Source organism: Salmo trutta, chromosome 1, assembly GCF_901001165.1.
Source record: "Salmo trutta chromosome 1, fSalTru1.1, whole genome shotgun sequence".
NCBI lineage: Eukaryota > Metazoa > Chordata > Actinopteri > Salmoniformes > Salmonidae > Salmo > Salmo trutta.
Window position 1 is genome coordinate 44,198,583 of NC_042957.1, and position 144,179 is coordinate 44,342,761.

The window sequence follows — 144,179 nt, forward strand, 5'->3', positions numbered from 1 at the left end:
CGCCACTTGGGTACACTGCAGCATCCACCGAGAGGCTCTTGCTGCCAAGAAAATGCCTGACAACTTGAAAGACGTTTTGGACACAACAGTGTAAATGGTTAACTTTGTTAAAGCAAGGCCCCTGAACTCTCGTGTATTTTCTGCACTATGCAATGATATGGGCAGCGATCATGTAACGCTTTTACAACATACAGAAGTGCGCTGGTTATCAAGGGGCAAAGTATTGACACGTTTTTTTGAATTGAGATACGAGCATAAAGTTTTCTTTACTGACCATAATTTTCCCTTGTCTGATCGCTTGCATGATGACGAGTTTCTCACACGACTGGTCTATCTGGGTGATGTTTTTTCTCGGCTGAATGATCTGAATCTAGGATTACAGGGACTCTCCGCAACTATATTCAATGTGCGGGGCAAAATTGAGTTGGAGTTCTTCTCTGTCTGCATTAACAATGACAACACACAGGTCTTTCCATCATTGTATGATGTTTTGTGTGCAAATGAACTCAAACTTACGGAAATTGTAAAATGTGATATAGCGAAGCACCTGAGTGAGTTAGATGCGCAATTACACAGGTACTTTCCCGAAACGGATGACAAAAACAACTGGATTCGTTATCCCTTTCATGCCCTGTCTCCAGTCCACTTACCGATATCTGAACAAGAGACCCTCATCGAAATTGCAACAAGTGGTTCTGTGAAAATTTCATTTAATCAGAAGCCACTGCCAGATTTCTGGATAGGGCTGTGCTCAGAGTATCCTGCCTTGGCAAATCGGCTGTTAAGACACTGAAGCCCTTTGCAACCACGTACCTATGTGAGAGTGGATTCTCAGCCCTCACTAGCATGAAGAAAATGATTTAAGACTGAGACTCTTTCCAATACAACCCAACATTGCAGATGTATGTGCATCCTTTCAAGCACATCCTTCTCATTAACCTGTGGGGAGTTATTCACAATTCTCGACGAACAAATGAAGTTTAATATGTAAGATGATTACATAAAGAGCCAAATTATTGATTATTATTATATTATTATTTGTGCCCTGGTCCTATAAGAGCTCTTTGTCACTTCCCATGAGCCGGGTTGTGACAAAAACTCACACTCATTCTTATGTCTAATAAATGTATTGTATAGTGTGTGTGCGGCAGGCTTACAACGATGGCAAAAACGACATTTGAGAGTGCGCTGACCCTGGTGCTAGTAGGGTCAACGACCCTGGTACACAGGTGGAGGTTGAATGTTTGAAGGGGTACGGGACTATAAAAAGTTTGGGAACCACTGCGTTAGAAGATTGCGTTCTTCATTTCCCCTGTCACATAATTTGTCATTATGAAGCTTACTTATCGGTAGTCCCCAGTCACGTGGTGATTGTTTACAAGCACAACAACGAGAGTCCAGAGTCTTGTGAGTCACTCACTGTTCCAAAATCAAGCTTTGCTTGGTTACAGCAGAGAATCCCCTCCTGGATCAAGATATTTGTTTTGTGTGTGCAACAAACTGTGAGTAGCATTTTTTTGTTACTTATATAACTTTATGAGCTGGGATGTCTGTCCTGCAAATACTTAAAATGTTTCCAATGCATTTAGTTAGCATTCTCTATTGGATTTTACATGTACTTGTTAGCGTTGCTAAACTTTGAATTACAAAGGCTCAGTGGGGTTTGTTCAGTGCCGGTATGGCACAAAGTCGGTATGAAGGTATGACAACCTGGATACCGCCAGTGGTGGAAAAAGTACCTAATTATCGTACTCAAGTAAAAGTAAAGATACCTTAATAGAAAATGACTTAAGTAAAAGTGAAAGTCACTCATTAAAATACTACTTCAGTAAAAGTAAAAAAGTATTTGGTTATAAATATACTTATTAAGTATCAAAAGTAAATGTAATTGCTAAAATATACTTCACCCTTGAGAAGTCTTAATATTCTGTATTCTCCCCTTGTCCTAAGGGTGAAAAATGAACCACCTTCACTAAACCCCTAAACCCCTAAAAGCAGCTTCATTGAATTTTAAACCCCAAATCTATTTTTCATGAAGAAACAACCTGCCACTTTTCACAATGCAGAAAGACTGCATTTCAATCACAGGACACCACTAATTTTTATTACAACACACTTGTAATAATTGTTTTCTTTACTAAAGTAGAGGTTTATTATTATTATTGCTAATGGTACTGCATAGGTGTAAACATATTTTTTTGCAAGAGATAGCACTTGTATAGCCTAAGAAAGTAACAGTGCAGAAAGTGAAATGTGCAGAAAATAGTTTTGAATGGATTTTATTGAAGGGAAACAGTCTTGAACATTTTTGGTAACATGGTGATATATTCTTATATATTGTACAATGAGGAATTCAACTACAAAATACTAGTCTTATCCCATTTTAACCATTGCCACCACCCACAAGGTGTATAAACAACAACAATAAATAAGAATAAAATAAGATAATAGATACAAAACAAAAACATGAAGAACATAAATCAATCAACTCTAATTAGCACATGTATGCAAGTGTGTGTGCATGGACTTTGCAGATGTATTTCTCACATGTGCAGCACATAGTATTTGTTTTACAGTCCTTCTTTGGGGGGCAAAATTGGCATCTCCTCCTCTTGCCTGCCCCAGCTACAGTCTCAGGTGGATCAGGACAAGATTCAGCCCCCTGAACAGCTTTCACAAGCGCTGCAGAGGCTGCTGTGCGGGGGAGGCGCTCCCTTCTTTGAATATGTGGGGTTACAAGGGCCTTTCCCAGCTGCTCCAGGAACACCCTCCTCTTGTTCCACTTATCAGGCATCCAGGTAGGGTTGATCTTGTTCCATATCACGGAGGCATTGTATGAGGACACATCAATGATGTTATGGAAGATGACCAGGGGCCAGCGGGCAGTTATCCTCCTGCAGCTGTAAGTTCCAATCACCTTGTCCAGGTTGTCCACGCCTCCTTTGTTGTGGTTGGTCCAGGATTATGGCTGGCTTCCTGTCCTCACAATCACTGATCTCAGCCGTTTTGTGCAGGTGCTCAGGAGGACCACATTCTTGTTCCTCTTTGGGAGGTAAGAAACTAGAGTGGTGGTGGGGGTGAAAGCAAACTTTGATGAGAAGGCCTCTCTCCCCCTTGTTGCGAGGAGTGAAGGGGCGAGCTCAGGCTTGTTCTTTCTAACTGTGCCAACCATGGTGATCATCTTCTTCAGGAGCTGCTGGCTGAGTAGCACACATAATCTCAATTTCTCATTGTGTGTGTGTGTGTCACATCCTGACCATAGTAAGAGGTTATTTTCTATGGTAGAGTAGGTCAGGGGGTGTTTTATGTTTTTCTATGTTTTGTATTTCTATGTTTAAGTTCTATGTTTCTATTTCTATGTTTTTTTTGTTGGTTGATCTCCAATTGGAGGCAGCTGGTCCTCGTTGTCTCTAATTGGAGATCATATTTAAGTAGGGGTTTTTCTTCCTGGGTTTTGTGGGTTATTATATTTTGAGTAGTGTTTGTTTCTCTCTGCGTCACGGTTTGTTGTTTTGTCATTTCAGTTATTTATGTATTGCAAAGTTTCACTGATTTAATAAAATGTGGAACTACAACCATGCTGTACTTTGGTCTGCTCCTTTCGACAGCCGTGACAGTGTGTGTTGGTGTGTGTGTGTCTTTGTGGTTCTTGTGGTGTGTAAATGATTTTATAACTGCCGGGTCAAAAATTACCCTAAGGTGATGTTTCACTTTTTCTAATGTTGGGGTCACTCTGCATACAAATGAGACACACACACACATTTAAGTCATTTAGCAGACGCTCTTATCCAGAGCGACTTACAGTAGTGAATGCATACATTTCATTTCATGCATTTTTTCATTTTTTTTTGTACTGGCCCCACATGGGAATCGAACCCACAACCCTGGTGTTGCACACGCCATGCTGGCGTTGCAAACACCATGCTCTACCAACTGAGCCACAGGGAGCCCTAAACCTTTTTAATCTCAGAGCCTAGACCAAGGCAGGAGGACATAATCTACTGGCTAACAAAATATTGAACAACAATTCATCCTTGGCATAGAAGTTTGGGCTCCTACCACAGGAGGTCAAATGAATGTGTGTGACAACCGAGATCACACTAATGTGACATATTCAAAACACTACTATCAGATCCTATTTCAGTGAAAAGACTAAGATGTTGTTATATTGTTTGTGTGTACTCAAATAAGAAAAGAAAAATGTAAATATATTTTGCATAGGCAAAGGAAGAAAAATAGACCTATTCTGTACTGCTTATTAGATGAATAGATAAACTGTAGAAATACAGTAAAATCCAAATCATAAGTCAAGAAACCATTGCAAAAACAAAATCAGTCATGTCTGTTGTTTTAGTCCAGCCACAGTTTTTCATTAACATCACAGGCGATATTCTCCTTGGCCAGACAGCGGGGGAAATATCTTCTGGCATGACGCATCCATTCCTGACAGGACTCTGCTGGAATGTCACCACAGGCCATTGCCTGGATGAAGGGCATGGGGTTTGTGATCATACACCTTACACTGCCATGCTGAAAACAACTCCTCAATGGGGTTGAGAAATGGGGAATATTTTTTATTTTATTTAATCTTTATTTAACTAGGCAAGTCAGTTAAGAACAAATTGTTATTTACAATGACGCCGTACTTTACAATGATGGCCTAATATTGTGGGAGATGGTTATGGAGCCAGTTGCGGACCTGAGCAGCCCAATGGAAACTCACGTTGTTCCAAATTAGAACATACATTTGCCACTCAGGATCACCTGGCCCTCTCTGCTCTAGCTGAAAAAGATGGTCATGTAAGGTGTTCAGGAAACTAAGGAGATGGGCAGTGTTGTATGGTCCAAGGGTGGCATGGCAGTGGAGGACCCCATTGTGGCTCATAGCTGCGCATATTGTGTCATTTCCCCCTTCGCTGGCCAGGTATCTACCTCAATGATGGATGGCCCTTTTACCACACGGAGCCCTGCTGGTCCATCACGACTGGTCTGCCGACGTAACAGCACGAGGGGGCTACAACAGACTTCTTCCGTGACGACGTCCCTCTAAGGCCTTTCTGCTAGCTTGCTATCCCCGGCGAGCTAGCTGTCTGAATCGCCGTGTCTCCAGCCCGCCGAGCTTCTCACTGGACCCCTATGATCACTCGGCTACGCATGCCTCTCCCTAATGTCAATATGCCTTGTCCATGGCTGTTTTGGTTAGTGTTTATTGCCTTATTTCACTGTAGAGCCTCTAGCCCTGCTCAATACGCCTTCGCTAACCCTTTAGTTCCACCTCCCACACATGCAGTGACCTCACCTGGTTTAAATTATGTTTCTAGAGACAATATCTCTCTCATCGTCACTCAATGCCTAGGTTTACCTCCACTGTATTCACATCCTACCATACCTTTGTCTGTACATTATGCCTTGAATCTATTCTACCGTGCCCAGAAACCTGCTCCTTTTACTCTGTTCCGAACGTACTAGAAGACCAGTTCTTATAGACTTTAGCCGTACCCTTATCCTACTCCTCCCCAGCTCCTCTGGTGATGTAGAGGTTAATCCAGGCCCTGCAGTGCCTAGCTCCACTCCCATTCCCCAGGCGCTCTCATTTGCTGACTTCTGTAACTGTAAAAGCCTTGGTTTCATGTATGTTAACATTAGAAGCCTCCTCCCTAAGTTTGTTTTATTCACTGCTTTAGCACACTCTGCCAACCCGGATGTCCTAGCCATGTCTGGATCCTTGCTTAGGAAAACCAACAAAAACACTGACATTTCTATCCCTAACTATAACATTATCCGACAAGATAAAACTACCAAGGGGGGCGGAGTTGCAATCTACTGCAGAGAGAGCCTGCAGAGTTCTATCTTACTATCCAGGTCTGTGCCCAAACAATTTGAGCTTCTACTTTTAAAAATCCACCTTTCCAGAAACAAGTCTCTCACCATTGCCACTTGCTATAGACCACCTTCTTCCCCCAGCTGTGCCCTGGACACCATATGCGAAATGATGCCCCCCATATATCTTCAGAGCTCGTGCTGTTAGGTGACCTAAACTGGGACATGCTTAACACCCCAGCCATCCTACAATCTAAGCTTGATGCCCTCAACCTCACACAAATTATCAATGAACCTATCAGGTACTGCCCTCCAAATACACCTCTGCCCTCCAAATACACCTCTGATGTCTTCAATCAAGATCTCAGCGATCACAGCCTCATTGCCTGTGTCCGTAATGGGTCTGCGGTAAAACGACCACCCCCCATTGTTGTCAAACGCTCCCTAAAACACTTCAGCGAGCAGGCCTTTCTAATCGACCTGGCCCGGGTATCCTGGAAGGATATTGACCTCATTCCGTCAGTAGAGGATGCCTGGTTATAATTTAAAAGTGCTTTCCTCACCATCTTAAATAAGCATGCCCCATTCAAAAAATGTAGAACCAGGAACAGATATAGCCCTTGGTTCACTCCAGACCTGACTGCCCTTGATCAACACAAAAACATCCTGTGGTGTAGTGCATTAGCATTGAATAGCCCCCGCGATATGCAACTTTTCAGGCAAGTTAGGAACCAATATACACAGGCATTTAGGAAAGCAAAGGCTAGCTTTTTCAAACAGAAATTTGAATCCTGCAGCACAAACTCCAAAAGGTTCTGGGACACTGTAAAGTCCATGGAGAATAAGAGCACCTCCTCCTAGCTGCCCACTGCACTGAAGCTAGGAAACACTGTCACCACCGATAAATCCACGATAATTGAGAATTTCAATAAGCATTTTTCTACGGCTGGCCATGCTTTCATCTTGCTACCCCTACCCCGGTCAACAGCCCTGCACACCCCACAGCAACTTGCCCAAGCCTCCCCCATTTCTCCTTCATCCAAATCCAGATAGCTGATGTTCTGAAAGAGCTGCGAAATCTGGACCCCTACAAATCAGCTGGGCTAGACAATCTGGACCCTTTCTTTATAAAATTATCCGCCAAAATTGTTGCAACCCCTATTACTAGCTTGTTCAACCTCTCTTTCGTATCGTCTGAGATCCCCAAAGATTGGAAAGCTGCCACGGTCATCCCCCTCTTCAAAGCTGGAGACACTCTAGACCCAAACTGCTACAGACCTATATCTATCCTACCCTGCATTTCTAAGGTCTTCGAAAGCCAAGTTAACTAAGAGATCACGTCCATTTCGAATCCCACCGTACCTTCTCCGCTATGCAATCTGGTTTCCGAGCTGGTCATGGGTGCACCTCAGCCACGCTCAAGGTACTAAACGATATCATAACCGCCATCGATAAGAGACAATACTGTGCAGCTGTATTCATCGACCTGGCTTTTGACTCTGTCAATCACCACATTATTATCGGCAGACTCAACAGCCTTGGTTTCTCAAATGACTGCCTTGCCTGGTTCACCAACTACTTCTCAGAAAGAGTTCAGTGTGTACAATTGGAGGTCCTGTTGTCCGGACCTTTGGCAGTCTCTATGGGGGTGCCACAGGGTTCAATTCTCGGGCTGACTCTTTTCTCTGTATACATCAATGATGTCGCTCTTGCTGCTGGTGATTCACTGATCCACCTCTACACAGACAACACCATTCTGTATACTTCTGGCCCTTCTTTGGACACTGTGCTAACTAACCTCTAGACGAGCTTCAATGCCATACAACTCTCATTCCGTGGCCTCCAACTGCTCTTAAATGCAAGTAAAACTAAATGCATGCTCTTCAACCGATTGCTGCCCACACCCTCCCGCCCGACTAGCATCACATTTCTGGATGGTTCTGACTTAGAATATGTGGACAACTACAAATACTTAGGTGTCTGGTTAGACTGTAAACTCTCCTTCCAGACTCACATTAAGCATCTCCAATCCAAAATGAAATCTAGAATCGGCTTCCTATTTCGAAACAAAGCATCCTTCACTCATGCTGCCAAACATGCCCTTGTAAAACTGACTATCCTACCGATCCTAGACTTCGACAATGTAATTTACAAAATAGCCTTCAACACTCTACTCAGCAAATTGGATGCAGTCTATCACATTGCCATCTGTTTTGTCACCAAAGCCCCATATACTACCCACCACTGTGACCTGTACGCTCTCATTGGCTTGCCCTCGCTTCATATTCGTCACCAAACCCACTGGCTCCAGGTCATCTATAAGTCTTTGCTAGGTAAAGACCCGCCATATCTCAGCTCACTGGTCACCATAGCAGCACCCACTCGTAGCACGCGCTCCAGCAGGTATATTTCACTGGTCACCCCCAAAGCCAATTCCTCCTTTGGCCACCTTTCCTTCCAGTTCTCTGCTGCCAATGACTGGAACGAACTACACAAATCACTGAAGCTGGAGACTCATATCTCCCTCACTAACTTTAAGCACCAGCTGTCAAAGCAACTCACAGATCATTGCACCTGTACGTAGCCCATCTGTAAATATCCCATCCAACTACCTGATCCCCATACTGTTATTTATTTAATTTATTTTGCTCGTTTGCACCCCAGTATCTCTACTTGCACACTCATCTTCTGCACATCTATCACTCCAGTGTTTAATTGCTATATTGTAATTTATTTCGCCACTATAGCCTATAGCCTTACCTCCCATATCCTACCTCATTTGTACACACTGTATATAGACTTTTTTTATTGTGTTATTGACTGTATGTTTGTGTATTCCATGTGAAACTCTGTGTTGTTGTTTGTGTCACACTGCTTTGCTTAATCTTGGCCAGGTCGCAGTTGTAAATGAGAACTTGTTCTCAACTGGCCTACACGGTTAAAGAAAGGTCCAACAAAAATGGCGCATTGACCAGTGATGTACCTTCCTCTTCTCCTCGTCTTCACTAAATTGAATCCAGCCTCATCTGTGAATATGAGTTCCTGGGGGATGGGACTTGTATTCAATTCCATTATTCTCTGAAATGACAGTAAATACAATAATTGCTGTATAGTAAAGAACACTGGCAACATCAATGAGTCTCTGTTTCAAGAGTGTAATCCTAGTACATTACTTGCACATATTCGTACCGTTTATCCTTCACTTCGTACCGTTTATTCCTTTCAAATGGGATTCTGTAGATCTGTTTCATCCGGAGACGGTGTTTCTTAAGGATGCGGACAATGGTTGATAAGCTCAGTCTGATGTTATGGAAGATGGCAGGGTTTTCAATAATCTGTTGTTGGATTTCAGTCTCATGGCATTATTTTCAACTACCATTTGCACAATGGCAGCCTCCTTTATGTCTATAAATAGACACGTTCTACCACCACGTGGGGGTCGTCTTTCAGTTCTACAAAAACAAGCTAGCATACAGTACTGTAAACACTACAGTAATACAGTATACAAGATAAACATGTACAAAGAAGTATAGCTCCCTATTTCATACATACAGTAATAAATGAAACATTGACTTTGTTTCCCCTTACAGTATGTATTGGAACCTACAGTCTTTACTGTGCTTTATGTTGTACTACTGTCAAGTAGTAGATAGGTCCAATGTCTGTAGTACGTACCTATTCTTATTTTGGAACGTCCGGATGATGGATGGTATGGTTCAGATTGGGCTGCACTCTCTGCCCAGCCTCTCTCAAGGTCAAACCATGGTTGACCACATGGTCCAACACAGTCGCTGAATTTCATCAGAGATTACTCTCCTTGTTTTTGGTCTACCTTCATCTCCACCTCCACCTCTACCTCTACCTCTACCTCCAAATCCAACTCTCCCTGCTAAGTTTGCTTCCATTGTTCTTCAAACAGTAGGAGTACTCACCTGTGGTCTAGGACCATGCCTCAGGACCATGCCCCAAAACTACTTAAGTAGTACTTTAAAGTATTTTTACTTAAGTACTTTACACCACTGGATACCGCCCAAGCCTAACTCACTCCTCGTTAGTCTGCGGCTGGATGTCAAGACAGAGACACCCCTTGGCTCTTACTCAAGATGAGAACCAAAGAGGGTAGGAGAGCCACCAAATTGACAAAATGCACCGCCACCCCAGGAGCACCAACGTGAGGCCTGTTGTCGGGGTCTACATGGCGATGTCTGTCTCTCCCTACGGTGACCCCAACACACGTATTTTCAGGGGGGATTTTGGATCAAAAAGGGGCTTAGGTGGTGGCATGCAGCTGAATTTTAGAAAACATTTTAGAGGCTCTTATCTTGGTGGTGTAGAGAAATGTTTTGCATTTTTAAGCCAATTTCCTACAATTCTACAAATGTCTCCATTCAGCTGAGAACGTTTTGCCGTTTTAAAGCCAATTTCCTGCAATTCTATGCATCTTTCCATGGCTAATGGCGTGTTAGTTTTCTCAAACTTAATAACAAAATAAATACTGCTAAATTAATTGTTTTCCCTGACTGTCTAGCTTTTATTTAGGTGATTGTTAGTTCTCAAAGATTAGGGTTTAGGTGGTAAATATTGGAAAATGATGGAGAAAAAAAACATTTGTAGAAGGACTATGAGAGCCATTTCTGGTGACTTTTCAAAGGACCTTCTACTCCAAAATTAATGAAAATAAAATGATGTTGACACCATCTAAAACAGAGAGCGCTTACTCTTTTACCATAGCCGATACATGGTCCATATTATCAGGCAGGTGTGCTATTAGCAATAAGCTTTACCATCTTTAGCCCAACTGATGTAACATAACATTGTGTACAGTGCATTAATGGATGTATAAAATTAATGTATGTGACAAAATGAAAATAGGAACATTTATTAAGCTTTACTGACAAAGCGTACAAAAGCAGACAATTTATTGCTTGAAACTCTATGTCAACAGTCCTGTCTTTGTCTGTCCCTGTCTCTGTTCCTTTATCCCTGTCTGGGGTGGCAGGTAGCCTAGTGGTTAGAGTGTTGGGCCAGTAACTGAAAGGTTGCTGGATAGAATCCCCGAGCTGACAAGGTAAAAATCTGTTGTTCTGAGCAAAGCAGTTAGCCCACTGTTCCCTGAGTGCCGTGGATGTTGATTAAGGCAGCCCCCTGCAACTCTCTGATTCAGAGGGGTTGGGTTAAATGCAGAAGACACATTTCAGTTGAAGGCATTTAGTTGTACAAATGTTTTTATTTTATTTTTTATTTCACCTTTATTTAACCAGGTAGGCAAGTTGAGAACAAGTTCTCATTTACAATTGCGACCTGGCCAAGATAAAGCAAAGCAGTTCGACAACATACAACACAGAGTTACACATGGAGTAAAACAAACATACATAATACAGTAGAAAAATAAGTCTACGTACAATGTGAGCAAATGAGGTGAGATAAGGGAGGTAAAGGCAAAAAAAGTCAACGGTGGTAAAGTAAATACAATATAGCAAGTAAAACACTGGAATGGTAGATTTGTAGTAGAAGAAAGTGCAAAGTAGAAAAAGAGTTAATGGGGTGCAAAGGAGCAAAATAAAATAAATAAAATAAATAAAATAAATAAATACAGTAGGGGAAGAGGTAGTTGTTTGGGCTAAATTATAGATTGGCTATGTACAGGTAAAAATGACTAGGTATCCTCCTTTCTCTGTCCCTGCCTCACTTGTTGTTGTCATTGACTTGAATAGCAGATGTCACACCTCACTCTTCTTTTTTTATTGGCCACCTCTGTAACGTTCGTCGTTATAGAGGGACCAAGGCGCAGCGGAGGTTTGGTTCATCATCATTTTTATTAGAACGGTGAACCAGCAAAACAATAAACGATACCACGAACGAACAGCTTCACAGGCTACGAATAGCAATGCAAATACAATTCCCCACGAACAGCGTGGGGGAAAATGAACTTAAATGAGATCCCAATCAGAGACAACTAGCGACAGCTGTCTCTGATTGGGAAGACAGAAACCAACATAGAAATACTCCCCAATAGAGCCAACACAAGGCTCCAACGCAAAACAGAAAACAAACACAGGAAAACCACCCAACATAAACCACCCTGACCCAAAACACCTGAGTTCACCCGGTCAGGGCGTGACAGTACCCCCCCCTCAACGGTGCGTACTCCCGGCGCACCAAACTTAAGTCTATTAGGGGGGGGAATCCGGGTGGGCGCCTCACCCTCGGTGGAGGCTCTGGCCCCGGGCGTGTTCTCCCCCCCGCCTCCACCTTAGCCCTACCCCTCTGGCCCGGACTGGACCACTGTGGAGCGGCATGCCCAGGCTCTGGAGCGGAGCCGTCGCCCGAACAGGATTGGGCACCGGTGGACCGGACCCGGGCCGTGCCGGACTGGGAACACGCACCACTGGTTTGGTGCGGGCAGCAGGGACGGGCCGGACAGGACTGGGGACACGCACCACTGACTTGGTGCGGGGAGCAGGGACGGGCCGGACAGGACTGGGGACACGCACCACTAACCTGGTGCGGGGAGCAGGGACGGGCCGGACAGGACTGGGGACACGCACCACTGACTTGGTGCGGGGAGCAGGGACGGGCCGGACAGGACTGGGGACACGCACCACTAACCTGGTGCGGGGAGCAGGAACGGGCCGGACAGGACTGGGGACACGCACCACTAACCTGGTGCGGGGAGCAGGGACGGGCTGGACAGGACTGGGGACACGCACCACTGACTTGGTGCGGGGAGCAGGGACGGGCCGGACAGGACTGGGGACACGCACCACTAACCTGGTGCGGGGAGCAGGAACGGGCCGGACAGGACTGGGGACACGCACCACTGACTTGGTGCGGGGAGCAGGGACGGGCCGGACAGGACTGGGGACACGCACCACTAACCTGGTGCGGGGAGCAGGAACGGGCCGGACAGGACTGGGGACACGCACCACTAACCTGGTGCGGGGAGCAGGGACGGGCCAGACAGGACTGTGAACACGTACTGGTGCCCTGAAGCGTGGAGCCGGTTTAGCCACTCGTCCTGGCTGGATGCCCATCCTAGCACGGCATGTGCTGGGCATGTCCACCGGACGTACCGGGCTGTGCGGGCGCACTGGCGACACACCGCGCAACTCCGCTTCCCGTGGCCTGGAGCGGGGAGCAGGGACGGGCCGGACAGGACTGTGGACACGCACCGTGGGCTTGGTGCGGGGAGCAGGGACGGGCCAGACAGGACTGTGAACACGTATAGGTGACCTGTAGCGTGGAGCTGGTTTAGCCACTCGTCCCGGCTGGATTCCCATCTTAGCACGGCATGTGCTGGGTCTGTCCACCGGACGCACTGGGCTGTGCGGGCGCACTGGCGACACAGCGCGCAACTCCGCATACCAGGGCTCCTCCTCCAGATCTTCCCTCTGCAGGTCCTCAATCAACTGCCTCATCCTCGTCTCTTCCTCCGCCGTCATCCCCCACGAGAGCAGTGGTCTGGGCTCTTCCTCTGCCCTACCGGACCACCCCATTAGCCCCCCCAAAAAATTTTTCTTGGGGCTGTTTTCCGGGCCTCCTCGACCGCCGCCTGCGACTCCGTCTACCGGCTGGCTTTTCCTCCTCGACCTGGGAGTCCGTCCGCCAGGGTCCTTTCCCCGACATGATCTCCTCCCAGGTCCAGAACTCCTTTCCCTCGCGAGCCCATCTCTCGCGCTCCTTTTCCTCCCGCTGCTTGGTCCTGGTTCGGTGGGGAATTCTGTAACGTTCGTCGTTATAGAGGGACCAAGGCGCAGCGGAGGTTTGGTTCATCATCATTTTTATTAGAACGGTGAACCAGCAAAACAATAAACGATACCATGAACGAACAGCTTCACAGGCTACGAATAGCAATGCAAATACAATTCCCCACGAACAGCGTGGGGGAAAATGAACTTAAATGAGATCCCAATCAGAGACAACTAGCGACAGCTGTCTCTGATTGGGAAGACAGAAACCAACATAGAAATACTCCCCAATAGAGCCAACACAAGGCTCCAACGCAAAACAGAAAACAAACACAGGAAAACCACCCAACATAAACCACCCTGACCCAAAACACCTGAGTTCACCCGGTCAGGGCGTGACAACCTCCTCCTGCGATGGCCCATCTACTGCCACCCTGCAACATACAGTTGAAGTCGGAAGTTTACATACACCTTAGCCAGCTACATTTAAACTCAGTTTTTCACAATTCCTGACATTTAAAATTCCCTGTCTTAGGTCAGTTAGGATCACCAATTTATTTTAAGAATGTGAAATGTCAGAATAATAGTAGAGAGAATGATTTATTTCAGCTTTTATTTCTTTCATAACATTCCCAGTGGGTCAGAAGTTTACATACACTCAATTAGTATTTGGTAGCATTGCCTTTAAATTGTTTAACTTGGGTCAAATGTTTCGGGTAGCCTTCCACAAGCTTCCCACAATAAATTGGGTGAATTATGGCCCTTTCCTCCTGACAGAGCTGGTGTAACTGAGTCAGGTTTGTAGGCCTCCTTGCTCGCACACACTTTTTCAGTTCTGTCCACAATTTTTCTATGGGATTGAGGTCAGGGCTTTGTAATGGCCACTCCAATACCTTGACTTTGTTGTTCTTAAGCCATTTTGCCACAACTTTATGAAGTATGCTTTGTCCATTTGGAAGACCCATTTGCGACCAAGCTTTAACTTCCTGACTGATGTCTTGAGATATTGCTTCAATATATCCACATAATATAATATATTTCAGCTCATGGGAACAACACTTTACATGTTGCGTAATTTTTTTTTTCTGTGTTATTAGAGAAGGTGGCTCATTAATTGTACAGACAAAAACAATGTGTGTTTTGAAAAAAAGGAGACTTCATGAATCATTATTAAAAGTATGGAAAAAATAATTCAATCAAACTAGCAAGTATAATTTAAACTGAAAAGTGTGATGACATTATCTTTCAATAATGACACTTGATGTTGTATACACATTCCCAATACAAATATTTAATATAATCTGAATTTTCCAAATGCACATATATGGTTATTCGTTACAAGGGTTCACAATTATTATCAAATGGTCAAATTATGAAAGACCGTCCGAAAGACATGCGAGGGAAAACAATGCCAACAATTCAAGAATGCAGAGTCCATAAGTGACATATGCTCATATGATTGAACAGGTAGTGGGTCTCCCCTTCTGCAGTCCGTTTAGGTACACACACACACATACCGGTACTTCACATACACCACCCACAACATTCATGTTGTCCCGTATGCCACTCTGGGCTCGTGTGGGTGGAACTGGCTTTGGTTTGTTGACCGTCTGTGGGAGATCGCATGTCCCCTTCTTATTGAAGAGAGAGAGAGCCCCATGGTGGCAGGAGATGGCACAGCTTGGGACGGGATCGCTGCATCCCCCCTCCACTACCTCCCCCACCATCCTCCCAGCCTTTAATGTGTCTCTCATCACTCTGTTGGCATGCCAGCACTTTCGCCATTTCCATGGTAACGGCTCATTCATGTTTACCCCCTTGTACAAACAATCCCTGATCTATCCTTTCCCTTTTCTCTTTCAAGACTGTCAAGGGAGTTGTGATTACATAACTTTATGACACATCTCTTGCCTTTGGTTTTGGTATCTTTACAGTAGATCTGTGTGGCATGCATGGAATTTGGAGTGGGATCATCATAGTGCTCAGATGATCAAATAAATAATGTTGAAATTGCAATCAGTGTAATTACTGTATGTGTGCGCCTAAGCGTCTTCAATGGTCATAAACGTTGTAAGTGGATTGGCTCACAAAGTAAATTATCCCACTAAGGATGTATACTGAGCTAAAATATAAATGCAACATGTAAAGTGTTGGTCCCATTTTTAATGAGCTGAAATAAAAGATACCGGAAATATTCCATACACACAAAATGCTTATTTCTCTCTTAAACTGAGGAGTATTTCTGTCTGTAATAAGCCCTTTTGTGGGGAAATATTATCATTCTGATTGGCTGGTCCTGGCTCCCCAGTGGGTGGGCCTATGCCACCCATGGCTGTGCCCTTGCCCAATCTTGAAATCCATAGATTAGAGCCTAATGCATTTATTTAAATTGACTGATTTCCTTCTATGAACCGTAACTTTGTAAAATATTTGAAATTGTTGCATGTTGCGTTTATGTTTTTGTTCAGTATATATGTGCCAATGAGAGAAATGGACGTCATATAAATGACAACATAGGCTACAACTCTGTCAAAGCACAATAGGCCTACAATACATTTTTTATTTGATCAAAACTCGCCATAAATGGTTTGGATTATTAAGGAAGATGATTGGAGCCCTAAACAAATTCAAGTTCTCTTTAAATTGGATTAAGAAAAGTATTATTATTACCAGATCACCCTGTTTTATATCTACATCAAACAACAATTCGTATTAAAAGTAGCGTTAGTGAAAATGATCACTTTATTCAGCTATCTATTACTTTTGACTGCTCGATATTATCATCATCAACTAGTATGGTATGTCTCCATAATCCTTTGCGTCTCACAATAGTTGCCAGTCATTCTGCCGACGAGACGAATGTGAGTGTCGAATGGAGTCAAATAACTAACTGTGTATTCTACGTGGTTTATTTTTTTTACATGGCTTATTGATAGGTAAGTAGTTTTTTTTTTTACTTGCACATTTCATTTCAGACAGTATGAAAGAGACAACAGCCAAGAGACGCGAGAAACCCAAGGACTCCAAGGCTGAGAAACAGAAAGATGCGGGCCCCGAGCCGCAGGATGTGGAGATGCCGGAGGAAGACTCGGCTACTGCAGAAAAGAAACCCAAGGAACTTGATACCCTCACACTTGAAGGTAGCTAGCTAGATGGTTAGCTGCGGTTTAACACAAATACTGAAAAGGATATATTCAAACTCAATGTCAGTTACGGAATATTGCAACTGCTTCGGGTTTTTGCTACCTAGCTACTGTACTGAATGTTAGTTAGCAAGCTGTTGTTAGTCTATGTAACCAGCTAGCTAATTTGCCAGTTTTAATTGGCAATACTTTGTTGAAATGTAACTATCGTGAGAGAATGTAATTAGCTAACCTAGTTTAGCCTGTTACTATATGTTCTGACTAACTGCGTTAACGCTTGTCTGACTTTATTCACTCGCTGTATTAGTAACTAGATCGGTAGCTAACGTTAGCTAGCTAACTATCTGGGTGCCTAACAACGAAATCCCCTAGTCATAGCTAGCTAGTTAATCAGTTTGCTAGCAATGTTAACTTCAATGTGTGTCAGTTGGAAATCACTTTACTGACGTAACCTGTCAAAGCAGTACTTCTATATTTTTGTGTATCCAATTGTAGCGATCTAGCTTGCCAGGTCATTGTATTTACAAATCTTTTCAGTTTTGAATTGAGTGAAAGAACTGACATTAGCTGTCAGATTTTTTTTAAATCACTATTCCATAAGTCTCTCCTTATGACCTCATTCCCCCTCTCCCGTTGCAGACATCAAGGAGCATGTGAAGCAGATAGAGAAGGCTGTGTCGGGCAAGGAGCCTCGCTTTGTGCTGAGGGCCCTGCGCGCCCTGCCCTCCACCAGCCGCCGCCTCAACCCCAACGTGCTACACAAGGCTGTGTCTGGCTTCTACACCTCCAACGCCGCTGGCAAAGAGTTCCTACTCAGCTTCCTAGAGGAGGTATGATGAGTGCAGATAGAAAAGACTGGTACTACTATTACTACTTCTATTGCTGAGAAACCTTGACTATGAACTATTACTCATTGCCTTTATCTCTGTCTCCTTTGCCCACTTGACTCCTTTGGTCCCTTTCTGTCTGCTTCTGTCTTTCCTTTTCCCTCCTCTACCCACGCCCTCTCCCCCTCCATCTATTGCATCCATCAAGCCCATGGACACCGAGGGAGATATCCAGTTCAGGCCCCGTACAGGGAAGGCAGCTGCCACCCCCCTGATCCCTGAGGCAGAAGCCTACCTGCAGCTGCTCCTGCTGGTTTACCTCACCGACAACAAACGCTACACAGAGGTGGGCTGACTGAGTTCACACACACTCTCTCTCTCTCATGCCTCTGTCTCTCGCTCTCAGGCATGCACAGTACATATTTATGTTGGATTGAGCTCTGTATTCTCTTTGGTATATACAATGCTCACCACACGGTGGTCCTTAGAAAGAAATGATGTCTGGGTTAATTCCCGACTGCCTGTCTTGGTTGTTAGCTTCTCACTTTTCTCTCTGTAGGCCCAGAAGGTGTCAGACGAGCTCTTGCAGAAGATCGGACCTCAGAACCGCCGTGCTCTGGACCTGGTGGCTGCTAAGTGTTACTACTACCACTCCCGCGTCTACGAGTTCCTCAACCAGCTGGACACTGTGCGTAGGTAAGCCCACCAACACTCACTGACTGTTTTTCTTTTTTCTTACTTAAACCCATGGCGAGGATGACGGTGGGGAAAGATGGAGGTTGTTTCAAAAGGCAGTAGGCCAGTTTGAACCTATGCAAGTCAATATGTAATGCCTTCGGTCGATTTTTAAACTAAAAACCCTTCTCTCTCAGTTTCCTGCACACGCGCCTGAGGACGGCCACCTTGCGGCACGACGCCGACGGCCAGGCCACGCTGCTCAACCTGCTGCTGAGGAACTACCTGCAGTATAACCTGTACGACCAGGCTGAGAAGTTGGTGTCCAAGTCAGTCTTCCCTGAGCTGGCCAACAACAACGAGTGGGCCCGCTACCTCTACTACACAGGTGAGCGGGACTGGGGAGGAGAGGGACTGGGGAGGAGCCCTAAGCATACCAATTTCTGTTGACATAAGGTGTCACCCGTGATAAAACTGTATACATTTTACAAGTTGAAGACATCAGAAGTTGTTTAGTTTAATCACATTCAATTGAATTATGTTTCAGGCCTCTACAGGTTTTGAAGTGACTATAGGAAACTGCCTCAGAATATGAATGAATTTGTAGTTGTGGCTTAGTTTGCTGCTTTTCCACTCTGATCATTCTCTCCTTCAACCCTCCAGGTCGTATCAAGGCCATCCAGCTGGAGTACACAGAGGCCAGGAGGACCCTGACCAACGCTCTGAGGAAGGCCCCCCAACACACAGCTGTGGGCTTCAAACAGACAGTTAGTACACCCAGCATGCAGTTTTGTGTGCAATTATTACATTTTGCACACACATTTTACATGTTAGTCTTTTAGCAGACACTCTTATCCAGAGCGACTTAATGGCGCAATTAGGGTTAAGAACCTTGCTCAAGGGCACATCGAGAGATTTATCACAGTCGTCACAGGGATTTGAACCAGCAAACTTTTGGTTACTGGCCCAATGCTCTTAACCACTAGGCTACCTTATTAAAAAGGAGAAACTTGTTAAGGTTTTAAAGTTGTCACTCAAATTTCCCGTAGTGTGTTGCCTGACAACATATTGTCAATCAAACTTTATTTGTACAGCACATTTCTTACAGGGGATTATGCATTTCAATTTTTTTTTTTATAAAATACATTTAAAACAATCTTTTTCTTTCTCCACTTCATACACGAACCTGCACACACGAACAACAACTGAGACGCGCACAATGACTACATCTCATCTGCCAAGACCCACATGCTAATGCTATTTCAATAATTCAGGGGATGCATTTCGAAGTGCTTAACAAATAAAATAGCCCACTGTATGCCACAAAGTTCAGGATGTTCACATCTTCTCCCTCTCCCTATCAGGTTCACAAGTTGCTGATTGTGGTAGAGCTGTTGCTTGGGGAGATACCAGACAGGCTGCAGTTCCGCCAGGCTCCCCTGAAGAGATCACTAGCGCCCTACTTCCTGCTCACCCAGGGTAAATTGCCGGCAAGCTGGGTCATGAGAATGAGTCTTAAGCGTGAGTAAGATGTGAACCCTGGTCTCTGTTCCCACACAGCTGTCAGGACGGGTAACCTGGCCAAGTTCAACCAGGCCCTGGATCAGTTTGGAGAGAAGTTCCAGGCAGACGGCACCTATACCTTGATCATCCGCCTGCGACACAATGTCATCAAGACAGGTCAGTGACCAGGCCTTTCACTTCGTGCTATTCTTCCACATTCTCAGATGGCTTCCTCTTCTTTTTAACAGTTTTTGGTCATGGTTCTTCATTTTTAATACCTGAATGACTTGTTGATATTTAACACCATCTCTCCCTGTAGGTGTGCGTATGATCAGCCTGTCCTACTCTCGTATATCCCTGGCAGACATCGCTCAGAAGCTGCAGCTGGACAGTCCAGAGGATGCTGAGTTCATAGTGGCCAAGGTAACATGATATACTACAGCCATACTCAATTGGTGGACCGCGATTCGAGCCCAGATTGGAGTCAATATGGTCTAGGAGCGTGGATCACAAAACCAGTCAGTATCTGGTGTGACCACCATTTGCCTTGTGCAGAGCGACAGATCTCCTTCACATAGAGTTGATCAGGCTGTTGATTGTGGAATGTTGTCCCACACCTCTTCAATGGCTGTGCGAAGTTGCTGGATCTTGGCTGGAACAGGAACACCCTGTCATACATGTTGATCCACAGCATCCCAAACATGCTCAATGGGTGACATGTCTTAGTATGAAGCCCAAGGAAGAACTGGGACATTTTCAGCTTCCAGGAATTGTGTACAAATTCTTGCGACATGGCATTGTCATGCTGAAACATGAGGTGATGGTGGCGCATGAATGGCACAACAATTGGCCTCAGGATCTCGTCACGGTATCTCTGTGCATTCAAATTGCCATCGATAAAATACAATTGTGTTAGTTGTCCATAGCTTATGCCTGCCCATAACCCCACCGCCACCATGGGGCACTCTGTTCACAACGTTGACATCAGCAAACCGCTCACCCACGACTCCATACACGCCATCTACCCGTTACAGTTGAAACCTGGATTCATCCGTCAAGACCACACTTCTCCAGCGTGCCAGTGGCCATGGAAGGTGAGCAATTATCCACTGAAGTCTGTTAGGATGCTGATCTGCAGTTAGGTCAAGACCCTGGTGAGGACGACGAGCATGCAGATGAGCTTCCCTGAGACTGTTTGTGTAGAGATTCTTCGGTTGTGCAAGCCCACAGTTTAATCAGTTGTCCAGGTGGCTGGTCTCAGATGATTGAGTAGGTGAAGAAGCCAAATGTGGAGGTCCTGGGCTGGCGTGGTTACATGTGGTCTGCAGTTGTGTGGCCGGTTGGACGTACTGCCAAATTGTCTAAAATGTCGGAGGTGGCTTATTGTAGAGAAATGAAAATTACAGCTCTGGTGGAAATTCCTGTAGTCAGCATGCCAATTGCACACTCCCTTAACTTGAGACATGTGGCTTTGTGCACCTGTGCAATGATCATGCTCTTTAATCAGCTTCTTGATAATGCCACACCTGTCAAGTGTATGGACAAAGGAGAAATGCTCAATAACAGGGATCTAAACAAATTTGAGTGAAATAAGCTTTTTGTGCTTATGAAACATGGGACTGTTTTATTTTTGTTCAGTGTGTGTATATATTGTACCTTAAGCTCATGATTTATCCCCACCGCCTGCTCTACATCAGCTCATACAAGGATTTCCTAAACAGCATTAATAGAAAAGCACATCACTTGTGTGTGTGATAAATATGGAATGCAGTCCTCAACGGTCCTAAGCCACAGCTGACACGGTGGCAAGGGAAAACTACCTCAGTCTCTTACTGACTTTCTCCCAACCTCATCCCTCTTCCAGGCTATCCGTGACGGAGTGATCGAAGCCAGCATCAACCATGAGAAGGGCTATGTTCAGTCTAAAGAGACCATGGACATCTACGGTACCAGGGAGCCCCAGCTGGCCTTCCACCAGAGGATCTCCTTCTGCCTGGACATACACAACATGTCTGTCAAGGCCATGAGGTTTCCACCCAAGGCTTACAATAAGGACCTAGAATCAGCAGAGGTGTGTACCAACTTTTTACTACTCCTTGTATTAGCCCCTGAAATTAACTGTCGTGAGGGTTCTTTTGTAGGAGATAATATGAAATTGTTCTTTATATCTGTGCTGCTGAACTACCAGTATACTATATTTTACTGTTATGACCACCAGGGGGCAGTGTTAACTAGTTTTGTAATGTTATATTTGGGACTAGAATTTCAGACTAAATGCTAACTGTCATTCTAAAATGTTAGCTATTTGCAATCTTAATCATTTTAAAGATGCACTATGCATAAATCACTCCACCATTTTCTGGTTGCTAAGTCTAATAGTTTGCCTAATTTCAGTTTGAGATTCATTGTAACATCTAAACCACTGAAATATCTTTTCCATAACCAACAATATTATATTTTCAGCTGTTTGAAGCTGGTGTACAAAACCAAATTTAAAAGACGCAAAAACAAAACTTAAGAATGGGAGGCATAGAAATAGGGCACATAGAACAGATATACTGCTTAGACTTGCTTTCAATGAGAATGACAGATCTATAACACATTTCTGTGGGAATTTGGTCAGGTCTCCCAAAAAGTTACATACTGCAGCTTTAGTGTGTGTGTTTACATTTCAGGAGCGCAGAGAGCGGGAGCAGCAGGACCTGGAGTTCGCCAAGGAGATGGCGGAAGATGACGATGACAGTTTCCCATGATCCTCTGAGAGGAACGAGTACAAGGATGCCTTATTGTTTTTTCCCTTTCTCTCCCCCCTCTATCCTTCCTCCTCCCTCTTGTAATAGTTGTTTTGTTTATTTCTCTGCAGGCACAAGGCCATTTATAATATGTGTATGTTAGCATTGTAACATACAATAAGAACACCTCTATTCAACCCTACCACTGGTCATCGTTGTCCCTGCTTTTAGACTTTGCGTGTCACTGTTAACTTGCTGGGAGAAGCATTTTGTGTATCTGTATTGAGTTTGAGGCCAGCACACAAAAAGTCTGTCAATTTAATTTCTAATTTGGGGAACACTCATTTGTACAGTGAATGTCTACCAAACTAAGAGCCTTTTGGCACACTGTCAGGAATTTGTTGGCTCCTTGATTGTTATTTTTGCTGCGCAATGCAATTCAATATCTTGACAGCAGACCTTTCTAAAATGCAGATATGGAAACTCATATTTCAAAATACCTTGAGGAAATCAATTCATTTGTTGTCCCTCTTTAGAACTGTGTGCCGTTGAGCTCAACTAGTTAGATTTGTCTCTGCCTCATTGTTCACAGCTCATGTTCCTTCCTCTGATTTCTTAATTTAGCTCCCTCTTCCTCCTGCCTCACAGGGTGCATCCCAATTATCTCTTTTGTTCCATTAGCTTCATGGATTTTTAAAGAAATGACTGGTATAGTGCATTGATACGTTAGCGTCATATTTTTCCCCTCAATCTACACACAATACCCCATAATGACAAAGCAAAAACAGGGGTTTAGAAAATTTGGCCAAATTATAAATAACTGAAATACCACATTTACATAAGTATTCAGACCCTTTACTCAGTACTTTGTTGAAGTGCCTTTGGCAGTGCTTACAACCTAGAGTCCTTTTCGTGCCTTCTGGCAAACTCTAAGCCAGCTGTCATGTGCCTTTCACTGAGGAGTGGCGTCCGTCTGGCCACTCTACCATAAAGGCCTGATTGGTGGAGTGCTGCAGAGATTATCCTTCTGGAAGGTTCTCCCATCTCCACAGAGGAACTCTGAAGCTGTCAGAGTGACCATCGGGTTCTTGGTCACCTCCCTGACCAAAGCCCTTCTCCCCCAATTGCTCAGTTTGGCTGGGCGGCCAGCAAGAGTTTTGGTGATTCCAAACTTATTCCATTAAAGAATGGAAACCACTGTGTTCTTGGGAACCTTGAAATGCCTTGAACCTTTTTTTGTACCCATCCCCAGATCTGTGCATTGACACGATCCTGTCTCAGAGCTCTAAGGACAATTCCTTCCACCTCATGACTTGGTTTTTGCTCTCACATGCAGTCATATGTGGGACCTTTCCAAATCATGTCCAATCAATTGAATTTACCACATGTGGACTCCAATCGAGTTGTAGAAACAAAGGATGATCAATGGAAACAGGATGCAGCTGAGCTCAATTTCAAGTCTCATAAAAGGGTCTGAATACTTATGCAAATAAGGTATTTACTTCTTTTTTTTTTAAATAAATGGGCAAAAATGTTTTACCTGTTCTCTTTGTCATTATGGGGTATTTTGTGTAGATTGAGAAACATTTAATTGAATCCATTATAGAGTAAGGCTGTAACAAAATGTGGAAAAGGGGAAGGGTTCTGAATACTTTGACAGCACTGTATAAACCAGTCATAATGCAGTCCTATACCAGTCACTTCCTGCAAAGTGAACAATGCCTATGCCAACACCAATCCAGTGCTTTTCAATATCTGCAGACTAGTGAATGAGTCATACTTCAGGAGGAGGGAGAGATTATTGGGACACAAACATAGACGTGCAGTAAAAGGCCCATTGCAAGGTCATGATGGTTCTAGAGCATTGCGCTTGATTACTCAATCGCTAAGATGAAAATGTAATATTAAAATGTTAAGGCGTTAGGCAAAATCTATTGACATTGTTAGGGCTCGTGTTCACTAGTAAGCGGTAAATTGCCTTCACTTGTGGGCCTGCTGACCTTAATTGACTACCGTCTGTAAGCTGTTGGTGTCTTAACGACCATTCCACAGGTGTATGTTCATTAATTGTTTATGGTTCATTGAACAAGCATGGGAAACAGTGTTTAAACCCTTTACAATGAAAATCTGTGAAGTTATTTTTGGGGGGGATTTTTACAAGTCATCTTTGAAAGACAGGGTCCTGAAAAAGGGACAATTATTTTTTTGCTGAGTTTGTATTACAATTATACACTTCAGTGTTTACCAATCTTGGTCCTGAGACATCAATGGTTACACATTGTAACTAATAGACTAGAAACGGTTTAACTAGTTAAAGGCTGATTTTTAATTCATATACACAGAAAGAATGAGAACTGATTTCCTTCATCTGCATTGATCTGATAAACACAGGATAAGTGTAGTATTTCATCAAATGAGAGACTTAATTTCAACCAGCAGAGACTGTGAAACACTTTATTGAAAGAAGTTCTTGCAAACTATTACAGACTACAAAGGGAATCACAGACGAAAGCTGCCCAGTGACACGAGCCTACCAGACGAGCTAAATAACTTCTATGCTCGCTTCCAGGCAAGTAACACTTAAACATGCATGAGAGCATCAGCTATTCCGGAAGACTGTGATCACGCTCTCCGGCAGCCGATGTGAGAGACTTTTAAACATGTTAACATTCACAAGGCCGCTGGGCCAGACGGATTACCAGGACATGTGCTGACCAACTGGCAAGTGTCTTCACTGACATTTTCAACCTCTCCCTGTCTGAGTCTCTAATACCAACATGTTTCAAGCAGACCACCATAGTCCCTGTGCCCCAGAACACTAAGGTAACCTGCCTAAATGACTAACGACCCGTAGCCATGAAATGCTTTGAAAGGCTGGTCATGGCTCACATCAACACCATTATCCCAGAAACCCTAGACCTACTCCAATTTGCATACCGCATGAACAGATCCACAGATGACGCAATCTCTATTGCACTCCACACTGCCCTTTCCCACCTGGACAAAAGGAACACCTATGTGAGAATGCTATTCATTGACTACAGTTCTGCGTTCAACACCATAGTGCCCTCAAAGCTCATCACCAAGCTAAGGACCCTGAGACTAAACATCTCCCTCTGCAACTGGATCCTGGACTTCTTGACGGGCTGCCCCCAGGTGGTAAGAGTAGGTAACAACACATCCACCACGCTGATCCTTAACAAGGGGGCACCTCAGGGGTGTGTGCTCAGTCCTCTCCTGTACTCCCTGTTCACTGCACGGCCAGGCACGACTCCAACACCATCATTAAGTGTGCTGATGACACAAGTGGTAGACCTGAACACAGACAACGATGAGACAGCCTATAGGGAGGAGGTAAGAGACCTGATCGTGTGGTGGAAGGACAACAACCTCTCCCTCAACGTGATCAAGACAAAGGAGATGATTGTGGACTACAGGAAAAGGAGGACTGAGCACACCCCCATTCTCATTGACAGGGCTGTAGTGGAGCAGGTTGAGAGCTTCAAGTTCCTTGGTGTCCACATCAACAAACTAACATGGTCCAAGCAGGCCAAGACAGCCGTGAAGGGGGCACGACAAAACCTATTCCCCCTCAGGAGACTGAAAAGATTGAAGGAGAGAGAGAGTTATTGACAAAATAGGGTAGTTAAAGGTGTTCAACAGGAATCTGTGTGTGGCCTCACCTGGTGTCCACACTAAGTGGCTGCAGAGTACTTAATACTGAAAAACATGAACGGACACAAGGACAAACAATATAGCGTAGTTATAGGAATAATGAAGTGGCTTACTATTCTCCATGGTTGGCCTTCTTGCCTATTATTTGAAGGTGGAAGGAGCCACAGTTATACACATGAGCCTGATTACTGCACAACACAATCAATCAGATTGATACATGAGAGTTTAGGTGTGGGTTATAGGGTGTCTAATTGTTCTACATTTTTTCAATATGGGTGATTTAAAATAGCCTGTTATGTTTTTGTACAGACATCACAGCTTTACCTAAACAGCACCCTCACCTGAGAAGTAGAAATCAAAGGGAGAGAAACTAGGAATTGAATAACTGCAGTTGACATAGCTAAGTAAATGGAATAATACTCTTGTTGCAATGTGGATGACTTAAAAAAGCCTTTGGTTGTGCATAGTGTAGTCTATGGTGTTGCCATGGAACAGCACCCTCTTTGAAGAAGTAGGAGGTGAATATCTCCCACACACAGATTGCTTCTCTTGCTGCGTTGTTGGACCCCATCCTTGAAACATCCTGCAGAGCAGCAGACTTCTCATCTGGCACACGGCGGCGAGCTGCAGATCCCCTCCTTGTCCTTGTGTCCATCCTCAGGAAGTTATGCAGAACACAGGTAGCCTTCACACACCTGAATTCCTCCAGTAGGCAGTCCCAGATGGCCCTGGTCACCCAATCTTGCTGTGTCCTACACTAACTGTAGGCAATCGTTTTGAAGGAATCTCCAGTTACAAGGTAACTGTAGGAATATGGACGATAATGTAATTATTAAACTTTTACATCACCATTGTGGATTACTAAAGTATAATATCCCTTATAATAAATCATGATAACATTGGATTGATAGATGCATGGGCACACAGTTGAAGTCGGACATTTACATACACCTTAGCCAAATACATTTAAAAACTCAGTTTTTCACAATTCCTGACATTTAATCCTAGTAAGAATTCCCTGTCTTAGGTCAGTTAGGATCACCACTTCATTTTAAGAATGTGAAATGTCAGAATAATAGTAGAGAGAATGATTTATTTCAGCTTTTATTTCTTTCATCACATTCCCAGTGGGTCAGAAGTTTACATACACTCAATTAGTATTTGGTAGCATTGCCTTGAAATTGTTTAACTTGGGTCAAACGTTTCGGGTAGCCTTCCACAAGCTTCCCACAATAAGGTGGGTGAATTTTGGCCCATTCCTCCTGACAGAGCTGGTGTAACTGAGTCAGGTTTGTAGGCCTTCTTGCTCGCACAAGCTTTTCCAGTTCAGTTTCAGTTTCCATAAGTGAGTGTATGTAAACTTCTGACCCACAGTGAATTATAAGTGAAATAATCTGTCTGTAAACAATTGTTGGAAAAATGACTTGTGTCATGCACAAAGTAGACGTCCTAACCGACTTGCCAAAACTATAGTTTGTTAACAAGACATTTGTGGAGACTTGTTTACGTGCTGCTGTGCGTTTTGTTGCCGATCTTACTTTGCTACCTGACTACCTCACGGTTTTTACTTTTTCATTACCGTATATTTTTAGTTTTTCCCTCACTCAACTTTTTTCATTCAACTTTTTCTCCCCGGAGGTTTTATCTGGACATGGTTCGTCAGGACTTCAAACAGCCGAAGCTAAGTAACATTAACATGATGCCTTCTAATTGCAGTCGTTGTACTTATAATATACAGGAGAACGATCGCCTTACGGCAAGGATAGCTGTGCTGCAAGCCCAGCTTCAGACTCAATCGTTAGGCAAGGGTAATTTCAGTGTAGGAAAGGATGAAACAGCGTCTGTGCCACCAGTTAGTACAGATAGTAATGTTAGTATAAACCCCCTCGCACGGTCCCCGCAGCCGGACAACTTTCTCATGGCTTCTGGAGGGAAACACTGTAGGAATGCTCAACCGGTGTCGCTTATTCAGCCGACAGAAACTTTCAACCGGTTCTCCCCATTAAGCGAGTCGGAGTCGGAGGCCGAAACTTCTCTGGTCTCTACTCCTCCCGTTGTGGGGTCTGAGACGCCGAAGGCTCCCACCATTAGCTCTGACAAATTGAAAACCCTAGTCATTGGCGACTCCATTACCTGCAGTATTAGACTTAAAACGAATCATCCAGCGATCATACACTGTTCACCAGGGGGCAGGGCTACCGACGTTAAGGCTAATCTAAAGACGGTGCTGGCCAAAGCTAAAACTGGCGAGTGTAGAGAGTATAGAGATATTGTTATCCATGTCGGCACTAACGATGTTAGGATGAAACAGTCAGAGGTCACCAAGCGCAACATAGCTTCAGCGTGTAAATCAGCTAGAAAGATGTGTCGGCATCGATTAATTGTCTCTGGCCCCCTCCCAGTTAGGGGGAGTGATGAGCTCTACAGCAGAGTCTCACAACTCAATCGCTGGTTGAAAACTGTGTTCTGCCCCTCCCAAAAGATATAATTTGTAGATAATTGGCCCTCTTTCTGGGACTCACCCACAAACAGGACCAAGCCTGGCCTGTTGAGGAGTGACGGACTCCATCCTAGCTGGAGGGGTGCTCTCATCTTATCTACGAACATAGACAGGGCTCTAACTCCTCTAACTCCACAATGAAATAGGGTGCAGGCCAGGCAGCAGGCTGTTAGCCAGCCTGCCAGCTTAGTGGAGTCTGCCACTAGCACAGTCAGTGTAGTCAGCTCAGCTTTCCCCATTGAGACCGTGTCTGTGCCTCGATCTAGGTTGGGCAAAATTAAAGATGGCGGTGTTCGCTTTAGCAATCTCACTAGTATAAAGACCTCCTCCATTCCTGCCATTATTGAAAGAGATTGTGATACCTCACATCTCAAAATTGGGTTACTTAATGTTAGATCCCTCACTTCCAAGGCAGTTATAGTCAATGAACTAATCACTGATCATAATCTTGATGTGATTGGCCTGACTGAAACATGGCTTAAGCCTGATGAATTTACTGTGTTAAATGAGGCCTCACCCCCTGGTTACACTAGTGACCATACCCCCCGTGCATCCGGCAAAGGCGGAGGTGTTGCTAACATTTATGATAGCAAATTTCAATTTACAAAAAAAAAAATATGACGTTTTCGTCTTTTGAGCTTCTAGTCATGAAATCTATGCAGCCTACTCAATCACTTTTTATAGCTACTGTTTACAGGCCTCCTGGGCCATATGCAGTGTTCCTCACTGAGTTCCCTGAATTCCTATCGGATCTTGTAGTCATAGCAGATAATATTCAAATTTTTGGTGACTTTAACATTCACATGGAAAAGTCCACAGACCCACTCCAAAAGGCTTTCGGAGCCATCATCGACTCAGTGGGTTTTGTCCAACATGTCTCTGGACCTACTCACTGCCACAGTCATACTCTGGACCTAGTTTTGTCCCATGGAATAAATGTTGTGGATCTTAATGTTTTTCCTCATAATCCTGGATTATCGGACCACCATTTTATTGCGTTTGCAACAAATAATCTGCTCAGACCCCAACCAAGGAGCATTAAAAGTCGTGCTATAAATTCTCAGACAACCCAAAGATTCCTTGATGCCCTTCCAGACTCCCTCTGCCTACCCAAGGACGTGAGAGGACAAAAATCAGTTAACCACCTAACCGAGGAACTCAATTTAACCTTGCGCAATACCCTAGATGCAGTTGCACCCCTAAAAACGAAAAACATCTGTCATAAGAAACTAGCTCCCTGGTATACAGAAAATACACGAGCTCTGAAGCAAGCTTCCAGAAAATTGGAACGGAAATGGCGCCACACCAAACTGGAAGTCTTCCGACTAGCTTGGAAAGACAGTACCGTGCAGTATCGAAGAGCCCTCACTGCTGCTCGATCATCCTATTTTTCCAACTTAATTGAGGAAAATAAGAACAATCCAAAATTTATTTTTGATACTGTCGCAAAGCTAACTAAAAAGCAGCATTCGCAAATGGAGGATGGCTTTCACTTCAGCAGTAATAAATTTATGAACTTCTTTGAGGAAAAGATCATGATCATTAGAAAGCAAATTACGGACTCCTCTTTAAATCTGCGTATTCCTCCAAAGCTCCATTGTCCTGAGTCTGCACAACTCTGCCAGGACCTAGGATCAAGGGAGATACTAAAGTGTTTTAGTACTATATCTCTTGACACAATGATGAAAATAATCATGGCCTCTAAACCCTCAAGCTGCATACTGGACCCTATTCCAACTAAACTACTGAAAGAGCTGCTTCCTGTGCTCGGCCCTCCTATGTTGAACATAATAAACGGCTCTCTATCCACCGGATGTGTACCAAGCTCACTAAAAGTGGAAGTAATAAAGCCTCTCTTGAAAAAGCCGAATCTTGACCCAGAAACTGTAAAAAACTATCGGCCTATATCGAATCTTCCATTCCTCTCAAAAAAAATTGAAAAAGCTGTTGCGCAGCAACTCACTGCCTTCCTAAGACAAACAATGTATACGAAACGTTTCAGTCTGGTTTTAGACCCCATTATAGCACTGAGACTGCACTTGTGAAGGTGGTAAATTACCTTTTAATGACGTCAGACCGAGGCTCTGCATCTGTCCTCGTGCTCCTAGATCTTAGTGCTGCTTTTGATACCATCGACCACCACATTCTTTTGGAGAGATTGGAAACCCAAATTGGTCTACATGGACAAGTTCTGGCCTGGTTTAGATCTTATCTGTCGGAAAGATATCAGTTTGTCTCTGTGAATGGTTTGTCCTCTGACAGAACATTTGTAAATTTTGTGTTCCTCAAGGTTCCGTTTTAGGACCACTATTGTTTTCACTATATATTTTACCTCTTGGGGATGTCATTCGAAAACATAATGTTAAATTTCACTGCTATGCGGACGACACACAGCTGTACATTTCAATGAAACATGGTGAAGGCCCAAAACTCCCCTCGCTAGAAGCCTGTGTTTCAGACATAAAGAAGTGGATGGCTGCAAACTTTCTACTTTTAAACTCGGACAAAACAGAGATGCTTGTTCTAGGTCCCAAGAAACAAAGAGATCTTCTGTTGAATCTGACAATTAATCTGGATGGTTGTACAGTCGTCTCAAATAAAACTGTGAAGGACCTCGGCGTTACTCTGGACCCCGATCACTCTTTTGAAGAACATATCAAGACTGTTTCAAGGACAGCTTTTTTCCATCTACGTAACATTGCAAAAATCAGAAACTTTCTGTCCAAAAAGGATGCAGAAAAATTAATCCATGCTTTTGTTACTTCTAGGCTGGACTACTGCAATGCTCTACTTTCCGGCTACCCGGATAAAGCACTAAACAAACTTCAGTTAGTGCTAAATACGGCTGCTAGAATCCTGACTAGAACCAAAAAATTTGATCATATTACTCCAGTGCTAGCCTCCCTACACTGGCTTCCTGTTAAGGCAAGGGCTGATTTCAAGGTTTTACTGCTAACCTACAAAGCATTACATGGGCTTGCTCTTACCCATTTTTCCGATTTGGTCCTGTCGTACATACCTACACGTACGCTACGGTCACAAGACGCAGGCCTCCTAATTGTCCCTAGAATTTCTAAGCAAACGGCTGGAGGTAGGGCTTTCTCCTATAGAGCTCCATTTTTATGGAATTGGTCTGCCTACCCATGTGAGAGACGCAGACTCAGTCTCAACCTTTAAGTCTTTACTGAAGACTTATCTCTTCAGTAGGTCCTATGATTAAGTATAGTCTGGCCCAGGAGTGTGAAGGTGAGCGGAAAGGCTGGAGCAACGAACCGCCCTTGCTGTCTCTGCCTTGCCGGTTCCCCTCTCTCCACTGGGATTCTCTGCCTCTAACCCTATTACAGGGGCTGAGTCACTGGCTTACTGGTGTTCTTCCATGCCGTCCATGGGAGGGGTGCGTCACTTGAGTGGGTTGAGTCACTGACGTGGTCTTCCTGTCTGGGTTGGCGCCCCCCCCCTTGGGTTGTGCCGTGGCGGAGATCTTTGTGGGCTATACTCGGCCTTGTCTTAGCACAGTAAGTTGGTGGTTGGAGACATCCCTCTAGTGGTGTGGGGGCTGTGCTTTGGCAAAGTGGGTGGGGTTATATCCTGCCTGTTTGGCCCTGTCCGGGGGTATCATCGGATGGGGCCACAGTGTCTTCTGATCCCTCCTGTCTCAGCCTCCAGTATTTATGCTGCAGTTGTTTATGTGTCGGGGGGCTAGGGTCAGTCTGTTACATCTGGAGTATTTCTCTTGTCTTATCCGGTGTCCTGTGTGAATTTAAATATGCTCTCTCTAATTCTCTCTTTCTCTCTTTCTTTCTTTCTCTCGGAGGACCTGAGCCCTAGGACCATGCCTCAGGACTACCTGGCATGATGACTCCTTGCTGTCCCCAGTCCACCTGGCCATGCTGCTGCTCCAGTTTCAACTGTTCTGCCTGCGGCTATGGAACCCTGACCTGTTCACCGGACGTGATTGTTGCACCCTCGACAACTACTATGATTATTATTATTTGACCATGCTGGTCATTTATGAACATTTTAACATCTTGACCATGTTCTGTTATAATATCCACCCGGCACAGCCAGAAGAGGTCTGGCCACCCCTCATAGCCTGGTTCCTCTCTAGGTTTCTTCCTAGGTTTTTGGCCTTTCTAGGGAGTTTTTCCTAGGGAGTTTTTCCTAGCCACCGTGCTTCTTTCACATGCATTGCTTGCTGTTTGGGGTTTTAGGCTGGGTTTCTGTACAGCACTTTGAGATATCAGCTGAAGGGCTATATAAATACATTTGATTTGGAGTGGTTGAAAAACAAGTTTTAATGACTCCAACCTAAGTGTTCGTAAACTTCCTACTTCAATTGTATGTGCATGTGTAGCATGTGACAATAACAGGATCATATCACGGATAGCGTCACAAATGAATACATAAATATCACTTGAAGCTTGATGATGAGTTAATCAGCTGTGCAGTGCTAAAGCAAAAACAAAAACTCTTTGAGTTCCCAGGACCAGGACTGAGAACCGCTGGTCTTCATTGGGACCTCTTCATATGTAGACAGGCTGTCATAGCTCTCTTTATCTAGAGTTCAATGTGTCAAATCGGAGGGCCTGTTGTCCGGACCTCTGGTAGTCTCTATGGGGGTGCCACAGGGTTCAATTCTTGGGCCAACTCTTTTCTCTGTATACATCAATGATGTCGCTCTTGCTGCTGGTGAGTCTCTGATCCACCTCTACGCAGACGACACCATTCTGCTTCTGGCCCTTCTTTGGACACTGTATTAACTACCCTCCAGACGAGCTTCAATGCCATACAACTCTCCTTCCGTGGCCTCCAACTGCTCTTAAAAATACAAGTACAACTAAATGCATGCTCTTCAACCGATCGCTGCCCGCACCTGCCGCCCGTCCAGCATCACTACTCTGGACGGTTCTTACTTAGAATATGTGGACAACTACAAATACCTAGGTGTCTGGTTAGACTGTAAAGCTCTCCTTCCAGACTCACATCAAACATCTCCAATCCAAAGTTAAATCTAAAATTGGCTTCCTATTTCGCAACAAAGCATCCTTCACTCATGCTGCCAAACATACCCTCGTAAAACTGACCATCCTACCGATCCTCGACTTCGGCGATGTCATTTACAAAATAGCCTCCAATACCCTACTCAATAAACTGGATGCAGTCTATCACAGTGCCATCCGTTTTGTCACCAAAGCCCCATATACTACCCACCACTGCAACCTGTATGCTCTCGTTGGCTGGCCCTCGCTTCATACTCGTCGCCAAACCCACTGGCTCCAGGTCATCTACAAGACCCTGCTAGGTAAAGTCCCCCCTTATCTCAGCTCACTGGTCACCATAGCAACACCCACCTGTAGCACGCGCTCCAGCAGGTATATCTCTCTGGTCCCCCCCAAAGCCAATTCCTCCTTTGGCCGTCTCTCCTTACAGTTCTCCGCTGCCAATGACTGGAACGAACTACAAAAATCTCTGAAACTGGAAACACTTATCTCCCTCACTAGCTTTAAGCACCAGCTGTCAGAGCAGCTCACAGATCACTGCACCTGTACATAGCCCATCTATAATTTAGCCCTAACAACTACCTCTTCCCCTACTGTATTTATTTATTTTGCTCCTTTGCACCCCATTATGTCTATTTCTACTTTGCACTTTCTTCCACTACAAATCTACCATTCCAGTGTTTTACTTGCTATATTGTATTTACTTTGCCACCATGGCCTTTTGCCTTTACCTCCCTTATCTCACCTCATTTGCTCACATTGTATATAGACTTATTTTTCTACTATATTATTGACTGTATGTTTGTTTTACTCCATGTGTAACTCTGTGTTGTTGTATGTGTCGAACGGCTTTGCTTTATCTTGGCCAGGTCGCAATTGTAAATGAGAACTTGTTCTCAACTTGCCTACCTGGTTAAATAAAGGTGAAATAAATCAAATAAATCTAAAGAGAAAACTTCACAACAGACTTCATTATACTGAAATTACACTGCACTGCACTGTTAGTATGTTACCATTATCTCCGTCCATACTTATAGGGATAGGAATTACACAAAAGTACCTGCCCTATCCAGAATAGCCTACTCTCTCATTTTGACAGTTGGGGCTATTATCCTTTCATCCTTCTCCGTGGCTGTTAGCTAGCTACCTACAAATGTATTTACTTACTTGAATAGGTTCACCCAGCCTTGTGGACAATTGGAAACAGGGCAGCAAATTTTGTTTGTCACCAGAGTGTTTTAGAGGATATTACTATTGGAAATATTAACCCATTTAATAACCAGCTACGCTGAATTATTGACGCACATTCGAACGTGCTGCTGTCATACGCTGCCAGCACGCCCACAAGCGAGTCACCATGGGCGGCGTAAGCGGTACGCGGCAATACCGCTATCTAGTGTGCATTCCCCATGAAAATGAATGGGAAGCGGTGTTTCACCGCGCGGCAACATGTGCTCTTGAACACGGGAATCAGCCATAATGATACATTCTATGTTCAACAGTTTAGCATTACTGATAGGCACAACAAATGGAAGAAAAAAAAAATCCTACATTAGAAAATAATTTATGCAATCAAAACTAGCTTATAGCGCTGTCATGCCAATTCTGGAAAGGATATAAGCTATTCACAAACGTCATGATAAATGGTACATTATAAACTTGGTGGTTCGATTCCTGAATTCTGATTGGCTGGCAGTCGTGGTATATCAGACCATATACCACGGGTATGACAAAACATGTATTTTTACTGCTGTAATTATGTTGGTAACCAGTTTATATTAGTAATAAGGCACCTCGGGGGTTTGTGATATATGGCCAATATACCACCGCTAAGGGCTGTTAACGCGATGCAACACGGATATTAGTCATATAGCACACCTCCTCGGGCTTTATTGCTGAATTAAGACGCTGGGAATGAGGTCAGTTATTACCTAAGAAAGGGATTTGTAGTCAAGAGAACAAGTGAGCATACCTTGCAATCAAGATGCGTGTGGGCTTGATGTCATATCGCAATGGCCAAATCCTGAGGTAAGACTAATTTACTTGCGCAAATAAGGATTTCACAAACGGGGATATGAGTCTTCAATTGTTCTGAGCAAATAAAATAGGAACTAAGCATTAGGTAACACAACCTTATTTCCTTCGTATATGCCTACTCAGAGAGTAGCATACATAAAATGTCGAATTGCTACAATTAGAGTTGTGAAATTATGTACATGTATTTATTCTGAGTAATGTAGCCCTACATGAACGTCACTGAAAATGCCATAAGGTTGTTTCGGTCTTGGGCTCGCCATGACGTCAACACAGCTACACATGCGAACGTCCCCTGCATTGTGTTTGGATGTGCGACTGTTTTGTAGAGCGCGTATTTTCAATCATAGCCTGTTGTCCGCAGCGTGACCGTTCACTTCAGGCTATTGAATTTCATTTAAAAAAAACTAATTTGACATTTTTCTGAATTATAGGCTAGAAATAATTTCCCATCCACAAATACAAATTAAAGAGTAAAATAATAAGTATAGCCTATAGACCTGTTAATCAAGTCAAGTTACCAGCTAGGCCTATTTAAAGTGCATTTTATAAGTCTTAACACACTTTACAGATAAAATGTTGTTTAATACATGGGGTTAAAACATATACAGTTAAACATTAGGGAGTCCAGTAGGGCAGGAGTGACAGTGAGTCCAGACAGTGACAGCCAGGTGGAAAGGTGGAGGGAGTGTGAAGAATGGATCCAATCAATATTAGGCAATTAATAGCTTTGTTTCATTTATTTGATTCATAATGTGCAGCTCAAAGTGCTTTACAATAAGCTCTAGGAAATAAAATATTGGCCTAATAAAATTAAAATAATAGCATTATAATAGATGTAAAATAGCAGAATAGAACAATTAGGCTTAGCCTATATTATAGTTTCTGTATTGAAAGCCTAATAGGCTAGTTGTCTTTTTTTAAATCATAAGCGCAGTTTTAATCAAATCAAATTTATTTATATAGCCCTTCGTACATCAGCTGATATCTCAAAGTGCTGTACAGAAACCCAGCCTAAAAACCCCAAACAGCAAGCAATGCATGTGAAAGAAGCACGGTGGCTAGGAAAAACTCCCTAGGAAAAACTCCCTAGAAAGGCCAAAACCTAGGAAGAAACCTAGAGAGGAACCAGGCTATGAGGGGTGGCCAGTCCTCTTCTGGCTGTGCCTGGTGGATATTATAACAGAACATGGTCAAGATGTTAAAATGTTCATAAATGACCAGCATGGTCAAATAATAATAATCATAGTAGTTGTCGAGGGTGCAACAAGCACGTCCGTTTAATCACATGCATTATATATTTGCTCATGTTCTGATTTTTGAATGCATGTCAAGCTATCACAAGGTCATCAGGATGTAGCCTTTCTATCTCTTAAGGGCTTTATTCAATATGTAAAACTGAAGCGTTACAGATTCCGCGATAGAAATGTAAAGGTAGCCTAATTTCCGATTGAGACTACTACGTATGTAGCGTTTACCGTGAATTCAGTCTCCGCTAAAGCGGGAACATTGCCTTTACATTTCAACCACGCTGTAAAGCTGGACTTCCGCAAATCAGATTGAATAGAGCCCAAATTATTAGTCACTCACTATTGCAGGTTTACAAAGACCCTCCAGTACAATGACCCTTCAGTGGAAATTCCCATGAAACATACTTGATTCATATAAATACTTCAAGTCTCCCTCAAATGGGAGATAAGAAAGAATCCTACATATTTAGCAAAATAGACTAACCATACTGACACGGAATGAACACTCTCAAAAGTAAGTTATATTTTATGAGATATTTATAAATAAATTTGACTAGGACACTTAATTAGTGTATTTGTTCTTCTCGATGCAACTTTTTTTTACTTGGAAACAATATTTTGTTAAAATTGGCTGAAGAAAGTCATAATACCTTGGACATATTTTGAGTGGTTGTCACCAGGCAGTTTTATTGTGCATGGCTACTGCGTAGCTCAACGCACTACATTTGGCACGCTCCCCTTTCTTGCATAATGTTCTGCGCGGCGCTGGCTGTATCTCAGTTCAACTTGTTCAGAATCTGTATCGTCATAGAGTCGTTCTGCAGCTGTTTTTTCCTTTCCCACAGTTGTAGGTCTGCTCTGCTGTTTAGCTTTTCTGGTCCGGTCCGCACACATTCCAGAGAAGTCAATGGACGCAAGGAGTTTGGTCGAAAAAATATTAGGCAACATCCCTGTGGTTCACGGGTCCAGTGTCAAAATCACGGTAAGTCTAGTGGACGGCGACATTGCACTGTTCTTACGCGGTGTGTATGGTCTTTACTGTCTGTAATTTATCGCATACTTTTATGGGTAAAATTACGCAGCTTTGCATGGTCTTTAATAATGTTCGATTTGAGTTTAAATCACGTTGACCGTTAGATCATGCAAACATTGTGTTGTTTTTGCATAAAACAAACCCTAGCACACGACAGGACATATTTGCGTTGAAGAATGCAAAGCATGTATCTAACAAAGATCAATATCACATTTAGCTGCTGCTGAATTTAGTAAATGCAATCATACCTTGTAGCTGCAGGCAAATTTAGGAAAATATACAAGTAGGTTTAGTTAAATTGCAAAACAAATGCATCTCTTTGTGCGTTTAAACTTGCTGTGGTTTGGTTTTACAACCTGTCGTGACCACTAACACCACAGATTCCAAAAGTGCACTAACCCCAACTTCTCTCTGCTTGATCTGCAGTCAACCCATAGACATACATGTATGCATTACATTGGCTCCAGCTCTATAACCACTCCTCTTCTCCTAGGGCCTGACCCTTGACCCGTCCAGCCAGTCTAGGAACATACCGTACCAGTCCATGGTGACCTCCCTGGGCATCCCCGCTGCACCAGAACTAAAGGCTGTCTGCAGACCCCTAAACCAAATCGACTTCACCCTGGTGAGTGTGTCAGTGCCGGTCGCTGCCGTTTAAGATGGGGAGGATGATTAAAAAAAATGTATGAGCTTGGCCTTATTTCTATTACAGCGTATTGGATAACTGTCATTCATATTCCATTCACCCAGCTCAATGTAACATCGATAGGTTTAGGCTACTACATGATACAACATGTTTTCCCTATTCCCATCATGGTGTTGCTACAACCTATACAACATAGTTGCACAGGTCGAGAGCCGCCTTGCTAGCTAAGCAAGTGAAAGTTTAAAAAAATACAACGACCCATGGCTCTTTTGCTTCGCCTTCATTTTTGAAGAAATGAATTTGTTCAAAACTGTCCAGCTATTGTCTTTCTCTGAGTCGACTACTCACCACATTTTATACACTGCAGTGGTAGCTAGCTGTAGGTTGTGCTTTCAGTAATCAGTAATTCAATCTCTGATCCTTTGATTGGATGGACAACATGTCAGTTCATGCTGCAAGAGCTCTGATAGGTAGGAGGAAGTTGTCGTAATTCATGTGTAAGTCTACGGAAGGGGGTGAGAACCGTGAACCTCCTAGGTTTTGTATTGAAGTCAATGTACCCAGAGGAGGATGGAAACTAGCTGTCCTCCAGCTACACCATGGTGCTCCCCTACAAAGTGCTGTTGAGGCTACTGTTGGGTTGTAATTTGAAATACTTGCTGCACCAGAAGTTAATGGTTATATGTAGGAGCAATGTATATGGTGGAGTCAATTAAGGGTGGATATGAGCTATGAGCTTGGAGAGTTACTAAGTGAGGGAAAAGGCAATCACATGGTTGCGGTTACTGATAAGGGTGGATAGCTGTGGATTAGTGAGGAATGTGGGCCGAGGTCAGGTCAGATCACATGAAGGGAGAAGGAACAGTTTATTACACACGTCACTTAACTTCCCGCCTAGCAACCAATATGTCATGTTTAGAGAAAAGGAGGAGACTCTGCCCAAAGTGTGGTGGAAATACTTGTGCTGGTGGGAATATGTCTTTTGTCTTGTCAGCTGTCTGACCCATTGGGTGAATAAACTTAGTTTGAGCTTTTCCTAGTTGTCTGTTAGGTTCTAAGTAAACAAAGTAAAAACTAACACCACTGTAGACCTTCATCGCTAAACAGTGCATTTTAGTCAATTATTTGGTGACGTGAATATATTTTGTATAGTTATCTAAAAAGGATACCTTTTAATATTTTACTAATTTGTATTTTTATGAAACTCACTGAGGAGGATGGTCCTTCCCTTCCTCCTCTGAGGAGCCTCCACTGGTGTGTGTGTGTGAGAGAGAGAGAAGGGGAAACAATGCTACGGTTCTCCTGAATGTTGCAGATAGAATAATAAAGTTGACATGAATAGTTCTGACACGGTTCCTTATTGCGTTGTGTCCTAGCATACTGGCCATGGTCCATTTTAGTTGTCTGACCAGCTGTGCGCTTCCGCCTACAGGAGGTGTGTCTGAGCAGTATGTCTGCGGGGCTGCAGCTGTATCAGGATGTGCTGGGTGTGCTGAAGGAGCGTGTGACCACTGAAAAGGTGACAGGACTCCTGGCTGACATCAGAGACCTGCTGGCCCAGGTCAACAAGGTGAGACTGACACACACAAACTCCCTGAGTAATAAAAAGTACACATCTGCACATGCATGCACACTGGCACACGATCAAAGAGGTCCTACACTTATATCGTCACACTTGAGATGTTCGTTTAGGTTAATAACCTGTATGTGTGTGTTTTTATGGGTTGTTCAGATGCAGAAGCCGGGCCAGATGAGCAGTGTGGCCCAGTATGAGGCCTCAGGACTGGCCTCACGCCTCCCAGGGGACTACGAGGTTCAGGTTGCCACTCACTTTATCCTGTTGCAGCTCCGTGACTTCACACAGAACCTAAAACGCAGCCTGCGCAACGTCGAACACCTGACTTCCAGGCCAGGACAGAGGGACTGAACCTTTTCAGGCCAGGCCAAAGGGGCTGGGCTGCACTCTACAGCAGCAGCAAAACCTGTGCAGACATGGATGGAGGAGCGGAGTGGTGTCGTCCGTGCCAGAAGCCTATTGGACTTCTAAGGCAGCTGCGTAGTGATGTCGCCTGGTTGAAACATATTTAATATCTGTTCGAGCCTGCTTCAGTCTTTATGTCTAATCTGTCAATCAAGGTCAAACGGGACATTCGAAAACATGAAGCAAGCGGAGCACTTTATCTGAGAGAGAGGGACGCTACACAATTGGTTTTGGTTTTGGTGCCATCCCCTGTCTCCCAAGATCTGGTTCTCATCCTATAACTGCAGGTTGCTGGTTCAAGCCTTGTTCTATCTGTTCCCCATCAATTGGTACAATAGCAACTGGTTAAGGACTGAGTGCCTGCGTTTCTTCATCTCTTTCTCCCCATGAGGGTTTTGTTCTTAGCTTGTCCTGCCACTCTACGACACCTCTGATTGCTGTCTCAGAGTTTCCTTGAGAAAGCAACACTGATAGCTGCCAGATAGTGGCAAGTCCCCGCCTGCACTCCCACCAACTCTGATGTGAGATAAACCATGGCCACTGTTTGATTTGTCTGTTGAGTGTCTTAGATACTTATTTATACTTAAAAAATATATATTTATATTTATGAAGTACTGGGATATTTGTTGTGTATTTTAATTTATTTTGTTTGCGTATGCATGTATTTATTTATTTAATGTATTTATACTGTATGTGTTTTTTTTATTGATTGATACAGTCATCCCTAGAATAATTTTCTGGTGGGTGTCAAAAGATTTGTATTGTATGTGGTTTGGCAGAGAGGTAAAACAAATGTTATATACCAGGAGCTCTGATCTCCTTCCCTTTGTTTTATTTATTTATTATATTTTTTTAACAGGACGGTAGGAAGTCGGGAGACATGTATAGAACAAACAGTGAGGAAGGATTTTAGACGAATGACCGAGTTGCGATTTGATCCCGTCGCCTCGAAGGCATGTTGTAACGGTTATGACTAGAGGTTATTGTTTCTTGGGGTGCCAGTTAGGTTGTGCCTACCAGAGCAAATATTGCTTTCTCCTTTTTGTTTGTGAGGGAATGAGTCCCGTCTGGTCCGGCAAGTCTACACCAACACAAAGGACACATGTAAAAGTCAGTATGGACATACACTTTTCATAAACCATTAAAACATTGGAAATAACTTCAAAACAACTGTTCTTTTGCATTGGTTGTATTACCAACATATATTATTATGTGTGTGTGTGATCATTTAACAAACAATGAGCTCTGGTTCCTCCAGAAAAGTCCAGTACCTCGGGCCTAAAAGAGTCCAGCCCGGTAAAGGAGTTCAGTGAACTCAATTGACCTTAGTCACGCAATGTTTGTCTGTTCATAAAAGTGTAGCTTAAACCCAGTCTCAATCATACAATCAAAATATCAAACTCTTTTACTACACAACCATAAAGAGTATCAAATCTCAGTAGTCTTCAACTACAACTGACCACAAATCAACACGGTATAAATCACATTCAAACAAATGAAATACCAAATGCAAAAGAAGTTGTAGTCAGGACAATCCAATCCGCTAACAGATCTCCAGCAGAGAAAGGCCATGACGAAACAGCCGAGACCAACAGATGTGTAGTCCAAAGGAAGAAATGAGTGGATCCGATCCTGGTTAAACTTGAGACAAGGCTACAAAGCACACTTTTAAAATACAACAAAACAAACAAAGTAAAGAAGCTTTCGGAACTGAGGATTGAACACATCCTCGTTTGCACCACCATCACAACCCCTTTTTTCGCAACTGATGCTGGCTATTTAATTGGGAATTAAAGCGAAAGCGCCCTATTGGAAGGAGAAGCACAGACGGTTCAGACAATTCAGGGCCGTCACAATGTGTGGTCTGGGAATCGAGAGTGTTACCGCTTGACCAGACTCCAGAACAAGAGGGTTTTTAGTCAATATAGTCACCCCTAGAGTAATTTCCTGGTAGGTGTCCGTGTCAAGAGGTGTGTCATCCCCTGTTTAGGAAGTTAAATTTTGTTTTCCATTTTCTATTTCCACTTTTACAGCTGCTTATTTTCTAGTTGGTATGTATACTTAGTTCAAACATCTGCTGCTGATTTTATTATTTTGTTTTTTATATCATTCTATAGATGATAATGTTAATTTATTTTAATTGAATAGGTTAATTTATATTTATTTTATTCATTCATGTTAAGAGAATTTTCCATTCAAGAATTTTACCATTAAAATTACATTTAGACTGTAAAAGATGGCATTTAGCACATTTCTTATAGAGGGTATCAGTCTTGCATCAAATAGTGAATTCCACTGTATGCAGAATGTTGCATGCATGTCTGCACAGTGTTATATTTTCACAGCTCACTGTCAGTAAATATCATACAGTAAATATTGGACTACAAGAGAGTTGCAAGCCTGCAAAGGTAGAGTTATTTAAAGCTTTGAATGGGTCGATTGGGTTCTGGAGGTGTGTGGTTACAGCAATTGCGCAGGGTTGGTGCAGCCTGCGGTGTTGGGGCCCAATGTGATATCTTTTCATGGAGCCCAAAATCCCTGGCGGTGCCCCTGGCCGTAAGGCTCTACAGAGAGTTGTCAAGACTGACCAGTCCATCACTGGGGGCGAGCTCCCAGCCCTACAGGACATTTACACCAGGTGGTCAGTCAATCAATAACATGTATTTATAAAGCCCTTTTTACACCAGCCTAAAACCCCAAACAGCAAGAAATGCAGATGAAGCACTGTGGTTAGGAAAAACTCCCAAGAAAGGCAGGAACCTAGGAAGAAGCCTAGAGAAGAACCAGGCTCTGAGGGGTGGCCAGTCCTCATCTGGCTGTGCCGGGTGGAGATTATAAGAGTACATGGCCATTTAAGGCCAGATTCTTCTTCAAGATGTACATACATTCAAAGATGACCAGCAGGGTTAAATAATAATCAGTGGTTGTAGAGGGTGTAACAGGTCAGTACCTCAGGAGTAAATGTCAGCTGGCTTTTCATAGCCGAGCATTCAGAGGTCGACACAGCAGGTGCGGTGGAGAGAGAGAGTCAAACAGCAGGTCCGGGACAAGGTAGCACGTCCGGTGAACAGGTCAGGGTTCCCTATCCGCAGGCAGAACAGTTGAAACTGGAGCAGCAGTACGACCAGGTAGACTGGGGACAGCCAAGAGTCATCAGGCCAGGTAGTCCTGAAGCATGATCCTAGGGCTCAGGTCCTCCGGGAGGGGGGGGGAAGGGAATTAGAGGGAGCATACTTGAATTCACACAGGACACCAGATAAGACAGGAGAATTACACCAGATATAACAGACTGACCCTAGCCACACGGCACATAGACTATTGCAGCATAGATACTGGAGACTGAGGCAGGTGGTGTCTGAGGAAGGCCCAGAAGATTTCCAAAGACTTCAGCCACCAAAGCCATGGACTGTTTTCTCCCTTACTGTCTGGCAGGTGGTCTCAGAGCATTAGGGCCAGGACCAACAGGCTCAGAGACAGTTTCTACCTGCAGGCTATAAGACAGTTGAACAGCTAACCCCTGGCTGTCCTTAAGGCTATTTGCACAGATTATTTGCACTGACTCTGCATTCCCACATCAAACACAAATTCACTCACGCATGTACACACGCACACACACACACACACACACACACACACACACACACACACACACACACCCACCCACACCACTGCTGCCTCTATGTATTTTAATATACCTCTCTTGAGATTCTTCAAAGTAGCCACCCTTTGCCTTGATGACAGATTTGCACACTTTGACTATCTCATGAAGCTGGTTGAGAAAATGCCAAGAGTGTGCAAAGCTGTCATCAAGGCAAAGGGTGGCTACTTTGAAGAATCTCAAATTTAAAATATATTTTGAATTAACACTTTTTTGGTTCCTACATGATTCCATGTGTGTTATTTCATAGTTTTGATTAGTTTAGGAGGTAGGTTAAAGGGTTAAGGTTAGGGTTAGGTGAAGGGTTAGCTAAAAGGGGTAAGGTTAGGGTTAGGGTTAGCTAACATACTCAGTAGTTGCAAAGTAGCTAAAAAGTAATAAATTGTTGAAAAGTTAATAATGAGCTAAAATGCTAAATTTGTCCATGATGATATTCTAATTCACAACCTTTGGGTTGCTAGACGTTCGCGTTATACGCCCGACCAACCACCATACTAAGTAACCATCTGTCTTATGTAACCATATCAAACTTGGTTTTACATAAAGAATAATACAAAAGGCTCCGAGAACAGGTTGTCTTTCCACTGCTAGTCCTGTCTTTCTTTGGCTGGACTACTGGCTCTTTCTCCTCTTCCATCTCTCTCCTGTTGATATTTCAAATCGAACTGCTTTTCATCCGATTTGGGAAGGATGCAAAAAAAGGGTATATTTGCTAAAACATGTACGACCAGTACAAACCCGTTTGAACTGCACCCTGAATTCGAGGATTGCAGGTGTCATAAAGTCATAACGATAATGGCCTCCTGCACCTGATAGGCTAGGTGCTATTCTATACTGCAACCACTGTAGATAGCTTATTATTAATAGTAATAATATATATAGGACTAATATGTCTATCAATATCAGATGTTATGTTAACTTTTGAAATCCCAGGCCTACATGTATTTCAAGGACTAAGCCTACCTTATTGTCATCCATAATTGATCACTTGAAGTTCTCATCCACGTCTGTCTCAGCTACATGGAAGAACACTAATGACGACTGATGAAAAGTAACAGACTTTATAACGGTATTACATCATGCAACCTAATGTTGTGCATGACCGCAAGGTAGTTTTGCTCCTGAAGAGCGTGGGGGCTGGGAATAACATGGGGGGCAAGGATATAGGCATGGTGCTGTGACTGTAAGAGCAATAATTCAAGGATGTGTTGGCTATGTTCCTTGTGATACCTTTAGGCCAACTATTATCCTAAAGCTCCTATAAGACACTTCGAAAAGGATCCACTATGAGGAAATCATTTTAACTATTACAGACTACCAAGGGAAACCCAGAAGTGAGCTGCCCAGTGACACCAGCCTAACACACGAGCTAAATGCCTTTTATGATCTTAGCTCGCTTCGAGGCAAGCAACACTGAAGCATGCACGAGAGCACCAGCTGTTCTGGATGACTGTGATAACGCTCTCGGTAGCCGATGTGAACAAAACCTTTAAAAAACAGGTCAACATTCACAAAGCCGCTGGGCCAGACGGATTACCAGGACGTGTACTCAAAGCATGCACGGACCAACTGTCAAGTGTCTTCACTGACATTTTTAACCTCTCCCTGACCGAGTCTGTAATACCTACATGTTTCAAGCAGACCACCATAGTCCCTGTGCCCAAGGAAGCGAAGGTAACCTGCCTAAATGATAACCACAATGTGGCACTCACATCGGTAGCCATGAAGTGCATTGAAAGGCTGGTCATGGCTCACATCAACAGCATCCTCCCAGACCCTCTTGACCCACTCCAATTCGCATACCGCCCCAACAGATCCACAGATGACGCAATCTCAATCGCACTCCACACCGCCCTTTCTCACCTGGACAAAAGGCACACCTATGTGAGAATGCTGTTCATCAACTACAGCTCAGCATTCAACACCATAGTGCCCACGAAGCTCATCACTAAGCTAAGGACCCTGGGACTAAATACCTCCCTCTGCAACTGGATCCTGGACTTCCTGACGGGCCGCCCCCAGTTGGTAATAGTAGGCAACAATATGTCTGCCGCGCTGATCCTCAACACTGGGGCCCCTCAGGGGTGCGTCCTTAGTCCCCTCCTGTATTCCCTTTTCACCCATGACTGTGTGGCCAAACACAACTCCAACACCATCAATAAGTTTGCTGACGACACAACAGTCGATGTGATCACCGACAACAATGGGGCGGCCCGTCAGGAAGTACTGGCAGTGTGGTGCCCGGACGACAACCTCTCCCTCAATGTGAGCAAGACAAAGGAGCTGATCGTGGACTACAGGAAAAGGCGGGCCGAACAGGGCCTCATTAACATTGACAGGGCTGTTGTGGAGCGGGTCGAGAGTTTCAAGTTCCTTGGTGTCCACATCACCAACGAACTATCATGGTCCAAACATACCAAGACAGTCGTGAAGAGGGCACGACAAAACCTTTCCCCCCTCAGGTTACCGAAAAGATTTGGCATGGGCCCTCAAAAGGTTCTACAGCTGCACCATCGAGAGCATCCTGACCGGTTGCATCATCGCCTGGTATGGCAACTGCTCGGCATCTGACCGTAAGGCGCTACAGAGGGTAGTGCGAACGGCCCAGTACATCACCGGGGCCAAGCTTCCTGCCATCCAGGACCTATATAGTAGGCGGTGTCAGAGGAAAGCCCATAAAATTGTCAGAGACTCCAGTCACCCAAGTTAGACTGTTTTCTCTGCTACTGCACGACAAGCGGTACTGGAGCACCAAGTCTAAGACCAAAAGGCTCCTCAACAGCTTCTACCCCCAAGCCATTAGACTGCTGAACAATTCATAAAAATCGCCACCGGACAATTTACAATTGTACACTGCTTCTACTAGCTGTTTGTTTGTTACCTATGCATAGTCACTTCGCCCCCACCTACATGTACATATTACCTCAACTAGCCTGTACACTGACTTTGTACCGGTGCCCCCTGTATATACCCTCGTTATTGTTATTCTTGTGTTACTTTTAATTATTACTTTTTATTTTAGCCTACTTGGTAAATATTTTCCTCTTGAACTGCACTGTTGGTTAAGGGTTTGTAAGTAAGCCTTTCAAAATTTTAAAACAGACACTAACATTAATATACCTTTCATTCACGAAAATGATACCCCTTTCAGTGATGTATTGCAGGTGCAACTGGTTATAAACACAAAACAAGCCAACATGACCCTTGAGCTCTTGTTCAACACATCTGCATTTATTAACAATGACAGAAAATTATGTGAGAGACAAACATGATGAATTTCTGGACTTTTCCCCTCTTACTCATTGTGTTTGCAAACCACAAGGCAATGATTTAAAAAAAATACAAAAAGGAATGTAACCAGTTTCCTTCCCCTCAGAGGAGGGCAAACCTATTACACTGTACTAATGGGCCAAGGTCAATAATGCAAGAGTCTCTAGTATGAAGCAGAGATCCAGAATGCGTTTCCAACAGCATTTGTCTGGTATATTGAATCTCATGCCCTCAGAGTAATGACAAAGTGTACAATGGAATGTTAAAAGATGAGAGAAACCATGCAATTGTTCTGGTCCAGATCATAATATAGAGCTCCTGTTTCATGGCCTCATTGGCGTGGTTTCCTATTCTGAAGTAAAGATATGAACATGCATTTCCCAGCATATGTACTGTATTCTGATACTGCCTCGAGGGGTACTATCAGAACTGGAATCACAATGATGCTAAATGTGTCAAATTCAAGGATCCACTTCAGTAAATAACATCTCTTTTTCACCCAGACATTTCCATTGGTCAACTATCCCATTTCTGACATGTTTCTCATGGTTGTAACTTTACTGACAGCATAGCTAGCCAAGGAATGTTATTTTGTGAACATTTTTAATTTAGTCTAGTTTGTAGTTAAATGATACATGTCCAGTGTCTGCCTGCCATCTGAGAGGAGAAGTGATGTGATGAAGACTTTACAGGCAAGTCCCTTGGTTAGGTCCATTTGACAGTCATACATTAACAGACATCGTATCTATCCGAATGTGTTCTATGCAGTTCTCTTTCTTTTGGTTAGTAAAGGTCAACAGTTTTGATTCACAACTGTAGGCAAGGTATTCACTATGAAGATTGACTTAAAAAGGTAAACATATACCGCATATAGCCAAGAGGAAAGCGCAAGGTAGCAATAATACCATTGGGGACAGTGGATTAAAGGTCTTGAGATGAGAGAGGCACTGCTTATATCTAAGGTGGACCGTGTGTGTTCCATACTGGCACACTCACTATGTTACGATCAGCAACCTATACAAGCATACTGTATGGAGTTAGTAGGCCAATGATGGTTCAATGTCATACAAGACAAACACACAAAAAGTCATTTTTTTGAATGTTTTTCCTTTTTCCTAAAAAAGGTCCAATGCAGCCATTTTATCTCAATCTGAAAATTTCTGGGTCACAATTAAGTACCTTACTGTGATTGTTTTCAATTAAAATCATCAAAAAGAAACAAAACTTTCTTAGCAAAGAGCAATTTCTCAAGCAATACTTTTTCTAGGACTGTCTGGGAGTGGTCTAAGTGTGGAGGGGAAAACTGAAAACAAGATGTTTGGAATTCTATTAACTAATCAGGACAGGCCAAAACTCCATCCCACCAAAACAGGCCGAAATTCACAGGCAGTTTTTTCAATCAACTCTTACACTAAAAGGGCATTATCATAATTTTCACAATTTTACAGTATTATTAAAACCTTAGTGTGGAAATATATAATTTTACACAGGTACACCATGTTGACTGCACTGGGCCTTTAAGTCCCTTTTAAGTTCTCTGTTCACTACCACTTCTCAGCATGTGGAAGTTGTTCGCACATCGACTCCAATATTACCTAACACTGCAAAATATGGTCAGAAAACCTGTCAGCTTATTCCAGAGATGGTAAACCAGGAATTAGCCACTAACTAACGACCTGGTATTCCTTCTCTCAATCAAACTTACTGAGAGTGACACCTCCTGGTTTAGAGCAGTACTGCAACATAACAGAGATGTACAGTAACATTGGGCCCATGAAAACAGATGTACTTGACAAGAGTTTTCACAGTTAAAATACAAATTTTACATTAAAACACAACTAAAATGTTACAAGATTAAAATAAAAATAGGGCCATTTTTAAGAATAAAAAATGAATACATAGTGGGGGCAAATGAGTCTGACCTGTTTGTGCTACTAGGGGACAGAGAAGTAATGAGAGGAAGTTCCAAATGCCTAGTCTTGGATAAGACACTGTTAACAAACATGAGCAGCACAGAGGGAGCAAGGCAGCTGACTGGTATTATTGGAGATTCAAGTGAGAGCATCACGTCTACAGACAAAGACCTTTTACTGCACCTCAGTAGTCCACAGTGGCATCCTCCTCCTCCTGTGTCCTTCATCTGCACTGACCTGAGATACACTGGACAGGTGACAGGAGGTCCTCTGGTAGGAATCAGGTCAGACACACCGCTTTGCTTTTACCTTCCCTATGTTTTTCAGATCAGATGAAATTAAGAAAAGGAGACGAGGAGATAGGAAGCCACTTGAGGCATGCAGGAACATTTCCCCCCCTGCCTCTATCGATCTCTTTCATAAAGCTGCTACGTAACAACATTATCCCATGGCTCTAGTTACCCCAACATTACACAAAGATTGCCATCCAGTCCCCAAATTCAAAGGGCTATACCGATCTGGGGGCTAAATTTAAACCCCTTTGCTAAACTAGCAGTGATTCCAGACTCAAACGTTACAGCGTGAGTAAGACCTTCCTGGTTGGGGCAGGGAAAACCCAGGATTCTGAAATTGATATAGAGCGAAGCACAAAGTCAAATAATACTGACCCTCCACGTTATCAGAACCCAAGGTGAGACATACGCAAGTAAAACCACGAGTAACACATTGAACTGTTAAGCTTGCACATATTCACACCCTGTTTGCCATTTTGCTAATATAAAAAGGAAAATGTGCCACTTTGCGTGGCCTATATCCACTTGGAATTAGACCATCTTCTGTATACCCAATCTTCTCGATGCTTAAGTCAATTCCATTCAACGCCCTCTCAACCCAGCCACATTGCTTAAGCTTTTTAAGCAATTTTAAATATATGTAAAGAATATATACAAAACAAGCATATCATCACTGTACAAATTAACTTGAACCCAACCTGAGTCTTTCCATCATACAAGGGTAGCAGTTGAGCAAAAAAAGGGAAGCGGCCATTTTCTTTTGTTCAGTTAGTAGAAATCAAGAGAGATCATGCCATACAGCAGAAGCACTGTCTGTCACCAGTAGGCTATACACCAGTATTTGAGGATCTCTGTCATCCTATCAGTTTCTTCTGTCCAATTCTGGTCCCCATATCCAGTTAATTATTGAACCAGTAAGTCTAGTATAGAAGCGTTAAGTCAGTAGGGGCTGTATTTCCTGGTTAGTTATTTTACATGTGATAAGACAGAAAGAAGAGCATAGAAGACAAACGACCTCCTTCACAGATTGATCAATTGGGTAGTTAACTAGTTGAATGTGGTTCGATGCAACAAGGACTCCAGGTTCTGAATAAAGAGCATATAGGGATTGTTGACGCGGCTCGAAGCAAATGACAGTTGAAAACATGATTTTTTTGTTCCATTTTCGCTCGCAGGTGTCTTTTGAAGCCCCTCCCCCCAAAACTGCTGCCCCTAAAGTCTTCCTTTCTCCATTATTTTCTTCTTCTTTTGGCGTTCTTACAATCCGTCAAGGAAAACGTGGATTGGAAAAAGGATAGCCCCAGTGTGAAGGCATAGTTCCTCCTTTCCCTCTCTCTGCCATAGGTTTAGGAGGGATCAGAGGTCTTCAGCGCATCCACCTTGGTCTCCAGGTCTGTGATCTGAGGAGGACAGAGAGAAAGAGAGAGAGAGAGAGAGAGAGAGAGAGAGAGAGAGAGAGAGAGAGAGAGAGAGAGAGAGAGAGAGGGGGCTTTTATTACACACAAAATCCCAAGGCAGAATGATCATAACTCAGTAGCGTCTTCATGCTATGTGTTTAGATTAACCACAGCAAATTGTCTTACAAAATTATTGAGAATGTCATGACATATTTCCACACAGAGTAGAACCTAAATATACAACACCTTGTCCTGGAGGTTGTCTGCCTCTTCCTTATGAGTGGCCTCTGTCTCCTCTTGGGCTCTGCGCTGAGCCGTCTCCCTCTTCAGATACTCAATCTCCCTGAGACACATAGCGTGGTGTGGTTAGGCTGAATCCTGCCCATCCATCCCCATCCTCTCTTCCTCTTCCTCCAACTCCTGAATCCTCCATTCCTCTCTTCCTTCTACAAACCCCAGAATCCCCAAATCCTCTACAAAGCCCAGAACCCCCATTCCTCTTCCTCCTACAACCCCATAACACCTCCTACAACCCCATGCCTCGCCGGAAGCCCTGCCTTCCATAGGTGATAAGTGGGTCGGATTCATTCCTTCAATTATTCCGCTCAGTATGAACAGGAATGATTCACGCTACTAAAACAAACAAACATGCTGACCAGACCGGACACGTCGCAAAATACATTTACAAATCCATGTTAATCAATTATTGCACCCACACTGCTCGCGTGCTGAAAGTCCTGCCTCCCCCATCTCCTCATTGGTTTATAGAAGCAGGTACCCACGTGCCATCTCATTGGTTATACCCACGTGGGTGATTGAAAGAAACTGTTTTGCCGGTCGTCGTGGTAATACTATGAAAGTTTAGATGCTGATATAAGTTCAAAGATGAAAAAGCCTGAAAGGAGGAGAGATGACTAGAAACGATTCGGTTGGCCGTTTTATGTGTGGATTAATTGTCGGAGTAGAGGACCTTGTGCTTTTCAGGTGAAATAAAAACTCAATGTTTATATCCCAGGACAAATTAGCTAGCAACAGCAAGCTAGCTAAATAGGAGAAATTAGCTAGCAAGTGCATGCTAACTAGCCATACATGTTTAATGCTTTTCGACCTGTCCCCAAATTAATGTAATTGGTTCAGAGTTTGTTTTGATATTATAACCTGCGTGTCATTGATCGCGTTTGGTGTAGGGGGACAAAATACATTTATGCACGATGGCGCACGCGCACAGCCAGTTTGGGTTCCGTGTAAGCCATTTCTCTGAAAGATACTCACGATCTATGTGTAGCTTGTCTCCGCTTGCAGCCCGCTCAGGCGGCCCTCACTCAAACCAGTCCGTGGGCGCATTGCCACATAACCCACCGCCTGTGTGACTCGGTCAAGCACCGCTTGCCACTCTTCCCAGACTTGTTGATGAAGGGTCCGGTCCCACCTCGGTTATGTGGACTTTCTTGACTTGGTTACCTAAGCGAGCGCTGCATTGTGTACTAGCCAGGTTGGCTAACACGCATAGGCGAGATAGCTATTACTTGCTATTCCCACGGTGGAGTTGCTGGGGTAGCGCTCTTGTTTAGTATACGTAGTTTTAAGTCGCTTGGTTATTCTAAAATGGACCATGCTGCGGTCAAAGCTAGCTAGCCTAGATTATGCTAAAAACTCCTGGGTAATGTCAGCTAGCATGCTACATTTCCTGCGAGTGAAATGTAATATCTTTTCCCCGGCGTTATGGCAACCCCATTCCTATTTGTGTTTAAATACGAATAGCCAGGGGCACAATGTTTAGTGAGACCGCCAGATCATAGGCAGTAGGGATGTTCTCTAAATAAGTTTGAGTTGGACCATTTCCCTGTCCTGCTAAGCATTCAAAATGTAACGACTACTTTTGGGTGTCAGGGAAAATGTATGGAGGTAAAAGTACATTGTTTTCTTCAGGAATGTAATGAAGTGAAAGTTGTGAAAAAGATAAATAGTAAAGTACAGTTACCCCCAGAAACTGACTTAAATACTTTACACCACTGGTTGAACAGTATTTCCTCCGACACATTGGTGGGGCTGGCTTCCGGGAAACACTTTGAAGTTTGTGTAAATGTGAAAGTAATGTAGGAGAATATAACACAGATCTGGTAAAAGATAATACAAAGAAAAAAACCAACCGTTCTTTAGTATTTTTTTGTATCATCATCTTTGAAATGCAAGAGAAAGGCCACAATGTATTATTCCAGCCCAGGTGCAATTTAGATTTTGGCCACTAGATGGCAGCAGTGTATGTGCAAAGTTTTAGACTGATCCAATAAACCATTGCATTTCTGTTCAAAATTTTGTATCAAGACTACCCAAATGTGCCTAATTTGTTTATTAATAATGTTCAAAATTGTGCACTCTCCTCAAACAATAGCATGGTATTCTTTCACTGTAATAGCTACTGTAAATTGGACAGTGCAGTTCGATTAACAAGAATTTAAGCTTTCTGGCAATATCAGATATGTCTATGCCAGTGGTTCTTAACCTTGTTGGAGGTACTGACCCCCACCAGTTTCATATGCGCATTCACCGAACCCTTAATTGGAAAAATGGCTCTCTTCACCTTGAATTCAGCGAGCGTTGTGTTCTTGTATTGTCCATCTCCATGCAGCTTAAGGAAGTGTTCTCTTAGTTTTGCCGGTGCTAGACTAGAATTGCTCAACTTGGCATTGCAAATCATGCAGTTAGGACGCTGACTCTCATCACGTTCCGTTATACATGTGAATCCATATTGTACATATTCGTCCGACCACTTTCTTTTTTTGCTCGACATAGTTAGTGTGAAGGGATTAAAATATTAAGAAAGAAATCACACGACGTACCATCACGATAGTCACAATTCGACTACTGAGCGCGCCAAATTCCCTGCAGCACAGATAGGCCAAGCGATGTTGCGTGATCACCTGCAGCCAATGATGGCCAAGCGGGGCGTGTCATCACGAATCATATGAGTCGGGTGTGTGTCTTGACCTCCGCCAAACCCCTGAGACTGACTCACCGAACCCCTGGGGTTCTATCGAACCCAGGTTAAGAACCACTGGTCTATGCCAAGGGAAATTTTCTTGTTACTTACAACCTCATGCTAATTGCATTAGCCTACGTTAGCTCAACCGTCCCGTGGAAGGGACACTGATCCCGAAGAAGGATCTACATCTCCCCATAGTATGTTGTACCTAGTTTCCTTCCTTCAGGGAATAGTAGTTATAGTCATAATGCTACATTCATCAAAGTAGGCAAGTCATACTTTCAAGACTGCTTATTACCAAATACTACAACTATCAAATCATGTAGCGCTACCTCACGAGCAGTCTCTATCCATCATCCTCTCTCATGCGGTCTGTGTGTATCCGTCTCTGCCCGAGCCAGGCGCAATTGATTATAGTCATTGTAGTTAATTACCACATTTCTGCGGTGAACTCGTTTGCTTAAATGAAAACTACAATTCCTTCAGCCCAGCGTCTCACATCATTCTTGACTTGATTTCTCTAGTGAATTATTTGATTTCTCTCTAGAGAAACGGCGCGTTTAGCTATAAAATGTAAGTAATTGAACCAACGTAGGTCATTTAATAACAAAACCCCCGCAATTTCAGTTAATCGCTCAGCACTACCTCCTACAAATCCCAGAATCCTCCATTCCCCTCTTCCTCCTACAAACTCCAGAATCTTCCATTCCTCTTTCTCCTATAAACCCCAGAACCCCAATCCTCTTCCTACTACAAACCCCCAGAAACCCCATCCCTCTCTTCTACCTACAAACCCCAGAATCCCCCCATCCTTCTCTTCCTCCTATAAACTCCAGAATCCTTCATTACTCTCCCTCCTACAAACCCCAGAATCCTCCTTATTTATCAGCCTTACTTCTGCTGGTATTCCTTGATGAGGCGCTTGGCTTTGCTGTATTTGCGCTCCAGGGTCTGGTACTGGGCCTGTGTCTCCTTCAGGTGTTCATCCACCGCCTGACACAGACTCTGGGCCTCCATCCAGTAGCCCTCCAGCTTCTCCATGCGCTCCTTGTTCTCCCGAACGCTCTGTTCCAGCTGGGCACGCTCCATGCGCCAGCGCAGCTTGTCCTGCTCTGCATGCGCCAGCTAGATGAGGGGAGAAAGTGTAACGTTTATTCCTGTATACTTCTAGTTTACTCCTGGATTGTGTGTTTTAGTCCTGGGTTAAGGTGGATCTGTGAAACAAGTCCAATGTTTGTTGGGTAATTGATTTTGGAGCAGGTCTAACCTTTCTCTTCAGCTGTTGAATCTCAGCCTGGGTGACTGCATGCTTTATCTGAAGCTATAGAGGGACAGAGAGGAGAGAGTTAAAAATTGACACCATGGCTCACTCCAGCACAATGTCGCATCTGATATGCTCTCTCAACAAAAAGTTGAATTGAATATAACATTTTCTTAATTTTGAGATGAACATTTGCCTTTGGCATCAAGCCTCCCTGCTCACCTCTTTGAACTTGTGGGCCAGTTTCTCAGGGTCCATCTCCATGGGAGAGAGCATGTCCTCATTCTCCGCCAGGTCAAACACCTCTATGGCGTTGGGGAACATGGGGCTCATCTCCTCCTCCTCATCCGTGGCATACTCACCTGTCTGGAGGACATTCAGAAGATTCAGAGTATATTCAGAGAGTGCATTTAGACATTCCTGTCATGTTTCTGTCTTGTTGTGAAGCAACAATGTCACACAGTAATCAAATCTGCCCATGTAACTACCATGTGAAGTAAATACATGGTTTTACCAAAGGGGAACTAAGGTTTTTTTGGGGGTCCTCACAGGATAGGCCTCCATTTCTATTTCTCATCAATGTTTTCCCTCTACCCTCAAATGGCCACTAGATGGTGAAGTTGAGCTTAGAGGGAAAAAGTCCTCAAGGAGTAGAACGATAGTGGGCCAGAATTGACACCCTAGAATTGGGCAACCACCATTTTGTGTTTACCAGGGAAGCCTGTCAGAAGGCAAAGCTTGTCAGGGGACTCAGTGGCTGCAGTGATGTGAATCTTTGTTGACAAATATTCTACATACAAATTTGTCTATAATCAATAGTTATGTTGATTGGTGCAATAAATCCCACTCTACTGTACTGTCTATATGGACCTGGTGAGGTCAATAACAAAACACACCGACATCTCTGTTAGATAAAAGGAAATTCCCCCTTCCTTCACACACACACACACACACACACACACACACACACACACACACACACACACACACACACACACACACACACACACACTCTGAACGCCAACACACTCACTCCTAGGGATGGGTACCGAAACCCGGTATTAAACGGGCCCCGGGGCTAAATTATGAAAGACAGCTGGTCCAAGCCAAAGACAAGCCCAAAGCCCCTTCATGCTGGCAGCTAGTGGGAGGATGACTGAGGAGAGGCTGAATGAGTGCCACCTAGCCGTGACCAAGTTCATAGTGAAAGGCCTACACCCCTTTGCAACATTGGAGTCCAAGGGCTTTAGGTAACAGTCTGTCAGTGTATATATATATATACTGCTCAAAAAAATAAAGGGAACACTTAAACAACACATCCTAGATCTGAATGAAAGAAATAATCTTATTAAATACTTTTTTCTTTACATAGTTGAATGTGCTGACAACAAAATCACACAAAAATAATCAATGGAAATCCAATTTATCAACCCATGGAGGTCTGGATTTGGAGTCACACTCAAAATTAAAGTGGAAAACCACACTACAGGCTGATCCAACTTTGATGTAATGTCCTTAAAACAAGTCAAAATGAGGCTCAGTAGTGTGTGTGGCCTCCACGTGCCTGTATGACCTCCCTACAACGCCTGGGCATGCTCCTGATGAGGTGGCGGATGGTCTTCTGAGGGACCTCCTCCCAGACCTGGACTAAAGCATCCGCCAACTCCTGGACAGTCTGTGGTGCAACGTGGCGTTGGTGGATGGAGCGAGACATGATGTCCCAGATGTGCTCAATTGGATTCAGGTCTGGGGAACGGGCGGGCCAGTCCATAGCATCAATGCCTTCCTCTTGCAGGAACTGCTGACACACTCCAGCCACATGAGGTCTAGCATTGTCTTGCATTAGGAGGAACCCATAGCCAACCGCACCAGCATATGGTCTCACAAGGGGTCTGAGGATCTCATCTCGGTACCTAATGGCAGTCAGGCTACCTCTGGCAAGCACATGGAGGGCTGAGCGGCCCCCCAAAGAAATGCCACCCCACGACTGACCCACCGCCAAACCGGTCATGCTGGAGGATGTTGCAGGCAGCAGAACGTTCTCCACGGCGTCTCCAGACTGTCACGTGCTCAGTGTGAACCTGCTTTCAACTGTGAAGAGCACAGGGCGCCAGTGGCGAATTTGCCAATCTTGGTGTTCTCTGGCAAATGCCAAACGTCCTGCACGGTGTTGGGCTGTAAGCACAACCCCCACCTGTGGACGTCGGGCCCTCATACCACCCTCATGGAGTCTTTTTCTGACTGTTTGAGCAGACACATGCACATGTGTGGCCTGCTGGAGGTCATTTTGCAGGGCTCTGGCAGTGCTCCTCCTGTTCCTCCTTGCACAAAGGCGGAGGTAGCGGTCCTGCTGCTGGGTTGTTGCCCTCCTACGGCCTCCTCCACGTCTCCTGATGTACTGGCCTGTCTAATGGTAGAGCTTCCATGCACTGGACACTACGCTGACAGACACAGCAAACCTTCTTGCCACAGCTCGCATTGATGTGCCATCCTGGATGAGCTGCACTACCTGAGCCACTTGTGTGGGTTGTAGACTCATGCTACCACTAGAGTGAAAGCACCGCCAGCATTCAAAAGTGACCAAAACATCAGCCAGGAAGCATAGGAACTAAGAAGTGGTCTGTGGTCCCCACCTGCAGAACCACTCCTTTATTGGGGGTGTCTTGCTAATTGCCTATAATTTCCACCTGTTGTCTATTCCATTTGCACAACAGCATGTGAAATGTATTGTCAATCAGTGTTGCTTCCTAAGTGGACAGTTTGATTTCACAGAAGTGTGATTGACTTGGAGTTACATTGTTTTGTTTAAGTGTTCCCTTTATTTTTTTGAGCTATATATATATATATATATATATATATATATATATATATATATAGATAGTTGTATTCATTTTTAGGATATAGTAGTGTAAAAAGGGTTGTTAGTCCCATCACTCCACAATACACAACAACACTAATTCAATGATAATTCAACACAAACAATTTTTTTACTGTAGGGAGATGAGCAAGGCACTCAACCCCAAATATACCCTCCCTCCAGGAGTTACCTCAGTGACACATTAATTCCTACCTGGTGTGGTGTAGAAAAGGCCAATGTGATCACTGAGCTGAAGGACGTGTCAAAGCTGGCCATCACATGAGATGGGTGGACCAGCCTCTTTCAGGACCACTATCTCACTGTTACAGTGCACTACACAAGCCAGGGCAGTGTAAAAACAGAAGGTCCTCCACACCAGGGCAGTGTAAAAACAGAAGGTCCTCCACACCAGGGCAGTGTACAAATCGCAAACTGGCGAAGTGGTGGCAGAGGAGATCTCAGACATTCTGTAAGAGTTTGAGATAGAGCCGAGCAAGACTGTAGCTGTTGATAATGCTGACAATCTGGAAGTTGCCATCAAGAGGCTACACATCCTAAAAATAGGATGCTTTGCGCACACATTGAATCTGGCAGCGTAGAAAATCTACAAAATGACTTCCATTGATAAATGGGCAGCCAGAATCAGAGCAGTGGCCGTGTGGTTCAAGAGATCCTCCATGTCCAAAACAGTCTTGAAGGAAAAGCAGCAGCTCCTTGGTAAGAAGCCAGTTCAATCTATTAAAGTATTATTTAGAAATTCCCACATTTAACAATTTAATTCAATATTCAAGTGGGCGGTAATTAAATGCATGTTGTTTTAGGCCTTCCGCAACACTCACTCATCCTTGATGTCAAGACCAGATGGAACTCGCTCTATCTAATGAAAGATTTATGGAGCAGTATCCAGCGATCCAAGCAGCAGCCTTGGACCCACAACTGCGAAAAGAAATGACCAAGGACAACCTCAACCGTCTGAAGGATGAGGACTTACGTAAGGCTGAGGAGTTTGTCCAGCTCATGAGAATCCTCTATACATCCACACTGTGTGTCATGTGAAAAGAATGCCACCTGTGGACAGATCATATCCATCCTCCAAAAACTGGAAGAGCACTTCACTGTGAAGCATGAAGATACGTTTGTGGCAACCATCAAAGAGATGGTGTGGGAGAACCTCTCCAAGCGCTATCAGGATGAGGACATTCAAGCCTTCCTGCATGAGGCCACAGCAATGGACCCCAGATTTAAAGGGAGGCCGGTGAGTGACACCACCTGGGACAGGCTGAGGAAGGCAACTGTTGAGGCCGATGTGACAGGAGCATCACCAGGGCTGTCAGAGGAGCCGGAGCAGACAGACACAGAGCACCAGCAACAGGAGGAGGAGTCTGAAGGAGAGGAAATGGAGGAGACAGTCCCTACATTGTACAAAACAAGGAGTGCCTTGGAGGAGCTGTTCTCAGAAGAGGACAGGGAGTTGAGGTTGACGATCCAACAGGACACCTCGTCCCTCACCCTCAGCGGGCGTGTTGACCTAGATGTTGAGCTCTACAAAGTCCTGCCTCCCATCCCCATGGCTGAAGATCCTGTGATGTGGTGGTGGGAGAATAGAGCTACTCTGCCCCTCCTCACAAACATTACAAGCTACCTCTGTGCTCAAGCCTCCTCCACCCCTAGCGAGATGGTATTTTTGACAGCAGGGAACACAATAAGCCAGGAGTGGTCCCGACTTCTGCCAGAAGGCAAATATGTTGATCTTTCTCCAGAAGAACTGCTAAGAACTGTTAGTCCTTTTGTGGCCTACCTGCATGCCCCACCCATGTTGCTCTATACCACTGTATTTTCTTTTGCAGGAAAATATTGTTTATTTCATTTGTTTTACATTTCCATCATCACAACATTAGAATCTATAATAGGGATTTGTTCAAAAACATTGCTGTTTTTTTGCTGTAAATAATAGTTTATTTATTTTACATTTCAGAAAATAAAGCAATGTTAATTCTGTTCTTCATTCGTTTAGTTTTTTCCCCCGTAAAAAAAATAACTAAAAGAACCGATAAGAATACCGTTAAAGTACCGGATCGATAAGCAGCATCAATAAGATTACTAAATAGCCTTAAAATGTTAACCATACCTATTCCTACTCACTCCTAACACCTCCCCTCTCATGCAAACACACACACACACACAAGACAGACAGCCATTTCAAATATTCCTTTAACAACAGCCGCCTGGGACAAGCCCCAACAAAGCTTTCCTAACCTTGTCACACCAACGATTCGCTCTCTCTGAGGGAATGCCACACACATCCCATATCAACCTGGGCTGTCTGCTCGTCTGAACCATCCCAGTTGGACCAAGCATCAAAGCCCTGAACACGCCTGACACATCAGACAGTGTTGTGACAACTCTCCAAAACGTGCTGAAAATGTTTACACCGTTTGAACGGTTTGCCTAGCCAACCAGAGTCGGGGAGAAACTAACAGAGTGCAGAGACTGAGGGATGAGGCGGAGTCACATAGGAATCGTTAGATGGCATTGTCCTATCAAAAACAAGGCCAAATAACAACAACTATTCATTTTTAAAACATATTAGAAAGGACGTGTATGGTAACGCATCTTCAGCAGGAAATTCCATTGATGCAGGCTCAGATCTGTTTGGAGGGGGCATGTTCTGATGGGGAGACACAGTGTGATGGAATACCAGACCTGGGTCGTGGCATCTGGCCCGCACTCGTCCGTCTTTCACACCCAAGCCCAGACATCTATTGAACGCGATTGAATTTAACAAGGAGACAGATTCAATTATTCAAGCATTTCCTCTCCATGGAAGAGACCGAGGGGAGACAAGGAACTGAGAAAATTGCTGGGCTGGGTTTCATTCCACAACGCTTTCCCCCTTACTGTATATGTCCTTATTCAGCCCCTTTCAAAGATTTGAGATGACTGGGCAGGTATAAAGCACTACGTGCACCTAGGTTCCGTTATATTGCTTAACCTGTTTGGGATAGGGGGCAGTATTGAGAATTTTGGAAAAAATATGTGCCCATTTTTAACTGCCTCCTACACCAACTCAGAAGCTAGAATATGCATATTATTGTTCAGGTTTGGATAGAAAACACTCTGAATTTTCTAAAACTGTTTGAATGGTGTCTGTGAGTATAACAGAACTCCTATGGCAGGCAAAAACCTGACAAGGTTTCAAGCAGGAAGTACCCTGTCTGACAAGGAGTCGTGCGTCTTGCATCTGTTTATTGAAAAGTAAGGATCTTAGCTGTAACGTGACAATTCCCAGGGCTCCGATAGGCTCTCAGAACCCGGGAAATAACTGAAGGTTGACGAGGGAGCCTCAGGCTGAAACACATTATCGGCTTTGGCAAGTGGCGGCTCAGAGGACCTTTGAATGAGGCGCGTGCACGATTCGCTCCTGAGGAGAAATTTAATTCGGCTGTTTAGGCTCAATGCATATTCCCGGTCGGAATATTATCACTTATCTACGAGATAAATTGCATAAAAATTGGTTTTAAACAGCGGTTGACATGCTTCGAAGTACGGTAATGGAATATTTAGACATTTTTTGTCACGCCATGCGCCATGCTCGAGACCGTGATGAAGCATTCTGATAGTGTCTAGAACTCACGAACAAAACGTCGCTGTTTGGATATAACGATGGATTATTTGGGACCAAACCAACATTTGTTATTGAAGTAGAAGTCCTGGCAGTGTATTCTGACGAAGAACAAGCAAGGTAAGAACATTTTTCTTATAGGAAATGTGATTTTGGTGGAGGCTGACCTGGGTGGGTATCTAAATAGCTAGCCCTGTGATGCCGGGCTATGTACTTAGATTATTGCAAAATGTGCTTCATCCGAAAAGCTATTTTAAAATCGGACATATCGAGTGCATAGAGGAGTAATGTATCTATAATTCTTAAAATAATTGTTATGCTTTTTGTGAACGTTTATCGTGAGTAATTTAGCAAACTGTTAGTAAATTCCCCGGAAGTTTGCGGGGGTTATGCTTTTTCTGAACGTCACATGCTAATGTAAAAAGCTGTTTTTTGATATAAATATGAACTTGATTGAACAGACATGCATGTATTGTATAACACAATGTCCTAGGTGTGTCATCTGATGAAGATCATAAAAGGTTAGTGCTGCATTTAGCTGTGGTTTGGGTTTATGTGACATGATATGCTAGCTTGAAAAATGGGTGTCTGATTATTTCTGGCTGGGCACTCTGCTGACATAATCTAATGTTTTGCTTTCGTTGTAAAGCCTTTTTGAAATCGGACAGTGGGGTTAGATTAACGAGATTCTTGTCTTTAAATAGCTGTAAAATAGTCATATGTTTGAGAAATTGAAGTAATAGTATTTCTAACGATTCAAAAATCGCGCCACTGGATTTCAGTGGCTGTTACGTAGGTGGGACGAGTTCGTCCCACATGCGCCAGAGAGGTTAAACCTATCCAGTCCTGTTAGATCAAGTGAAGGGGAGGTGAACAAGGAGTGTTCTTTCTAGAATGACAGTTGTATTATTCCATTGTGAAGGGAGCCCAATGGAACATCTGATAGTGATGTGGAGGAAGTGTCAAAACGCTTCATTAGCGCCATCGTGTTTAGTCATATTACTGACTGATGGAAGGAGTGAAGATGTTTTGGATGGGCTGAACTAATCTTTTTCATGGCGTGCGTGCGCGCGTTTGACCAGGGCCCTATGGTAACTGGCCAGAAGTAGTGCACTATAAAGGGAACAGGTTGCCATTTGGGACACAGACATTGTGAGCCCCTCACCTCCTCGTCTTCCTCCATGTACTGGCTGTAGCGCTGCTCCATCATCTCTTTCTGCCAGCGCTCCTGCTCCAGGGTCTGCTGGATCAGCTGGGCCACCTCGCTCTGCTCACCTGGCTTCTCTCGGCCAATCATGAACCTGCATGGGCAACAACAACCAATGGGGTGAGTGGAAAGGCATGTCTGTCAAGGAGAAGCCAATGGGGAAACCTAGGGTAGACTTGAGTGGGTAGCAAGGTAAACCTAGGCTAGGATAGTTAAGTTTAGGTCTGGCGGTTGCAACTTCAGAAGATAGATATGCTATTAAATCACAGAAGGACCATACTGTAGAATTCAAATAACTTATCCGTTACATTTGCCAAGAAAATAGCCCCCAGTTTACAAACAAGTGCAAGCCAGGGCAGCAACTTTTGACGGGAAATTGAAGTTACAGCTCGTGCCTGGAAGGAACATGACGCTCACTGTACATGGACGGATGTGTTGACACCACTAATGACAAATCAAGGAAAAGTTGTAACGAGTACAAAATGTGATAAAGATTGCGCTGAGGGAGAAAGACAATTCAGTGAATAAGTGTGGCACGCCATCAGAAGAGAAGATTATGGTTGCGTCTGAAATGGCACCATATTCCCTATTTAGTGCACTACTTTTGCCCAGAGCGCTACACAGCGAATAGATTGCGATTTTAGACACAGCCCTTTTCTATGTGTCACAGATAATAACAAAGTAAACAAATGCCAGTCCCGGGGGACCAGAAAGCATGAGAGGACATGCGTGTTTCATCGAATGTGTGACTGAAGCGTCTACAGAGACACTTCAGCCGTAGCAGAACTGTCTGACAGTTATCCTGTTGCAGATGGGACCCTTAAGACCGCGACACCAGTTCTGGCTGTCGCATGTTGTCAAAGGGAACGATCGAGTGGAAAGACCTCAACTGGACGCTTGCCTGGAGATCATTTTCCACACTCTGTGTGCAAAGCAGCCAGATGCACATTGACACGTAAGACACAAAGAAAAACATATTGCTGTAGCTAATACCACATTTTACTAAAAGGGATCCTCTCAACAGAATATCATATTCCTTGACATAAGTGCCCTAGACAAAATGATGAAAACAATCATTTCTAAATCTATTATAACGTGATATTTTTGTACACCTAATATGGTTTACTGCAGAGAATTTTTTTTTTGGCATTGATCACTACATCATAAAAATACCCTAAGTGAGATATGAACACCCTCTGGTCACCAATCTGTATCCCTGCCTGAGACTAGACTACCACACATGCTCAATGAGACCCAAGAGAGCGGTAGCTACATAACTCAACACGACCGCCGGCACCACTGTGGCATTCAGTGTGAGCGGGGGTTCCGTGATGATGTTGTGAGTGTGTGAGGGTTAAGAACCCACTAGAGGCCCCCTTCGTTGCCTGAGGAGAAATAACTCAGTGGTGGTCAAAAGGGCGGAATAAATGGTGACTAGAAATCTAACCACTATGTGGAAAAGCCAAGCTGTGCACGGAAAAAGATGTCAAGCAAATATGATGCCTAACCTCTCCAGCATTTTCAAAACAAACCACGCCATCTATTTTCTGTGACTATGCTGAATCATATTCACCAAAGAGACGGCGCTTCTAATTTTGGACCAATCAAAACATCACCACCTGTCAGTGCAACCCCTCAGCAGCCTGTGAGGGTGATCGACAGACGCTAAATCAATGAATATTCACAAGCTCAGAGACACTCCATCCAGCCTGCAGGACATGAGGCGACGTGGAAAACAACCAGGCCTAGTCTGGAACCGTCTGTACGTGTGAATCTGCAAGTATCCCCCTGCCATCATCTTTACAAACCCATCCGCCTGGATGAGGTCAAACACCAGCATTCTCCACAGAGATTGTATAGATACAAATCCATTTATTGGATTTTGATTAAAACGGGTACAAAACGGAACAATAGGTGGCAAATTCACTTTGAAAAAAGGTGCTTCCACAAAGGGAGACAAGAGTCCGATTGGGTAGGCGATTTCCCCCCCCCCCTCTTTTGGTTACAGTCCGTAGTGTTAGACAGCAACCTGAGCTTGGTCCGAAAATCAGGCTGGACCAGGCTGTTTTATAAATAGCTTCGCCGCTCCCTCACCGACACCGGCCTCTCCACTATCTCCCTGAGATCCAGGCTCATGTATTAATCAGGTTCTCCCATCTCTGGGTGGCTGTGATGTGAAGACGGGGAGAAACGTCTCTGCTTGCCTAGCTACACTACAGTCAAACTGCCCTGCCAATTAACACAAGGACCCCCACAGGCAGTTAATAATGCAGGAGAGGGATGAGGGGGGAATAGGGCAGGACGATATGGCCAAAATATTCTATGATGGCATTTTTTGGGGTTTTTGAATAGTAAAAGTTGTACATCTGCTTTATGAGTAGTGAATGATCCTAGGGTGGCAACACATACATTCTAAGTGATTTCAATGAGTCTTTCTCCATTCTGATTGTTTTATACTGTTCAATCAAAACAAATTTCAGCACTTTTATAATTTCTGCATTTCCTGCACTGAATTGCATTGGTGGAAAAAGTACCCAATTGTCATACTTGAGTAAAAGTAAAGAATTTTCTATTAACGTAAGTAAATTAAGTAAAAGTGAAAGTCACCCAGTAAAATACTACTTGAGTAAAAGTCTAAAAGTATTTGGTTTTAAATATACTTAAGTATCAAAAGTAAATGTAATTGATAAAATGTACTTGATAAAATGTACTAAAATGTAGTATAAATCATTTCAAATTCCTTATATTAAGCAAACCAGATGGCACCATTTTCTTTTTTATTTACAGATATCCAGGGGCACACTCCAACACTCAGATATAATTTATAAACAAAGCATTTGTGTTTAGTGAGTCCTCCAGATCAGAGACAGTAGATGACCAGGGATGTTCTCTTGACAAGTGCGTAAATTGGACAATTTTCCTGTCCTGCTAAGCATTCAAAATGTAACGAGTACTCTTAGGTGTCAGGGAAAATGGAGTAAAAAGTACAGTATTGTCTTTAGGAATGTAGTGAAGTAAGTTGTCAAAAATAAAAATAGTAAAGATACAAAAAAAAAAAAAAAACTTTAGTACCTGAAAGTATTTTTACTTAAATACTTTACACCACTGCTCAATTGAGATAATTCCACACTGCCACGTAGGGCTGCACAATATGGCCAAATAATCTAGGACTTATTTTTAACCAAATGTTGCAATTGCGATTTGACTTGCGAATTAGAGCAAAACTGTTGGAATCATGGAAATAGAATGACTATTCTAATTCTATAGCTAGAATATAATAGTGGGCACTTTGAATACAGTGTTGTTTGACATGACAACGAATTAAAAATGCCAGGGAGGAGTTATTGTGACAGGGTAGGAACTAAAGTATTGATGTGTTTCCTAGGGGACCCTATCAGCTTTGGCGACATTGCATGTTTTATCTTAGCTACTTCATGTAGCTAACATTCTTGCTTTGCATATTCCTCTTTGACTTGGAAGATACTGTTGCACAAACAACATGCTGATTTAGGTCTACATCATTACTGGTATTATCAGGCTGTATTAGCTAGCTAGCTATTAGCGGGTAACAATTTGCGTCTCACAAGATTTAGGGCAACTTGCTAAGAAAATACAAACTAGCTGTTTGCTGATGTAAGAAACACAAACTAATAGTGTCAATATAGAACGCTAGTGGATTTATATGAAGAAGCAAAGTGAAAACAGCATCATTGTCATCAACATTGTTGTTTGTGCTGCATTGACCATGCAGACTGAACGCAAGTGTCTCGATGTTGAGGAACAACAAACATGCTCCTTGAGTGACAGGGGGCATGGCTAGGTCTGTGTGGAAAGCGGCATGGAGAGAAAGAGTGGAGAGAGATGACTCAAGTAGCGAAGTACACTAACAAAATGGATGTTACACACAGCGTATAACATTTAACAAACGTTCAAATACTGGTATAGAAGGTCAAGTAAATACCGCCTAGCCCTATGGGGAGGGGGATCCCAATTGTGATCTGGTCTGAAGGGAGGTGGAGTTATGGTACTTGGGAGCAATAGTGTGTTTGGTTCCCTATCACCAGTCTTCCTAAAGTTCTGTATCTAGACCCCCTTCCTTCCAATCCCATGCTTAGTTTCTCATAACAGATTTTGTCAGTTTGACCAGAGTGCAGTAAATACACAATATATACTGTACCAATAGCTTGATGTTAAAACTAAGTGTTTATTGACAGCTATTGAGTGAGGGTTCTTACTTGACAGTGCCGGTGGTGTTCCTGAGGACGGAGGCAGCAAAGGCCTGGGTCACGCCCACCAGACTGGTCCCGTCCACCTCCACGATCAGGTCATTCACCTGGATCCTGCAGGGGGGGAGGGAGAGAGTGATAGTGAGCAATGGGAAAAGAGGACAAGGAGCAAGGGAAAAACACAATTTTGGGATACACTGCTGAAAGACAGATTGTTCAGAACCTTTCATCTCTGTGCGCAGCTCCTCCGTCAGTGACCGTCTTGACGAAGATGCCCAGTTTCTCCAGACCCATGTCCGCCCCGGCACCCATGCCGATGATGCTGATCCCCAGACCGTCCCCATCTGTGGAGAGGAGGGGATAGGAGATGGGGAAATTGTATTTAATCAAATACTACAATAACCTCATGAATATGAGAATGGCTTACCAAGAAAAACTTTAAAAAATGTCTATTTCAAGGTAAAAAGGAGTTGGAGCACTCAACAAAAAAAGGCAGAGATTTATTTTTGCTCACTTTAATCCATTGTACAGGATCCATTGTTGTGTCTCAATGGGCCACTAGGCTAGAAATAGGAGCTACAGTGAGGGGAAAAAAGTATTTGATCCCCTGCTGATTTTGTACGTTTTCCCACTGACAAAGAAATTATCAGTCTATAATTTTAATGGTAGGTTTATTTGAACAGTGAGAGACAGAATAACAACAAAAAAATCCAGAGAAATGCATGTCAAAAATGTTATAAAATGATTTGCATTTTAATGAGGGAAATAAGTATTTGACCCCTCTGCAAAACATGACTTAGTACTTGGTGGCAAAACCCTTGTTGGCAATCACAGAGGTCAGACATTTCTTGTAGTTGGCCACCAGGTTTGCACACATCTCAGGAGGGATTTTGTCCCACTCCTCTTTGCAGATCTTCTCCAAGTCATTAAGGTTTCTAGGCTGACGTTTGGCAAATCAAACCTTCAGCTCCCTCCACAGATTTTCTATGGGATTAAGGTCTGGAGACTGGCTACTCCAGGACCTTAATGTGCTTCTTCTTGAGCCACTCCTTTGTTGCCTTGGCCGTGTGTTTTGGGTCCTTGTCATGTTGGAATACCCATCCACGACCCATTTTCAATGCCCTGGCTGAGGGAAGGAGGTTCTCACCCAAGATTTGAAGGTACATGGCCCCGTCCATCGTCCCTTTGATGCGGTGAAGTTGTCCTGTCCCCTTAGCAGAAAAACACCCCAAAGCATAATGTTTCCACCTCCATGTTTGATGGTGGGGATGGTGTTCTTGGGGTCATAGGCAGCATTCCTCCTCCAAACACGGCGAGTTGAGTTGATGCCAAAGAGCTCCATTTTGGTCTCATCTGACCACAACACTTTCACCCAGTTCTCTGAATCATTCAGATGTTCATTGGCAAACTTCAGACAGGCATGTATATGTGCTTTCTTGAGCAGGGGGACCTTGCGGGCGCTGCAGGATTTCAGTCCTTCACGGCGTAGTGTGGTACCAATTGTTTTCTTGGTGACTATGGTCCCAGCTGCCTTGAGATCATTGACAAGATCCTCCCGTGTAGTTCTGGGCTGATTCCTCACCATTCTCATGATCATTGCAACTCCACGAGGTGAGATCTTGCATGGAGCCCCAGGCCGAGGGATATTGACAGTTCTTTTGTGTTTCTTCCATTTGCGAATAATCGCACCAACTGTTGTCACCTTCTCACCAAGCTGCTTGGTGATGGTCTTGTAGCCCATTCCAGCCTTGTGTAGGTCTACAATCTTGTCCCTGACATCTTTGGAGAGCTCTTTGGTCTTGGCCATGGTGGAGAGTTTGGAATCTGATTGATTGATTGCTTCTGTAGACAGGTGTCTTTTATACAGATAACAAGCTGAGATTAGGAGCACTCCCTTTAAGAGTGTGCTCCTAATCTCAGCTCGTTACCTGTATAAAAGAGACCTGGGAGCCAGACATCTTTCTGATTGCGAGGGGGTCAAATACTTATTTCCCAAATTTTATAACATTTTTGACATGTGTTTTTCTGGATTTTTTTGTTGTTATTCTGTCTCTCACTGTTCAAATAAACCTACCATTAAAATTATAGATTGATAATTTCTTTGTCAGTGGGCAAACGTACAAAATCAGCAGGGGATCAAATACTTTTTTCCCCTCACCGTAAGTGCAATGGTCAGGTCACTACGCAGAAGACGTCAGCTTGACGTCAGTCAGTCACCTGTTTGCATCCTGTACAATGGATTAAAGTGAGAAAAAAAAATCAATCAATCTCTGCTCTTTTTTTGTTTTAGTGCTCCAACTCCTTTTTACCTTGAATTAGTCCTTTTGGAAGTTTTTCTTGGTAAGCCATTCTCATGATCTGTGTCATTGTTGTTGAGCATCCTTCCTTTCCTTTGTTTGCTGAAGCGAGAAGGCCCACCTGAACTCTAACCTCATAAATATGTTACCTTCCAGATGTAAGGAAATAAATGGAATAAAATGGGGGACCTTGACTTAAAGATACAGTAGCTAGCTAAAACTACTACGCCATTATCCATATTAGAACGCAATTAGCCACTGCTAATCTAGTTTAATATAAATCCAATAAGGAGATAACGGGCGACTCTGAATTCATTAGCGACCACTAAGCACTTAGTGACCACTAAGGTGTTTGCTCCTCATGTAAATATATGTGGCTAGCAGATTTGTGAGAAAAAGAGTAAAGGTTACTCAAAGACTTCAACTAGCTAGTTGAAGCAATTTAATGGGAACTGCAGACTTCACTGAAAATGTTTAGCTACTAGTTATAACTTTAATAGTTACAGTTAACTGTTTACACTTAATTCTCTCTCTAGTCGTCTTTCTGTTGTATTGGTTTATGCTATTGAACTCCAAAGCGACAATCGTGTGGAGCGTAGTGACACAGCAGTCTAAGGCACTGCATCTACCTGGTTAAATAAAGGTGAAATAAAAAAATAAAAATCTCGGCTCTCCAGAGGGTGGTGCGGTCTGCACAACGCATCACCGGGGGCAAACTACCTGCCCTCCAGGACACCTACAACAGCACCCGATGTCACGGGAAGGCCAAAAAGATCAACAATACTCTGGTCGTGGCACATGCGCTCTAGCCAGCAGCTCGCAGATAGGTACAGTGCAATATTTATTGGAAAGCAGCATCAAGCTCCTCATCGTGAATTTTCACCACTCTGTGAAGTTCATCATAACTTATTTCATCTGTAGTCTAATAAACTGCATGGTTTCCCAGGTTGTAATGGGAGGACCACACACACACCATATTATCGGGTGACTCCAAATTTACTTCATATGATGGTTATTATGGCAACTGCACCGCCCACAACCGCAAGGCTCTCCAGAGGGTGGTGTGGTCTGCACAACGCATCACCGGAGGCAAACTACCTGCCCTCCAGGACACCTACAGCACCCGATGTCACAGGAAGGCCAAAAAGATCATCAAGGACAACAGCCAACAGAGCCACTGCCTGTTCACCCTGCTACCATCCAGAAGGCAAGGTCAGTACAGGTGCATCAAAGCTGGCAAATCTGGTGCAGTCCATGAGGAGGAGATGCACTGCAGTACTTAATGCAGCTGGTGGCCACACCAGATACTGACTGTTACTTTTGATTTTGACCCCCCCCCTTTGTTCAGGGACACATTATTCAATTTCTGCTAGTCACATGTCTGTGAAACTTGTTCAGTTTGTCTCAGTTGTTTAATCTTGTTATGTTCATACAAATATTTACACGTTACATTTCCTGAAAATAAACGCAGTTGACAGTGAGAGGACGTTTCTTTTTTTGCTGAGTTTATTTATTTTTTCTTATTCCATTCCTTATTCCATTAGGCATTGTTAGTGCACCAATATCGAACAAGTAATGTCAGAACTAGAAGCACAAGCATTTCTCTACAAATGCAATAACATTTGCTAACCATGTGTATGCTTAGCAAATGGTTACATTTTTAAAAAATGCGACACCAAGGGCTGTGGGTTCGATTCCTGCTGGGGCCAACCATACGTAAAATGTATTTAAATATATGGTGTCGCACGCGCCAGGCTCTACCGACTGAGCCATGCAGGACTAACAATATACTGTGAGGATCTGTAATGCTCTAGAAGATTCCACCAGGTTTTACCTTTCTCCAATTCCACAGGGAAGAGGTCCAGTCTCTCTACCCTTTTCTCCAGCTCGTACTCAGCCGAAGCCGCCATGGGGTCCACGTCATCATTACGTCGGTCGTAATCCTCGTTGGAGTACGTGGTGAACACCTGCCAAGTGAAGACAAAAGGTCATAGGTCAGTTCGACACTCACCAACACACAAAGTTTACACCACAACAGGTTTCTCATAGAAGACATTTCCTCTAGAACAGTGGTTCCCAAACTGTGGGGTGAACAGTTTGTGTTATGAACAGTGCTTGTGCCCAGAAAAACAGACGTGGCATGTGTACCCGCAGGGTAGGCACAGGATGTTCCCCAATGCTGGAAGGGGGGCCCTGAGTGAAAAAGTTTGGGAACCCCTGCTCTAGAAAATGATTTAAGGTCAGGTTAGCATTTTCACCACTAATGGTTAAGGATAAGACTATGGGAAGAGTAGGCTGATCCTAAATCTGTGCTAACAGGCATACAGACCTCTACCCGGAGCTAAAAGGAGAGCCAGGCGGCCAAGGCGCTAACAGGGCGGAAGGAGACGTCTCCAATAACCAGACAGACAGGGGTGGTGTTATATACGGCCCGCTGATACAAACACACACCCTCATGGCTTCTCACTGAGCTAATGGCTTATCATCCAAGCTAATAAAGTCGATCTAGTTTAATGTGTGTGAGTGCAATAGAGAGGAGAGAGCGTGTGTGTGTGCATTCGTGTTTACATTTAAGGCCTCTCTCCTCCCTCTGCAGCCTGCCAAATTCACTCTGGCAGCGAGGACATACTTCTGGGGGGTGTTGGTGTGCCCTGCTACGCTGGAAACTTGTGGGTGTGGAGAGCAGTGGTGAGGGTGCTCCAGTGAGTGGTTAGGTGGGGTGTATTTTAGTGCTACTCAGGTGATTTATATTTAACAGGGCGATGTATTTTTCATAACTTCCCGTCCTGCATTAGATAGGTGTCCGGGCAGGTCTGGAGAGGTAGGGGCGTTTTTTGGGGGGATGCGTTCTGCTTTCAGAGGGATGAGGTTTAATATTTGAAAGGGGGTCGTGCACGAGTGCGCGCGCGCGCACACACACACACACACACACACACACACACACACACCATGAAGTTTCACATGTATTATTCATATCATAAATTGGGAGGAATCCTTTATCAAGTTATTTGATCTGATCCAGGGTTGCCATGACAACATTGTTCATATGCATTCATTTCCATAGTAAAACCCCCCCACCAACAAATTAACAACAGTTATCCACAAGTGTGCTAAGAGGGTCAAGTAGAAATAAGGTAGATATTCTCTTGATGAGGTTAAACGGATAAAACACAACCCTAAACATTTAGGATTTTGTACTGCTAAAATTCTAACCCCAAATCCCCTAGTCCAGTTCTATGTTATCTAGGCCCAGCTTGGAAAATTTGATGAAAGACATTTTCAACGTCTTGTGCTCATAGGAGCAGAGTAAAGAAGGTAGATGGGGGCACAGATGTGAGAAATAATTCAAAGTAGGCAACAAGGGAATTGAGTTCATCAGCTGGTCAGGGGAGAATTTAATAAGCCGTGGTATTTTATGGGGAAATTGAGGTTAACTGTGTGAGAGGCAGAAAGAGAAGAGACAAAAATAAGATGTGATAAATAAGGGTTTGGAATTCAGCATTGGTTCAAGTCCTCGAATCTCCTCTTCAACTTTCAGTTTTCCATAGAGTGACATGAACACTGTCTGCCTCATAAGCTCTTACTAAAAGAAGCCGAGACCTGATACTAGTACAGTGAAATGCTTAACTTCATAACTATCCAACAATGCAGGATTCAATATCAAAATAGTACAACCATTTTTTAAACAAGAGTGTGATGTGTCTACTTCTCAAATGAAAGACGTCGCCTTATCAGCCGCTCTATTCAGGGCAGCTAGTAGGTGTGCCACGTCCTTCTGCTCCAAAAAGGCAGAAGATTCATATTTACTACTGAGAAAGCCAGATCACTACCCCTAGTAAAATACCAACACTTGTTTGCTTCTTTTACACCAGAGACGGACTACTTATCACAAAGCCACACTGAACCAAGCCCAACCATAATCAACATGTATTTCACTGATGGGGGCTTCATTTACATAGAATTTGCATAACCCCCTCAAATGGAAAATAAGCCTACAAACTATGCCTCTGATTTTACAGCTCATTTCAGCTGGTGAAAACCCAGCACTGCCATCCAGATGTTTAAAATACAGAAACATTTTGTCCTAAAGACAGCTGTGGATAAGTTACACCATAACTAGCATAATAAAAGGAACAGCCATTTTATAGCACATAAACCAGAGGTGTGTTAACACATCATATGATTGGCCCTATGTAGCAGCCAGCGAAGATGATTTTTACACCCCCCCCCCACCCCACCACCACCTATTAGATAACTACAACCAGACGGATTCAGAGGGGTTTGGTTAAATGCAGAAGACACATTTCGGTTGTGCGAATGACTAGGTATCCTCCTTTCTCTGTCAGAATGTACTCACACCCCTTGACTTATTCCACATTTTGTTGTGTTACAGCTTGAATTCAACATGGATTAAATAGATATTTATTTATTTTTAATTTTTTTACATACAATACCCCATAATGACAAAGTGAAAATGTTTTTAGAAATGTTTGCTAATTTATTGAAAAATAAATACAGAAATCTCATTTACATAAGTATTCACACCCGAGTCAATTTTAGAATCACCTTTGGCAGCGATTACAGCTCTGAGTATTTCTGGGTAAGTCTAAGAGATTTGCACACCTGGACTGTACAATATTTGCACATTATTCTTTTAAAAATTGTTCAAGCTCTGTCAGGTTGGTTGTTGATCGTTGCTAGACAGCCATTTTCAAATCTTACCATAGTTTTTTTACTTAATTGGCTTGAAAATCTAACTAAGCCACTGAGAAACATTCAATGTCGTCTTGGTAAGCAACTCCAGTGTAGATTTGTCTTGTTTTAAGTTATTGTTAAGTTGAAATATGAATTTGTCTCCCAGTGTCTGTTGGAAAGCAGACTGAACCAGGTTTTCCTCTAAGATTTTCCCTGTGCTTAGCTCTATGTGCTATTCCGTGTCTTTTTATCCTAAAAAAATACTACCTAGTCCTTGCTGATTACAAGCATACTCATGATGCAGCCACCACCATGCTTGAAAATATGAAGAGTGGTACTCAGTGACGTGTTGTTGGATTTGCCTCAAACATAACGCTTTGTATTCAGGACATAAAGTTAATTTCTTTGCCACATTTTTTGCAGTATTACTTTAGTGCCTTTTTGCAAACAGGATGCATGTTTTGGAATATTTGTATTCTGTACAAGTTTCCTTTTCACTCTTACATTTAGGTTAGTATTGCAGAGTAACTACAATGTTGTCGATCAATCCTCAGTTCTCCTATCACAGCCATTAAACTCTAACTGTTTTAAAGTCACCATTGGCCTCATCCTTCCTCTCCTGCAATGGAGTTAGGAAGGACGCCTATAGTATCTTTGTAGTGAATGAGTGTATCGATACACCACCCAAAATGTCATTAATAACTTCACCATGCTCAAAAGGATATTCAATGTCTATTTTTAATAAAAAAAATTAACCCATCTACCTAGAAGGTGCCCTTCTTTGTGAGGCATTGGAAAACCTCTGGTCTTCGTGGTTGAATCTGTGTTTGAAATTCACTGCTCGACTGAGGGAACTTACAGACAATTGTATGTGTGAGGTATAGAGACAAGGTAGTCATTCTAAAATAAATGTTAAACACTTATTGCAGAGTCCATGCAACTTATGTGACTTATTAAGCACATTTTTACTCCTGAACTTATAGTATTTAAGCTTGCCATAATCAAAGAATGTGAATACTTAGAGAGAGAGAATGATTGGGTCTGTGAGAAAATATAAATAAAACAACCATTCAAATCCTTAAATATCCAATAGGCCCTTTCTTTCACAACCTTGCTTTTGACCCCTCCCCCCACATCCCATCACTCTCTCTCTCTGCCTAGGAGCATCAATATTTTATCAAATGCATTGTAATCTCAACTCTGCTTTTCAAGAATCTCTCGCCTGCACTCTCTCGAAACAGTTTCCCCACTCTGTGTGAATACCGTCACCGTGGTCACATGGTGCCCATCGCCATAGCAACCCGCAGCTTAGCAAATGTTAGTTTGACACCAGTTTCTCTCCCTTATCTCTCTTTGTCTCTCTCTCCCCAGGCTGCAGTCAGAGGGCAGTTTTTTTCCTTCAGTCTCAGCATCTCTGTCTAGACTTCAGGGAATTCATTTTACACATACACACAAACACGCTTTTTAAAACGTGCACGGCACACATTGAAAAAAACCTGTGTGTTTTCAGTGTCTGCCCTATTATGGCGCATTGCTCAGCTAAATAGTGAAAATCTCATTTAACATCTGAAAACATAAATCTACGATAACTTTGACAATATGGTCTAAATCAGCGGAAGCTTCCATAGCGGGGAAAAACATAAGATACCGCCCTCCCTCACTCGATATGAACAAGCTGACCAGCTCAATGATCTCTATCTTCCTATAGAGAGTCAATTATAAATGTGCTGTACTAAAACTATAATGGGCAAAAGCTAAGTAATGGCTTTTAGAGCTGTAATGGACCTTATGATTGTAACATGAGAATGAGGACAGACAGAGAGTGGTCTTTACTGTAGCTCAGTTAGTAGAGCATAGCATTTGCAAAGCCAGTATAGTGGGTTCGATTCTCAGGACCACTTGTAGGTAAAATGTATGCATGAATGTAAGTCACTTTGGATCGAAGCGTCTGCTAAATGGTATATATTACTGAACAAAAATCTAAAAGCAACATGTAAGGTGTTGGTTTCATTAAAAATTGTGCGCACAAATTTGTTTACTTCCCTGTTAGTGAGCATTTCTCCTTTGCCAAGATAATCCATCCACCTGACAGGTGTGGCATCTCAAGAAGCTGATTAAACAGCATGATCATTACACAGGTGCACTTTGTGCATTGGACAAATAAAGGCCACTAAAATGTGCAGTTTTGTCACACAACACAATGCCACAGGGGGCGTGCAATTGGCATGCTGACTGCAGGAATGTCCACCAGAGCGGTTGCCAGATAATGTAATGTTAATTTCGCTACCATAAGCCACCTCCAATGAAAAACTCATTCTGATTGGCTGGGCCTGGCTCCCAGGTGGGTGGGCCTATGCCCTCCCAGGCCCACTCATGTGAAATCCATAGATTAGGGCACAATGAATCTATTTCAATTGACTGATTTCCTTATATGAACTGTAAGTCAGTAAAATCCTTAATTGTTGCATGTTGTGTTCATATTTTTGTTCAGTATATTATGGATACAGGCCTTAGCAATGGTATATTGGCCATATACAACAAATCCCTGAGGTGCCTTATTGCTATTATAAAATGGTTAGTGGTTACCAGTTACCATACAACATGAGAATGCGGACGGACAGAGAGAGCAGATTCCAGATGACCTCAGAGATCCAGATATGACCAGTGGAAAATGAACACGGCTGCCCAGCATGATTTCACAGCCATAAAACATCAGCCAAATGCAAACCAGTAAAAAAAATTGAGTGAAGTTATTGTAGTGACTCAGGGTGGCTAAGATAGTTACAGTAGCCAACTATTTTCAGATAATGGATCCATGCAGATGTGCAGGCTATTGTATAGCACACAGACGTGAATAAATCATTTTGACAGTATAGTATGAGACCAAGTCTGAATTTAGGGCCCTGCTCTGGCCTGATGTGACCAGTTTGGAAAGTCCTCATCCCTAGCTGGCAGTTTGTCCTGTTCCCCTGCCCGCCTGCCGTTTCCCTGGAGCTGTACATTGATACAAGAGGCCAGCTGTGGCAGGGAGAGCGACACATGGCCCGTGTCCGAATACCCGTACTCGCGTTCTAAATAGTAGGCATTTTGGGTATGCAAAATTTGTTTTATATAGTGTGACATTTCGAAAATGTAGTACGCTTTAAAATGCCAGGATGTCATACTCATTTTCGGCTTTTCATCTCGTAGAATACGCGGCACACTATCGAGGAAGACAATTGTCTTTCGCGACCCACGTGTGTTTGACAACAGCTAGCTGGTAATCAGCTGAGGGGACGCGCTGTACCAAAATGAACGAATGGCGGGAATCAACGTAATTATGCGTTAGATGACACGTTATCAGTAGGATGAGCCTAGTATGTTGCTTACTGCATTCGTTCTTACTAAACAGTGTATTCTAAATGGTATGTGGCTTTAGTAAGTAGTAGGGAAGACAGATGTATTATACTGCCATGGACTAACCCAATTCAGGGAGAGAGAGAAGCAAATAATAAAAATAGAGAGGGGGGAGGCAAATGAGGAAGGAAGGAGAGGAGAACGAGAGAGGATAAAACAGATGTCCTGGTTGTGTTCAGTTTGTGGGAGCTGTTCTTAACCACTTACACAGAATCAGCTATTATTCCATCAATCTCCCTAACGGTTGAGATGAAGAACGAGGGTAAATCTGAACATAGATCTGTGGTTCAGGGCGACCCCTACCTTTAGCAGGTTACTTAGGGGAGAGCGGGGTGGGTAGAAAGTGACTGCGTCCCGAACGGTCCTATGGGCCTAGATCAAAAGTATAGGGAATAGGGTGCAATTTTGGACGTAAAACAGAGACAGTGAGGAATGTGGCTGGGCTGATCACTGTGTTTAACCATCTCCCGGTTTCCTGCCTCTCAGCCATTCCACAGGATTGAGCTGGCACTACGCTAGCAGCAGCATAGCATGTTGCTAATGCTAACAGCATAGCAATTACAACCATAGCATAGCCTGTGCCTTCTCTCTTGGCTCCGCCCAGCTGTGTGTGTGTGTGTGTGTGTGTGTGTGTGTGTACTGCGGTGGGGTGGAGGGGGTGTGGTGGCTGGCTGGAGCGGTGGATGGAGAGCGAGACATGAGGCAACATTCAAAAGACGAACGCCACGGACGAATGTACGTAAAAGCTCTGGCACAGTCAGCAGTTTAGACTCCAGTGAGGCGGGGCAGAGTGTGAGAGTAGGTTGTATTTCACTAGCCGTTTTCCCTGAAAAAAGAAGCATATGGTTTCATGCGCCTTAAGAGCGACGTAAATTGGGCATGCGGGCCGATGTTTTACACTGCTTGCCTGGTTACCACGGATACACAGCTCTCAGCCAGGCCTGTGGACACAGGGAATGTGACTAGAGTATTTTCAGCATCCCTCACGGAGGAACGCCATATAAATGCAATCAGTTTGGGCAATAGGGCTCATGCATGTGATTAAAGCATGTGGCAACCCGCAGCGATTGTGATACTCACCAGAACGGCTAAGAGAAACACAGCAGAGGGGGAGAGATGGTATGGAGGGAGGGGAATGTGGAGAGAAAAGAGGGGTCCACAACAACTGCCACAGAGTTCCACACCCCCTGTTTCCATACAAGACCAGGTCAATTTCCCATCTCCTACAGAGGTCTGTTCCCCCCCCCCCCCCCCAAAAAAACTGTCTCCCAGAACACCTCAGGCACTGCAACAGCTTCAACTCCTTCAAATTCAAAAGGAAAAAAAAAGAATCTGGATATTCCATGTAAAGCCTCATCCATGTAACTTCTCTGCCTAACAGCCTTTTATCTTGATTATGCGCTGTACTTTAATCATTTTTCGTCACCCCTTAATTCACCATGTTTTCTTTTTCTGTGTGTAAATCTACAAATCATTTGTTTATCCCTCTTTAAAAAAATCAGAGAGGGAGAGAGAGTCGTCTCACACAGCAGGCCTTAACAGTGCTCGTCACAGAGGACGTCCTCGCCTCTGCTCTGTACTGTCCCCTCAATGAGAGGCAGGTCACTGACAATACTGTACACACACACACACAGAATGCAGAGGGGAAGGGACACCACAAGTCAGACACCCCATTATCCCAACAGGAACATGAATATGTCCACATGTATAGTATCTTAATAACACTTCAGCAAGGCGGTCAAACTCATCCCATGGAGGATCTGGTGTCTGCTGGTTTTAGGTTTTTCCCTTTCAGTTAAGACCTAGGCAACCAGGCGAGGGGAGTTCCTGACTAATTAGTGACCTTAACTCATCAAATCGAGTACAAGGGAGGAGCGAAAATGCGCAGAAACTCGGCCCTCAATTGAATGAGTTTGACACGTGCACTGCAGTATCTGGCTTAAAAAGGCAGACTCAGCAATGACGTCATCATACATAACGAGGAGGCGACACAGTTCAAATCTGCCAAGATCTTCCAATTTGCAGCCTCCCTTGCCGAGTGTACATTTGATTATTTTTTTCAAATACGTTGCTCAAGGGAAAACAGCAGGTCTACACCTTTAATTCAAATCCCGAATCCCACATTATAAAAGACCAACTTTGTCCCAGCCACCATTTTACATTGCTGCCGTAGCACACTAGGCGAACGTTGTTAGGCCTAACGGCTACCACAGCAGGGGAAGGAGGATGCCGAGGAGGGTGTTTGCCTAGCTAAATAATCCACTTGGTGATCTGATAATGAACCTGAGGAGACATGCTGGTTTTAACAGTGGAGGGGAGGGGGTCCACGCTGCTGGGATTTAGAGGGAGGAAGGGAGGGAGAGAGACTATATTTGATGAAGACGTTTTCCTGTCTAGATGTGCGCGCACACACACACTTAGCCTCAGTCTGTCTTTATGTCTCTAGGGGGTTCATGTGTCACTACCCCTGACAGCTAAGGGTGACGGGCAACAACAAACAAATCCTTGTCGCTAAGGAGTTTCTATGGCGTCTGGTGCAAGCGCTGTATCATAGGGGTATATTCAGTAGAATACGCTCAAGACGGACTCTGGAACAGTTTCAGACACTACTGGGGAGGGACAGGAAGCACAACATGACGACAGGAAGTGGTAGATACTGATCGGCTACTGTTCCACCTCCCTTGTGATAGGCCTGTGTGTGTGTGTGTGTGTGTGTGTGTGTGTTTCCACTGTCAGACTGAGGGGGTTGAGGAGTCTTCTCTTCCTGTGTGTGTGTGTGTGTGTGTGTGTGTGTGTGTGTGTGTGTGTGTGTGTGTGCGTGACTGTGCCTTTGCATGTTTCCAAACGTTTTAAAAGCTGTATCTTCAATAGAGCTTTTGGGTGTTTTCCTGAAACAAAAGCCACAAATAAAGCAATAACATACACCCAGTGCCCAGCCTTATGACTCAACCCAAAGACATCCGCAGGCAGCCCAGCGTTTGGGAAACACTGGACTGCGGTATTGTACATTCTAACCTGTATAGTAGGCCTACAGAGAAACACAGCGCACCATTCTAGTCAATATAACTATTCAGAAAGACGAACACACCATGTGGCATTTGAAAATGTCCATTCACAGTTGCAATACAATAAGGCTCCCACGTGCCTTTCTGCGAAATACTCGGGTTGCACTGTACAGCAGAAAATAATATTATTATGGCATCTTACCATAGCCAGAGGGAGGGACTGGGCAGTCTATTGTGGAAGGATGATGTGCCAGTAAATGACATGGAGACTAAATCAAACCATTCCCTAGACGGATTCTCAAAAGATGGCTTCAAAAACTATTAGATATACATACAGTATACAGAGATCCCCTGAAAGTATTCTAAAAACACTGCAGGATACTTTATAGCCTACAGTATACTGTGTGGCACTGCATATCAGTCTGATCTATGTATGTTATCTACAGTAAACATAGCAACTAGCTATATAGCTAGCCATCAGGGAGATAGCCACGCAAGCTACAGTAATGTTCCATCCCTTGGCTATCAAGATCACTGACACCAGCACAGACTATTCATTAGCTCCATTACCATCAGATGGCATTGTAAAGTATTAGATTAGCAGTAGGAAATGGAGTCTTAGGCGAACACTGCAGGCACTACAGCAGTTTCCCCATGTAAGAGTGGGGATATATATGTCTGAAGACATGCATGTGATAGTATGTTACAGTCTGGCAGGGTAGCAGCTAGGAGCGATTCAATCATGAGTTATTAATAGTATCCCAAACCCTCAGCTAGCTAAATCATTCATTAGATCCATTTCCATCATACAACATCTCAAACTGCTTAGATTAACAGGAAGCGTAGGAAATACTATATATTAAATCATCTCTATTATATCACATTATAAATATATAATAGCAGTAGGCTTTTTTTAACGACAGACAGAGCTATGGTCTGCTGAAGGGATGGAATCCACATGAGACGAGAATATTCCACATTTCCTTTCTCCCCCGCTCTGTCCACTTCCCCAAGCCCAGGCTAAGCGATGAAGGGAGGGATAGACGCTCCTCTTTCTGTGAAGGGAGGAGGAGGGAGAGGAGGAAGAGCAGACTAGCTGCAGGGCTTCTGGCTGTCATTGTCATCGACACGTGGAGCTTGCCAGGGCAGGGTACAAGGTCTGAGACCAAATCTGACACGGGGCAAGATTCAAACCAAACAAACATGGCTCGGTTACAGCACAAACATTTCTTTTTTTTTGCGCTGAAGGAAAGCATTTATATAAAACAACGTGTTGAGTTATTTACTGTATTTAATATTGGCTGACTTGAATATCGATTCATACCAGTGCTCAAACCAGACAAATGCATGACACATAGTAGCTAAACCACACTAGCTAACGACTCAGTCTGAGCCCATCGGGCCGAAGCGACTTTCAATTTCCTGTTCAATTAACCTTTGATTTTACGTTACATAACAGGTAATTTGTCACAGAGTGCTTTGCCTCCCAAAAATGTGTCGCCCCAAGCCTGGAGGCCACAAACGACAACAGATCTCCCACTGTTCCAAACCCCATTTGGGGTTAAAAGATCAAAGCTTAAATAAATGTTATTGATCCCATGAAGTATGGCTGATTTTAGTGGTCACCAATCAATAAACCAATCACATTTCATTTTTTTACCTTTATTTAACTAGGCAAGTCAGTTAAGAACAAATTCTTATTTACAATGACGGCCTACCAGGGAACAGTGGGTTAACTACCTTGTTCAGGGACAGAACGACAGATTTTTACCTTGTCAACTCAGAGATTCGATCCAGCAACCTTTCGGTTACTGGCCCAACGCTCTAACCACTACCTGCCGCCCCAAAATTAGTCTACACCCCAGCTGTAGCCAACTCAGTGGCCTTGTGTTTAGAGTGTCCGCCCTGAGATTGGATGTTCGATCCCCGACCAAGTCTTAATAAAGACTGTAAAAATGGGACCCGATGCGTCTCTGCTTGGCGCTCAGCATTAAGGAGATAGATTGAGTGTAGTAAGGCCCTGTGATAGTCTAGCATCCTGTCCAGGGGGTGTACTTGTACATCAAGCTTCCTCACGCCACGAAAACAGGCTCAATTGAGGCATTCCGGCTCGCACAAGCCAAAGCTCACGCGAGGCTACTTACTTACACCCCAGCTGTATGAGGAGGAGAGACGGCAGGGGTGGAAGCTATCCCCTCATCATGTCCCTGTAATTACACTGCGTATCGGTTATCAGAGTACCCCTCCGTTGATGGATAAGGTGGTGCAGCTGAATATGAGACTCGGTAAAGCGAGTCATTTGGCAACACAATCACCGTCACGTGAAAACGGTCCTGCCCGTCACAAAACAGCCATCATAGACTAGTCATCATACCGACAAGCACCATCACCACTGTCACATAACCAATGTATGTCCAATCAACATTCAATATGACTCTTATATCCAATATAACAGTATTGAATGGTGGATATGGGGCTTTGCACTGTTAGCACATTTCACTGCTCTCTCTCGCATTTCTGCAGGAAGACACACACACACACACACACCACATAGGACTCGCTTGTCAATCTGTTTAACCCTTATGGGGCACTAGAAATGATTGGACCTATAGAAACGTGCTGAGGGAGGGACAAAATGAGTGTGAGGAAAGACAGGGGTGGGGGGGGGGTTTGATAAGGGAGGGAGCGAGAGGAGGAGAGCAATAGAGGGAGTGATGCTCTCCTCCCTGCTAATCAACAATGGTGAGAGAGAAAGAGAGAGAGAAAGAGCGAGAGGAATGCAGCATTCCCTCTGTTCTAATAACCCACTACCTCTCCCCAGGAGTGAGGGAGGTAGAAAATGAAGAAGGATAGAGCGCTCTTTATTTCTGCTATTAGCCCTGTATATAAACACACACAGAGACAGAGAGAGAACTAGGTAGTGGATAGGGAGAAGGAGAGAAATACAATGAGAGAGCGAGAATCTGGCTGTAAACGGTGAGGTACCTGAGCCGTTTATTTCTGGTCCTCCACCATGATGAATGGGGACAGTACTGCAGGTCAGAACGACCCACGTTGAGTTGAACACTATCCGTTTAGAGTTTAAAAAAAACTAAGGAATTAAGTGTTTTACTGGCAGGCCGGTTAGCCATCTTCCTAACAGTGTGAGCCTTGCTAACACCTTTGAGTTAACCACATTCTATCTTGATGGCATCGTTTAAAACGACAAGCCTTGCCCACCAAGAATTCAACACGGCAGAAGCCACAACAGTCAAACGCCTCCCCCCAAAATTTCCCCCTCTCCTTCTGCACAACTGCCATTCAAAATAGCAGGCCCTCGACTTACTACTACCAGCAGTAGTGTTACTGCAGAAGAGAGAGAGTTTACATGAACGTCTCCTCTCTTCTCTCCATCTTCCCTGCTTTCTGAGAGTGAAACAACTTGGGAAGAAAAAAAAAAACACGCGTTCTTGCATTGGAGGGGTTCTGAATGCTGCAGTGTCCCCTCCCTCCATCATCATCATCATCCCCCCTCTTACTCTCCTTCCTTCTCGCAATGCTGACCCAGTGAGCAGTACTGACGTCACCCCACCCCAATTGGGACAGCACCCGCCACTGGAGCAGCTGGACCAATCACAGAAGAGCTCGGCTACTGCTGCCACAGAGCACCCTGGCTGTCAGAGACCGTCCAATCAGCTTAGAGAGAAGGGAGGAGGGCTTACACACACACCAAAATATATAACTACACGCACACATGTGCGCACACACACTTGCATAAAAGATACGAAGACTCTCACACACACACACACTGGCCCTTCGGCCACTGATACACATTCATGGTCTCCTCCTTTCTCTCTCTCACACACACACACACACACACACACTGGCCCGTCGGCCACTGATACACATTCATGGTCTCCTCCTTTCTCTCTCTCACACACACACACACACACACACTGGCCCGTCGGCCACTGATACACATTCATGGTCTCCTCCTTTCTCTCACACACACACTTCTGCTGACAGGGCTGCGTGTGTGAATCCCTTGCTAACAGGGCAGCCATTGAGCTATGCCTGCCTCTCTCGCTCTCTCTTTTAGAGGTCATGTCCTTCTCAGCCGGCAGCCTTTAATAGATGAACAGCCATAAATAACCCTGCTGCTGGTGTGCTGTAGTGTACCATCTATCTATCAGCAGTATGATCCACTGTGGTCCGCTGGTAGGGGTGTATTACTGCACATTATGTCACAGGGAAACACTAGCTGTAGAACTGTCCACACATTGGGTTACTACAATTTGTGTGTGTGTGTGTGTGTGTGTGTGTGTGTGTGTGTGTGTGTGTGTGTGTGTGTGTGTGTGTTTCCATACAGTATATACTTCCATCTCAGCTTTAGCAGCTGTAAAAGCCTGATTATGCCCGTGGCCCTTCTGATCCTCACAGGTCCTTTATTTCTCTCTGGCCCGCTGGTCCGAGGCCGGTCACGGGCGTTACACTGTCCATAACGGCGTGGAGGGAAAAGGGTCACGGTCAAAGGCATGCCGCCCACCATGACCCCCCCCCCCCCCAGGGCACTGTCTCGGTCTCAGCCTCTCTGTCCCATTGACTGAGACTGGCTACTGCCTCTGAGGGTCACAGCTGCTAGTAGCTACTACTGTTGTGTTAACTGTAAACTCTGCAGTTACAATTATGTTCGTGAGACAACTGCCAGTGCTTCTAGCAAACATACAGCTACTTTAACTGAACTACTAAAATGCCAGTGAGCGAGAGAAGACCCACCCCAAAGCATCTACCAGTTACAACAAACAAACCAATCATGATATCTCTCCCAAAACCACTGCATCTCTACTTCCCTCCCCCATTCCCCCATCCCTCCTTCCTCTCCCCCTCCACAACCACCCAGCTGGTGGCTAAATGTGTAGCTCCAGGAATCCCATTTAGAAAGCAGTTAACCTAGCGCACACAGACCCGCTTAGTGGCAAACAATGGTCCCTCCTGTACCCTGTGGATCGGGAACAAAATTACCAAAAAATAAGCATGACCCACCAGGCACACACAACGACACATACATAATACAGTGAGTAGGCTTTCTGGGCTTGATGAGTTTGACACCCAGAGGCAGGGTGGCAGCGATTCCAATGAGACTATTTCTTTCAAATGGTTGCTTTGAATGGATACGCAGTGAGGTGGATGCAGGAGAGAGAGATTGAGTGTGGACAGGTGAGAGGAGGACAGAGTAAAGAGGAGTGTCGAGGGGGAGAGAGAGAGGGGGTGACAGAAAGCGAGAGGGGAGATAGTGGCACCAACTGACAGAGAACTAGGGAGGTTGACAGAGAGACGGCAGACAGAGAAAGAAAGACAAAGATGGAATGAGGGGAGGAAAAGAGAGAGTGGCAGAGAGGGCAGGGAGAGGCACAAATCTCATGAGCAAAAAAAAAAAGAAAAAGAGAAGGAGAGAGAGTGAAAGAGAACAGAGATGGCAGTGTGCTCGCTCTCTCCCCCACACACTGTCTCTCTCTCTCTCTCTCTCTCTCTTTCTAACAGTTCCACAGGCTTCTAGCCAGTGGAGGACTATCAAAGGGACGTGAAGAGAGAGCAAAAGACAGAAAAGCGCTCCCTCGTTTTCTGTCTCTTTCCACCTCAGCCTGACCCGGAGTGCCTCTCTTCACAACCAAGTCCCTGTGTTTCCAGCCAAAGACAGACGCCATTTTCTCCCACGCGGAGGAGGAGTAGGAGAGGAAAATAGCCTTTGTGGCAGCAGCATTAGTACTTCCTCTCCGAGACCAAACAACCCTCGGGGACTATCCTGCAGAGAAAAACAAGAACAAGACAACCAGAAGAACCGCAAAAGTCTATTCAAAGTCTGCCTGTCACATGAAGAGATGCAACACATCTAAATATACTGCTCAAAAAAATAAAGGGAACACTTAAACAACACAATGTAACTCCAAGTCAATCACACTTCTGTGAAATCAAACTGTCCACTTAGGAAGCAACACTGATTGACAATACATTTCACATGCTGTTGTGCAAATGGAATAGACAACAGGTGGAAATTATAGGCAATAAGCAAGACACTCCCAATAAAGGAGTGGTTCTGCAGGTGGAGACCACAGACCACTTCTCAGTTCCTATGCTTCCTGGCTGATGTTTTGGTCACTTTTGAATGCTGGCGGTGCTTTCACTCTAGTGGTAGCATGAGACGGAGTCTACAACCCACACAAGTGGCTCAGGTAGTGCAGCTCATCCAGGATGGCACATCAATGCGAGCTGTGGCAAGAAGGTTTGCCGTCTGTCAGCGTAGTGTCCAGAGCATGGAGGCACTACCAGGAGACAGGCCAGTACATCAGGAGACATGGAGGAGGCCGTAGGAGGGCAACAACCCAGCAGCAAGACCGCTACCTCCGCCTTTGTACAAGGAGGAGCACTGCCATAGCCCTGCAAAATGACCTCCAGCAGGCCACAAATGTGCATGTGTCTGCTCAAACGGTCAGAAACAGACTCCATGAGGGTGGTGTGACGGCCCGACGTCCACAGGTGGGGGTTGTGCTTACAGCCCAACACCGTGCAGGACGTTTGGCATTCGCCAGAGAACACCAAGATTGGAAAATTTGCCACTGGCGCCCTGTGCTCTTCACAGATGAAAGCAGGTTCACACTGAGCACGTGACAGACGTGAGAGTCTGGAGACGCTGTGGAGAACGTTCTGCTGCCTGCAACATCCTCCAGCATGACCGGTTTGGTCAGTCATGGTGTGGGGTGGCATTTCTTTGGGGGGGCCGCACAGCCCTCCACGTCCTCGCCAGAGGTAGCCTGACTGCCATTAGGTACCGAGATGAGATCCTCAGACCCCTTGTGAGACCATATGCTGGTGCGGTTGGCCCTGGGTTCCTCCTAATGCAAGACAATGCTAGACCTCATGTGGCTGGAGTGTGTCAGCAGTTCCTGCAAGAGGAAGGCATTGATGCTATGGACTGGCCCGCCCATTCCCCAGACCTGAATCCAATTGAGCAAATCTGGGACATCATGTCTCGCTCCATCCACCAACGCCACGTTGCACCACAAGACTGTCCAGGAGTTGGTGGATGCTTTAGTCCAGGTCTGGGAGGAGATCCCTCAGGAGACCATCCGCCACCTCATCAGGAGCATGCCCAAGCGTTGTAGGGAGGTCATACAGGCACGTGGAGGCCACACACACTACTGAGCCTCATTTTGACTTGTTTTAAGGACATTACATCAAAGTTGAATCAGCCTGTAGTGTGGTTTTCCACTTTAATTTTGAGTGTGACTCCAAATCCAGACCTCCATGGGTTGATAAATTGGATTTCCATTGATTATTTTTGTGTGATTTTGTTGTCAGCACATTCAACTATGTAAAGAAAAAAGTATTTAATAAGATGATTTCTTTCATTCAGATCTAGGATGTGTTGTTTAAGTGTTCCCTTTATTTTTTTGAGCAGTGTAGTTCGAGCTCAAAACAAAAACGGCAAAGCTCGGCTGTCATCGGAGAAGAGGTAATTAGTGGAAATGATGAATGTGACAGGTAGAAAAACAGGACACACCCGCACACACGATTAAAGCTCGTCTTAAAAAGGGTCTCTTCGTTGTCTCCTCTCCTCTTCTCTCTCCTCATCTGGGTCTTTTAGCCACGACGTGTGAGAGCAAAAAACAGCCCTGGAGGAGACTGAGCCAGAGTGACATTCCTCGCTGACGGAAGCCATTTTGGGGCCAAACAGTCACGACGTCGTCCAGAAAAGCCATTCGCCAGGCAGAGGCGGTCTTAAAGTGTTGCACAGACACTAAATTCCAGGGAAATAGGTTTCAGTCTACCAATGCTACTGGGGATCATTGCTATGGCACAGACTTTACACGTCACAATGGAGTGTGTGTGGAGCGCACATCCACTATTTATCTGCTACTGGATAAAAAAAAAAGAGAAGACCTCTACAGTAATGTCAAAAGAATGAGGCGAAAGTCAGCTATGCTCACTTTAACGTTTAGTGTAACACATTTGTAGCATTTGTAGAACAGACTTCGCAACTGCCACACAAATCAGGAAGTAAGAACAAAGCACCAAACATGATTTCAGATCAGATCGACATTGTCTGAAGGAGAGACCGTGTTGGGTGACAACAGGGCACTGAATTTGAAAATTGACACAGAAATGTAGAATTAGCAGAAAAGACCCTCATTCTCTCTCTCTGAGGTGAGTCAATGAGCTATTTCTACACGGAAACAATTATCACACTTTGGTTGCGGTAATACCCAAGCTATTACTTATACATCTGTTTTGCGCTGCCTGATGCGAAAACCGAAACACCTTGGTTTCAGTGCACTTCCTCCTCCTCCTCCTCCCGGGCCTCTTGTAGCTCAGCTAGCCAAGTGACAGTAAAACTTAGCTGTGCGTCACTGGTGCAACACAAACACAGCTCTCTCTCTTCAGCTCTAACTGCTGTTTCCTGCCTGCCCTCGGCTCTCGTAAACAAGTTCATATTGCTAAGTCTTTCATGACCTCGGCCCTCACAAGTCATGTGATTAGACCTTGACGTCGAAAGGTCCCTGTTGGACTGGCTTTTGAAATGGCCGTTGTGTCGTCGCAATCTGTAACAAGGTGATACTAGTAACAAATGGTTAAAGTAACTGCCCCAGTGAAAATCTCACTTCTAAAAGTTCACAACAAACACTTTACTGTTTATTGACAGTTTCCACACCTTCAACACTATTTTCCACACTGGCCCATAGGGCTCTGGCCAAAAGTAGTGCACTATACAGGGAATAGGGTGCCATTTGGGACGACGCCATTGGAATCACAGCACAAAATGCGACAACGGCCGTCATGTCTAGCTAGCTGACTTCCAGAGAACGTTTTTTTGTTTAACTAGTGTTCCTTGTTGCTGAGAAACTGGAAGGAAACTGCAGAACCATAAAAGCAACAGAGCCGCCAGGGCAGTGGGAGGACGGAACATGTTTTTATAGACCTGATTACTTATGCAGGAGCATTTTCATCACGTCTTAGTTACATTTAGTGTACATGGGCTTTGAAGAGATTACGGCCTAGGAAACTAGACATGCAGAAATCAGACGTTCCACAATAGGTTGGATATATATTCAGTGTTCATCTACAAGGTCATCACACTGACATGACAGCCATCCATTGTAATGGGCATCGACTGGAATGAATCCCTTCTCGCGTTGACCATTACACACGTGTCACATACAGTATGGCCCCCAAAACGTCTTACACAAGAGTGGAGAGCTAAGTGAAGGGAAGCTGAATTAAGAGGGTTGTGTAAGAACGAGAGCCAGTCACACTTGGATAAATACAGTCACACTAGAAGTATTTGAAATTTTACTGTGAGCTCATAGACCAAACAAGCAACTCTCCTTAAGTTTTGTTTGCATACCACCAGAGGTGTTGGGAACACTTTAAGGAAAGTTTAAATGAAAATATAAAAATAATAATATTACTGTTCACTTTAAAACTTCAATAGAAGCCCCAGCAGCGACAAATACAATCATGGTTTGTCTGTAATATACTAAGGCTCTCTTCGCTAAGGGCATGCCGAATAGGCAGAAATACGTCCAAAACAACTACAAAAAGCGGGGTTCAACAGGGATGGAATTTATTCTAGTTTAGATATTAAAGACCTTGCCTCAAAGAAAATACCTGATTGAGACAGAAATCTCAACCTAAAAGTCCTATTAAAAGGGATAGTGCTATAGGCCTAGATTTGCGGGGTTGCATAACTAATAAAGTGAGCCTGAACTGACCAACAGCAGTACCAGCTGATCCGTAGCTACAGCGTGAAGGAAAGAGCAGAGTAGTTGTAGTGACAGGCGAGGAGACAGCGCAGACAGCTTGAAGACAAATAATAAGCGCTTTCTAAAAATGGAGGCTGTGGGAGTTCCAGGCTGCCACACCACCACAACAAAGCCTCTCCACCCGAGTCAGTCTACGGAGGGGAGCTGAAGAGGGCTGAGAGAGGCTGGAAATGCGGTGTGTATATATAAATAAAGAAATGAGAGAGAGAGACATGTTTCAGGGGTTCAGATAAAGTGATCAACTGTCTGAGAGAAGGATGGGTGTAAAAGAGAGGGGGAGAAATTGATTGGCTATGTGCGCGAGTGAGAATGCACTGTGCACTTCATTAGACTTTGCAGTCTGGGAGAGACATCCTGAATCAACCCCCTCTCCTTCCATCCCACCAAACTCATCCACTGTTAATTGCACTATATTCTCTCCACTGCCCTCCCTCCCTTCCTCCTCTTTCCACTCCACCATCCTCCTCGCCTTTCCTCCTTTTCCTGGCTGGCGCGGTTCACACTTCCAAGTGCCCTCGTAGGCATCTCTCCCAAACACCAGGAAAACACGTCGGAGAGAAAACACAATAACACTAACAGCAGGCTCTAGCCTAGCTTCTTTGTGTGTCTGAGAAAGTCATTAGCTAAGCATGTATCCAAAGGGCTAAAAGCCTCCAAAAGCCTCCCTCACAATGCATTTCTGCAGGTGCAGCGATTAAACTGGATTCTTATGAACTGTTACATTGGAGTGTAATGACTATATGGTATCTTTCAGGGTTGGACTCGATTCCATTTCAATTCAGTCAATTCATGGTGTGGATAGAAATTCCCCTAGAAAATAAATGGCTTTTGAATTGACTCAAGAGGACGGAGGAGTAAGAAAGACACACACACACACACACACGATAAAGAAAGAGAGAAAGCAGTCAGTCAGAGCCAGGTAAAGAGCTAGAAAGAAAGGACAAAAAGACAGTAAAATAAAGAGAGCATTAGAAAAACAAAGAATGAATGAAAGCAGCAGGATTGAATCAAGTTTCTGGAGCATGTTGAGACAGAGACCAGGGTGTGAGTCATAACTAGTGAGGGAGTTGCCAGTTGTTCCTCTGCTGTGACCTTCCTTGGACAGCCTCTATAAGAACTAGGCTAAATCAAATCCAAGCGCTTTAGAAATGGTGGATTGAAAGGTCCAGCACTGGCAACCCTGCGTGTTGCTTTGAGGAAGAAAAACAAAAAATGTGAGCCATAAGCAAGTCCTGTTTTAGACGGCATTGGTGTTGATATCTTGGTAAAGAGGCAGATTAAGCACGGGGGTATTGTGCAAGAATGCATTGAATGTGTTGTGTCAGACAGCCTAACAGACAGGCAGGTAAATATGGTGTCAGAAAGAAGGTGTGTGTACACGTACAGGGGAGAGGAAGAAAAAGCCATGAAGGCACCACAGGCATGAAATTCCTAATATAAATGTGTGAGTAGGAAAGGGAGATAGGGAGGGAAATAGAAACAAATGAAAATGAAGGTTGCCACAGTTTAGAGAGTGACAGGGGAAAGCCATTCTCCAGGAGAGAGCGAAAGAGAACAAAACAATTATTAACATTCAGTGTAAAATTTCATTTAAGTAGATTCATTTGCAGAGATGTGTTTTGCTTGTTAGCTCAATGGTCATGGCCTTTGGTAGAAATCTGATCCTGAAACACAAAGTAAGAAGGGCTGCAGCGATTGGAGTTGCCTGTGCAACAATCCCATCAACAACCATTAATAAGGACAAAGCCTTCCCTGAGACTGATGGCTTGATTTACCGTGTCCACATGGTCATCAAACTACAATAGGTTGTTCATTTAAAAGACCGCCATGACACAAAGTCTGGTTGTTGATCCACACTTGCAAAGTGTACCATCTTGTTGATCTCGGTTCATAGTATATTTCTCAATCTCGGATTCCAACATGGCCACCCTTCCCTGTATACACTAGTAAGTGTTGCCGTTATCGAATAGAGACATAGCAGTAATGTGGCTAGCTTCACGTCGTGCCACGGCATGGCAAGTGTGGGGTTCAAGTTGAATGGGCTACACAAGGGCTAGTCATTAACCAACATACATAACTCACTGCAGAGGTTTTCTATAAGGCTAGGTGTTTCATGGGTCACTTGAGTGAACGTAAGCCAAATCACATTGTCATACTTCCTTGACCAGTTACATTTAACTCAAATGTGAGAAAGCTGCTAGATACTGAGGTTTGATGAAGGCTAACTATTTTAAGGAGAAATTATAGGAAAACACTTTACGGGGAATAACTATTTTTGCTACAATGAGAGCCAAGAGGGGCTGGGTAGTCTATTGATCATTATTACACAATCGTTTCATTGTAATCTTGTGATGACAGGGATGTAAAGGGTTACTAACTTACATCCCAGCTCAATTCAGACCCTGCAACGCCCAAAATGGCACTCCAGCCTCTTAAATCGAGGTGGCACAAACAATCCATTCTCACCATCCTCCTCCTCTAAATGTCAGACACCGCTAACTGGGAGAAAACACTGAGAAGAGATCACTATGGAGGTTACTCAAATGAAGATAAAAACAAGTCATGGCTCATGGCAGTCAGTGCTTAAAACACTGCCTATACCTGGGGCTATAAAATAAACACAGCCTTGGATTGAACGTCCACAGTCATACGGTTAAATGCTGTTCCCATCTCACCCCGACGGCAAGGCACTCAGACACGCGCCATCATTTTTTTTATTTTTAAAAGCACAGGATCAGCACACCTGGATGGAGAGCATGTTAAGAGCCTCGCTCAAGGGGCCTAACAGTAGGGCGATGTCTTAACATGTGTCGAAACCCAGCAGCCCTCCAGTTGCACGAACAATTCCCACAATTCCCACAGGGTTCAATCCGGCCACCTTTCACCTACAGGTCCAAGTCCTTAGCAGCTGGGCTACCTACTGCCCATGATACATGTACAAAAGCTGTGTGCGCTTTACAATGTTTCCCTGTGACCTGGCTTTGTTTCAGGCTTCTGACTGTGACAGCACCTGAAAGTAGATTTGTTTTGTGGGGAACATACTGGAGGTAGAAGAGATTGGAGTAGGCCTACGTAGACCTGCAGAATAAGTCCCGAGGGGGAAAAAAACAGAGTCTTCTTGCTGTCAATGCCTTCCTGTTTCGGGTTGTGATTTAACCAAGCCCAAGTCAATATTTCATAACACCATATACAATAATCGCTGCTTTAAAAATCAGGTGAGTTACTGTACCATTACAGTCAGCAGCGGAATAAATCCTGGGAGAAGTAGGATGTTAATCATCACATTGAGTGCAGAAGCACAGCCAAGACCAGTTAATACACTGACTGGTGGTACAGTACTATATCGCCTGAAGTTATGTCATGTACAGTAAGAATGCCTCTACTTCCATAATGGGGCATGTCACATAGGCCTACATCACTACCAAGATGGCCGCCTCACGGCCAGGAATAACATTCTTCCTCCCTCATTCTAAGCATGTTTCAGTTCAGGTTCTAGTCAGGCACGAGCGTCCACAGAGGAGTCGGCTCTCTCTAACATGAAGGCACAAGACGATACAGTAACAACGGATGAGAAGCGTCACAAACCAGTGGTTTTCCAGTGGGCAGAAACAAACGGTAGACTAACAACGGTGTCGAATTACATTGGCTTTTTACGGGTAATGTTGAAGTCGTGCTATATCCTCATTTGTTCCAAAGCTTCCACAGACCCCCCCCCCCCCCAATTCTGTGATGGGGGATTACAACAGCAGGCAATTCAAAAAGTATCGAAGTGATGGAATGAGATTTGCAGATAATTAGAATCATTAGGAGCTATCATTCACACAGACAGAACACTGTTAACAGACTGGAGAGAGACTCCCAAGGTTAGGTTAATGAACCAGAACAAATACAAAAGCATCTGTTTAAATTGAGTTAAGGCCATTGGTAATACAGTAACTGTTCTGTATGAGTAATATTGTCTAGAAGTGGCATAGAATGAGTTAAAGACAAACCAGCCTGGATAGTGAAGAATAATAATAATGTACTGTCTGTGAGCAATACAATTGGGAGAAATGGAACATGCTCTCTGTCCGATTCCTGTTCTTGGAGGTTCTACACGGAACTTGGAAGCAGTCTTCAAGAATTCTGCTAATAACTCCTGCCTTTTGGATGCAACCGCTGTCGGCAAAAGAGCAAACGTGTCAGACGGCGGCACAAAATGTTTGTTGTGGCAAAATCTGGGGAAACAATAATAGGTAATGTGAAGTTGTTTTCAAAACCAAAAATACCACACACTGTGGAAACAAAGAATGAAAAAGCTATGCTGTAATTCTGAGGTGTGTTGGGTGTGAACTGGCACAATGAGACTCACGGCATAGCCCATTTCCTGTTGAGGATTTGCGGAGAAAGAAAGAGAGAGACAGATTTTTTAATAATCCTACTCTCCAGGGAGAGGGGAATGGCAGACTGAGGCGAGGGAGGGAAAGAGAGGGAGGTCTGCTGTGCTGCTCAAGCATGCCATTGGTATTGTTCTCCTTCTTCTCTTTAATATTATACACCCAGTTTCTCCAAACTCACTGACACAAAATACACACAGCTCACCATTCAACGCCGTCACACAGTCCACCCATAGACATATGGACAATCGATTTAGACCACGTGTCAAACTCAAGGCCCGTGGACAGGATCCGGCCAGTGACACATTACTATTTGGCCCGCGCAATGATTTAGGTTGTCAATTCATTTTGGGCCGCTTCCATACGGCCCGCGTTGCGCTGCAGTACAAGTCACAGCAAGCACTGCCAACGTGCTGAGCGCCAAACGGCAGTTCATTGCCACACACACACGAGCCAGCCAGCGCACTGTATCATATCATCACTAACGACACTGACCAAATCTTCTACCAGACCAAAATGTTTAAAGGTGTCGCGGCTAAATGTCCATGCCAAGTTTCGGGTCATTGCCGTAGCCTACAGAAAATGTCATCTTGGTGGTCAAAAAGTTAGAAGATAAAGGATTTACACGTGGGTATGAATTACAATAGGACACACAAGCGAGTATAAATGAGTTATCTACTTTATGAAATAACTGCCTGATGCGCTGGAATCGGTGAATTCAACGTCAATTGCGCTGCTATCGTATGTCCTGTTTTACCGCTCGCAGTGGAGGGAAAGTGTACAGACACGTCACAGTCCTAGCTAAGGTTTTAAAATGTTGCAGTCTGGCTTCGGTTTTTAAAGCTTTACAATGAATAACCCCCCCCCCCAAAAAACCTGCAACAAAACACCATGCTAAGGAGAAACATGTAGGCCTGTTAGAGCAACGTTTGGGCAGTGGCCTACGCTGGCTAATCAGCTACAGTACATGTTCCCTGTAGCCTTCCCTGTAGCTCAGTTGGTAGAGCATGGTGTTTGCAACGCCAGGGTTGTGGGTTCGATTCCCACGAGGGGCCAGCACAGGGAAAAAAAAAATGTATGAAATTGTATGAAATGTATGCATTCACTACTGTAAGTCGCTCTGGATAAGAGCGTCTGCTAAATGACTAAAATGTAAATGTTGAGTGCATATCGCAGTACTGTATTCAACCGCACTGGCGATCCATGCAGTGAAAAAAAAAAGAAAAACATGTTTTAAGTTTAAATGTTACAACAACTTACAGCTACGTTTTTGTTATTTGGAGTTAAACACTTTTCGATTAGGGTTGCAGCACATTATGCACATCTGCGAGCATAGACGCAAATGCTGGACATATCTCTAAATGTGTTTTAACATGTAACAAAAAATGCTATATACAGCACCCTGAGAGGACATTTAGACTGTAGCCTAAGCTATGCTGTGGATTTGGAACTCTGAATAGCCTTCTATATGTCACAAACACTTAACTTCAGTACATTGGTCCTGTCTGGTGACTGGTCTCATAGGCGACTAAATAGCTTAACCCAAACAATGAGTCATGAGAGGTTCACCCTTTTGACATTCTTATACAAATGACAATATCAGTGTCATCATCAGGTGGTGACGAGGGGGCCGGAACCGGAGACGTTGACTTCCTGTCTACGTACACTATTGACAACCTCCCCCCTCCTAAGCCTTAGGCAACATTGTAACCAAGGCTGCTCATTTAAGACTATAAAAAGCCCCCCGTCATGGAATGCAGAAACTTTGATAGCGATCGAAATGTGAACAGAAAGGCTGCTGACTGCAGAGCACAGTCTGCATCGGAAAGATAAGGGCCTCTGCATAACGGGGAGAGAAACAGAAGAAAAGATCCAGGTTACGGCGGCGTTACGTCTATGGTACAGTATGTCTACCTAACCTAAGTGGCCTCCAGACCTGCCCCCCTGCAGCGCCACCCTAGCATCCTGACACAGGGAGACGTCTTTAAATAACCCCGCACGGCAGTAGAGAGGCTCTAAGAATCAAGCAGTGGATTATGGGAACGTTCAGAGCGGTAGACCTCTATTTATAACCACTAGGGCGTTCCGCTAATCTGTTTCACTACTTAGACTGTACAAGACAATGGACCAGGTTATGGGACTATATACCGCTTATACCCCGATGCTTTGGATAGATGTTGATGAGAAGGTAATTTGTTCAAATAAGTAGTTTCCTTTGGAATGCATAAGCTAGATCTACCAACCAAGGCAACGTAACCCCCACCCAGACCTAGGGCTCCCGAGTGGAGCAGCGGACTAAGGCACTGCATCTCAGTGCTTGAGGCGTCACTACAGACACCCTGGTTCGATTCCAGGCTGTATCACAACTGTCCGAGATTGGAAATCCCATACGGCGGCACACAATTGGCCCAGCGTCATCCGGGTTTGGCCAGTAGGCCGTCATTGTAAATAAGAATTTGTTCTCATTAACTGACCTGCCTAGTTAAACAAAAGGTTAAATTATTTTTTTAAATGAAAAGATGCATCAAAAACAGTATTGTTACTTACGCAATCATGGTAGCTGGTGGTTAGTTGGACACAATCTACCAGATGTATTGAAGGATGTCAGCTTGTAATACTACAGATGGCAGCCAGTTTTATTCAATGTGAGGAAGGTTAGACATTGACCTGTTACAAGACAGTGTCTGCAGGTTCAGATCCCAGGTCATTAGTAACCTACAAAACTCACTAACTGCCTGGTACTCAGTACTCTATTCCCTCTAATCACTCTGACATCAATGCAAATGTATTTGAAAATCGACTCAATCACTTCATGAGAGCCAATGAGCTCATGTTGCGGAACATTTCTATTGGCTATGCAATTGCGTGAGAAAACAGAGTGATGGCCTCTACTAAAAAGAGGAGGATCCCATCAGCTTTCTATATGCTAGGCCTACTATATTTATTTCTCAACTTTCCTAATATTAAGTACATTTCTTCTCTTTACAACAGGAGTATAACCTACCTGGCTGGCATGAAAAGGAACCACAGGAAAAGCGTCCTCCATTTGCTATTTTGATGACATGCATCGTTTTCCTCTGCCCCATTCCCGACAGGTTTCACACATATACTAAATAATATATGTAAAGACAAGATTAAATCAAGAACAGTCTGATGGGTGACAATATTACCCTATCACTTGTGAATTATATATTATTACTTGTGAATGATGCCCAGTTTGCAGTAAGGCAAGAAACAGGTATTTTTTGTGTGCAACTTTTTCAAATCATTGTTGCACACCTCATGTAGCCAAGCCCATAGGCCTATATGTTTTGATTGGGTTTATATCACAACTAAAGTGGCCAAATAACTTCTTAAAATTAGGTACATTAAATCAGCTTTACAAAGGGTTTAGAGCCTAACTGGCATACATACACAGCACATGTTTTTCAAGTTTGGGGAAGATAATTTTCACCATAAAAACACACCTTTATAATAAAAGCATAACATGCATAATCACATTTGCGGTCACTTTTGAGAATGGTGTTTTCCCTGCTAATGGAACATTCGCGCTTATAGCCTACTGCCATGTGCGCATTGCTGCGCTTATAATGTAAAGAAATAGCCTAATCAACATTTTAAGCTAAACGTTCTGATCTGTTATGTCAGCCTCATTGCTTAAAAAAAAATATATATTATGCTTGTGGTTGTATTAATTTGCGATTTATCCCATTCCACAACTGTCCCAGACTATGTTTGGAATACTTCTTTCTCACACAGAATAGATCAACTTTTTTACTAGGGGGATAGTAGATTGACATAGGCTAGTGCTTTTGCTGTTCGTAAGGCCTATTCTTCTTGTTGGCTGACGAATAGTACGTGGACATTTCTTCCAATATCTTCAATATGCACCTCGGAATTGGATAAGGTTGCGTCCCCACAGGTGCGTACCCAACTTCACCCTAAACTGCCCCCACGCCCCCTTCCCTCTCTACTGCTTCCTCCCTTTGAGAGGATAAGAGGGGTCTGTCTGGGATCAGGAAAAACTTAACAGGGCCACTCTCTCACAAATCACACTTTCAAGGATGGACAGATACAAACGCTCTCCTCCACACTTGAATAGGCATGCACACAATGAACATGTGTGCGCATATAAACACACAGTTTGGACCAACTCACAGAGCTGTCAGTTTATGCACGTATCAGACTACTCAATGATCTGAGATTGGGCAAATTATTTTACAAGGTAAATTGACTGAGAACACATTTATTTACAGCAACAACCTGGGGAATAGTTACAGGGGAGAGGAGGGGGATGAATAAGCCAATTGGAAGCTGGGGATGATTAGGTGGCCATGATGGTATGAGGGTCAGATTGGGAATTTAGCCAGGACACCGGGGTTAACACCCCTACTCTTACGATAAGTGCCATAAGATATTTAGTGACCACAGAGAGTCAAGACTGTTCAACGTCCCCTGTGAAAGACAGCACCCTACACAGGGCAATGTCCCCAATCACTGCCCTGGGGCATTGGGATATTTATTTAGACCAAAAGGAAAAAGTGCCTTCTACTGGCCCTCTGGCCCACTTCTAGCAGCATCTGGTCTCCCATCCAGGAACTGACCAGGACCAACCCTGCTTAGTTTCAGAGGCAAGCCAGCAGTGGGATGCAGGGTGGTACGACATAGGGGACTGAAGGAATGTACTGCCAGCCAGCTGACACAGACAAACAGAAAGACGGAGAGAGAAAGAAAGCGCAGGGGCTAGCATGCCCTGAATGCAGAGGGACTTAGTGTTTATTCTCAGCTCTCCACCGTGGAAAGTAAAAATTGTGTCTGATAAGAGTGACAGCATGCCTGCTTAGAGGAAGAGATGGAGCATATATTAAAAGTTTGCATGTCATATAACGGTGCTTTTACTGTCATTGAGGTATGAATGCCATATCAGTCTGAAAAATCTAAATAATCAACCACTGAGAAGAAAAAGCAAAGACAGGCCTGAACAGGTTAACCAGCTCATCTATTTATTTTTTTGTAAACGTCAAATCCATATCAATCCAAATGCGGGAACACGTTCGATTGGAGAACCATCTAACGAGCGAACATGTAGTTAAACTCTCGTAAGAATGTTTCAGATTAAAAACAACATGCATTTAGTTTTGCCCGTATTAAGTTTTAAATCAGCAAGGGATTCCTGCATAGCTATAAAATCTGACTGTAGTTTTGAAAATGCCAGATCAACAGTCGGGTGGGTCAATGGCATACATAATAGTATCATCCGCATGTAGATTTAGGTTTAAAAAAATGTACAGATTGACCAATGGTGTTTATATAAATAGTGAAGAGAACAGGTCCCAAAATCGACCCCTGTTGGACACCTTCACGTACTTCTTTAAATTCAGACTTAGTCCCATCAATCACAATAGCCTGAGTTCTGTCACTAAGATAATCATGAAACCATGAACAGGCGTCAGTGCTCAGGCCTATCGAGGACAACTTATTCAGTAAAATAGCATGATCAACAGTATCAAAAATCTTTGGGCTGGTCCACAAACAAGGCAACACATTTCATTTTAGTGTCTAAAGCATTGAGAATATCATTAACAACTAATATGGTTGCTGTAATAGTGCTACGTCCAGGCCTAAACCTGACTGGTTTACATTTGTAAATATATTTCTCAGATTTAAAAAAATAGGAAAGTTGTACATTTACCAAGGATTCAAGAATCTTAGCTTGACAAGGAAGTCTTGAAATGGGGTGACAATGAAGATCCCGACTATCCCTGTCCTTACGTAGTGGCAGAACACGGGCTGATTTCCATACTTTTGGAATATTTCCTGACAACAATTCCATTTTCTTTAAGTGGGTTTGAGCCAACAATGATGTGCGCTGCACACTTAAGCAGCCCAGGATTGTTGTCTATTGCTAGCAAAGCATCCAGGGCTTTCTTTTCTGTAAATAGCCTAAAAGAAAAGCTTTGACTATAATTTCTCTGATCATTCAGCAAGTTTCCCCAATCAGCATCCAGCCCAATATCATTGTGAATAGGCTTACAAGAAGTTATTTCAAAGAGATACCCGCTGAAATCAAATGGTGATTAAATGCATCAATGATGGCATTTTTTCCATAATGAGGCCAATGTCTGAATTTAATTTGTTATAGTGCACTACTTTTGACCGGGTCAGTGCACTATCTAGGGAATATGGTGCAATTTGTCATGCAGCCCTCCTGTGACCCAGAAACTCTGGAGCTGACAGAGGAGAATGGACCTGCCTGTTCTGTCCTTATCTATGCAAAGAGGACAACACGGGTGATTCACAGAGTCATCCCCATGGACTGCTGAACGCCTAACTGAAATTAATTCTCTTCACTGAGTGCCCTCACCTTGGCTAAGAGAGGGAGTCAGTCAGTCACCCATGGTACGGGAATATGCGTAAGTATCGGGCACTACTGCAGACAAAACAAGACACTCATATACAGCACAGTTTATCAACAATGGAAGCTGACTGCAGAATGAACTCCCAGGTGCAGTAAATGTATCATGGTTAAGCCACACCCTTGGTTGAGTTATAGCCATAACATCATAACAGGGTCAATAGGTCAGAAAGGTCAAATAAGATGCTGAACTGTCGTCATCTGTTCTTGCACAGGTCAGATCAAATAAGTGTAATATTCAAAAGTGCAACAGCAATGGCTATGCAGAGATAGGTCTAGTAGATTTAACAGAATCAAACCTTCCACTCTACAATATGATGGACTAGCCTATAATGATAGCGCTCTATCCTCCGCCACTGAGGAATAAAGGGATATTGCTTGTGGTGACAGCAAAGTTATGGCATGCCACTACACGTGTCACAAGTGGCTGTGCTTAAGGGTGGCCTACTGCGAAGCAGTCAATCCTTTACTAGGATTACAAGGCTATGCAGCAAATCTATTGTGCCCTATCACAATCATGAAATCTCAGACACTCACTGACTGAGAAGAGGTGAAGATATATTTTAAAGGCAAAAATTGCTACTGAAAATCCCCCTCTCACATAACATATAGTTACAGTGATACGGTGGCTGCCCGGTTGGTTAGCATGCTGTGCATGGTGGGGAGATGAAATCCACACTACCTGCTGGTGGCATTTAATGGCAAGTCACCATGGGACAGGAGAGAAAGGCTATTGGCATATTCATCTGACATTTCATAATGACAATATGCAGTAGCCTAGAGCTAATATCTACCTACCTACATCATTTCACATTTTATGTAAACGATGTAGTTGTGGTTCAGACTGAAGCCCATGAGAACACCTGGCCTATACCTGGCTGGAAATTACATATCATTGGAGCAGCAGTCAGCATTAGGAATTTTAAAAAAAATCAGTTTTCTACACCCGGCATTTTTTAGATAACTTGATACAACATACAGATCTTAGAGGAATTAAGCTATGGAACGATGAACCCGTCTGGAGTCAAGGCAGGAGGAACAAGTCTATTCTGCTGTCAGGACTACTGGGTAGGCCCTCAGTGTCAAGCAAATTAATGAATGCTGACCAAGCCAAAAAGAGATTTCACAAGTTGTCAGTCACTTAGTCATACATAGAGCAGCTCACACAGTAGTGCTGAATGTGTTCTGCAGTATTTCTTATTTAACCTTTATATAACTAGGTAAGTCAGTTAAGATCAAATTCATATTTACAATGACGGCCTAGGAACAGTGGGTTAACTGCCTTGTTCAGGGGGAGAACAACAAATGTTTACCTTGTCAGCTCAGGGATTCGATCTAGCAACCTTTCGGTTACTGGCCCAACACTCTAACCACTAGGCTACCTGCCGCCCACGCTGTTCTGGATACCACTGCTGTGTTCAAACAGCTAGACCAATTAGTGGGACTGATATCCGGAAGCCAAAACCCAAACCACAACATCTAGCTATTAGCTTCTATCTCTGATGCACTCCGTAGAAGTGTTGGGAAGTATCCAGATTTTCATACCGTTTCTGTACCATACTGGGGTATACGGTTATACCGGCAGTGATCACAAGACAGTGCACACATCTTTCCAGATGTAAAAAAAGTAGTGTCTTGAAAGAAAATGTTAACAAATGCTAACAAACCTGGCAAATTCACATAGAGGACGCTAGCTAAATGCTAACAAGCGCAAGAGAACATTAAACTAATTGCAAGGACAAAGACACCCCAGCTCACGAAGTTGTACAACTATCTCAAAATGTTTTCTGCAAGCACAAAATAAATATTAGACAGCAGGGATCTTGATCCAGGAGGGGATTGATTGTCTCTGCTGTAACCAAGAAGCTTGATCTTGCAAGCTAGCTACCAAATGCATAGCTGGAGCCCTGAGCTGGAGAGAATGTATTTGGCACATCTTAGATAGTTAAACTTATAGTTATAAGATATTTACCTGGCAAACATTAGTAGAGAATTTCAAGTGTAACTTCATCACCTCTCTTAAATAATTAAATAGTTAACCAAATAGCTACCCGGACTATCTGCATTAACCCTTTTTGCACAAACTTTTTTGACTCATCACATACGCTGCTGCTACTGTTTACCATCTGTCACTTCATTCATAGTTATATGTACATATCTACCTCAATTACCTCGTACCCCTGCACATTGACTAGGTACTGCTACCCCTTGTACAGTTGTAGTCAGAAGTTTACATACACTTAGGTTGGCCTCATTAAAACTCATTTTTCAACCACTTCACAAATTTCTTGTGAACAAACTACAGTTTTGGCCAGTCCGTTAGGACATCTACTTTGTGCAAGACAAGTAATTTTTCAAACAATTGTTTACAGACAGATTATTTAGCTTGCACTTGCTAGCTAATTTGTCCTATTTAGCTAGCTTGCTGTTGCTAGCTAACTTTTTCTCCTCTTGACTTTATATTGCGATTGGCAACTTTCATAAATTAGGTGCATTACCGCCACCGACCTCATTCGTCTTTCAGTCACCCACGTGGATATAACCAATGAGGAGATGGCACGTGGGTATCTGCTTCTATAAACCAATGAGGAGATGGGAGAGGCAGGATTTGCACCGTGGTCTGCGTCACAAATAGAACTGACTTCTACTTTAGCCCTTGGCAACGCAGACGCTCGTTATTTTGCGACGCGAGCGGTGTAGTCAGCCTGTAAGTAAGCATTTCACTGTTAGTACACACCTGTTTACGAAGCATGTGACTAATAACATTTGATTTGAAGGTGGAAGGAAGCATGTGGATGCTGATCTTTGCACAGGCTTTCACAAGTTGTTTTCACCAATACAGGAAATGCTAAGTCATTCAAATGTGTCAGTGTAGAGATGTAGGCCAATGTAAACTGTGGGGGAAAATGTGGCAGTGTCAACCAACCACTATTATGGCTTCTACACAAATTAATCAGAGAACTTAGTCTTCTAAATACTACTGTAAAACAAATAATAAAACTACTCAAGTACTATGCCTACAGGTAGAAATAATGGTCTACCACTACAGACATCTTTTGATCTCCAGTATTGATGTCTGTCCCTTATCATCTCTTGATAAAATGTTCCTCATTTCTGCCCACCTGAACCAGAGACTTACCTTTATTGGTCCAGTGCTAAAGCAGATCTTCCTGTTCTCCGGCGGTGCTTCCTCCTCGGCAGGCAGTCCCGGGACCTCAGAACAGCTCGATTCTGGCTCGTAAGGCTCATCTTCCTCCTCCTCATCCTCATCCAGCTGGCTACCGCCAGAGTCCTCTCCGATGCCGCTGTACGCGCTGATGTCCACCAGGTCTCCCTCCGAGTAATCATCCTTACGAGACTCCTCCTCTTCCTGTCCCTCACACTGGGGCCCCTCCCCAGGCTCCTCCCTGTGGCCCCTCTCTCCCTCCTGCCGCCCTGCCAGGTCGCTGGGGCCCCCAGGGGCCTCTCCATTTTCCAGTGAGGCATGGACCTCGGCCTGCACCAGCCGGCTTCCTGCCTCAGGTGCAGAGGAGTCCTCCTGGTCCCTGGGTATGGGTTCTCTGCTAGGCTCACCTCCGGTACTTGAGCCCCTGGCTTCCTTCCCTCTCTCAGACTTGGCTTCGGTAGAAGAGGTCCTATCCCCTGTTCGTGCACTTCCTGAGGAGCCGCCGTCATTTCGGGGAGCTTCTCTGTTCCTGGGGCTTCTGGGGGAACCCTCCTGGTCCAAGTGTTGGCTGGTCCCATCCTCCTGACTGCCTGGGGGCAAGACTTGCACCTTCCTGGCGATGATTTTGGAGTTGAGGCATTCTGCTGTTTTTACCGGAGTGGGGCTTTCTTCTCGGGAGGGCAATGGAGACGTGGAGGAGGGCCGGTGCAGGTTGTTCCTCAGGTCCCCCTTTTCGAAGACAGCGCTAAGCTGGCTTACGGTGGGCGACACCGCCTCACCGGCTCCCCCTACCGTATCCAGGCAGTCCAGAGACTCAGTGCTGCCGTTGAAGCGCACTACCACGTCCAGCCGGCTGTCCTGGACAGCGGACGAAACTGGACGCTCCTTCTTGAGCAGGATGCGGTTGGTGGCCGACTGCTTCTCCTGCAGCTGGCGCTGCTCGAAGATCTTCCTCGTCTCTTGCAACTTGGAGTACCCTGCTGATGCCCCTCGGGACCCACCAACTTCGCCGCCCTTGGGGTCAAAGCGGTTGACACGCTCGGAGACCGTGGCACCCAGCTTGAGCAGGGCGCTGTGGTTCACATCTTCGTTGAGGCTGCTGGCCCTGGGCAGGGACAGCCGCACCGCCTGGTCATTGGCCTTGGACGGGTCGTCCTCGTCGCCAGGGGACTGCATTTGCATGAACATGTTCTTGATGCGGTGGACATTAGAGCCATACTGGCGGCGGCCCCTGCCGGTAGGCCGCGGCGGCTTGCCATCCTTGGCAGCGTCGTCCCCATTGGCGGCATTGTTCAGGGCGTCGTGGGCCTGCTTCAAAGCCTGGATGCCCGCCTCGTAGGCGTTCCTGTGGGGGGACGGGCTCCGGAGGGTGGAGCTGGCACTGCCCGCCGATGGGGGTTCAGTCTTCATCATGGTTAATCAAACTGAGCCACTGAGACTTGGAAGTAACAGCATAGCTCCTCTGTCTGTCCTCCTCCCCCTGGATGAGAAAAACAAACAAAACCACTCAATTTCACCTGAGGGAGTCTGCCTGCACATGGGGTAGACAGACACAAATGCAAGAACCACATTTAGCGATAGTGGAGAAGAGAGAGTGGGTTAGTGAAAACCAAAGGGAGATAGAGATTCTGCACATGAGAGAGGAAGGGAAGGATGGATAGAGGCTTGAAAAGGAGCAAGTTAGATGCAAGAGAGAAAAAATAAAAAGCTACACATGTGGGTGTGAGGGAAGTTTACGCTGACTTAAATAGGGAACAGCCTGGGGCGCAGAAAATCCCCTATCTATTCACCTACACTTAAGAAAGAGAATGTGAAGGATATGAGATATATATTATATGACTAGTCTAGGGTTTACAACAATAACACCAGATTGCAAATTGGAGTAGGCCCAGCAGAAATCCAACTTTTGCTGTATCCCTTAGTAATTATATAATTTTGATTGTTAGGATTTTTCTCAGCTGCCTTAAGATTTCAGGTCTCACCACCGACAGCAGAAGCTGCTGCAAAGTAGAAAGACACCACTTTAAAGTTAACAGTATTACAATAATCCTCATTCATGCAATCAAAGCCACAAGTCTGGGTGAGAGAGGAATACAAACCCAATGTCCTTAAGCTCACTAAAATACACTATTTAACCAACAGTATATAGACACCTGCTCGTCGAACATCTCATTCCAAAATCATGGGCATTAATATGAAGTTGGTTCCCCCTTTGCTGTTACAACAGCCTCCACTCTTCTGGGAAGGCTTTCCATTAGATGTTGGAACATTGCTGCGGGCACTTGCTTCCATTCAGCCACAAGAGCATTAGTGAGGTTGGGCACTAATGTTGGGCGATTAGGCTTGTCTCGCAGTTGGCGTTCCAATTCATTCCAAAGGTGTTAGATGGGATTGAGGTCAGAGCTCTGTGCAGGCCAGTCAAGTTCTTCCACAGCGATCTCAACAAACCATTTTTGTATGGACCTCTTTTTGTGCATGGGGGCAATTGTCATGCTGAAACTAGAAAGGGACTTCCCCAAACTGTTGCCATAAAGTTGGAAGCACAGAATCATTTAGAATGTAATTGTATGTTGTAGCGTTAAGATTACCTTTCACTGGAACTAAGCCCGAACCATGAAAAACAGCCCCAGACCATCATTCCTCCTCCACCAAACTTTTCAGTTGGCACTATGCATTGGGGCAGGTAGTGTTCTCCTGGCATCCGCCAAACCCAGATTAATTCCTCGGACTGCCAGATGGTGAAGCGTGATTCATCACTCCAGAGAACGCGTTTCCACTGCTCCAGAGTTCAATGGCGGTGAGCTTTACACCACTCCAGCTGACGCTTGGAATTGCACATGGTGATCTGACGCTTGTGTGTGGCTGCTCGACCATGGAAACCCATTACATGAAGCTCCTGACAAACAGTTATTGTGCTGACGTTGCTTCCAGTGGCAGTTTGGAACTCGGTAATGAGTGTTGCAACCAAGGACAGACGATTTTTACGCGCTTTTGTTTTTGCAAATCATGTAAAAAATATCAAGCTGGACCATGCCTATGCAAATAACAGCCACAATGCCTTTATTCTTCAATCAGCAGCACTGCATTGATCCAGTTTCCTGTTATTGTATATTACCAGAGCGACACCTTATCCCATGAATTTTCTAATTTTATTTACAAAGAGAGCACAGTATCCTGCTACCACTACACATAGGCCTATGTTATGCAGACTGCTGTAGCCTACATGTCATGTATGATGTCAGTTGGATTTAAAATATGCCTACTGCCTATGATGAGAATCTATTCAACATTAGGCCTAATTGAAATCGGACAGAGAATCCGGATATCCGCGTTTGATCATTGCTATTTCCATGAATGGAATAACCTATTGCAACAGCCTATATGAATTGATGGCACAAAGGTCATCCTCTACAAAACACTAACAAAATCTACCCGTAGTTCTTTAGGCATAGAGCATGCTATTTTGTCAGTGACTCATCTTCTCGGTGTATAGACCATTCCGTAATATTGACACAAAATAGCCATTTTCTCAGCTACAGTCCAACAATCGTACGATACATTGTATCAGGAAACGACAAGTTCTAAATAGGTACTCTGTAAAATGTAGCAAAGTTTGTCTGATGTGCAACGGAGCATCTAAAACAAACACATCATGGACTGTCATGTTATGATAGGTTTTTGTTGTAACGAATAGCCTACCTGGCAGACAGACAGTTAGGATTACGGAGCGCTTTAGTTTAGTCTGTTCGCTATAAACGCTGGCACTGCTCAACAAACTATGTCTATACAGGACATTTATTGTGCAATACACTTCCCAGACAATAGCATATGAGCGTCCGTCAAAACTCTGTGCGGTCAAAAAAACATTAGGACCCTGCGGAAATGAAGGGCCTCGAACACCTCGCTTGCATGATGGCTGTATGTCGCTTCCTGCATCTTCTGCAGTCGGAATAACAGTTCTCTTTCTCTACAAAACGAGCAAGATAAAAGCAACAAAACAAAAAAAAGGAAATGTCTTTACTAGGTTTGGTTACCGTACCTTGCTCACCGTGTTTCACAGAGGTTGGTTCAAGTTACGATCGGTCTATTAGAGAATCCATTGTGTCCACGTTCTGTTTTCGCTTCTGATTCCCTTGCGAGCGTAGCGAACTGATGCCTTCTCTCTCTCTCCCCTCCTCACTCCCCTCCATCCTCCCCACCAACAGCATATGGCATCACAGGCACCCTTGATGTAGAGCAAAACAAAATACACTTTTAGATTCCCCCCTATTTTATCTTGTAAGCGAGATGCCACTCGTAGGCCTATTGGCGACCCCAAAAAAATTCGGGACAACAATCGAACGGTTAGGCCTATGGATTATTTATTAGCCCACTGAACGGACTGCTAGACCAATGGGTTTATAGCCGATTAAACTCAACTCCACGATTTATGATGGAGTTGAGCGGCGACTCGTGTAGGCGGACTGGAGCTCCGACGTTACGTAAAATGACGTTTCTATAAAAATAAATACTAATTTCAGCACACAAATAATTACAAATGACATTGTTATGTGTAATTGGGTTTATAGCCCCTTATAGCGCAAGACCATTAGGGCTACTGGTGACCGAAACGTTCAAAACACTTTCAAATAGGTTGATATGAAATAAATTCAATCAAAGTGTAGCCCAATGAAACGTTACACACATCATAAAAAGGTATTATAAAGAACAGTAAAAATGTACTGGTTGTTAGGCTCTTCCTTAGTAATGCAACAAAAATGTGACTGTCGGCAGCGACCTCGTGAGGAAATCTGTGAACACACAAGAAGAACAATGGTTAATGCTCACTAATTCAAAAGCAATCAACACATCTTCCAAAAACACAATTAACTATTTTGACGGGATGGTATGCTAGGCCTGTATTACTATTTGCATGTGTGTACAGTGCACGGCATTGTAACAACAGCCAGTGGCACCTCCAAATGGCACCACTTTCATTTTGACACTTCATCATAGGATTATCCACCCCCAATTAATTTTTGTCAGATCGTTTATGCGATGGTAATAAGTGTGACGAGTTTCTGTTCATGGGTTTGTAGTCAAATTTAAACAATCCTTTGAAGAATGTCTCACTTCCATGCAAGCACCATTTGCCACGGGCAGCTGCTTTTTAAATGCAGGGATAAATAGGATTTCTCTTGAGCCTAATACCTTATTCCTAGATTACAACAAAAATCTCTTTATCGTTTATGGGTTTAGGGGGTCTAAGAAGGCCTAATCTAGATGAGATCTTTGTCGAGTTTATCGGATAGGCAACAGGCGTTAAAGTGCCTTTTCATTACATTAAACATATGTTGTCTAAAAGTGTGTCCATTTCCTTTATTGATGTATACTGAACAAAAATATAAATGCAACATGCAACAATTTCAACGATTTTAATCAGTCAATTGAAATAATTTCATTAGGCCCTAATCTATGGATTTCTCTTGACTGGGTAGGGGCACAGTCACTCACTGGGGAGCCAGGCCCAACCAATCGGAATTCGTTTTTTTCCCTACAAAGGGCTTTATTACAGAAATAAATACTCCTCAGTTTCATCAGCTGTCAGTGTGGCTGGTGTCATACGATCCCACATGTGAAGAAGCCACATATGGAGGTCCTGGGCTGGCATGGTTACACGTCATCTGCGGTTGTGAGGACGGTTGGACATACTGCCAAATTCTCTAAAATGACATTGGAGGCGGCTTCTGGTAGACAAATTAACATTACATTCTCTAGCAACAGCTCTGGTGGACATTCCTGCAGTCATCATGCCAATTGCACGCTCCCCCAAAACTTGAGACATCTGTGGCATTGTTTTGTGCGAAAAAAACTGGCCAGGTAGAACCGTTTTTGGTTCCAGGTAGAACTCTTTTGGGTTCCATGTAGAATCCTATAGGGAAACCCTTTAAGGTTCTAGATAGTGTATTTTTTTGTAAGAGTGTAGGCTACTTGCACATATGGACTTATTTTAAATGTTTTGCCTTTATTTAACTTGGCAAGTCAGTTAAGAACAAATTCTTATTTACAATGATGGCCTAACCTGGCCGAACCCTAACCCGGACGACGCTGGGCCAATTGTGCACCGCCCTATGGGACTCCCAATCATGGCCGGTTATGATACAGCCTTGAATCAAACCAGGGTCTGTAGTCACATCTCTAGCACTGAGATGCAGTGCCTTCGACCGCAGCGCCACTCGGGAGCCCTAATGTATTTTAATTAACGTCTCTCTTGAAAAATTGATTTTTATCTCAATGAGACTAACCTGGTAAAAATTAATGAAAAAATAAGGAATAAACCAAGCCACCTCTTAAAATGCAGGCCTATCCCACTGAACATTATAATAACATGCAGGATTAGAGAGAAACTTGTAATCTATGAGGGATGTCATTGTTTTATGGTTCATAAATTGATAGTCATCATTTTGCACTTGGAGACACTTTGGAAAGTGTCATGTTATAGATATTTTTATGAGACTAAAATATAGGCATCTTTTCATAGGCTCTTACAATTGTGATTTACGCACTCACCCTCTATAGAAAGAATACCATAGGCTATACAGTGCATTCGGGAAGTATTCAGACCCCTTGACTTTTTCTACATTTTGTTACATTACAGCCTTATTCTAAAATAGATTAAATTAAGTGGTTCCTCATCAATCTACACACAATACCCCATAATGCCAAAGTGAAACCAGGTTTTTAGATATTTTTGCAAATGTATTAAAAATAAGAAACCTTATTTACATAAGTATTCAGACCCTTTGCTATGAGACTCACAATTGAACTCACCTGCATCCTGTTTCCATTGATCATCCTTGAGATGTTTCTACAACTTAGTTGGAGTCCACGTGTGGTACATTCAATTGTTTGGACATGATTTGAAAAGCTCACACTTGTCTATATAAGGTTCCACAGTTGACAGTGCATGTCAGAGCAAAAACCAAGCCATGAGGTCGAAGGAATTGTCCGTAGAGCTCAGAGACAGGATTGTGCTTAGGCACAGATCTGGGGAAGGGTACCAAAAAATCTCTGCCGCATTGAAGGTCTCCAAGAACATAGTGACCTCCATCATTCTTAAATGGAAGAAGTTCGGAACCAACAAGAGTTATTCCTAACTGGCCGCCCGGCCAAACTGAGCAATCGGGGGAGAAGGGCCTTGGCCAAGGAGGTGACCAAGAACCCAATAGTCACTCTGACAGAGCTCCAGAGTTCCTTCCAGAAGGACAACCATCTCTGCAGCACTCCACCAATCAGGCCTTTATGGTAGAGTGGCCAGACAGAAGCCACTCCTCAGTAAAAGGCACATGACAGCCCCCTTGGAGTTTGCCAAAAGGCACCTAATTCTCAGACCATGAGAAACAAGATTCTCTGGTCTGAAGAAAACAAGATTGAACTCTTTGGCCTGAATGCCAAGCTTCAAGTCTGGAGGAAACCTGGCACCATCCCTATGGTGAAGCATGGTGGTGGCGGCATCATGCTGTGGGAATGGTTTTCAGCAGAAGGGACAGGGAGACTAGTCAGGATTGAGGGAAAGATGAACGGAGCAAAGTACAGAGAGATCCTTGTTGAAAACCTGCTCCAGAGCGCTCAGGACCTCAGACTGGGGCAAACAGGACAACGACCCTAAGAATACAACCAAGACAACGCAGGAGTAGCTTTGAGACAAGTCTCTGAATGTCCTTGAATGGCCCAGCCAGAGCCCAGACTCGATCGAACATCTCTGGAGAGACCTGAAAATAGCTTTGCAGCGACACTTCCCATCCAACCTGACAGAACTTGAGAGGATCTGCAGAGAAGAATGGGAGAAACTCCCCAAATAGAGGTCTGCCAAGCTTGTAGCGTCATACCCAAGAAGACGTAAGGCTATAATCTCTGCTAAAGGTGCTTCAACAAATATTGAGTAAAGGGTCTGAATACTTATTTAAATGTAATTTTTCCGTTTTTTTATTTGTAGTAAATTAGCAAAAATGTATAAAAATCTGTTTTTGCTTTGTCATTATGGGGTATTGTGTGTAGATTGATGAGGGGGAAAAACAATTGAATCCATTTTAGAATAAGGCTGTAACATAACAAACTGTGAAAAAAGTCAAGGGGCCTTATACTTTCCCGAATTCACTGTATACTGTATTTTTCAGGTAAGACTTTAGTTATAAAGGCATTGCAGTAGTGTCATTTTTTGTAATCCTTTTGTATTGTTTATTTAAAGAACAAACACCATCTTCATGATCAGCCATTCTAATTTTACTTTGAGAAGGCCTACCCTAGCCTTTTATACGTGTTGCCCTTGCCTTTCTTTCTGTTCAGTTAAGGTTAGGTGATTCTTCCTGTCAGTGTCACCACAATGGTCATTGGGCATGTAAAACACTCCAATGACAGACCTGATGGGCACAGAACCCTCAAGAAGACATGGTGAGAAAACTATGTTCTAATATTACCCTGTGTACATGTTTTACCTTCCAGTGTATAATGGGATTCCATCTGTCTAATCTACACTGGGGTGGCAGGTAGCATAGTGGTTAGCGTGTTGGGCCAGTAACCGAAAAGGTGCTGGATCGAATCCCGAGCTGACAAGGTAAAAATCTGTTGCTCTGCCCCTGAACAAGGCAGTTAACCCAGTAGGCCGTCATTGTAAATAAGAATTTGTTCTTAACTGACTTGCCATCGTAAAAAAATACACATAGAGATAATTTCACTCCATCGCCAGTGGCAGAATGATCATCCTTTGGGGTTAACCATGGGTCAATACAGCAGAGTAAAGTCTCAAATGACACCCTATTCCCTACATAGCACACTACTTTTGAACAGGGCTCATAGGGCTCTGGAAAAAGAAGGGCACTATTTAGGGAATAGTGTGCCATTTGGGATGCATACCCAGCTCACTAAACCAATGACTCAACACCGCATACTTACTGCAGACAGAAGAGGCAGGATAGTAAGAGATGTTGCCTTGACTGAACCCTATATATTGTATATATAAACACATTCACTATATACCATGAACATCATTCCTACCTATTGATAATAGGACTAGTGGTAACAGTAACAATGGTAGTGGTAATATGATTATCTTCAGCCTGCTCAAATGTAATGATTTATTGCTACTGACCATTTGCAGCCAGCAGATGGCAGAGCAACAAACCAGCCACCCCTTCTCTTCTCCAGCTTGGATAACAAAAGAGAGCTGGGTTCTTAAAATCACACAGTGTGAGACAGTGAGAAGATGCACAGATGTATCATTAATACGGATGGGCTTAAATGATTTCTATGTAACATCATTGGAATATCCACATCCACATTGTATAATAAAATGAGTATTAGCTGCAAAGCTACTTGTACTATCAAACATATTCTGTATATGTGGCCCTATTCAAGATTCAAACCCACAACTCTGGTTGTGTTGCAAGCAGCATGCTGCAGCCAAGTGCCACCAGAACCCTATTCTGTAGGGTCCAGACCACTGTATCTGCAGCAGGTTGGCTCACAGCAGGCACCCGTTCTCAACGAGATTCATTGCAGCTGAGGACTTGAATCTCTCAACTCAAGTGTGGCCTTCGCACGCACGCACGCACACACACACACACACACACACACACACACCGCAGTAATGTCCCAGATTTGTGCTGCCTGTTGTCTCTCTGTCTGGAGACTCACTGTGGTGAACGACTGGAGCCTCCCCAGGCAACATGTGATGCATGTGACAGCCAAAATGACTCAATAGCGACCGCGGGTGGTGGTGCACATGTTGTCAGGCATCAAGCCCAAATACGTTTATTCTCACGGCTGTGATCCACAAGCAGCCATGCTTTGCCTAGCCACGCTAGCTTTGTTCAGAGTGGCTCGTCATGTAGTTTCTAGCAAACTGACAGCATGGCCAGTAGTGCTAGCCCAGGTATCAACAGCCTATCCAGTAGGGGCTGGACGTTATAGTGAGCTTCGATTGGTCAATTGCGCTGCGATATCGCAGAGTTTTATACATAAAGTTAATCTATCCCCAAGTCCCGCCCTGTTCATGCCATATTCGCATCGCCCAATGGTCCCCCATCCACATCGCTTCTCATCGCTTTACTGCCATTGAAAATGAACGGCCTCTGAAAAGTAACTGTCCAAACACTGACTGGCAATACTTTGCTCAGGTCAGAAGAGCTATAAGGACCTATGATGGTGCAATACAATCTAATATATTCTAATATCTAATAATAATAACCTCTAAATACAGATGCAAGACTAGAAGTCTCCATTCTATCTATTCCATTATCTTTGTTTTCTATTGCTTCAGGGATACATTACTGTTTGTAGAGCGCTACTAGGCCTAGCCCATTTGACCTGAACCACCTGGTTCCACAAGATGGCAGTATTCCCTCTAGTGACATAAAACATAGTTGCACTCTCCAAACAGCACAAAAACAATATGCTCACCATGAATCAAAGAGTTGGTCGCTAACAAAAATGGAAACAACAGAGCAAAGGCAAATGCATGCAATGCAAATAGTTGGCCTACTTAATTGCTATAGCCAATATACAGTAGGCCGTCATTGTAAATAAGAATTTGTTCTTAACTGAGTTGCCTAGTTAGATAAAGGTTAAATAAAATAATTAAAATCTGGGCCTGGTGAATGACATGTAATGATAACAACACAATTTACTAAAACAAGCATGTTTTGTGATAAAGCAAGACAGTAATAATCTCATCAGTTCCAATGACTGGAATTTCACATACAGAATGTGGCTTTAACTCTCTCTCTCTCTCGCTCTGTGTGTGTGTGTGTGTGTGTGTGTGTGTTTGTGTGTGTGTGTGTGTGTGGTTTTACTATCCTTGTGGGGACCAGAAATCCTCACAATAATTTGGGGACATTTCGCCAGTCCCTCCATGGAAAAGGCTATTTTAGGCTTAGGGGTTAGGTTTAGGGTTACAATTAGGGTTAGGTGTTAGAGTTAGGGTTAGGTTTAGGGGTTAAGGTTAGGGGTTAGGAAAAATAAGATTTAGAAAATAACCTACTTGTTTTTATTTGAACAATGATTATAACATTGTTATAAAGATCCTATTAGAGGGAAATTACAAGTACGTTCATTTGCGGAATGAATTATCAAATTTCAGAATATTCCTTCATGATTCTTCACCCCCTCTTTCAAAATCTCCATTTACCCCTACCCAAGGCCACCACCCCATCTCCAGAATTGCACACAAGCAGGAAAACCAAAACAACAGACTAGCCTAAACATACTAAAAGTATTTTGTAGCCTAGAATATTTAGCCAAATATTATGCTTAATATTGATGTTGCATATCCGAGAAATGTGAGGCCAAAAGTTGGAATTTACAGACGAATTCAAACCCCTATAGCCAGCCCTCTCCGGAATTTGGGGGTAGCCGCCTACTATGCTGCTGCCTGCTGACACAACAGGGTGGACAAACGGGCCCTTTGTAAAGCCAACTCGGGGCTAACTGGTAGAGTAGAGCCCACCTGAATTGTGTGCCACTGAAAGGCAGAGACGGTTAGACTACGGTGCTGGGTCTCCACAACTGAATGCCTATCAGAAAGAATGTCTTACGGATGATTATCCTTTTGTATTTATTTTTCTATTTCGGATTAACTATGCTTGAAACAAATTGGATTTCAATTGTGGAGTGGTTTTGCTTTTGCCGATCGATGCGTAAACATCAATGCGCAAACTGTGGGCACGATAGATTTTGTTGCATACAGGTGTCGGGCACCGCTGCTGTCTCCATGGGCGCGCCAATGTGGACGGTTATGGTCATCACTGGTAGGACAGAATGGAATATCTATTTCAAATCAACCCTGTCGAAAAGACATGAACAGCGTGGGAAAGCCAAATGTCTTGGATATGCATTTTCAAACTGGATTTTGCCCTGAGCGGTTTTAAGTCAGAAAAAGGATTAAACCATTTATCTTATGTTGTAAAGGTAGAGTATTGAAGTATTCCAGCTTCTGTGCTGTGTTTGTACTATTGAACTGTCTTTAATACTAACAAAGGCCACCATGTGTTTTTACTTTAGCCTAATCGTTGACATGGACATGGTTCCAACTGAAATGGTACCTAATTCTGCGAAGCATAGAATTTTCAGAGGCAAACATTTGAGATTTTCTTTAATCTTCCTTTCAGTCAAAACAACTAACAGGTGCAAGCTGTGCCTCATTCAAGTCCATTGGGCAGTCAGAGAATAGTCAAGATCATGTCTGACAAACATAAGGTAGACCACTTAACATGCTTTATTTCAGCATCCAAAATAATTAAAAACATCTCAAATTTTTATACATATACAAAATAGGTACAGATCCTCTTGTTTTAATCCCCCAACGATGTGTCTGCTTCTCTCATAATTTGATGATATTTCATTTTTTTCTGTGTTCAATTTTTTCCAAAACCCTTCCCATAAAATAACAAAACAAAAAAACTAAAACAATGGGGGGGGGGGGGGGGGGGGGGAGAGAAAAGGGTACTGCTAGAAGCAATTGGACAACAAAAGGCGGGGGGGGGGGGATTTCAAAACGAAACAAACAACAACCAAAAAGTGTCAAAAGATGTTTAAAACAAAACAGACAACAAATCCACCTGCTCATTCTACACTAGACAGGACCGTGTGCATCTTAACTACAGTATACCTCTTGCTATACCTCTGTTGCAGAGCTTTTAGCCAACACTTGAACACATCTGTTATGACTGACATCAAGATAATCTGCTAATTTAGCACCTAAAGTCCTGCAAGCAAGAATGACAACATAATAGCACAATTTTGATCACCCTCTATTGTCAGGACCTCATGAAGAATAGCACCTTTTGCAGCTGTTACTTTCAAACATACTTCTGCCGTGTAAAATCTAACCTGGGGTTCACTAACACTGGGTAACGTGGATTTCCTTTTTGAGGTAGCCATAAGATTAAAAAATAAATTGAACCCATGCCTTTAATGCTGCTTTTGTGTGACTTCAGAAGGAACAACAACTGCTTCCCCGGGTGAGTACAACAACAAGACACTTCACTGTCATTTTTAAGATTTATTTGACATCACCTGAAAGTGGTACAAAGCATTTAATTTTTCATTGTCCTTCCGCAGTGGTAAAAAAAAGTCACCTGTATCTGGGATGTTTTTTCTGTCAAACTCCAGGGGGGATTTTACACTTTACAAGTATATATTATTTTCTTTTTGCCAGTAAAACCATTGAGTCTTCTAAAGTATCCTCGGTGTTGATGGTGATGGTAATAGTGGTCCCAAAAAAGCTTGATGACACACAATCACTGTCTTCAGAAGTGCAGTTTTAAGCAAGTGGACCATTTGAATGGCCAAATGAAACTCGAGTTTTTTTTAAATGCATAGAAAAAGGTTGAGAGGGATGACTGCTAGAAAAAAAACATACAAACAATTTCAAGTCCAGATTTCTTTTTTACAAGAAGCAGACTGGGCCAACTTCAATGCCAAATTCCTGATTGGGTGCACCAACGTCCATAGGAGCGATGTCAATAATAGGCAGACGGGATGTTTTCGTTGTCTTGTAGTCGATGACTGTCTTGCCCCATGCACCAGTGTGCGACTGTGATGAGAAATGAGATGAAAACGGCACAATCAGAATCCATAGTTGCATTTCCTAATCAATTTAAATCATTCCTTGCCCTCCCCCTTTACCCTTTCAAAAGATGGCTCCTGGAAATACAGAGTTATGAAGAATAACATCTCAGATACTATCACAAAGACCCTCACATTAAACCCTCATCCGCTTCCAACTAGTGACCCTTGTCTTATACTAACACCATAATCCCAAAAGCCCTTTGCAATTTCACCTTAACAAGATTACTGCTGCTCATACCCACAGTCTTACATCAACTACCTCTTCAAGAGGAGAGAATTCTCTCTTGAACCATTCCTGAGAGGAAGGATTCTTTCTAGAACAGTTCCTGAGCGGACCCAGGCTAAGATACAGCAGAGAGTATGTAACAGGAGGAAGGAGGACTCACCGTGCAGCCGTCCTCGGTGACGCTGTATGTGAAGCGGCTGTTGCCCTCGGCTCTGATCTCGATCTCGTTGGAGCCCTGGAGCAGCAGGGACTTCTTGAGGTTGCCGGACTGCTGGTCCATGTAGGCGATGCTGTTCTTGCAGTGGTATGTGATGTTCTGGCTGGCCTCAGTGGCCATAAGGCGCAGGAAGGTCAGCTGGATGTTAACATCCTGAGCGCTGGAACCCTCACTGCCATACTCAAACTGTAGGGGAGAGGAGAAAGAGATGGAGTTAGCATGGTTTGGAGTTAGCATCAAGGACTCATCATCCCAGAGAATGGTGCGATTATGGTCCTCTTTTCTCAACAGCCTAGTTTGTCGCTCCGAGGTTCTCACCTGGAAGCCATCGGTCATTGCCTCGCCGAACCAGACGTGCTTCTTCTCCTTGATGTTCTTGCTGGTGTACCAGCTCTTCTTGGGGATTTCGGCCTCAGTGGGGTAGACGCAGGTCTCGCCGGTCTCCATGTTGCAGTAAACCTTGATGGCATCCTGGGTGCAGCCCTGGTCAGGGTCGATCCAGTACTCGCCTGCATGGAGAGGAGAGTGGATCCGTCAAGAACATCCAATGTGATTGTTGTTGTTGTTAAGAGACTACACTGACAGCAAGACTCACCAGAAACTAAAAGAGCATGTGTCTACTGAAGACGTCTTTACACCCTATGCTAAAGCTTGACAGAACCAACACAGCTCCATGCTTTCCTCAAAGCCAAGCAATTTCTTGACTAACGAGGAGCGAGCAACTGTAGTCAAGAATGGGTCTAAGACTCTCCAACTCACCGCTCTTCCAGTCGGGGTGGCACATCTTCAGGTCTCTGCAGGTGCGGGCGGGGTTCTTCTTGGTGCCCTCGGGAGAGCGGATGTTCTCAATCTGCTGGCTCAGGCTCTTGAGAGTGGTGTCTACCTCCAGGTCGCGGTCGCGCATCACGTTGGCGTCGTCGGCGCGGAAGTGACGGAAGGGATCGGGGGCCTTCTCCTGAGCGGGCTGAGCAATGAAGCCCATGTCGAATCCACCGCCGGGAGGTCCGGGGGGGCCAGGGGGACCGGGAGGGCCAGGGGGTCCCTATATGTGGAGGAAGCAAAGGCCAACCAAGATAGGATGTAAAGAAGAATAAGAGGAGTACAAGGAGCAAAATATATTGATTTTGAAGTGGTTGATGTGACTTACAGAGGGTCCCATCTCTCCAGAGCGACCACGGGGTCCGGGAGGTCCAATGGGGCCGGGCAGACCGCTCATACCATCTTTACCGGCGGCACCAGCAGATCCAGAAGGTCCCTAGTGTAGGGAGAGCCATAGCTTAATACGACAGTGTAGACTATCCACATCATATTGTCACCAGAGAAGTGATCCACAGTCAGAACGTTGCTGTGCTGATAGTTGTGTGACCGTTGTCATAATGTGGATCATACTCACTCTAGGTCCAGCGGGGCCAGAGGCTCCAGCAGGTCCTGACTCTCCAGATGGTCCCTATGGGCAGAAACAATAGATGTAGGTGCCTGTTATATCAAACAACAATATTACAGGGAGAAGGTAGATTTTTTTCCCCCCACTTGCTAGGTTTTGTGATATCTCGGCTTCATGCAGAAATATCTCTTCCTTGTGCCTTTTGCGGGCATGTCCGAATCTAGCCATTTATGGTGTACTGCATGTGGATAAAGGGTAGCCATTTCCCTTGTTTCTGCTGGAGTCACTTGTGTGTCGTTATTATTGTCGATTTGTAATCAGTAGGGGTACTCACGGCGGGGCCAGAGGGTCCCTGCATGCCAGTGAATCCTCTATGTCCCTTCATGCCTCTCTCTCCAGCCTCGCCAGCCTCTCCCTTGTCTCCACGAGCTCCAGCGGGTCCCTGGGTGAGAAAAGGACAGGTGTGTTCAGTATACCCTTTCCTCAGACTCAGAGTGGAAGAGCAGATATAGTATTCATCGTGATGGTTTTATGAATCTGTGATGGAGTATACACGTACAGATGGGCCACGGGGACCAGCAGGGCCAGCAATACCAGCGGGGCCAGCAGGACCCTGAAGAAGAGAGAGAAAGAGATTATGAAAATCAATTCAATTGATAATCCCAACTGGCATGTCCATCAACCCCTTATACAGCCGTAACTAGTTTGCAACAGGCGGCCATTTTGAGGCTACAACAGTTTAACATACACTAAGGTCTCTGAACATTATTAAGTCTGAATTGCCGCCCAGTTATGTATTCCTCGTCAGTCTAAGGGAGTAATGGTGGAGGATCTGGACACTTACAGACTCTCCACGGTCACCAGACTTTCCAGCAGGGCCGACGGGTCCAGGGGCACCAGGGGGTCCGGGGGCACCAGAAGCACCAGCAGCACCAGACTCACCACGCTCTCCCTATAGGCAGGACAGACAGGAACAGAGACGGGTCAAGAGAAGATCAAACTCCTGGACATGATCCAATTCATTACAGTATGTGATGCCTATTTCAGCCATGCAAGTAGTCGTGTAATGGTGCCCAGTGTAGATTGTCTACAGTATACCAACAGGCTGGTTCCCAAAGTGAAGGGTTGAATCTGTCTTGAGGACATGTGTATGAGCATAGCTCTCACCTTGGGTCCAGCAGCACCATCGCGACCAGAAGATCCCTCGTTACCAGGAGTTCCCTCGCGACCAGACTCACCAGGTGCTCCAGCCAGTCCAGGGGGTCCCATGGGTCCGGGGGGTCCACGCTCACCAGAGGGGCCGCCAGGTCCCTGCTTGCCAGGCTCTCCCTAAAGCAGGAAACGAAGAACAGGGTTAGACCTCAACCACAACACGAGAGTAACCACTACTGAAGTAGAGCAATGGCGACTCAACTGTATGAATAAGCTACTGCAAGAGCGTCGCACTTGTCGGCTGCCATCTTGGCAGAGATAGCACAGAGGGCATTTAGCATCATTGCGGCAGGCTTGTAGACTATCCAATCACTGCCTTATTGAAAAACTAGGGATATCCACCATGAACTGGGTCTTCTCTGCAAAACCCTAACGGCATTTAACGTGAAGTTCTATAACTAGCTCTCTACAGCACTGACCAGTTGCCCGGCGAGGCCGGGGAAACCGCGCTCGCCTCTCTGTCCGGGCAGACCAACAATACCACGCTGTCCTCCAATACCCTGAGGTCCGGGAGTTCCAGCGGGTCCCTGTAGGAGAGAAAGAGAATAGGTCATTGAGGTGTCCCTTTTCTAAAAGCGTCAGATCTAAACTCCAGCAGCGTGTGTTACAGGTGCACTCCAGAAGGAGTATTCGTATTGTTCTGGCTTGTCAGTGTAGGGGTCAGAGTGTTACTTTGTTAGGGTGACGGCCCAAAAAAAAGGGGTACTTACATTGGGACCATCTCCACCAGGCTGTCCCTTCTCTCCCTGGGCACCAGGGGGTCCGGCAGCGCCAAGCTCACCAGGACGACCGGAGGGGCCAGTCTCACCACGGTTACCCTTTTGTCCTTCCTTTCCACCAGGGCCTGGGGGTCCGGGGGGTCCGTTGTTGCCCTGAAAGAAAGAGGAGAGGATGGTTGAGTATGAGACGAGGCTGAAGTTGACCGAATACACCAGTATCAATGGCTGTTATCAATGACAGTATTGTGATTGGCTAAATGCTAAGCTAATGCCTAGCTAGATGCTTGTTTGGGCATCAGGCAATGCCGTTATGTCTTGGGTTGGTTGCACAATAACATGTTGTATTGATAGTTGTGCTGTTGTATTGTGGGATTGCTGTTTTAAGCTATTATCGAGCCGTTTGCTTGCTTAGTGTTAGCCTATGGTTAAATCTGGAACCTATGGCCACAGCCAGGGTATTGACTGGTATACTGATGGAGGAAGGGCATGGTTCAGTGTGAATGGAATGGTGGTAGAGAAAGAAGTACTTACAGATGGGCCGGGAGGTCCAACTCTACCAGCAGCACCAGGGAAACCAGTGGCACCCTACGGAGAGAAAGAGAGGCACTGGTCAACCTAGTGTATCAGATTGGGAAGCATGATACTACTTTACAAACGCTATCTTTTACAGTCAGACAGATGAGAGATGTTGGGAGGATAAGGTACAAAGCTACTTACAGGGGGACCAGCAGCACCACGGGCGCCCTTAGCTCCGGTGTTTCCAGCGGGACCCTGTGTGGATACAGCAGTGCTTCAGTCAGTAAGCAAGAGCAATACAAACATCTCTGTAATACTGTGGTCTTACCGGGTAGACCAATATAACACTACAGCTGAAGTCGCTGATATTACCATTGTAGGGCTATGCTAGTGCCATTCATTTGTGTAATGACTTTACTGCATATCACTAAAGAACTGTATAATAATATGACAGTATATGCCATTTAGCAGATGCTTTAATCTAAAGCGACTTAGTCACGCGTGCATACATTTTACATATGGGTCGTCCCGGGAATCAAACCCACTAGCCTGGTGTTGCAACTGCCATGCTCTACCAATTGAGCTACAGAGGACCATTTAAGATGGTCCAGGGTGGGTACCCAGTGGTCAGTCCCACGTGTTATACCTGAGGTCCAGGGGCTCCAGTAGGTCCAGCGGGTCCCTGGGGACCACCGTCACCCTTGGCACCGTTATCTCCAGCCTCTCCCTTAGCACCAGGCTGACCATCACCACCCTGAAGGAGAAGAGAGAAGAAGAAGAGAGAAGAAGTGATTGAGTGAATGTAGAGCAGATTAGTGTGGAGGTTCATCTAGACTGGATGCTATGGTAAAGATAAGCCCGTCTCATTTAATGTCAATGAAATCAACTTAGAATCGTCATAGTGTGCAAGATGTTACGAGTCATCATCTTGATTGACAACTGATGTCCATTTTAAATTGGCAACTGATTTCTGTGTGAATTGAGGACAGGTAAAGAGGTGTGTGTACTTACAGGAGGCCCAGCGAATCCAGCGGGTCCAGGGGCACCAGACTCACCACGCTCACCCTGGGAGAGGAGAAGGTTAGGGTTAGTCAGGTTAGGAGTGTGTTAAAGGTCGGGGACTAGCGTCATATGAGTGTGGGTCAGTTCTTTCTTCTATACACCTTCATTTCTACTTAAGTTTCATTCTTTATTGCTTGCTTTGGTGCACAGTACGTTCCGGCCCCATTTTAGCTTTTCTTCGTGCATTGTGGCGACGTGGTCTCTATTTGAAGCTTCAAGACTAACTCCCATAGAGAGATGCCTGTGGTGTGGATGCATGGGGAGCTATGTTTTAAGGTCTTTGTGTCATGTCTGTGGTGAGGTGGTAACCCGGGTGGGACTGAGGTACTCACAGGTGCACCACGGGCACCAGTAGGGCCACCAGGTCCAGGAGCGCCAGTCTCTCCCTTGTCACCAGGAGAGCCAGCAGGGCCGTTGGGTCCGATGGGGCCAGTCATACCACGGATGCCATCCTTACCACCGGCGCCATCAGCACCCTTGACTCCTTGGTCACCCTGTCGACACAAGAGTAGCTGAATCAGTACTGTTGTGGGTTATTAGGAAGTTGTGGGTTATGCAGATACAGAGACGGATGAGAGCTTTTTTGGACTCAGTCAAGTCCACTGTAATGCAAGTGGAAGTTTGGATGAATGGAGGGTATGCCACTGAGTGCCACAGAAGTATGAAGTCAAGGCCCACTGATGAACATGCATTTAGGCATGGAGGATGATAAGTGAAGGGTGGCACCGGTACTCACTCTGTCTCCCTTCAGACCTGGCAGACCACCAGCACCACGCTCTCCGGGCATTCCCTGCAGGCCAGGGGGTCCCTGGCCACCGGGGGCACCTGCGGCACCAGCCTCTCCCTTAGCACCATCGTTACCAGCAGAGCCTGGAGAGCCACGGGCACCAGCGGGTCCAGATGGGCCAGGGGCACCACGCTCACCGGGGAAACCTCTGTCACCCTGGGGTACGGAGAGAAGAGAGGGCATCAGCTTTGGTTCTGGAGCATCACGTGTATATAAGGTGAAGGATGTTATCGATGCCAATGCTAATGTCTTTAGCTTGGGTCAGCTGGGTGCTAGTCTGTTGCTGCTTCAGCTGTTAGCCGTTGTCTTGCTACACCTAGCTAAGTCGCTAGGCCACAGTGTCGCTGTAGCAGTCCATCACCCAGGAAGTGATGTCATTATTATTCTGGGATACTCACTCTGGATCCAGCGGAACCAGGGGCACCACCCTCACCGGGAAGACCCTAGAGAGAGAGAGAAGATATTAGAGATTACGACTAGAGATTTGAGATCTGCATTTGTGATGCTCAATGTTTAGCTGTGTCAAGTCCCAAATCTTGACAGGAAGTCAAGTGTCATGTAGTGATGAGTAGCAAGGACAAGGCATGGGGCAGTGAGTGGCAACACCAAAGATGCTGTAGTCCTGTAGTATTCTTACCTGCTCTCCGGGCTTTCCAGTCTCACCAATAGCACCTTGGGGTCCTGGAAGTCCCTGTTATACAAAGAGACAAGTAAGAGACAGGTGAGGCAAGGGTCAGAGGTCCTGAAGTAGGAGGAGGTCTGCGATCGTTCAGATGCTGATCATTTCCCATAGTTCAGTGCTGTACCTGGAATCCAGGGGGGCCACCGGCTCCCTGCTCGCCTCGTTCTCCAGAAGGTCCCTGAGGAGGAGAAGAAGGAGAAGAGTCGGTTAGGAAAATCAGCGTGACCGGCATAATGGTGGGTGCTACACCTTGGTAGTGGATGGGGTTACCCCCATATCATGTAAGGAAAAACAATCTGAGTGGTTTTGCAGTCTCCTAGGAGATTCCATGCTGGCTTGTATTAGTGATAGTGTTTGTTTGTGTGCAAGTGTGATGCAGTGCAGGTAATGCTGAAGAATGTTGTCCTCAAAGCTTTGGGGAGAATGGGAGTGAAGCATTGTGGGATGCTGGAGGGTGGAAGTGTACTTACGGCAGCACCGGGAGCACCAGGAGCACCAACATCACCATCTTTGCCGGGAGCGCCAACAGCACCAACGGGTCCCATGACTCCTCTCTCACCAGGCTTGCCACCCTCACCCTACAGGGGAAGACAAATACCCATTAGCTCATTTCCCATCAGAGAGCTATTCTGGATACTGAAATCTAGGTTTTAGGCTATGGACAACTATGTCATACATTGTAGTGAAGGCTGCTGAGGTGAGAACAGCTCATAGTAAATGGCTGGAATGGAGTCAATGGAATGGAATCAACCACATATGTTTGATACCATTCCATTGACTCCATTCCACCCCATTATTATAAGCCTTCCTCCCCTCAACAGCCTCCACTGTATATATTGTGTTACCTCTCAATTTCAGAGCTCATTTCTCGAATTGGCCCGTAAATGATTGTACCCGAATCAGAGCAGCGCAAGAGAGAAGGGTTACTCACTGCGGCTCCCTTAGGTCCGGGGAATCCCATGACTCCGGGCTGGCCTCTGGCTCCAACGGGGCCGGGAGGTCCGGGGCGACCATCTTGACCACCGGCACCCTGTCACAGGAGAGGGTAGAGAGTCAGTGACCACAGTGATATCGGGTGAAGTAGCCATAGGTCTTCATCTGCATCAGTGTCTTTCAGTGTTGTTGAATTGGTGTTGTGAGGGTCAGGTGAATCTGTAGCTGAGGAACTTACAGAGGGGCCAGTCTTGCCATCGGGACCAGGGCTGCCAGGGCTACCAGTCATACCCTAGAGATGGGGGGGGGGGCAAAGGTCAGGCACATAACATAGGCAGCATACACATCTTGACATGCCATATTAACATAAATATATGGGTTTCATTTTTATAGTATCTATTAGTTGTTGAATAATTATCCAACAATGATAGAGTATAACACATGTCCTGTGATCTGAGACCGGTCCCCTGTCTAACTCACCTTGGATCCAGGCATACCAGGCTCGCCGTTGCGGCCAGGCTCACCAGTGTTACCCTTAGCTCCAGCAACTCCGGCACCACCACGCTCACCAGGGCCACCCTATTATGGAGGGAGAGAGAGAGCGAGATGGAAAGAGAAGGGTGGAGAGAGGAGTTTGCTGTACTTAGCTAGTGGCCATAGCATGTAGCAACGTTTGGAGGTGCACTGTGGTGTATACATTTGAACATGTGTGTATGTTCCAGGTATATGTGTGTGTGTGTGTGTAGTCACCTTGGGGCCAGCAGCTCCATCAGAACCAGGGAAACCACGGCTACCAGGGGCACCCTGTAGGGGGCGACAAACACAACACAGGTCAATACCACAACACTGTCTGTCACTCCGTCAGTACCACAACATTCCTGCTACCTCAGTACCGTAACACAACCATTCAGTAACATTACTGCTCAGCAATCACAGCCCTCTGGTGGCCAAATTAGGTTATGAGCTAGCTATTGGTTCCAAAAAGAGATAAGCATTCATAAGTCAATGTGATTATTTATGTGATGGAGTAGTGGTATAGATATCATCGTTGTGTATGCATGTGCCAATACTAGCTGTACTGTGAGGAAGTAAGCAATGTATAAAAAGACACATGTCCAAGTTCTTGTATAGCACTCTCCTACTGACCCAGTTCCTATAGTTGATTTAAAGCATTATATTGGATGGTTCAAATTATATCATTTTGATGGGTATGAGGCAGTAACGCAATGGTGGTTCTTTGGAAGACAGTGGAGCAAAAGTATTGTGGATTTGGAGGACTACAACACAGTTTAGTGAGGGGGGGGCTATTCTAAAAGTAGGAGATAGGAGGACAGTGAAATGGAGATATTGGTCAACAGATTCTAACGCAGGGCTAGTTCCGTTATTATAGCATACTTTCCTCCCCTCTCTCTCTCCTAAAGAGAAGGGGAGGGGGGGAACGCCTACATGTAAAGGACAGGAGAACAGTATGATGAAGAGGGGACACTGTGACTATCCGGGGTACTTACGCGCTCGCCGGGGGCTCCACGGGCACCAGCACTACCGGGCTCACCACGGCCTCCTCTCTTGCCTTCCTCACCAGCAGGGCCGGCGGGTCCCTGGACTCCAGCGGGGCCCTGGGTAATGGAGAAACAAGATGAAGGTCAGAGAAATGGAGGGTGGCAAGGCATTGTGCTGAGATGTGGCTCAGTACAGTGGTAGAGTTCAGACACATACGGACTGCTGACTGAGTATGTGCGTACAGAGTACGTGCTATGGGTGACTTGGTGGATCGTATTTGACCAAAGAGGAAGTAAAAAGGTGTACTTACAGACTCTCCCTTAGCACCAGCCTCTCCCTTGGCTCCAGTAGCACCAACCTCACCCTAGGTTGAAGAAATAACAAACATCATTATCAGAATCCACACTCAATGGTCTGTGCATTCTGACCAAGTTATAACATCAACATAAATTAAGATAACATATATTTATTTAACATTTTTTGTACAATATCTAGTGATGGAAGTCAGAGAGAGCTGGACTTACAGTGTTACCCTTGGGCCCGGGAGCTCCACCAGCACCCTGGGGTCCGGGGGGTCCACGGGGTCCAGGGAAGCCAGGAGCGCCAGCAATACCAGAAGAACCCTGGAGGAGGCAGCAGAGAGACAATCATTATACATCCTGGATTCATCATCACTGAGTGACCAGTCAGTGACAACAATATTGGTTATTTCCAAAGTTGAACTAACAAATACCAAGACAAACCAATGAAAACTAAAATGGCTAGTTCAGTGAGGAGTGGGGTGAGGTGTATACTCACAGGGGCACCCTTGGTACCGGGGTTTCCATCAGCACCGTTGTTTCCCTACAAGAGATACAAACCAACGGGTTAGAGGGGAACGTCTCTCACAAGGATAGCAAATTTAACTTAAAGTCTCCAACACAGACCAGAGGTGTGTTTCACTAGAGGTTTCTAAAGCTGAGACTCACAGCAGGGCCAGCAGCGCCAGCGGGTCCGGGGTTACCAGCCTCTCCACGGGATCCCTGGGGTCCCTCGCCACCACGAGCTCCCTGGGCACCAACCTCTCCCTGTTGGGGTGAAGATAGGTCAGGGCAAGAACCTGGAACTAATATTGTACTAGTACTACCTTAAGTACTACCCTACACAAGTACTACTCTAGTAGTACTACTGCTACCAAGTGAAGTACTACTGTACTAGTACTGTACTACCCTACTCCCTAGTACTTCCTTATGGTAGTACTGTACTATGCTGCCATTCAATTAAATGATGTCCACATCATGACCCCATATAAATCAATGTGACCTCTGAACCCACATGACCCCTGTAGTGGACAGCTTGGCAGCGCGAGCTCATTATAGTGATCCATGAAGACATTACAGCAAGACTGTTCTGCAGTCAGAGGGTTCTTTCTTCTCATAGTCACCCTTTAGATAAGCACCAACCCAACAGTTGTTCTATAAAAGAAAGAGGATGATTCGTCACTTGGGGCCGATGTAGTTAGCCGCCTTTTTTTGTGCTAGAATGGATGTAATGTATGTTTTTATCTCATCTACCTCTCCAAATACTGCCCCCTGGGAAAGAGCTAGAGGTGAGGGTAGAGGGTGGAGGATAGACAGTAAGAAGGTAGGAGGTATACAGGTGTGTGAACACGGATAGGTGCAAGTTGACATCTTACCTTGGCTCCAGGGCCACCGGGGAAACCAGGGGCACCAGCGGGGCCAGTGGGGCCCTAGAATACAAGAAAACAAGAGAGAGAGAGAGAGAGGAATGAGTTACAGTCTAAATGATGAATACTGCATAAGTGTGCTTGTGTACCAATATGTTTCTGTTGATGGTTGTGTACTGTTTATGTGTGAATAGATAGCTGGCGTTAATACTTACAGGAGGACCAGCAGCACCAGCAGCACCATCGTTACCACGAGCACCCTGCAGGAGAGAAAGAGGCACAACAGGGTCAGATGCAACTAGCTATCAGCCTTCAGGGTCCAATATGGCTGAACTATAAACATCAATTGTAAACAAACAAAATGGCTGACCCTTCAATGTCAGAATCCAACATGACACTGTAAAACTAAATAACTGACATACTGAATTGTAAGAACATGTGAAAGATGGCTTCCTACTGAGGCCAGTATACAAGGCTTATGTTCCACAATATAGGGCATTCAAGTAAATCAGGTTGTGAGGCCTTTTGTAGATTGAGAGTAAGAATGGTTGTTTCCAACAAATTAGCCCTGGACTGATCAGTAAAACATCTGAAATATGCAAAACGCTTGGGAAACGTGATGACCCTTGAGCTACAGGAATAGGGTCTCTCACAACTATGTTGTGATGGTGATAGTGCACCCCTTGTTTATGGTTACAGGGGGTGGTTTTGGGGTTGACTTACAGCAGCTCCGTTGGGTCCAGCACGGCCTCTCTCACCAGGCAGACCACGGGGCCCCTAAAAGAGAGGGACAGATATTGGCACGGTAAGTAATCATGGCTGCCATTCACATTACTACTGTATTGCAGAATGCTAAAAATGAGTGTGATCTTCTCTCGACACTCATTTTCTTGTGTAGGACTGTTGAGAAAATGGAGGGTGGGACTCACCATGGCTCCAGCGGCTCCGTTCTCACCGGATGCACCAGCCTCTCCCTGAGGAAGGACAAACAGACAGGTCAGTGAATGGGGGATGAGAGAGGGGAATTATGTGTGATTTCAACATTAGTAGGAGAGATGGAGGAGAAGGGGTCTCACCTTGGGTCCGGCAGGGCCAGACTCTCCCTTAGCTCCATCAAGACCGCTGAATCCCTAGAGAAGGAAGTAGAGAGAGATAGAGGAGAGAGAGAGAGAGAGAGATGGAGGACAATATTAGAGGAGAGGAAAACAGGGCAGATTGTATTGCTGCTATTTGGGAAGTATAGGCTGATGTTGCCACCAGACACTGGTCCAAGATCAGTTTAGCGTGCATCCCCTTCATGATTAAGGTTAGGCATAGGGACGTTTAGCGGATCCTGGATCTGTTCTGGAGAGCAACTTCTACCAAGACAGTTTGGGGGTGCGGTGACTCACTCTGTGTCCCTTGATGCCGGGAAGGCCGGGGGTTCCGGGGAATCCACGAGCTCCCTGGAGAGAGAGAAAGAAAGAGAAAAAAGATAACGGGACATGTTATCAGTGCAGTTGATGGCTTAATATTCCTTGAAGTAGATGAGATGTCTCATGGTGTCTGACTATTAGGTGCTATTGCTCTTGAGACTAATGTTCTAGAGTGAGTGTATGGATGGAGCAACATTACAATGACATTGCGACTCACCTGTGGGCCGGAAGCTCCACGCTCACCGGGGCGACCAGGCTTGCCAGACTCACCCTGGATGGGAGTAGAGGAGGGTAGGAAGGAAGGAAGGAAGGAGTGGGATGGAGAGGAGGAGACAAGGTGAGGAATAAATGATGATCCAAATCCATCCCCTTTATGAATATCTTACCCAGAAATTGTCCTGGGACATAGATGGTAAATGGTCGATTTTAATTATGGATATCTTGGTGACTTACATCATCTCCGTTCTTGCCAGGGGGACCAGCAGGACCACGGGGGCCCATGGGACCCTGTAAGAGATAAACCACTGGGTGAGAAGGCTGTGTATGTGTGTGTGTGAGAGAGAGTTATCTTGATATGAGAAATATCATTAAAATTTGTCAGTGATGGAAATAATCTAGGATAATTTGTCATTAATCTAGAAACTTGATTACCTAATAGGTAGTTAAATCAAAATACTATTGGAAGGTGGTGATGGGGGTCTGTGTTGTGTGTGTGTGTGTGTGTGTGTGTGTGTGTGGGGGGGGGCACATTAACATACATTGGTGACCCTGTGACCTTAGTTGACTCCATTCCAAGCATCAGGATAGAGCAAGAACTATGCAGCAGGTAATGGGTGGTTTAGTAGTCTGGAGGTTGTTTGGAAGTAGTTTTTTAAGTGTAGTTATTGTATGTTGAGCTATTTTTCTGCTTTTTGGCATTGTATTGCCCTGCAGAATATGGCGTAGAATTCAGCCATATTGAGGGATTCAGATACTAAGGTGATGTTGACGAATCATTTTCTGGAATATTCCGGAACGAGATACTCACAGAAGAACCAGCCTCACCAGGCTCACCAGGGGGGCCAGTGAAACCCTGAGGTCCCTATAGGGGGAGACAAAGCGATAATGTCAGACTTTGATGTTCATTCATCCAAAAGAAAAACAAAAAAACATTGTTTAGTTTTGTTGACAATGGGCAATAAGTCCTGTGGGTAAAACATTCCCATTATAGTTATTATAGTCATTATAGTCATTATAGTTATCAAAGACTGAAACTGAATGTAAAAAAAGGAGAAAGAAAAGCTATAGAAATAGTCAACTAAGTAAAGCCAATGACAGACTAGCAGCTTACTAAAATGGAAATAAAATGACAAGAACTAAACAGACACTAAATAGAAGTGGTCAGGAACCTATCAAATTAAACTAAGTTAACATACAGCCATATACGCTTAAAAAAAACACACCTACAATTAAACAACTCGAGAGCGACTTCAACTCCCATCATGCAATTCACCTAGAGTCATAAACTGACCTCTTTTTGACCTTTGAACCGAGGTCTCTTCCCCTACATGACAAATGTCACTTAAACAGCTAGAACACAAAGGGAAGGGATACTTACACTTGAGCCAGGAGGTCCAGGGGGACCACGAGGACCCATGGGGCCCTGTCAATCAAAAGGAAGAGAAACGATCAGAAAATGATTGACCAATCACATCAGTCTTCCCATTAGAATATAGAAGGAGCCAACGGACCAAAGGATCAACCAAAGGTTGGGTGGGCGAGGGTTAAAGTCCTCCCAAAGTATACATTCTAACGCCCAACAGTCGCACCATGAAGAGTGATATTAGAACAGTGGTATCAGTAACCTTTCAAGGCATCTACACAGTGGTAACAGGGGAATTGATGCTATTATTGAAGTGACAAAGTAGGAAGAGTCAAAGGTTATGCAGATATCTCAAACATGTAGTGCATGGTGTTAGTCGTTTATGGAAGTACATAAGAGATAAAAATATGATATTTTTTTAATGGGATAGTATTTGTTGTGACATATGGAGTACCACAGAGGCCATTTTGCAGGACTTCTGCTGAGCAAAAGTCTCTCATGGCCATAGTTTTTGGTAGTGTCTATACACAAAACAGATACCACGAGTGAGTGATGCTACTAGGCCAACAGGCTCTGTGTAGTTTTTGCCCGTACCATGGGGCCGGGCATTGACATGCCACCGCCGCTCTTCTCATCAAAACCACCAGACATCTGAGGGGAGAAGTTCTATAGGGAGACACAAGGTAGAGAGAGAAGATGTGTTACAGTCAGTCAGTATTGGGAATCATGAGAACATTACAGTGATCTCGACATACAGCATATGGATGGGCCTAACACAGCTGGAGAATGCAAGGCACTAGGCCTGTCCATATCAATGACAGATCTGTTCATATCCATTACATATCTACAGGGTGACTACCTCTCTGGCGTTTCCTAGCTGTCCACTCCTGGCTGGGCGCTGTCCACCTGCCCTGGTGCTGAAATACAGACTGCACTGCACTCTAACCAGAATAGCTTAGCATCACACCTCCCGTGCTCTTGCCTCTACTCTTTTGGGTGGTTTATCATTATGATTTGGAGATTTCCATTCTGAATAGACTAGCACAATTGTTCCTGTTGTATTCACTGTGCAAACACTGTATTTGGAGCCTGTCCAGACTATAAGGAGATCAGTGAGGTTAAGATATGTGACATCATAAGAGGGTGTTGGTGTGTTCCTCACCCAGCTGTCAGAGTTAGCCACTTTCTCCCATTTCTTTAAATCTAAGTTACTAACCCCCAACATAAGCTGCCCCTAATCTCTGATCTAGGATCAGTTTCCTCTGTATAACGCATAACCTTTTAATCATTTGACCTGGGTCAAAGCTGACTCTGGGTCAGTGCTAAGTAGGCTAAACGTCCATCTTGGCCTGAGATACTTACTCCGCCAAGACCAGGGGGTCCAGGGGGGCCTGGGGGTCCAGGAAGGCCGGGCTGGCCGGGAATACCATCGTTGCCGGGGAAACCAGCAGGTCCCTGCAGTAGAGACAAGAGAGAGAAGCTGGTTAGTGATGAACTATCACAGAGACATGGTAGTAGTCATTGAATATAGAAAAGGGCTTCGTTATTATCTATGGGAGATAAGGCATCAGTGAAGAGTGACAAGGGAAAAGCTAACATAGGCCTTGGGGTTGGGGTGAACTCAAGGCATATTGGCCCCTAGTATAATACAAGCAAATTGATGGGTCATATCTGTAATACCTTCAGATTACTTTTACATTAGTCGAGTTATCTACCTGTCCTTCCATACATCAATCTATCTATTTGTTCATTCAACTGTATAAGTATCTTCCAGTCTGTCCATCCATCCAATTGGTCGGAGATAAAATTACACGCATGGTCTCACTTACAAGACAATCCCAAGTACCTTAAGTCATAAAGATTGTAACACTACACTGTGCCCACTTCAAGTATTTGGTTAGGGCCAACCAGTCACTGTCCCAGATATTGTGAGAACCACATTATTCTTCAAATTAATTTGAAATGGAGTAGAACTATTCAAGATAAGAAATTGTATTTCTAGTTCAATAAATGTACAATATATCTGCATATGCTGGCCCAATACAAATCCACACATATCTCAAAATACTAGTCACCAAATGGGTATCTAGACAGGTTGGGCTTGGATGAAGTAAAACATTTATACCAATTGAAAAATATGAATTGAGATTTAAATAATGAAGATAGTGGTCGACTATTTAGCTCCACTAGTAAACTCCAAAGACTCTGGATGTACATGTTTATCCATTGCAATCGATTATAATCTAACCTCATGTCAGACATTACCAACATAAAAACAGAATCTACTAATAGCTAATATCTTATAGGCCAAAACTCTGCTATGAGTATTACGAGCTAGCACAACAGTCATTATGAGTGATATGTGCAAGACGCTAGGCCTGTCCTTTAAAACTGAGACAAGAGGCACACAGGTACAAAAATACACCAGAACATAGGGGCCGAATCCTAACTTGGGATACAGGTGCAAACCTTTAACGTCCACACACCTCTATCAATGGAGGATTAGTGAAAGACTGTGACTTTAAGTTTTGCATGAATCTCATGTTTGTTAGGTTTTGGCCCCCAGGAAGTGAATACAAAGCATGATAGGAATAAGGAAGTGAAACGTACTGGCTCTCCCTTGGCTCCACGATCACCCTGGGGTCCCTATTTGATGGGGAAATAGTAGCATTAGGTTATGGTTGTAATTTAAGATGTGGTTCTTATTGTGATATGGCCTTACTAGTTTTGCAGTGCAAGATAAAATAGTTTTGTTGCAATGATGTGTTTATAATGAATCAACAATAAAAAATACATGTAAAGTACACTTTAAACGTTAACAATAATAGCAAATGTAATTATAATAGCCTTATCTAATAGTTAATAACAATAAGGATCATAATATCATATTTACCTCAACCTTTGGCTCCTGGAAGCCTATGGTAGCAACAGAGAAACAACAATTAGATTAAAATGTGAAATATCTGAAATAGTCTGAAGAGTAAACAAATACAAATATTTGTAGGGTGCATTTAAATTGTACATAAGGCCTACTATGTTATTAGATTTAGAACTAATAGGGGCCTACAATGTCTGAACTAGGCCTAATGAAAATGTACACAAATGCCCAATTTGAGACTAGGTCAAAGTTGAAAGGAAGGCCAAAGGTAGTTAGGAGGTGGCAGTGGCACCAGACTGGACATGCGCATTATATGTGCCTGAAGCACTGAATAGTATCCCATCCCATTTCGGAGGAAAAGGGGAAAAAATGACTGGTGTGATTAGAATAAAAGGTAAATCCAAGTTAATTCCTCGTTGGCCATCCATAAAATGCTGTCCAACCCCTTAAAAGTAAAAGCCGAACAGTCCCTCTGGGGCCTCGAAAAACGTGTCAAAACGGATTCTGAGAGTGCCTGCGCCTGTAACGTAAACCTCGTTGCGTCGGGAGGAAATCGGCGTACCGTCGTCGGGGCAGATGGGGCAGCATTCGTCGTGGGGGATCACTGGATTGGGGCAGTCGGATGTGTCCTCACAGATAACTTCGTCGCACATGACGGTGCCGCTATCGCACACGCAGATCTGGCATGGCTCGGGTTTCCAGACATCTCTGTCGTTGTAGAATTGACCGTCCAACGTACAGCTGCCGGCGGTGCCTGAGAAAGATGCAGAGATTAAATAGTTTAGATCGCTTGCCTCCAATGTCGACCTAGAAGGCACGGATGCCCATGTGATGACGCTTTGACCAGGTGATGCATACGAAAATGTATGTACTCACCAAGTCCCTCTGGATAAGAGTGTCTGGTAAATCAGGGTTTCCTAACTCCAGTCCTTGATCACCCCCACAGTACACCTTTTTGTTGTAGCCCCAGACAAGCTCACCTAATTCAACTTGTCAACTAACATTAATCATTAAGCCCTCATCAAGTTAATTCAGGTGAGTTTGTCAGCGGCAACAACAAAAATGTGTGCTGTCGGTGGTACTCTAGGCCTGGAGTTAAGAAACGCTGCGCTAAATGACAAATGTATTTGTAATGCCTTGATTGGAATGAACAACAGGACAGAAGGCCTGGCAAACGATTAAAGTAAGGCCTATTTCCTACATTTATGTTGACAAATATTGTTGAAATGTAAAATAGGGGTGGGTATAATTTGTGGTACGTTCCAACAGGAATATGTTACAAAAACTTCGTAAATAACAAGGTTGCCTACAAACAACGTTTTCACTCAGTACGTTTATTCCGAAAAATGTCTGTCCTCACTCTGGTAGCCTATGGACAAACATTAAGAATAAGCTACATGGTGAGTTGATGCCTATTCGGCAGCTAGTTAGCTAAGTGAATTGATCATGCTACTTCGTATGCGTTGTCTTTTGGCATCCTTGTACATGACGACGTTTTTGGAACAGATTCCTGTTATAACGTTCGACAAATTATACCAACCCGCAAAATAGTAAGCCCTGAGGGGTATACTACAAAGTAGGATCAATTAGTTACCCGGATAACTTGCCTAAAAAATCTGAAATAACTTATTGATTTTCTGCATCATTAAGAAAATAATAAGTAGTTGTTTATTTTAAAGTTAGATGGCTAACTAATTGATTCGGCTTTGTAGTATAATCATCAGGCTTGACTACCTCTGAAAATTCGTTTTGAGCTTGTTTATTTATTGTTGGATATCAAACCAGACATTGCATTCCCAAAGTAAGCCCAGCTAGCGCTCTAACTAGGCCTAAATAGCCAATATTATATTGTATTGATGGCGAATTTGTGATCTTCGTTTAGCCGTGGGCCCGACTACCTGTGTCCAAACCAACAATGTTGGTCCACAGGAGTTGCTACAATTTGACTGTAGAGGGCGAAACAGTCAGTGGAAAAGGTCCACGTCGTCAATGCTGTCCTCCAAACGCTGCTGTAATAACTGAAAACTGTCGGTTTGGCAACCACCCGCGTTTATACCTCAGTGGAAAGTTTCCGAAGTCTGAATGTGTTTTCAATTATTAAAAAAATGAAAGGGGGTGGTAGGGGGCGCATTGAAAACATTGAAATGTTGGTGGAGTTGCATGTCAGAACCACATGGTGGCGCTACAGGGCCGTAGAGCGAATTTGCACATCTGTACGCCCCAGATGCAACTAGAAACCCTATACTCAAGTGTTTGGTGACACCATACATCCAATAACTTAAAACGGATTATGTAGTTTGTCTATAGGTAATGCATTTAGGTTCGTATACTTTATCTCTATTTGAATACACTTTTTGTAAGTAGTTACCTGTGCCAAATAACTGCGCTTGAAACTATTCAAGGGAAGTTGCGCATGATGATGCTTTGTCCTCTCCTTCAACATTTAGGTCACCGTATTCTTTCCACAAACGTAAAAATATAGCCTACCTGTGATGAATGACTGTATACATTCCATTTAGAAAAACTCGAGGTTTAAGATTACCATGGTTCAGGAATGACCCTGCTCCTTTTCTACATGGCTGACATTTTAGCCTCAGGCTACGAATTATTGCTCCATAACCAACTGAATAACTTTATTTCCAGACTGAGCCATATAGGCCCGTTCAATTCCACTCAGTCCAATGGGCAGAGAGTTGGCATGCCTTGTAGCCTTCCCCTCTATCCCTTACATGCGTTCAAATATTTCCAGCTGTTAAAATGTACCTCCAGGGCATCAAATAACAACTGGAAGGGAAAGCCTTGGAACCTGTACCAACTCGTTCCAAAGGCACGCGCAGTCACGCGTGAGAAGGCCCACAAGCAATGACGCGCATACACTCTGCTCAAGCTGCAAGAGGTAGGCTATCCTTATGAATCCCACAGCAACAAAAACATTTAACCAGTCAATAAACATTTACCACAGATAAAGAATAGAAATGTATCCTAATATATCTGAATAGCTCAGTCATCACCAAACCTTTTTCCTATTAAAACCACCTTTCTCTTTCAGCCCAGTCTTTCCATATCAACTTCGTTAAGACAATAGATACCATACCAGAGGCAAGGATAGACTAAAAAGAGACACTTACGATCGTCCTCGCCTTGTCCTCTTGCCAAAAGCACTGTTGCGCTGAGCAACAGCGCTAACCGAATATCCACAAAGCTGAACATGTCTAAATATTAGACATGTAGACTCTTTGAGGCGAGGGGGGAAGTTATATTTTCCGTTAGACTCCAATCATACAAGTAGGGTCCGGTTCTCTGTATTTCCAATCCAGACCCCGCAGAAAACTCCCTACTGCCTACATAAACTTTTTGCCCTGCCTTTTATATTCCAAACTTTTGGGGAGGTGCTGGCCACACCAGAAATCTCCAGCATGCTCATGTTCATTAAAAAAAGTTCCTCCTTCCATCAGTACAAAGGGGGTGTCGTAGGCACATTTTTCACCTTGAAGTCTCAGGAAACTTGATCTTTCAAGAAAAGGTGGAGGTTTTGTAAAAAAAAACCTCCCCTATCCCGGCTTAGACAGACGACAGGCCATGGCATCTCCAAAAGTCTATTGGCGAGGAGGGCCCGGATAGCGAGCTCATTGTCGGTAGATTCTTCACGGTTGCAATTAAATAGAAACGAGCTGTGCACAGAAAAGGGATTTAAATTATGTTGCTTACCCCACTTGTGTTTTTTCCAGGCAGATGTTATTTTGTTGTCAATATTGAATGCTTTGCAGTTGTAGCACAGTCTTACTTTTACGAGTAGAAGGTGCCACATCAACGTGGACACTAAATTGGGCATGCACTGTTCCCTCAGGAGCTGTGGTTTCGTTGCCATTTTATTATTCTGTGGGGATGGATTGGCTGTTGCTTAGCAGGCCTGTACGTCTGTGTCTAGGCCTAGGATATTTCTGATCGAAACGTGGCTATCGGAAACGTTTGCCTACATTTTTGTTTAAGGTGAAATTGCTCATCGATCGAATCCAGATGTGGGGCACTATCGAATGTATTCCTAAAATTATTTTAGTTTTTGTAGTAAATGTGGTTTGAAGTTCTATGACCGATCATATTGGGAGAGGTGTGCGGGCTTTCGATAACCTATTTCATGTAACCTATTTCATGTAGCCAATCGTATCGATAAGGATCTTGATTTGATGAAAGGATGGCTGCTAGGCCTTACTGAGCTACAGTTTAGGGGAAGAGTGTGTACAGTGTCGCTATGGGGCACATTGGAAACTCACAGTTTAGACAATAGTACTTTTTTGGCTGGAATTGATCGTTTTTATTTTTACATTTGTTCATAATATAGTTATCGCGATATTGGATCGGCTTCGGAAGGTATACGTGGAATGAGAGATCGGAAAATTGAATGCCCGTGGATTGCCAGCGCATCTTTCATCTGGGCATCAATCCCACTACAGGTCGCCTGAGGAGAATACCGTCAATTAACTCCTGGTTAATTAACGCCTGTTTGAAGAATATATACCGGATTCTCTCTGGATGGAAACCGTCAACTCCTCTACTGGTCGTGTGCATGCTGCAGAACGTCTGTGCACAGACATAAACACGCAAAAAAGTTATAATGACTGAAACAGATGTGGAAACTCCCCTGCAATTCCACAACGGAAGAATTCGTTTCCAAACGAAAAAGAATGTATTTATTTAGGACGTTTGTCTCAAGTTTGTTGTTAGTCCTGCTATAAAGAGTCAAAAAGCACCCTAACTCCCCAGATGAAGGTGACATACAACATCCATGCACATATAGCAAATAAATACAATGAGATATTAGCGAATAATGTGTAATTGTAGGTCGCAAGATGCACTACTTCGCAACGCCCATAATGTAATTATTACGCACAGAAAGACAAGACACTTCTCCATAGACGCGCCTGCATCTTCCTTAAGAAAAAAAACATTTTTTTGGCATCAGTACAGTCTTTTCTCTACACTGCAGACACGTTGCAGCTTTAAGCAGAACTACTCAATCCCATCCCTGCTCTTTCCCTTCACGTCTGAACCCCTCTCACATCACATGCCTTCACATTATCCAAGAAATGCGTCTCTTTTTTTTTACGAGGATGACGATGGAATGCTTTCTCTCAGATAGAAAGCGCCACCTCATCATTTCGAGTTCTGAATCAGGTGTATGTGGGACTAAATTACAAGTGCATTGTACCATTATTAAAAACAGAACAGGGCATGATTGGCTTCTCATAATGATGAAAATTCTGTAAGAAAGGGGAGCTAGCTTTGCGTGAATGAACCCTCAATTTGAATATGTGGCATTTAGGATGGACTGCTGTACAGTCCAATGACAGTCTACAGGTCCAATGGCGAGCCACCCGGCAATTGTGTGAATGAGATGGCCGTGACGACCAAATTATCCGTCCTAAAAATAATTTCATTCGGATCAACCGCATGTTTGATAGGCTAAACGTCAACAATGATCAATGAAATTCATCGTAGTTTTGTGATTTTTTTTTTAAGTGCGTAAAATACCCTACATTGTATAAATGTAAGCCTTCTTGCTTTATTTTTAATGATGCAATGTAAGCGTCACTTGTCGATCAGCATAATAAAATAAAAATGTAATTTGACGGAAGACCGAATATTTATGTTGAATGTTAAACAACAAAGACTGAACTGAAACTACGCATTGGTTACTGCAATTACGTATAGCGCACCTTTTCCTTGACTGGCTTGTATAGGCCTAGACCACTAAAAGTCTTTAGGGTCGTGTGAAAGTCATGTCCGACATAGGTTATGCTTCCATACGGAGAGGCGTTATTTTTTTTTTGTTGTCTAATCTTCGCCCAAACTCTCCAAATCGAATCGCACCTAAAATTGAAACTTGCCGTGCAGTATGAATGTCAAGTGAAACCGCAAAAGCCACAGTGTTGACTTCTCTCACCACCTGGAATTACTGGAACTCTTCACGCAATGTAAATTGTGGTTAAGGCTAACGGATGGCCACGAATGTCTCCAGAGGGAAATGCATACCAAAAAAAATGCCTACATTAAAAAAATACATAAACATGGTCACGCTGAAAAATTAGCTAAAGACGGAGTTATGACAGGGCTACTATTGACAAGCAAAAGTGTCAAATATCTCAAATTAAAAAGTCAAATTACAAGCCTGTAATTCAAGACCCTTGTCACGGTTGTGGTAGGATGAATCGGACCAAAGTGCAGTGTGATTATCGTTCCACATATTTTATTGAACTGTGAAACTATGCAATACATACAAATAAACTGAATAACAAAAAAACAACAAACCATGACGCAGAGGTGAAACATACACTAACTCAAAATCAATCTCCCACAAACCCAGGTGGGAAAAACACCAACTTAAGTATGATCTTCAATTAGAAACAACGATGACCAGCTGCCTCTAATTGGAGATCATCCCAAACAAAACCCAACATAGAAATACAAAACTAGAACATAACAACATAGAAAAACTAAACTAGAAAACCCCCCTGTCACGCCCTGACCTACTCTACCATAGAAAATAACAGCTTTCTATGGTCAGGACGTGACACCCCCCCCAAAGGTGCGGACTCCGAACGCACCAGAAAAAAAAAGGGAGGGTTAGGGAGGGTGACAAATATCTATGGCGGCTCTGGTGCAGTAAGCAGAACCTTCTCATCCCGCGCATCCTCCAGCAGAGGAGGCAGCTCCGGTTCGGGGCGTAACCCCTGCTCCGCCCGCTGATCCCTCTGCTTTTGTGCCACTGGACCTTGGATCGTCGGAGGAGGAACCGGACCGTAGATCATTGCCGGAGGCTCTGTACTGCGGACCGTCGCTGGAGGCTCTGTACTGCGGACCGTCGCTGGAGGCTCTGTACTGCGGACCGTCGCTGGAGGCTCTGTACTGCGGACCGTCGCTGGAGGCTCTGTACTGCGGACCGTCGCTGGAGGCTCTGTACTGCGGACCGTCGCTGGAGGCTCTGTACTGCGGACCGTCGCTGGAGGCTCTGTACTGCGGACCGTCGCTGGAGGCTCTGGACTGCGGACCGTCGCTGGAGGCTCTGGACTGCGGACCGCCGCTGGAGGCTCTGGACTGCGGACCGCCGCTGGAGGCTCTGGACTGCGGACCGCCGCTGGAGGCTCTGGATTGCGGACCGCCGCTGGAGGCTCTGGATTGCGGACCGCCGCTGGAGGCTCTGGATTGCGGACCGCCGCTGGAGCTTCTGGACTGCGGGCCGCCGCTGGAGACTCTGGACTGGGAAACGTCGGCGGAGGGTCCGGACTGGGGAACGTCGCTGGAGGGTCCGGACTGGGGAGCGTCGCTGGAGGGTCCGGACTGGGGAACGTGGCTGGAGGGTCCGGACTGGGGAACGTGGCTGGAGGGTCCGGACTGGGGAACGTGGCTGGAGCGTCCGGACTGGGGAACGTGGCTGCAGGGTCCGGACTGGGGAACGTGGCTGCAGGGTCCGGACTGGGGAACGTCTCAGGAGGTACAGGACTGCGGGCCGTCTCAGGAGGTTCCGGACTGCGGGCCGTCTCAGGAGGTTCCGGACTGCGGGCCGTCTCAGGAGGTTCCGGACTGCGGGCCGTCTCAGGAGGTTCCGGACTGCGGGCCGTCTCAGGAGGTTCCGGACTGCGGGCCGTCTCAGGAGGTTCCGGACTGCGGGTCGTCGCCAGAAGCTCCGGACTGCGGGCCGTCGCCGGAAGCTCCGGACTAGGAACTGTCGCCGGAAGCTCCGGACTGGGAATGCGCATTGGAGGCCTGATGCGTGGGGCTGGCACAGGTGGCGCCAGACTGGTGACACGCACCTCAGGGCAAGTGCGAGGAGCAGGCACAGGGCGTACCATGCTGGATATACTCACTGGAGGCCGGGTACGTGGGGCAGGCACAGGATATACTGGGCTGTGAATACACACTGGCGACATAGTGCGCAGGATATCCTGGACCGAGAAGGCGAACTGGAGACCAGGAGCGCTGAGCTGGCACCACCCTTCCTGGCTGAATGCTCAACCTAGCTCGACAAATGCGGGGCACGGGCACAGATCCCACCGGGCTGTGAATGCGCACTGGCAACACAGTACGCATCACACAGTGCTTGCTTAGTCACTCACTCCGCACAGGGAGTTGGCTCAGGTCTCCACCCTGACTCTACCAATCTCCCCGTGTGACCCCCCCAAAATAATTTTTGGGGGCTGCCTCTCGCACTTGCCTCGTGGTTGGTATAGTGCTTCGTAATATCGCCGCTCCGCTTTCGCTGCCTCAATCTCCTCTTTAGGACGTCGATATTCCCCGGCCTGCCTCCATGGTCCTTTCCCATCCAGTATCTCCTCCCAAGTCCACGTGTCCATTCCACGCTGCTTGGTACTTTGGAGGTGAGAGGTTCTGTCATGGTTGTCGTTGGATGTATCAGACCAAAGTGCAGCGTGATTATCGTTCCACATATTTTATTGAACTGTGAAACTATGCAATACATACAAATAAACTGAATAACAAAAAAACAACAAACCATGACGCAGAGGTGAAACATACACTAACTCAAAGACAATCTCCCACAAACCCAGGTGGGAAAAACACCTACTTAAGTATGATCTCCAATTAGAGACAACGATGACCAGCTGCCTCTAATTGGAGATCATCCCAAACAAAACCCAACATAGAAATACAAAACTAGAACATAACAACTTAGAAAAACTAAACTAGAAAACCCCCCTGTCACGCCCTGACCTACTCTACCATAGAAAATAACAGCTTTCTATGGTCAGGACGTGACAACCCTGTCCTTTGTTTAGTTCTCAGTATATCAAATCAAATTGTATTGTCACATGCGCCGAATACAACAGGTCAGTGATCTTACTATGAAATGCTTAGTTACAAGCCCTTAACCATCAATGCAGTTCAATAAATATAGATAAGAAAATATTTGCTAAATAAACTAAAGTGTAAAAAACAATAATAATACAAAATAAATAAAAAGTAACACAATAAAATAACAATAAATAGGCTATATACAGGAGGTACCGAGTCAATGTGCGAGGTCATTTGTACATGTAGGTAGGGGTAAAGTGACTATGCATGGATAACAAACAGCGAGTAGCAGCAGTGTAAAAACAAATGTCAATGTAAATAGTCCGGGTGGCCATTTCATTAATTGTTCAGCAGTCTTATGGCTTGGGGGTAGAAGCTGTTAAAGAGCCTTTTGGTCCTAGACTTGACGCTCCAGTACGGCCTGCCGTGCAGTAGCAGAGACAATAGTCTATGACTTGGGTGACTGGAGTTTTTGGTTATGTGGAAATCAAGGATCTTAACTCTCGATCCGCTCCACTATATCTCCTTCAATGTTAATGGGGGCCTGTTTGGCCTGCCTTTTCCTGTAGTCCACATTCAGCTCCTTTGTCTTGCTCACATTAAGGGAGAGGTTGTTGTCCTGGCACAACAATGCCAGTTCTCTGACCAC

General features: G+C 44.4%; 4 protein-coding genes across 8 annotated transcripts; 2 read left to right on the forward strand and 2 right to left on the reverse strand.

The window, feature by feature from the left end:
• Positions 1-16,320: 16,320 nt before the first annotated feature.
• On the forward strand, positions 16,321-22,590 carry LOC115196747 (26S proteasome non-ATPase regulatory subunit 3-like). Of its 2 annotated transcripts, none has more exons than XM_029757626.1 (12): positions 16,321-16,369; positions 16,484-16,648; positions 17,291-17,481; positions 17,687-17,824; positions 18,038-18,174; positions 18,351-18,541; positions 18,817-18,920; positions 19,518-19,632; positions 19,714-19,833; positions 19,976-20,079; positions 21,521-21,727; positions 22,332-22,590. In XM_029757626.1, exons 2-12 carry the CDS (start codon positions 16,489-16,491, stop codon positions 22,407-22,409), a joined length of 1,545 nt encoding a protein of 514 aa, XP_029613486.1. In that variant the 5' UTR covers positions 16,321-16,369; positions 16,484-16,488; the 3' UTR covers positions 22,410-22,590. The 2 variants fall into 2 exon arrangements, with proteins under 2 accessions (XP_029613486.1, XP_029613494.1); XM_029757634.1 differs by having other exon boundaries at positions 16,327-16,369; positions 16,488-16,648.
• A 12,945-nt stretch (positions 22,591-35,535) lies between these two features.
• LOC115196758 (uncharacterized) lies at positions 35,536-41,677 on the forward strand. Of its 2 annotated transcripts, none has more exons than XM_029757657.1 (5): positions 35,536-35,591; positions 37,693-37,829; positions 38,374-38,505; positions 39,959-40,096; positions 40,259-41,677. In XM_029757657.1, the coding sequence occupies exons 2-5, from the start codon at positions 37,755-37,757 to the stop codon at positions 40,451-40,453; spliced, it is 540 nt and encodes a 179-aa protein (XP_029613517.1). In that variant the 5' UTR covers positions 35,536-35,591; positions 37,693-37,754; the 3' UTR covers positions 40,454-41,677. The 2 variants fall into 2 exon arrangements, with proteins under 2 accessions (XP_029613517.1, XP_029613507.1); XM_029757647.1 differs by lacking the exon at positions 35,536-35,591 and adding an exon at positions 37,102-37,361.
• Positions 41,678-47,375: 5,698 nt separating this feature from the next.
• Positions 47,376-108,749, reverse strand: ppp1r9ba (protein phosphatase 1, regulatory subunit 9Ba). Of its 3 annotated transcripts, none has more exons than XM_029757676.1 (11): positions 108,390-108,749; positions 104,315-105,821; positions 71,326-71,458; positions 67,418-67,538; positions 67,204-67,308; positions 62,927-63,062; positions 55,505-55,648; positions 55,289-55,342; positions 54,917-55,146; positions 51,285-51,381; positions 47,376-51,041 (listed from the first exon to the last, which is right to left on the reverse strand). In XM_029757676.1, the coding sequence occupies exons 2-11, from the start codon at positions 105,752-105,754 to the stop codon at positions 50,988-50,990; spliced, it is 2,514 nt and encodes an 837-aa protein (XP_029613536.1). In that variant the 5' UTR covers positions 105,755-105,821; positions 108,390-108,749; the 3' UTR covers positions 47,376-50,987. The 3 variants fall into 3 exon arrangements, with proteins under 3 accessions (XP_029613536.1, XP_029613528.1, XP_029613545.1); XM_029757668.1 differs by having other exon boundaries at positions 108,381-108,748; XM_029757685.1 differs by lacking the exon at positions 108,390-108,749 and adding an exon at positions 108,041-108,119.
• A 7,703-nt stretch (positions 108,750-116,452) lies between these two features.
• Positions 116,453-138,086, reverse strand: col1a1a (collagen, type I, alpha 1a). Its single transcript, XM_029757698.1, has 47 exons — positions 137,854-138,086; positions 135,288-135,479; positions 134,741-134,763; positions 134,458-134,493; positions 133,210-133,302; positions 132,442-132,513; positions 131,863-131,907; positions 131,293-131,346; positions 130,719-130,772; positions 130,483-130,536; positions 130,242-130,295; positions 129,927-129,980; positions 129,780-129,824; positions 129,574-129,627; positions 129,066-129,110; positions 128,860-128,913; positions 128,153-128,251; positions 127,983-128,027; positions 127,709-127,807; positions 127,495-127,548; positions 127,193-127,300; positions 126,435-126,488; positions 126,165-126,263; positions 125,923-125,976; positions 125,683-125,781; positions 125,222-125,329; positions 124,876-124,929; positions 124,707-124,760; positions 124,468-124,512; positions 124,019-124,225; positions 123,615-123,776; positions 123,232-123,285; positions 122,867-122,974; positions 122,422-122,475; positions 122,236-122,289; positions 121,696-121,857; positions 121,405-121,512; positions 120,941-121,102; positions 120,618-120,725; positions 120,333-120,386; positions 120,108-120,215; positions 119,783-119,836; positions 119,537-119,644; positions 119,149-119,431; positions 118,708-118,898; positions 118,333-118,575; positions 116,453-117,911 (listed from the first exon to the last, which is right to left on the reverse strand). Exons 1-47 carry the CDS (start codon positions 137,933-137,935, stop codon positions 117,765-117,767), a joined length of 4,350 nt encoding a protein of 1,449 aa, XP_029613558.1. The 5' UTR covers positions 137,936-138,086; the 3' UTR covers positions 116,453-117,764.
• Between the last annotated feature and the right edge of the window lie 6,093 nt (positions 138,087-144,179).

Excerpts from the sequence above, each read along its gene's own strand:
- LOC115196747 (XM_029757626.1), top strand. The coding sequence starts at position 16,489 with ATGAAAGAGACAACAGCCAAGAGACGCGAGAAACCCAAGGACTCCAAG. Across the intron at positions 16,649-17,290 it reads TGATACCCTCACACTTGAAG|ACATCAAGGAGCATGTGAAG; the intron begins GTAGCTAGCTAG and ends CTCCCGTTGCAG. Across the intron at positions 17,482-17,686 it reads TACTCAGCTTCCTAGAGGAG|CCCATGGACACCGAGGGAGA; the intron begins GTATGATGAGTG and ends GCATCCATCAAG.
- LOC115196758 (XM_029757647.1), top strand. Across the intron at positions 37,830-38,373 it reads GGTCCAGTGTCAAAATCACG|GGCCTGACCCTTGACCCGTC; the intron begins GTAAGTCTAGTG and ends CTCTTCTCCTAG. Across the intron at positions 40,097-40,258 it reads TGCTGGCCCAGGTCAACAAG|ATGCAGAAGCCGGGCCAGAT; the intron begins GTGAGACTGACA and ends TGGGTTGTTCAG.
- ppp1r9ba (XM_029757676.1), bottom strand. The coding sequence starts at position 105,754 with ATGATGAAGACTGAACCCCCATCGGCGGGCAGTGCCAGCTCCACCCTC. Across the intron at positions 55,343-55,504 it reads TGGCCCACAAGTTCAAAGAG|CTTCAGATAAAGCATGCAGT; the intron begins GTGAGCAGGGAG and ends GTCCCTCTATAG. Across the intron at positions 51,042-51,284 it reads CAGACAACCTCCAGGACAAG|ATCACAGACCTGGAGACCAA; the intron begins GTGTTGTATATT and ends TGTCCTCCTCAG.
- col1a1a (XM_029757698.1), bottom strand. The coding sequence starts at position 137,935 with ATGTTCAGCTTTGTGGATATTCGGTTAGCGCTGTTGCTCAGCGCAACA. Across the intron at positions 130,537-130,718 it reads CTGGCAAGAACGGAGATGAT|GGTGAGTCTGGCAAGCCTGG; the intron begins GTAAGTCACCAA and ends ACTCCCATCCAG. Across the intron at positions 126,489-127,192 it reads GTGGAGCCCCCGGCGAGCGC|GGTGCCCCTGGTAGCCGTGG; the intron begins GTAAGTACCCCG and ends CGCCCCCTACAG.